Source organism: Balearica regulorum, chromosome 5 (genome assembly GCF_011004875.1).
Source record: "Balearica regulorum gibbericeps isolate bBalReg1 chromosome 5, bBalReg1.pri, whole genome shotgun sequence".
NCBI lineage: Eukaryota > Metazoa > Chordata > Aves > Gruiformes > Gruidae > Balearica > Balearica regulorum.
Window position 1 is genome coordinate 14,539,109 of NC_046188.1, and position 119,421 is coordinate 14,658,529.

Genomic DNA, 119,421 nt, shown 5'->3' on the forward strand with positions numbered 1-119,421 from the left:
CAGAAGAGACAGGCTGGAACGTTTCTGTCATGAGTTCAAGCTGAAGATTTCATTGCCGCATTCAGAGCTTAGAGGCTTTTGTTATTTTAAACAATCCAAAGATTTCAAATCCTCTTAAAATCATCTGAGAAGGGAAAGGGAAGAAATCGGTTGAAACTTGCACTTGAAAGCAGTGGAGAGCTGTATGGATCCCAAATCTCAGGTTGTGTAAGTTCTGAGGAGCACCTATGGAGGAGGGGTTCTTTGTCCCCTCCACACGCACACGGAGTTGCACATGAATCTCTGGAGAGAGACAATGTTATGCATTTCCATAATGGAGCAAGTTTCAAAAGTACCTCTTCAGACAAAAATATCCCTCAATTTCTAAGGGTTTTTCAGGGATTTTTTTTTTTTTTTTTTTTTTACAGTGACACTAGTGCTGGTTCACAAAACTCAGCTTATTGCACCAAGCAATGATGGCATTTGTTTTCCAAAGACACAAACAATCCTTGGATTGAATTCATTAGGGAAGATGTGCCAGCTTTTTTAAAAAAAGTCTCCTCAGCAACAGTGGATTTTGCCCATCTTCCTTCAAGATTTTTTTTTTTTTTAAATAACAATCCTAACCCAGGTTTTATGCAGATGCATGAGTGGCATCCTTAGTGGGATGGAGAATACATAGCAGACGGGATGCTTGACTCCTATTTACTTTGGATGCTTGTAAAGCGTGTTCCCCTCTATCTGTGCCTGTCGGCGTGTGCACGCAGATGCAGGCAGTCGTTTGCAGGATGCGTGCTGGTCACTCTGCTCGCACCCTGACGTGGCTCTGAGCAAAGGAAGGATGAGCCAGCGTGCTGGAGAGGATTGTTATCTGACTTTTAGGGAGACCCTCAAGTTATAAATGTAGGGGCAGGTCTTGGTCTCACTGCAGTCCCTGAGAATCCTGCAGGTGGACTTTTCAGGGGGGACGCAATTGAATCTCTACCGATGGAAAGGCTGAAGCTTAAACAGACCAAATTCTGCCTTTAGGAATGCACCTTTTAAATTGAAGAAGGAAAACAGGGCCAAATCCTGCATTTTATCTGATAAAAAAAAAATAAAAAAATTGGTGTTTTTCTTCTGCTCTTGCTTGCTGGTTCTATGATTAATTTTTTGGGGGGTGAGGGGAGAGGTAGTGTTTTGATTTTGTTTATTTTAATTGAAAAAAGGTGTGGGAGAAAACAGCTCCAGCATTTGGAATACGAATACGTTTAACACTTAGTTGGAAAAATGAGGGACTCTGCAGGAAAAAAATCCAACTCACAAAACCAAAAAACCCCCCCACATACCATTGACTAAGCAGGGGACTCCAGGGAAGGTTTAGAATGTAAATATTGAGGAAATCTCATTTTCTAAATTCACTCCTGGAAACATCAGCAAGTGACAGCCACCAAAAATTAGGGGACACCAAATGTCTTGAAAACACAGCAAAATCTGCATTGCTTTTGCCTTTCTCCAGAAAGTCCTGGGAATGGCACAGGGGATAATACATGATCCTCTTAAGCCTTCATTTCACTGCACCCTCAAATATACCAGTGTCGTGGAAAAGAAAATCAAGTGAATAAATGTTGCAATTTATATATTTGAATAGATAACAAGAACAATTTTACTGTTTGCCATAAGTGAAAAACCCCACCAAATCATTCCTCTGATTGAGGTTCTGAAGCTCTGTTTATCGCTGCAAAGTGATTTCATACAAAAAAATTACACATTTTGAGTTATTATATCACCCAGAAATTTGATGCCACTTAACTATGTAATTTTCAGAAATGATATAAAACCACTGCAGAAAAATATTCAGGGAAGCCCAAAAGACCTCTTTTTATCTTTTTTTATGGGTCTAAAATGAGAACTCGCAGAGATCCTTACACTGTATGTGAAGGCTGAACTGCCACCTCGGGAGCTTTATTAATATGTATGTAAATATGATCTGGTTAGATCCTGTGTTTCTGTGTCTTTTCACAAGGTGGAGCGGCTAACTAAGCCGATCAGATCAACACCCTGTGTTTATTTTTTTTTTCTTTCCAAGCAGCAACATTTAAAGATTCAAAGAGAATGAGGACAGCAGCCTCATTTATGTCAAGATTGTCTCAAACCTCCTTCCTTCCTTCCTTCTTTCCTTCCTTCCTTCCTTCCTTCCTTCCTTCCTTCCTTCCTTCCTTCCTTCCTTCCTTCCTTCCTTCCTTCCTTCCTTCCTTCCTTCCTTCCTTCCTTCCTTCCTTCCTTCCTTCCTTCCTTCCTTCCTTCCTTCCTTCCTTCCCTCTCTTCTCCCCCCCCACCTCCCAGATCTGTATCAAAAACAATTTACATCTAACTTAGCATGAGCTTCCTCAGTAAAGACTGAGAAGAAACTAAAATCACATCACACAGAATCTGCAGCTCCAGTTTTTCTTCCACTGAAAAGTTATTTGAGCAAATGGGGAGAAAGTGAAAACGCATTCGAAATATGTCCAAGTGACACATCAAGCTTATCCTCCGTGAGGATATTGGGACTTCCTCTTTACACTAAAGCCACTGTTATTTATGTATCTATCCGTGCCAAATTTTAGCTAAAGACATTGCATGATTAAAAAAAAAAAAGAAAAAAGAAAAGAAAAAAAAAAGAGAGAAAGCCAGTAGCTGAACATGTGTGTGCGGAGAGTTCTTGACTCAGCATGCCTTGTTGTATACAGGATAAAATGGAATATTTAACATCGTATTAGCTTGCTTTCCCCTATGGTAAGGACGGTGTTTCTAGATGAGAACTCTTGAAATCCCTGGTATATTATGAAGACAGAAAAGATGATTACCTTAATACAGGATATTTTGTGCATGAGAGTGCTTTTTTCCCTCTCATTTAAAACAAGGGACTATAACACCTTTAAGGCTAGTGAAAACCTTGTTCTCTTCTTGCAGGTTATGCTCCCGTTTTGCCTGTTTTTTTTCTTTCTTTGGGGGATTTTCTTCTTGTGTTTTGGGATATTTTTTGTCGTAGTTACGGGGAGCTGTGGCTCCAGGTTTGCAGGACGGTGGCGAGGGGCCGGTGCTGTGCCGTATCCCCCCAAGACGGCAGAGCGGGGGGCCGGGGGGGGGGGGCACAGGCCCCTTTTCCCGGCTGCAGGCGCTCAGCGCGGCCGCGCAGCCCGGGACAAAGCGGGGCGATGTCGGGGGCCGCCGGCCGGGGCAGCCCCCGGGGACCCCGGCCCCTCTGGCGGGGCTGCTGCCACCGGCTGCGGCGGGGGTGGGGAGAGGCACCAGCGCGGGGCCAGCTGCAGATGGAGGCGGGTCGAGGGATAGGTCAAGGTTAGAAAGAGCCTGCTATTGATCTGGCTTTGAACGCGAGACAGGGAGAGCAGAGAGACTAAAGGGGGAGCTGTGAGACAAGACATTAACAGCTTTCAGTGCTAATGATCACAAGTGCCAGACAGAGGAGGAAAGAGGAGACTGAGAAATCACTTTGGAATTTTTATTTTTTTTTCCCCCTATTGGGATGTATTTTCGGCGGAGGAGGAGGAGGAGGCAGGCTGGGGGCTCACCACCCCCCCCCCCCCCCCGCAGCCCGGCGAGGCGGTGTGGGCGGGAGGGGGCTTCGGCGGCCCCGCAGCCCCGGGCAGCCGGGGCGCCCGCCTGGTCAATCATTGCCGGCCCTTATCTCCTGCGCTGGGTGCCCACTGGAAGACACTGGTTAATCAACAGATGATGCCCAGTAACTTCCCGATAAGCTGCGCTCCGAAGGGGTGCAGCTTCCTGCAGCTCGCTGAGAAACGGCCGCAGCCGCTGAGACCTGGACTTTGCACCCCTGAGGATGGAAAGTGACACCCTCCCCACAACCCCCCCGTGACCGCGGCCGCAGCCCCGCGGAGTGGCCCCGGGGCCGGGCCGCGCTTTGCACGGCAGGCACAGCCACACAAAGCCTCTCGGCCTCGCCAGCCGGGAGGAGAAGAGGGATCAAAGCGGGGAGAGGAGCGAGGGCAGCCCCCATTCCCGCTGACCTGCCCGGGCCCCCTTCCCCGCGGGTGCGGAGGCCAGCGCCGGGGAGGTCCTTCCCTCCGGCCCCCCGCGCCAAGGAGCCGCGTCCCGGCCCCCGCAGGCTCGGACAACGCTGCCCCGCAGGGCCCGCCCCGGGGACACCCCCGGGGGGCCCAGGGACCGGGGGGCCCGTCCTTCCCCTGCCCGGCGGCGCCGAGCCCCTGCCACCACCACGCTCATTTTTCTTTGCAGGACCCTGCAAAACAAACCAAAACACACACGGCGAAGAATCTAAACATCTTAAGCGCCGTTAAATGTCTTTTACGTGTTGGCCGTGCCTTAATAGAGTCGGAGGGCTGAGCTGGGGCAGAGGAAGGCACTGCAAGGCTGGCCCGGAGCCCACCGCCCGGCCTGGGAGCTGGGGGGGGCCGGGGGGGCGGCTGCCCTCGGCGTGCCGTCAGGCCGGGCTCCGGGGGCCGGGGGCTGGCAGCGCCGAAATGCGAGCTGTGAGCGGGCGGGCGGGTGTGGGGAGGAAAAGGCAGATTTGCTGGAGGAGGAGAGAGCGATGCTGTTTAGCCAAATTCTACTCAAAGCTGATTAAGGGCACCGAGATGAATTCTGGTCCCCCCCAAGGCTCTCTTGCGATTTAATACAAAAAAATATTCATTTAACGTGGAAAGTAAATGACACGACTGCAGAGCGGCTCTCCTAGCGTGCTCCGGGTGGAGGCTGGGTTTCTTGGGTTTCTGCTCCATCTGCCTTCAAGCCCCCAGCCCTCCCCCTCTCCCCGTTCCCTTCGCCCTGTCCAGACCTGGTGCTGAAAAGCTGTTTGCACCGAACAGTTTCCTTGTCTGGGGAGAGAGATTTAAAAAAAAAAAAAAAAAAAAAAAGGCAGGAGATGGGCTAGGAGAGCGGAGGTAGGGGGGGAAAAGTTGGTTTCCAAGGATCCTCCAAGTTAGAAGCGCACGCAGTTGTGGGCATTTACCTGCCTGGGAAACAGGAGGAAAAGTGCACCGAGATGCGGTCCCTGGGAACTCGGTGTCTCTCGATTCGTGGTTGAGACTTAATTCCTCCAAGGAAAAATCCTCTCTGCCAGGATTTTAAGGGAAGGGGGGAGTGGGTGGGAGAAGAAGGTCGGAGCGTGTGTGCGTGTGCGGATCGGGAGTGTGTGCGCGCGTGTCCCGCTACCATCACACTTCGGGTAGGGAGAGAGGAGGGAGAAAAAAAAAAAACAAAACACAACCCTCTCCCCAACCCACACAGATATTTGTGTTGTTGTAAAACTGTTTGAAAGAAATGCGAGGGGGAACGTGCTCGCCGCCGAAGAGCTGCGGCGGCGCCTGGAAGGAAGAGCAGCCCGAGACCCCTCGGGAGCTGCCGCTCCCGGGCACGGACGGCGGGGAGCACGACCCAGCGCCGAGCCCGGACGGCGGAGACCAACCGCCGCAATGAGTAACGGCGAGGCGGCGGCACCGGCGGGCAGCCCGGCGCAGCCTCCCGCCCGCGCCTCCCTCGGCCGCCGGCCGCGGAGCCCGGCGCGGCGCAGCGCGGCCCCCCGCAGCCGCCCCCGCCCCGAGCGCGGCCGGGCCGCCCCGCCGCCCCCGCCCGAGCCGCCCCGGCTGCGGCCAGCGCCGGGCTCGGGGAAGTTTGGCCGTGCGTGAGGATGCGGATTTATTCCTCTGCCCCCCCCCCCCCCCCCCCCCCGCCCCCCGCTTTCCTTCGCTGCCGGCACTCCGCGTACCCGAGAAAGCAGCGCTGCACAAAGCCCGGAGCGGTTCCCGAACCCCGCATGTGCTTTAGTTTGTGTGCGAGTGTGTGTGTGTGTGTGTGTGCGCGAGTGCGGGTGTGTGCGGTGTGTGCGAGTGGCGTTTCTTGTTCTCTTGCAGGGTACAATGTTAAAAAGCCACCGCTAGTCGCCCCCAGTGCTCCTACTCTCTGGGTCTTTTTGTCTCTAGTGCAGATTAAACGTCACGTCCGCACTTGAACTTGAATTTTATCCCATTGTACAGAGGCAGCCCCAGCCATAGAGAGACAGAGCGCTCCCAGAGAACCAGGACTCCGCCATCTTCACATTGCAATATATAATAGTAATAGCCAGCACCAGCCCAGCTGCACTGGGGGCTTCCTTCCTTCCAGTCCCAGTGCCAGGCGAGGGGGGAAGAGTGCAAAGTGGTGCAGGAGCACTGGCAATCCAAAAGCACCAGGGCAAAGCAGTGCCACTTGAACTGGGAAAGAGGAGACACAGTTTTGGCTACCCCTTTTCAAAAAAATTCTCTCTATATATCTACCCAGCAAGGGTCAATCTCTGAAAAACCTTTTTTTTTTTTTTTTTTTTTTTTGGCAATTTTTGTGTGCGGGGGCAATCCCAATTCTAGTACTTTTTTTATATTCCTGCTTTTTTTTCTTTTTATTTTTTTTTTCTTTTTTACCCTCCTGGTGGAAAAGCGCACTTGCCAATTTGCCAAGCACTCTGGAAAGAGGAAAAGAGAAAAGTGTCACTGGCGGTGCATATCCTCCTAAGTTCAAGAAGAGATCTGGAAGTCCAAGTGGCAGAAGCAGTGGAGAAAAGACAGAGTGTGTGAAAGAGAAAAAAAAGAGCGAGAAAGAGCTTTTCCTGATGATAATGATGATTTTTAATTGAGAGAGGATCCCATCCAGTGCACCACAGCCGCAACAAAAAGGAGGCTTTTTTCTTTCTTTCTTTTTTTTTTTTTTTTGAAAGAAGAACTCGATAAAGAAGAAGAAGAAAGAGGAAAAAAAAAAAGAGGAGGAGGATCGCCCCCCCAACAGATCCCCCCAAACCAGTGCAGCTCTCCAGGCGATGCCAGTGTAAATGCCAGGGCAATGTCCCGTCGCAAGCAGGGAAACCCGCAGCACTTGTCACAAAGAGAGATTATCACACGTAAGTTTGAACTTGAAACCAGACCGAGCCGAAATCGAGGAGCAAAATTAGGGAAGGGGAGGAAGCGGTTGGGGGGGGGGGGGGGGGGAAGACTCCAGGAGCAACCAAAGCTGGTAAATGACTTCAGAGAGAGGGAGAGGAGAAGGGAATTAAAGAGGGGAGGGGGGTGTGTGGCTAGGGGGGATGGGCTGGGGGTGGAGGGGGGGAGAAGCCCGAAGTTTGCTGTGCGTTTTTGCAGCGGTGCGGAGGTGAGGCGGGCAGGCAGGCGGCGTGGAGCGGGGAAGGCGCTGCCGGCGGGGAGAGCGCGGCGCGGCGTGGGGCGGCGCGGGGCTCCCCCGGGGAGCGGGTGCGGGGGGCGGCGGAGCGGGGCGCGCCGCTCCGGACCGGGCCACTCTGCTGGGGCTCCGCCGCTCGCCCCCGGCCCCGCTCCTCGTTCCCCGCTCCGGGGGCTGCGCGGAGCGGTGGGAAAAGTTGGCCGAGCGCCCTGCCTCGGCGTGACAGCCGGGCCGGGGAGGGGGTGGAACAGGATCAAGGTGGGCAGCGAGGCGGGGGGGGGAGCAGCGGAGCGGCCGCGGGGGGACTTAACGGGAAGCACATGGAGGCGGGCGGTGGGCCGGACGGGGCAGCGCGGGCCGGCAGCGGCGGGCACCGAGCCCCCCGGCGCGGGGACGCGGGGCAGGTAGATGGGCAGGCTGCACCCTGCCCGCCCCAGGTGCATCGCCGGCGGGGGAGAGAACTCTCCTCCAAAGCAGGGTGGGGGGAAGGCAGGCTCAACTCGGTGGGGGCTAGAGGCAGGGCAGGGGCTGCAGAGAGGCTGGGGGCGGGTGGGGGTGTCTGGCGGTGGCGGGAGGCGCGGGGAGAGCCGAGACGGGGGACGGGGCTGCAGGGCACGACATGCGGGCCGGGCAGCCGCACCGGCTCGGGTGCCGGGGCAGAAGCGGAGGCTGCACTTTGCTGAAGCTCCCATTGTGAAATGAAAACACACACATATTCCCCCCACCTCAAAAAAAAAAAAAAAAAAAAAAAAGGGAAGGAAAAAATAAAGCGGGTGGAGGGAAGGAGCCCCGCTTCCCCCCCCCCCCCCCCCCCCCCCGGCTCTAAGCATCCCCCCTCCTCCCGTTCCCACCCCTGAAGCCCCGGGAGAGGGGCGAGCGCCTGCAGGCAGAGTCGAGGGCAGGTCTCCGCGCCGGGCGCCCCGCTCCGCTGCTCCCGTCCCCGCGGGGCTTGTGCCGCGGGGGGGGTGTGTGTGTGGGGGTGCCTTCCGGGGCGCGGGGCCCCCAGCGCTCCCCGCTGCTCCGCCGCCACCGGGACACGGAGTGGGGGCGCGGGAGGGTCCATATTTCCCTCCTAAAGCATCGGACCAGTTTTGGGGGGGCTGGTACAAAATGCCCGGCGCGCAACGGGGAGGTTTGCGGGGGGGGCGGAGGCCGGGATGGGGCCCCGCACCCCGCCGGGAAGGCCGTCCGGACACCCCCCAAAAAGAGCCTGCAAGTTGCTGTGCTGCGGGGGGCGGCGGCGCGCACAGAGCCAGCCCGGGGCTGAGCCTGAGCCGCGGCGGATCCGAATATTTATGTTGAGATTTTAAAGAATTTAAATAAATAAATAAAATATTCCCCCGGCTTCTCTCCCCTCCCCTGAAAGCCAAGAATAGGAGCCATCTGCCAGGAGCATTTGGTGCTTGCGAGCTCCTCTCTTTCTTTGTTACCGGTGATAAATTTCTGTTTGTAAGATTTCCTTGGGAATGGAGATATATATGTGTATATAATTTTTCCACCTCCTGTGAGATTTTTTTTTTCTTTTTGTAGCGGAGGGTTGTGGGGGGGACAGTTTGGGTCCCGAAATTTCAATTTCTTTCGCTCTGTCTTTCCTTTTTTTTTTTTTTTTTTTTTTCCCCTGGTGTGTGCCTTTATTTTTTAACCCGTTCCTCCTCCCCCCTCCCGCCCCCCCCTCCAGCCCATCAGCTGGTGGAACACAAATGAAGATGCATCTGGTATTCAGCTCTTCTGGGGGGTTTGTTTTTAATTCATTGTTATTTTGGAGCCAGATTTGCATCACCAAAAAAAGGTGGATTCCCCCCCTCCTGAACTCCCTCCCCGTCGTTAATTGCATTTTTGTTTTTAACCATCCGGTTTGGAAAATGCGTTTCCCTTTTTTGATGATGGCTTCTTAGCCCCCCCGCCCCCTCCCCTTTTTTTTTTTTTTTAAGAAAAAGCATCAACAACCTAACCGCTCTAAATCGCCCTGTGCAATTTCTCCCACTTTTTTTCTGTCTCAGTTGCGAGGGGATGTGGGGTGTTGAAAGGGGGTGTGCGGAAAATCTGGTTTGTTGCGCACGTCTGAATTTGTTTAAAGGGGTGAAACATTTCTTTTCTCGCTGCTGTTGCTGCTGGGGGGGGGGGGGAGGTGGGGTGGAGAAGAGAGCCAGGTAGGTTTGTTCTTCCAATTTGATCTCCTTTTCTGATCGCTTTACTTGAAAGTAAATAATGAGGCAGGACAGCATTAAAAGGTGCCGAGGAGCTGCGTGTACAAGGGGTTTAGCGGGGAGGCTGGGGAGGAATGGAGAGCAGAGCGGTACGCAGCTTCCCTCCCTCCCCTTTTGTATTTATCTATCTCTCCATCCTGAGGAAGCTGGCGGAGAAATCAGGCTGCATACTGAACAGTGGCAGAAAAAACCGAAGGTATCCAGGGGAGGAGGGGGTGGGAGCCGGCGGGGGCTGCGGCTGGGGCTGGGGTTGGGGCTGGGGGGAGCAGGAAGCGCAGGCATTTCAGCGCAGAGGCGCGGAGCCTCAGCTGCAGGCGTGCAGGAGGGGGGTTTCGCAATCCCCGCACTCCTCGGGAAGGTGTCATTCGTGGGGGAAAAGCAGCCAGGGAGAGCGTCCTCTGGAAGGGGGAGTTTGGAAAGTAGCGGGCAACGGAATGGAAGACCGAAATACATACAACAAAATAAAGCCAACCCCAAATCAAGCCCCCAAAGCCGGGAGGAATTGATACTGTTTTCTGAAATCTTGCATTTATGTCATGCTTAGCTTGGGCTTTTTTTACCCCCCCCCCCCTCCCTTTTTGGCATCTGTCAGGAGAGTTGCATTTCAGGATGGATTGGAGGTCTGTGCCAGGCAAGGAAAGAGAGGTTGGGAGAGAGATGGGGAGAGAGAGAGAAGGGTTTTCTGACACTGCTCAGCTGGAGTTTATTGGGTTTCATGCTCTTGGTGTTCAGAGAAACGTTTAGATCCTGAGTGTAAGAAAAACAAACAAACACAAAAAGCAGAGAGGCTGCAATGTAGTTGTGCTCCAGAGTTGCAGCGTTTCATTAGCACAGCGGTCTTTAAGACTGCAAAACGGAGTGGCCTGTTTGTCCTTGCCAGGCTCACCCAGGCAGCCTTGTAATGGATGCATGTGCGGGACAAAAAGAGGGGAAACACATGGAGAGAGAAGAGCAGCTCTGGACCTTTCTTCAGGGGTGATGGACAGAACAAACTTGGTAGCTGAGTTCACTTAACTGCGTGGACAAAGCAAAAGAGGCGATTATGTAGAGAAGAGGAGGCTGAGCTGTTGAGTTGCTCTGTGCAAAGAAACATTATTTTGGTTTGATTCAAATTGCTGATTTCCAGCTTAAGATCTTCTTTTTTTAACTTGAGAAATCTGTTTTCAAACTAGCCCTGTATTTTGCATTTGAAGGAAATGTGAAAGGCGAGAGCATGTGAAAAGCTCGCTGATAGCAGTTTTGCAGAAGGCGGCAAAGCAAGAACATTTCTGTAGAGCAGCAGCAAAGATTGGGAGAGAAAGGCACAGTAAAATCATACAATTCCAGGTAGAGAGCCAGGTTTCCCAAGGAGGCTCTTCAGTACCTGGTCAACAGGTTCCCTAGGAAGAGCAATAATTTCCTTTATCGCTTTGTATTTGTACGTAGTCATTAAAAATAATAAAAAAACCCCGTGATTTTTTGCATGTCAAAGTTTTGCAAATTGCTTCAAGGAGCCTCTCTTAAAATGCATTTAGATTTAGTGCAAATAATGCATTTTTTCCTACAGAAAAAGCCCCGCACCAATGTAATAAACTCTAATACAAAGAGAATCAATGCTGTGACTGAAGAATTAGAGAGGAAATTATTATTAATTTGGAGATGGCTGACTTTTTCATAATACCTGCGCACCGAAAAGCTTAATGTGCTTTTGAAAGACGTTACATGTGTTGGCTTTAAATAGGACAGGAAAAAATAAAAAGGTTGTGTGCTGTCGACTTCCAGGTTGCCTTTCATTTGAATATATTTGTATTGGATTACCCAGATTAAAAAAAAAATAAAATACTGGCACATTTTCATAGTTTCTGGTCTTTTAAAATATTTTTTTAAAAACTGGTGCAGAGTAACTAGATTGTGGATCTAGGTTGTTCCGTCCTTTTTGGTTGATGTGCTCAGCGGCTTAAATAGATGTACAGCGGGTGAGAAATCATTTTGCATTTTTTTGCTAGTCGGCAGATGCAGAGCATATTTTGTCAGGCTTATTTAAATATTGAGAAATAAAAGTCTTCAAGATTTTACAACCTGGCTGCCTTTAATAGGAACGGTTGGAGCCCTTGTCTTGCGCAAAATGTATGTTTCTCTGCAGAACAAAGGGTTGTCTTGTGGCATATTTGACAATAATTATGACTTAGAGGAGTGTGCGCTCATAGAAATAGTACAAATTATTGATATCAGTTACCGACTTAAGTTGACATCTCTTCAGCGGCTCTTCCCAGGGCTGAGCTCGCTGCTAGCAAATCCTTCCCCTTAAAAAAAAAAAAACCGCCTCGCACAAGACTTTTGCTTCTCTTCCACATTTCCTACCTGGATTCCTTTCCGCTCCCTGTTGTTTGTTGATGGAAAAAAAATACATTCCAAAATAAACTTTGCTGGCTTTTCGAGTTCCCTCGCGAGCCTGCCTTGTGCCCCCGGCTGCAAGTGGCGGGTGTTGACGACTAGGGGGAGCTCATAGCCTGTATCATGGCCGGGCTGGCTCCGGCCCCGCCGGGCGGCTCCACGGCGTGCTCTACCCTCGGAAAGAACAGCCACAGCTCAGACAGTTTACGGCGCTGCAAAATGTTTTCAGTGTAAAGTTGTAGTATCGATTTTCATGGGAAGATCTATATAGCGCTAGCTGAGAGGGGCTGCGAGCGAGACAAATCTATTTTTAGCTAAATCGCAGCTGATTCATTGACTCGGGCGGACAGGAGTTTTTAATTAAAATTAGTTTTTAACAGTGCCTTTTATTGTCAACATACAATTTTTAAATTCTCAATTTGTTGTTGACAGATAGGGATCGGGGTAATGATACCTATACATGAGCGAGTCTCTGTGCGTGGGGGGAAAAAACCCCACGGAGATCTGTTTGTTTGTTCCCGTGGATATAAAAACACAGAGCGAGAAAGCTGGAGTTCTAGGAGAAGGTGTGTACAGCAATAAAGCAGACATACGTGTACATAATTTGGCATTGATTACATGTCCAAAAGCCACACGTACCCCCGCCGAGAGAATTTGATATTAGTTTACCATACTTTGATCCTCAGGTCCTCATAGCAAAAAATCTGCAGTTCCTGCAAGTGAAAATAAACATTTTTTTTTCCTAGAGAAATAACCACAAAATCACATCTGTCATGTAGAAGTTGCTGCTGAGCAGCTCCCAGGCTGCTCTGCTGGGCTCGTGCTGTTCTCTCCTGCAGTCAGCTTGTGCACCGTGGACGGACTTTAGCGGGACGCTTGCTTGCCCAAACGTGTAATTTCATGGCGTACACACGGGAAGCTTTGATCAGTGGATGTTTATTTCACCCAGCCTGAGAAATTCATCAAGTTATGGTATTGTTAACATAGCACAAGTGTCTTCTTATTTTTAGGGCGCAATATGTGGATGGAGGTTATCCTGTGACAGGAAAGTGCACTTTATTCTAACCTGAAAGAGAAGTAAATTAGGTCAGACAAAAGATCAGGGCTGTCATCAGCTGTACAAAAACCCTTCACTCTTGGGTAGAGAGGACCAGCAATTTATCTGATGATTTCTCTACTTCATTTAATGTTTGAATCGAGCATATAGACAGCAGCCAGCTCGTTTAACAGACCGGTAAGCTGAAGAGCACAGCGCCTGGGCCGATGATAATGCTAGTGTTCCCCAGTCATGGGGAAAACCTTTCCTTCTCCCCTCCCAAAACCTCAAACTTTGCCGATTGTGGCTTTCCTTCCATTCCATGACTGTTAACTTTTACCAAGAGAAACAGGGATCCCCCTCTCCTCCTCCCCACCGCCTCTGCCCATCCAGCACACGCACACCCACGCTCCCCTTCCTCCTGCTCCCTCTTCTGCCTCCCACCCGTCCCACACCCCAGGACGAAGCCCAGTGGAAAAGTCTCCCCGTGGAGACCTGCTGCCCCAAAATGGCTCTCCGCCTCCTTGCCAGAGCATTTCCTTCTTTTTGGTTGCAGTTCAGTTACTCCAAGGTTGCGTTGCAGTTGTCGGTTGAATTTGGTCTCCCCTCGGTAGCCTCCAGAGAAAGCACAGAGAGAAATAAACGGGGGGCTGGGGGTTACTGTCTGCTTTGAAGTTAGTGATACCATAAAAACACTTGGTGAAGCATCAGCACTGGCTATAGATGGATTTATATATATATGTATTTTTTTAACAAGGGAGGGAAAAGACATCAATAACTGTGTGCATTGATAAATGTGTGATTCATTCAGCTGCTCTTACTACAGCACCTTCCTCTTTCGTGTTTATTTACTTTCTTAAAATGTTTTTGGGCAGGCTGCACACCGTTCCTCGGCACCCACAGTTACAGCCTCAGAGGCAGTTGTGTGTTCAGCTCCCAACCATCAGTTAAATTTTCTCGCTGTCTGCCCTCCCTCCTGAAAAGCTGTTGCTTGCTCGGTACTGTAGACCCTTGCTGGAGCTTTAAGTTGCAGCTTCTTTTTTTTTTCTTTTTTCTTTTTTTTCCAAAGGATATATAAAAAATGCCTAAAGCAGGCTATTCGAAAACAAATTAAAGCAGAGGGACACACTTCATGCGTTGCAAGGCACGCGCCAGTAGAAAGGGGTTAGAAGAATATCATCATTTTACTGGCAAAACTGACACCAGATCGGGGATTTGATTAATGGTGCAGCATTCACAGGGACTTAGTTCTGTATTTTTGACATACGCAAGTCTTTTGTGTAGTTGCCTCAGTGCAAGAAATTCCTTTTTTTTTTTTTTTTTCCTGGAGCAGCTGATAATTTGTGTGTGTGCTGGATATGCCCAAGGTACTTTCCAAAGACTAAGCACTAGACAGCACAGTATAAAAAAGGAATCCAAAGTTAAGGGAGAGGAAAAAAAACACACTGGTTTACTTAACTTTTTTATGACCCCTTTTACTAAGCCACTGGAAGAAGCCATAAATTCGCTGAATGTTATAATGAATATGCTTCAATGAGAGTAAAAAAAAAAGGCTTAAGAAAATTGTATATGAGCAACAGTGTGCCATACACAATTGAGAAACACAGTCTCTTTTGAGCCTGATATTTAAGAAAAGAACAGAGCTGTTGTGTGTTTAATACATGTTCAAAACTAATTACTTAATTTTGATCGTGCCTTTTAAATCCTTGGGTAAGAATATGTGCTTCCAATATCCTTTTCTACACCAGTTAAAAGCCTGTTCCCAAATACTGCTCCTTCTCCTTTTGTGGCACCGAGCGCTCCTTTCTCTCCTTGGTTGTCGTTTACTTTTAAATAAAGCAAATGTATTCACTGGGGAACAAAGAATGGTTTTATATCACATCATCACATCCTATTTTATCTGTGGAGATTTACAGCTTCTGCAGTCTATAGAAGAGCCTATGCATTTTATGCTCTCAAAAGCAGTAAATATTTTTTTATGAACGTATAGTTTACTTAGGAGGAGAAACGCCACTCCCTTCTTTAAGACTGTACCTAGTTTCTGATGAAATAACACCTGACAAGTGTTGGAGATTCGCACGGATCCTTGGATATTCTTGGCTTTTGTTCCCTTTGGGTCCGGCGTGGTTATTGCGTCGTTTTCCTCCTTCTTTTCCCTAAACCCTGATGCCTTGCCTGGCTCTTTGTGGCAGTGCTTGGGCTTGCTCCGTCTCAGGTGTGTACAGAGGGTTAAACTGCTTTCTGAGAGACTCGGGCTACTTCTGCGAAAGGTGTCTGACGCACCCGCCTTGCAGGAGAGTCCTCTAACTTGTGGCTGTGCGTGGGGCTTGCTGAGGCGTTGGAGTGAAACGCGTAATTTCCCCCCACCCTCCCTCCACCGCTGGGTCCTGGTCCCCTCGCTGTCGGTACCCAGTGGGGGCGGCTCGGCAGGCTTTGCTGGACGGTGGGCTCCATCCCGCTGCCGTGGGCAGGTGTCGGTGGCCGGCCGGCCCCGGCCACCACCACCCGCTGCGCCGTGCTGCCGGCCGGCATGCAGGGTCGGCGGGCTGGCGTGCGGCAGAGGATGACCGGACGGCGGCGGCTCGGCAGCTGCACCGGAGCCACGCGCGGCGCGGAAGAGGTTCGCCGCTGCTCCGGTCGCCTTTGTGCACTTTGCACATGCCTGAGAGTCGCTCGGAAAGTGAGGCAGAGCTGCGGGCCCCTGCGTGTCCAGGGCTTCCCCATCGAGTTGCCTCTTTTTGGCCAACTCAGCCTCAGACTTTTATTTAGAAAAAAAAAAAAAAAATAGTCCAAACAATTGTTTTTCAGTCCTCAGAAAAACAAAAAAATTGATGGCAGATAAGCGGTGCCTAGTACCGCTGAGTGCGATGCTGACGCAATACGCAGGCATAAGCTCAACTCTGCACCTTGCAGCTGCAGGGAGTGGGGGGGAGGCTCTGGAAACAGGTTATTGATAAACTTCGATGGCGAGGAGCTGCGTCGCCCGCTTTGAGCAGCGTTAGTCTTTGTGCAGCAAGGATCCTGACACCGATCTCGGCGATAACCCAGCTAGAGAGCGTGTGATCCGAGCTATTTCCGTTAAGCATGTTGATGTTACAGTAAATGTGACATGTGGGTGTTGATTGAAGGGACATTATTTTCAGGCCTGCTTTGGGCCAACACCCTGAAGAGCGAGTCACTTCTTTGTGCTCGCTCCCCAACTAGGCTGAGCTCTTTCTGGATGCGCCTTCAAGACAGCAGCGACTGTGCGCGGAGAACAGCGTGCTTGGCACGCTGCAGCATGCTTGCGGGCGGCTTTCCGTGCCTGTACGCCAGGAGCTGTGACCCACGTCAGACCCCGGGCAGCCCCAGCTTGTCCCAGAGACGAGTGGCCACTGGGGTAGCCTGTGCTTCGCCCCCAAGGTGGGCACAAGGGCGGGCGGTGGCTGTGGTGGGGTGCTGAGGCAGGCAGGGCGCCCAGCAGCACCTCTGCGGCGAAGGCAGTGGCAGCGCTCACCTTAACCACCCCGTCATCGATCTGTGCAGAAACTGCGGAGGGGAGGTTTCACACGCAGCGCTTTGGCCTGGCACCAAACTGTTCCCTCTTCCCCCTTTCTCTGCCTCCTTTTGATACTGTGGGATGGGAAAAAGAAGGAAGAGAACAGGTTGGCAACTTTTAAATCCCTTCTTACTTAGGTTCTGCAGTGCAATAAAAAGACGAGAAAGTAAATTACTGCTGTCTGGACCCAGCCCCGGCCAAACCCCGTGAACAAGCATCCATGGTTCTGTCCTTTTAGGCCTTGGAAATGATTTTTAGTAACATAGTCTTTTTCACTATTAATGGGTATGATTTTGAGACATCTGACAGGCAGAAAATAGTTAGCATGTGCATTCGCTTTAATACTGGGCATGAGAATATTGTTTGCATGAGGCACATATGCTCTAATGATGTCACCACGGCTGAAGTAGGAGCGCTGGTGGTTTTGTGACAGTGCCTTTATGGAATTAAGGAGTTTGTCCACTGTATTTTGGCATGGTAGGCAGCCAGAGAGCTTGGAGATGCTACTTAGAGTCCAGCCAGCAAGGGTAATGCTTTTCAAAGTAAGGCAAATGATTTAGATTGTCTGGCTGCATTAATTCCATGAAGCCATCGGATAACAACAGTGTCACTCACGGCCCCATAGATCGCCCGTCCCCGACTCGCTGTGCTCCCTCGGCAAGCAATGCCAAGGCAGTCCTCTTCGGAGGAATCTCTGGGTGCAGGGAAAATACCGGGCGCACCTTAGCACACCTGGAAGACCCAGGGCATGAGTCCTGGCTGGAAATGGCTCGTTTGCATTTTTTTTTTCCTTTTCCCACGTAAGGGAGATGAGATGTTTTCCATTCTCCTTTTTTGTGTGGCTTGATTTCTCCTTCTTAAAAAAAATGAATTAATTTTAAATAAATACTCATGAGGAAACACCCTCCTCCCCCCCCCCAACCCAGCTACTAGCAAACAGCAATAAAACCACAGAGTTAAATTCAAATAATGTGAAGCGACTCATTTGAAACCCACAGACACAAGCGGAGTCAGAACTTTAGATTGAGACTGGCCTAAATTGCCCCATTGGTATTAAAGGACGCCTTAAACAGCCTAAGATCTTGGCTGTTGTATTAAACAGGCATGACCCGATGCGTTATGGGCTGGACTTGCAGGCTTTTTTCTCTTTTCCTTTGTGGGTTTTAAATCTCTCCTGTAATGTTACTTGAATGTAGGTTTTTAATGGCTTAATTGAGTTGTCAATAGGAAGCCTTTTCTTTTTTCTTTTTTTTTTTATTCTGAGTAAAAAATAAAAATGCAAATTGACATGGATAAACTGCATTTGAAGATCCATTCGGTATTTTGTTTTTCATTCTTTTACGTCTGTTTTCCACATCCCGAATAAGGGGATGTAATACAGCTTCTGCATTGTTGGGTGTGCGGCTGGTCTCATGCTTCGTGATTTATTAAGCTCAAATCAGAAATAGAGTCGAGTAAAAAAAATCTTTTGATAGTTTGAAACCCAATTACTACTGATCACGAGGGCTCAGTGTACCAAGAGAACGAAAAGCTGATTTTCGGTAATGTGACGACTGCCAAAATATGAAGGAATACCAGAAGTTATTTTAAAAAAGTGCCATTGCAGAGTCCTTGGAAAGAGAGAGTGAGTGAGTGGAAGTGAATAGGCATATGTGGATTTAACTAATATTCAAATGGAGTGTAGAACTGAAAAGAAAGAAAGAAAGAAAGGTTTAAACCTCCTTCATGTTTCCACAGACGGTCAGGACCCTTATCAAATGCAGCAGTTTTTCTACGTTTTCTGAAGAGCACAGTTTAAATCGCAGGCAAAAAAAAAAATAATCCTCACATCAAAAAGATAATAAAGTTGAGATCTATGCATTTCTTTTTGTTTGTTATGTGTATATAAATGCCAAAATTCAGCCTTTGTAATTTGAGAGACAGACTTTAATCTGAAGCCTTTAAGGGAATGTTAGGCGAAACTAGTAACAAGCATTTTCCTCCTCTGCCACCTTTTTTCCTTCCTTTGGTTCAGTTCCTGTTTTTGTGTTGTCTTTTCCAGCTCTTTGTCCCATCTCCCGCCTGTGTATCTGCATGCCTGTGTGCGCCTCTCTGTGTGGGGTTTTTTTTTAATATTTTGACACTCTGCTCCCCCTTAATAGGAATTCTTCCTAGAGATAGCGTGTACGTTTCTAAAGGACCCTTTTCACAGTCCTTTTCTTTTGGCTCTAAAATGATGTATATGTAATTAATTGGTAATTAAAGGTGCAAGCTCTCTTCAATATAAACAATATTGCTCAATGTTAGATCATTAAAGGGAACCGCAGCACTAAATAATTACCTTTTGCATCGTGACACGCTGTTCGCGGGCATCCGCTCCCTTCCCAGCAGTCCCCGTTCAGCACAAGGTTATGGTTACATTTTCACTAAGGCAAGGAGGCATCTTTTCATGATATAAATTGGTGAATTAATTACATAGTATTGTCTTCAAACTACTTTTACACTTAGATTAAGGGGAAAAAGGTAATTAATGGTTCTGAGAATGAGTGTTGTGCTGTGTATTTGATAAGCTTGGTGTGAGTTAGGAAACCGAAGCCTTCCTGCGCCCATCGTCTGCTCCAGCAGGATGCTCCGTGCTCGGGCACTTCTCTGGGGTCCCAATCCTTTTCCTGCTGCCGCCGGTGCTGCTGCTGCTCTCTGCTTTGCTGCTAGGGAGCTCTGATGCAACTTGCAATACAGCTGGGAGATACACCAGTCTATTATTTATTCTGGAAGGCAAAACCAGGGGTGATTCTTTTTCTAAACTGCCTTTTTCAAGGCTCAACCATTTTTGTTGCCAGGTAATGCATTTCACCTTCTACTTCTTGTCCCTTTCCTGTGTGGTTTTTTTTTTCTTTCTAATTTGGTGAAGAGTGGGACAAAACTCCTTTTGTTTTCGGCCAGGAGGAGAATCCAGATCTGGATTATAACATCTGTTTATCTCGGTCTCACTTCTTTGAGATATTTGTGTGACTTGCTTTCCCCAGGAAATCCATAAGCAAACCGCTTGGGCTAATAGAGAACATTTTTCCTCCTATTCCTTTAATCCTGATTCGATTAGAGGTCTCACTCACTGATTTACATACTGTTAGTTCCTCTGTTTTGTTCAGCCCAAATCCTATAGTCCTTGCGGAGGCAAAACAGCCCTAGGCAAAAGTCAGTGGAAATTTTGCCCGAGTAAAGACCAAGGTTTGTACGATTTGGCAGTTACATGGCAGAACAAGAGAAAACAGACCAAAAAACACATTTTGCCCCTGAAATGGATTGTGATCCATAATTATTTTATAATGTAAGAATTATCTTCTAAATACTTATTTAAAAAGCACTGTGTTTTATTAATTGTGAAATGAGAAGTTACTTATGTCTTAGAAACTGATGCAGGTCACTCAGAAATGCTTTCCCAGTCTTTGGGGGTACTGGTATGAAATCCATCAGGTCCGTGGGCAAGATTTAAACAAAAAAACCTTTTATTAACCTATATAGCAACTGCAGGGGTATTTGACATTAGGAAAACGAGTGGAAGATTTCAGGCTCAGCCAATAAGCCAGTATGTTAAATTCTCTTTCCCACTGTACACATTTTGAAATCCCTTAACTTCTCATGAGACCTTATCCTGCTTACCTTACTCTTGCAAACAGTTTGCTGTAATTCATGCTAATGGGTGGTCATTTAACCTTGCTGGTATCTTTGTAATGGGATGAGGTGGTATTAATTTTGCATGCCACGGGGAGCCTGATCCTGCTTGTTTAGAGCACACAAGCTTTCTCCCTCTCTCTGAAATAGGAGGAGAGGTTCGGGTGCATAAGCTTTGCTGGATGGGGTCTTGGCCAGATGGCCGGGAGACGCGGTGGGAATGAGAAGATGGGATAAAAAGAGAGGAACTATTTCAGAAAGTGAGTCGGGGCTCGAACGTTTGCAAAATGGCTCTTTGCTGATATCCTTGCAGTGCTGGCAGCAGTGGGAAGGAGCTGTCAGGAAAGCTCTGCCAGGTCAGCCTTTCCATTTTGTTTCAGGCAGGCTTGGTTGCAAAATATATTGAAATCATTCTGGGAGAGCGGAAAAGCTGAAAAATAGAAGAAAGATCTAATCAGGCTTGGCTTCTTTGGGGGGGGTGGGGGAGGCTGGGCCTCTCGTGGTGCATCCTTCAGAGTCTGCGAACATTCAAAGCAATCTCTTTCTCTTCTCCCTCGTCCCTTTCCTCCCCCTTTCTCCTTGTCCATGTAAAGCAGAGGCTGACCATGTGGAACCGGCACTCGCCGACGAGGATGAGAGCCTGGCAATAGCAGAGCCGGGTGGCATCAGCATCGCCGCAGGCGGGACAGACCCCGACTTGTTAACCTGTGGACAGTGTCAGATGAACTTCCCGCTGGGAGACATCTTGGTTTTTATAGAGCACAAGAGAAAACAGTGCAATGGCACTGGTGGTGCCTGCTATGAAAAGAGCATGGATAAGAGCAGCCCTCCCCCCTCCTCACGCGCCGAGCTCAGGAAAGTGTCAGAGCCAGTGGAAATCGGGATCCAAGTCACACCCGATGAAGAAGACCGTCTTCTCACGCCTACAAAAGGAATTTGCCCCAAGCAGGAGAACATTGCAGGTACAGCATGTTTTACACTCAATCAACTGCCTAGGTAATCTTTTAACAAGAGCCCTCTAGAAAATGCCATGAAACAGAGGCTTCAGTAACAGGTCTTTATAGGAGCCATTGGTCTGGAGGATCCTCACAGCTACGCAGGGCTCAGCAGGGCTGTCAACCCCACGTTTAATTCAGTGTACCTATCTGTAGTCTCTCAGTCCCCTGGGAGAGCCAAGGGGCAGCCATACATGTAGGAAAAAGCAGAAAGTTGGGATCAGAAACCATTTCAGGAGCATCCTTAAGCAGGCAGCAGTGGCGGAGGGATAGGGGACTTTGGTGAGATGCTCAGTTCAGTCCAGCTCAGATACTCTTTGTCACATGCAGACCCACTGGGAAGGACCACATCCCAACCCCGCTGAAGTCAGTGGAAAAATCCTCTCCCCACTGACTGCAGTGGGAAGAAGATTTGGTTGCAAGGGCTAAAGCAGAGGTTCATTAAGTCCTTGCTTGTTCCTTCTGCTGGGCTAGATGTCAGCTTCCTGGTCTGCATTGCTGCCTGTGCCTAGGTCTCTGCAGATGGCTGGAGCTGGATGGGTGACACCTCCATTTACGTGCGCACCCCAAATGGCGCTTTTGAATAAGCAGACAAGAATACAGACTGGCAGGAGTGAGCAAATTGCAGGCATTCCTTTTTCTAAAACTCTCGTATGTGGTGTAGTTAACATTTACTCAGCGGACCTCCCCATCTTGGAGGTGGACAGGCAGACAATGGTATCCACCTGGGTGAGCTGCTGTGCAGCAGTTCCTGCAGAGCACCTGCCATGGGGCCACTTCCGTCATGCAGGGCGCTTCTCCCCTCTGCGGCCGTGAAAAGGCGGCTCTGCTCCCTGCTAGTGAGCAGGGGTTTTATATTACACAGAAGGATCTCCCCTCAAACGGGCCTTTTTTGTTCAAATCGATTGTGCTCCATACAGAAGACCAGTGGCAAATTGTCATTGCTACCACTATCCCTATTTCTCTTAGAATCGTCCTATGGGATTAGATCTGACGGTCCAGGATCCTGCTTGTAGTAGAGGTGTTCCCATGAGAGCATCCCCAGAAGACTTGTGAGAGGCTCCTATCTTTACAATTGAAGCTTAAGAGATTCCCGCTTTTAGCACTGGAGGTCTCCGAGTCAGTCCCCAGCATCTCTGATGGGCTTGGCCATCATATAAATGAAGATGCAGGCTTTGAACTGCTGCAGTCTTCAGATCTCCAGATGATCTGCCTCTTAGGAGAGGGCATATGCCACCCATTGACTACCTTGTTGTCTTCTAGGAATCTTTTATGGGTGCATCACCATCTTAGCATGGGGCAGCTTGTAGCTTTGGGGGCATTAGCCGTGGCAGCCTGTGCTGTACCATTGTAAGCAACCCTACTGTAAGACCTGACCCCGTCCTTTCTCCATCCTTTTTCAGCTTTCCCCATCCTTTTGCAGTTATGAATGCATTTCTCAGCAGAGATGACTACCTCATAGTGTAGCAGCTTTGAGGGCTAGATTTCCTTCCCATTTGGCGGGAGCCAAAGAGAAATATTCAAGACCTTCTCCTCCAGTCTGCTGAAGGCCTCCTGAATGGTGCCGAGCACTCTCAGTAGCTGTTGATCTCTGTGCAAGCTGGTGCTCAGCCCCTTGCAGAGCGTGCCTAGTGCTTAGCAGGCTTCGTCCAGGAGACCTGTGCTGTAGTTGCAGTCCAGATCTCGTCTCTTACTAATCTGTGTCCAAGTTTAGTCCATAGTGAAATACCTCAATGGTTATACTCAGCACAGAGGGTGCCGTCCCATCCCGTCTTCTGGGGTCAGCATCAATATAACTAATGCTTTTGCCAGGCAGAAAATCTGCTGGGGGAGGGGGCGAAGGGGATGTTCACATGTGGAAAAGGCATAAAAAAAAAAATTAAAAGCCAATCTGGAGCACCTAATCTCTTTCAGACTAAACTGAATATCAAATGAAAATATGTAGGAAAGATTTTGAATTGAGAAAAATAAAAGGGTTTATCATTTGATTGGCATTTTCTCAGCAGTGCACGGAGATAGGGACATCCACGAAATAGTGCAGTAATAATGCTTTCTCAATTAGGAGCCCAGCTCCGAGATAAAAAGGTGCAGTGTCCTTCCATATTTTTTTTAATAGCAGCGGATAGTTTTCAATAGTAGGATAAAAGCCTCACATTACAGCCATGGAGGGTAGCCATGAAAAACCCACAGAAGTCATTCACTGGAAAGGCTTTAGTGGGATATACCAAACCCCTTATTTATATTTCAATAGAAAGGCTTTCTGCATTAGCCAAGAAAATCAGAATCTGCATTTAACATTAAAGGTATTTCCCAGTGAGCGGCTGTAGAGCATTGTTGTTAGATTTGTTAAAAAAAGAGACTAAATACGATTTCATAAAAGGGAAACTTAATCTCTAAGGCAGCTTTCTCCCACCCCGCCACCCCCTCCCTTTATTTTTTTATTTTTTTGGTAATAATGCAACAGCCTACAGTATTTTTACTTTATATGTGACGAAAGATATTCTTAGCCTTTCTGTACTGCGACAGGAAGAATGAATTTCTTTATTCCACCAAGAAATATGTAAAATAATCCCTTAGAAGTATGGGGAGATATGTTTGTTCAAAGCATTTAAAATGTTATTTTAATCAAAGGCACAAAACACTCTACATGCTGTGTCAGCTAAAGGAGACCATTACATTTTAACAGCAAATCGTGCTCTTTTTCCCCCTCCTAGCTAGCCCCCCCCCCTTTGAAACTAACTTTTTTTTTATTAAATAAAAAGGCGAAAAAGATTAAAGAATAAAAAAACTTCAGTGGCTCAAATGTATAAAGTAATTTAATATGGTGGAAGCATTAATTATTTTAGCTTAATTGAATTCTGAGGACTGCAGTAGTTGCATTTTTGTAGACAAGCTCTGTTTATTATTTCTTTGTGTAGATTAACAGTAAAGGAAACATAGATAACTTTCAGTTATTTATTGTAAAATAAATGTGTCAATTCATGTGTAAAGCAAGCTGTTCAAAGATAATTGAGTCTTTATATTTGAAGAGGGAAACCAGAAATCACCCACTCGCCACTCCGGCTCCCTGAAATATGCCGCCACCGCTGCTGCCCTCAAATAGGTTTCAGCTCCTCTCCTTGATCTTGTGTTATTTTTGTAGACCTTTTTATTTGGTTGAAATGATTTGTGCGGCCTTCTGCGGTGTGACTGGGCTGCCAAACCTTGCAGCTTCCCGTGGCTGAGTGTAGCGAGGGTACGTCAAGCGCTGAGCTTGGCTCTGCCATTGCACCTCTCTTCCCTCTGGGCGTGAGGATGTTGGGATGCAGCACCATGCCGAGCGTTCACCCTGACGCAGGGTGCTCTGGAGTCCTAAGGTCTTTCCTTCTCTCCTTCTTTTTGCCTTTCTATTTTTCTTGGTAACTCTGCTTGCTCTGTTCACTGAATGCCTCTTGACCATGTAACAGACCTTGTGAGCTTGGAAGGAGGCAAGTAGAGCTCAGGAGTCTGCAAGAACTTGCATGCACGCAATGCAGATCTCCAACTGGCACTTCTAGGTATCAGTAGAGACAAAGGCAACTTTATCTCTGCAATCAGCTTTTACAGACCTTCTGATAACAAAGTCTGTCATCTTTCCCTGACTGATAACTTGCAAATCCACACTTTTCAAGGTGCTTTCACTTAGTTACCGGTGTCCGTAAGGTGTGTGGTAGCACGTTAGCTGGCACTGGGAGGACGTGACTTGCTTAGAAGCAGTTTCTCCTGTAAAGTTTTTTGGTTTTCGTTTTTTTTTTCAAATGGGCTGACTTGTTTGAAAATCAGTTCTGCCTCTCATACAGAGGGTGTGATAGTATTGAACAGATGTACCAGATTGTCGCACAGCAAAACACTGCCAGGCTAACGAGGTGGCTAGGAGTTATCAGTCACTGCTTCTTTCACTTCACCGCTGGCAGGTATTTTGGAAAAAATTAGACCACTGTTGTATTTTATACCTCTTTTTATCTTTTATATTTATCAGATCTTGGGCATAATGAGGTGACCTGTCCTGGCTGAAGAAGGTTCTGGAGAGGTGGTTCCCGCTGTCCTTTGACTGATGGTATCTCCTGTCCTCCTCATGGCCCTGCTGGGCTCACGGGCCATGAGGCTGTTCTTCAGCATGGCTCTCTGAAACGATCCAGATTAAAGAAAAAGTACCAATCAGCTTGTTTTTAATGCTAGATGGTTTCAGAGAACCCCGGCAGAGAGGAGGGAGCCTCGGTAGGGCAGGGACCACTTGGACCAGACCTTCTCCAACTTCACTTGCTGGTCAGCATGCTCTGGGCAGCTTACCCTCACGAACATAAAACCACTCCAGCAGCAGAGGTTCTTTAAGACAGCGTAGATAATTTCTGCAAAGACGGTGCTAGGAAAGGGGAGGGGGTTGATTGGAATTCCTTGTTCATCCTGTCCCGGCCACCAGTGCTGGGCTCCATACATTATGTACTTGAACTAGACGTGCATCGTGAAAAAAGGCTCCCTGTCAGAGGCAGGATTTAACTGCAACCCCTGCTCCATGAATGTTCATTTCAGGCTTTTGAATGGTAAAACTGCCAGTGAGAGAAACTAAATAACTCGCATGTGCTGGAAGCCAGAGATAAACACCGCTGCAGGTTGCCATGAAATAGGCTATTTGATATATTTAGAATTGTTATTTTTCTCCAAATTAAGATTAGTTAAATCCATGTGTGTTGTGTGAGTGATTGTTAACTCAATGGCATGGATTATCCTTTTTTCAAATCATGACAGCTAATTATTATTGCTGTCTACCCTGAGACATTCACTTACAATGTACCATTATGGACCCGCGCACCCATATTAACTGTAGGACTCAGACAGCCATCGTGATGCCTTCACACGTGAGGAGAGGAAAACGCGAGCTGAAACAACCTGAGGCTGGTGGCGGCAGTGTCAGGCAGGTTGGGAAGAGGTGTCCTGCATAGCACCGAGCCGGCACGGGGCTTGAGGGCCATCCCTCCCAAGGCCACCATGGCACCACGTCCGGCTGCCAGTACCTTCCCGGGGCGGTGGGTCTTGTAGGAGTGACTTGTGAAAGCCAGGTCAGGAAAAACGCCATGTGACAAGGAAGAGGCTTCCAGAAGTGTGTCGTAACAGTGCCTGAGAAACTCGGGCTGTAACTGCAATCCTTTTTGTGAAGCTTTTCCAGGCTTGTTTCTCCTGTCGTGTCTGCCAGGCTTTCCCTGAGCGCAGAGGAGTTAGCTGGCCTCCTCCTCCTCCGCTGCTTCACCAGGTATTTAGCAACGTGTTTTGCTAATTGGTGTTGCTGAGCAGTATGGGGGGGACGACACTCGAAGGGTGTCAACCGCAGCTCCCCTGAGAGCGGGGTTAACGAGCAAGCCTCCTGCCCCTGAGGCCCTGGGGACCTCGGCTGAGGTCCTGACTTGGGTTGTAGGGAGAAAAACAAGCTGGGTGATCTCAGCCAGAGCCCTGTTTGTGCCTGGGGCAGGGCAGGGGCACGTCAGGGGAGCCTGGCTCTGCTCCGGGGACAGGCACCCCCAGCCCATGGGAGGGGCCCGTGGTGGCAGCTGCCCAGCCCTGGCTTGCTGCGGCTTCAAGTATGACAAGGGGCAGCCGAAACATTGACGGCTTAAGCTTTTAAGGCTGCTGGTGAGGCTAGGTGGAGGCTCTCCAGGTGATGTGATCCCCCTTTAGGAGATCCTTAGGGGAACTGGTGTGGAGGACGCCTGGTTGTGGCTTAGCAGCCCCCTATCCTCGGCGTGCCCCCCCCAGTAGGCAGTGAGGGACGGCAGGGCTGAGGCTGCTTGGCGCTGCAGTGTCTTTCACCAACGCGCGGTAAGCACCCTGCTAATTCCGGCAAGAGTTAAAGGTGAGAAACCTGCTGATTATGAAACCCTTTCTTCCCCTTGCTTGAACTCACTGCACCCATGTGGCATGGCTCCAGCACCCTCTGCTCAGCCCCGGCCCGGGGGCCACTGGCCGCGCTCTCCCCGCCACCATCTCAGCTTGGCCCCAGCCGTGTCCTGCCCGTGGTCTGGTCCTGCCAGGCACCGAGGCTTTCACGGCATCCCTGAGAGTTAAGTGTTAAAATAATCACCGAGTTTTAAAAGCAGACTAAAAAAATGCTGAGGAATATTATGCCCTTGATTCTCCCTGCTGGTTTTAGTTTTTTGTTTTGTTCCTCTCACCATCCTGTTTTTCAAAGTTATTTTCTCCACCCTATGTGTGGTTAGCTGGACTCCCATGAGGCTGGGATGGCAGGTGCCGGTGCTGGAGGAACAGCGGGGGTCCCGCTTGCCTTGCTCCACCCCGGTTTCACCTGGGGTAACTCCCCTGAAACCGGCGGTGCCATGCCAGATCGATCGGGCAGCGCAAGCAGGGACCTCCCCTGAACGCATGGGGTGCTGAAGTGCGGACAGGAGCTCACTGCTGTTATTTTCTCTCTAATCTCTCTTAATTATAGTCATCTTTGGTTTTATGTGTGGCAATGCTAGGTAAAACCTTTTCGACAGAAGTGCCATTTTGGAAGCTGATGAAAGGGGAGTAAGAAGGTCATTCAGTATGCGTGGCCACAGTCTTCTCAATCCGGGGCAGATGCGTATCGGGAGTCACTTTCTAAGAGCAAAACTTGCTTGTTTGCGCCAGCTCGGCACTGCTGTTACCCTCTTTTAATTCAGTGGAAGGACTCCGGATTTACTCAGAGGTAGAGTCAAAATGTCACCCAACAAAGTGGTTTTTTGCCTTTATTTGAGCCCTTTTGTGAAATTACTTGGGCTATGTGTGGGAGACCAGAAACTGTATTTCTCTGATTATTATGAACATGGAAAGATTGGTAGATTTTTTTAGACAACACTAATGGTAAATGATGAAAAGGCACTGGTCAGCCAGTCATTATGCATTTTCTTGGCAACTTTGTGAGCAACTGTTAGGAGCAAAGTAAAAGTAGTGCCCAACCATCCTATAGACTGCCTTGGCATTTGTGTGGATGTGACTAATAGTGGTAGGCTTGTGCATGGTGGAGTATTAACTGCAAGAAAGGAGTTTGCCTGCGTTTGCAGGGGAGTTTTGCACTGGGACCTAGCAGAAGGAAAGCCGGTTGTGTGGAAGTACTATAAAGCAGAAAAGCTCCCACATAGGTAGAAAAAGTTGCTGTTCCTCTCCGATGGTGAAAAAAATACGTAAAGGCCAGAAATGGTTCCTTTGCTTCAGCAGGACAGAAGTGCAGCTGTAGCATGAGGCTGCCTCCCTTCATGTCTTTTCCATAGTTTGTTTTTCTTTCTCAGCCTGTATTTGAACTGTGCTGCCTATACACACAGTGACCAAATCGGCTGTGACATAAAGGCTGAACCTTTCTAGGGTTTTTTGGAGATTGGAACATTTTTCTATCATAACCAGAGAAAAAAAAGACCTGTGAAGTAATCATACTTTTTGTACAAGAAAGGCTTGGATTTCTGTGTCATGTCACATAACTTCAAAGGGCATAGATTTGGGGCTGAGTTTCAGCACTGACTTTGGTGGCCGAGTGGGAAGATGGGAGCCCCGAGGGTGAGAAATAGAGGAGAGAGGCCAGGTATGGAAATAAAACCGTGTTTCTCAGTGGATAACCCTGGAAGCCCAGAGAAACTGGGTAGCTCTCGGCTTGGGAGACGTGCGCGCTCACTCCGATGAGAGCATCATTTTCAGCATGCTTCCTTCTCCCCATTCCCTCCCACCCTCCAAATGGTAATTGGTGGGCTGTGCAGTAGAAATGTTATTAAAAAAAAAAAAAAAAGAAGAAGAAAAAGTGGGTGGGTGGGGTATCTAGGGATTTGGTGTCTAAGCTCAGGAGTTAAGCCGGAAATCCCAGAGATGTAATGAAAACAAAACGGACTTTTCACTCGCGCTGTGGCATTCTGGCAGTGAGAACGCTTTCGTGAGCCAATGTTTTCATTGTAGGTTTTCTCGAGAGAAGTAGTGGAAACGAATCGTTAACCCCTTAACAGGAACGAATGTGGTTGCTGCAGCGGGGAGAGGAGAGCTGTCTTGGCTCCTAGTTGCCATGTTGGAGAGCTTGGGGGTGTGTATATGTTTGCGTGTAGTGGGGAAGGTGGGCTAGATACCACTTGTAAGGAGTTTAATAATCTTAATGGCAGATGTGAAGTGGTTACTTAGCGGTTGTTGTTTTTTCCTCTTTGCATGTATGCCTTTGCAGAAAGATTCGAGCGTGATCAGCACAAACCACTGTTAAGCCCGACAGCTCTTAAACTCGCTCTTTCTTCTGGCATTTGGTAGCGTATTTCTTGAGCGAGAAAAGGGGGACACTGCTTCTCAGTCCCTCGGCAGGGTCATAAAAGCTGCAGATGGAAAAGACCTACCAAGTAGTACATCTCAATTTTCTCGGAAAGTGGAAGTACAGGATGCGTGTCTTTCACAAGCATGTTACATGTATAGCTTTAAATGTCCAGCAGCCTTGGACAGGGTTCAGCCTTACAGGAGTAAGCCCCTTCATTAAAAACAAGGGAGTTTGGGGAGGAAGGGAGGAGGGAGTGTTTAATCTAATTTACCTTAACAGCCACTTTTGGTGAAGAGATTGTGTGTTCCTGTTCTCCATGCTCTGATTAGGCTGCATATTATTTCGATATTTTATTTCACCTTTTGATCACGGCTGGCACTTACCATATTTCTCTCGCCGCTCTCTCATTAGGGTATTTTATCTGCACGTATTCTTGCAAGCAGTATAGAGCATCAGCCCCCTGCTCTAGCTAAAGAGCATCTCATCTACCCTTTAGCATCTTGGAAGAGCAATTAAAATCATTATACACCTTCTTCCAGCTGTCCTAGATCCTCCGGTCCAGCCCTTGCATGCAGGTTGTGGGACTCTGGGTGCTGTGCAGACTTTGGACGTAATTGCAGAGCTGCTGCAAGGGGCTGCGTCTCTGCGGCTGACCTTGCTCAGCGTGTCTGGCCTCTGAATAGATGTTTGCCTTCTTTCTTCCCACTTTGACAGCTCCCCCTCTCCGCACTCCAGCCCCTCACTCTGCCCCAGCCTATTCCTTGGCTGCTCACGCTGGGAAAGCACCGCGGTGGAAAGGTATTTGTGGCTGAAACTGCCTTGGCAATGAGGAGAGGCTGAGGAGAGCGTCCGTTCTCCTGCACGCCCCTGTTTGAAGAGGGGAAAAACAAGAAAGGAAAGAGATACTGCTGAATAAATGATGGGTCTACATGTTTTTTATACTACGCTGCTTTCGTAATGGTCATTTAAACAAGGTGGAGTGGTGGGGGAGGAGAGAACAAGACGAGACTGCAGACAGGGATTAAACAGCCCTCTTCTTTTAAGACATTTATTATTTTCAGAGTCAAACCTGTAGCCAGCTAATGTAACTGTAAAAGTCTCCTTTGAATTATTGGCGAGGCGCTCTGAAGTATTCTATTATAGCTGAGGTACTTGTGCGCAGGCAAAATCCAGATTTGAATTTAGCACCTACTTGTTTTATTTTCTTTATTAAACCAACTCCTGGCTCATTTTTTCCTTTCAATACCGGCTTTTCGTTTCCCGTTTTCTAGAGTGCCCTATTACTAGCTCATAAAAAGAGTTAGAAACTGAAGGGAAGTTTCCTGAGCAAGAAGGATTCCCCCCCCCCTTCCTCCCCCCCCCCCCGGCTTGGCCCGGAGCCAACCTGTCTTTCAACAAGTAGAGAGCCATTCCAAGTTGAAATTTATAGAGCAGAGTCCAGGTTCAAGGGCTGAAGCCCGCCAACAGCTCCAGCCTCTTTGTTACTGATTAATTCTGCAAGCGGTTCAGCTGGTTTGCTCACTTCTGCCTGCTTTTCACAGCACTGCAGCGCTTCCGAGCCGGCTGCCGCTGCTTCCCCCTCCCCTGCTTTTCAGCAGCGCTTTCCCCCTTCACTGTAGAGCAAGCCCCCAAACTCATTTTAACCCCATGCAGTCCAAGCTGCGCCACGTCGGCTTTAGGTTAAAATTACAACAAATCCTTTCCCTCCGCTTCCCTCCCCACCCCCCCCCCCCGCCCCCCTCCTTTTTCTTTTCCCTACAGCTAATTTTAAACGTCTGGAGCTTCCCATTTCACTTCAGCTCGTATTAACAATTGCTTCTTGGCATCGTTTGGAACCCAAGTTCCCAGGTTTTAATTAGTTTACTCAAACGCATGCAGCGGGGCAAAATAGTTTCTTTCAGCTTTACCTGCAAAGGATGTTTCCTGTCTCAGTGAGGGGGTTTCCCTCGTGGAGGGATTTGAAAGGCAGAAGTTTTCAAGTGGTCTCAATATGGGGCCCCACAAGAGTGAGCGTGGGACGTGAGGGGGAGAAACAGCAGGAAGAAAAAAAGGAGAAAAAAACCCCAACCCAACAAAAAAAAGTTTGGGAAAGTATCTTGCAATGAGGATGGTCCCAATCCTGCAACAAACTGGATGTCAAAGCGTAACCTTATTGACGTCAATGGAGGTTTTGCCATTGGCTTTAGCGAAGGCAGGATTTCATCCTTAGCCTGCGCCGCGCTGTAGGTATGCCAACGGTCCTCTTGCAGTCAGCGGGATTACTGATGTGCAGAAAGTTAAGCATGTCTGTAAGCGTTGGCAGGATTAAGATCTGTGCTGGTATTTTCAGACCAAGTGAAATGCATGTGGGAGGTTTTTAAAGAAGAAAGTGCATGGGAGTTTTAAAAAAAGGAGAATATAGCCGAGCCTGCCATTTTTAAGTGCCTTGGGGAAAAACCTGGGTTGCTATTAAAAATATCGGAGGACTAATGTGTTACTAATTGTGACACAATTAACTTCTTAAAAGTATTCGATTGTGAGTCCCAAGAAAATAAAAATGTAGGGATGAAGAGCTAGAAATTCAGGCCTGTGTTTTCAGTTCAAACATTTCTTTTTTATTAACTAGAAATAAAAGCAAGCCTAGAGGTTCACTTTACAGTGCATCTTGGTTACTCTGCTCCTAGAAGTCTACTTTTGGGTAGGTAGGTTATTCAAAGAATTAAAAAAGGACAACAACAAAGAAAAGAAGCTCAAACCCAGTAGCTGCCTGAGACCCCTATATGTGGCTTTACCACAAAGCTCTTAAATTCTTGTTTAAACATTTCTCCAGAGCTGTTACTCAGGAAATAAAAATGTGTGCTGTTTGTCTATAGCAGATTAAAAGTTTACCTTTAATGTGACAGCTTCTCAAATCTAGTGTCGGAAACATGCCTCTATTTTATGGTATTATGAAACAAGTCTGGAGCAGAAAAAATATATTTAACTGAGAGAGAATGAGATAGAATTTGTGGGTTTCTTTTTTTAATGGTTTATAACCAGAGACCTTTTCTGTGTCTGTCTCTGAAACTTTTGTGCATAGGAGTGGCCAGCACATGTAAACCACACTTCAAAATTTAACAGTTAACCTTAAAAAATCTTAAGTTCAGCAAAATTGAACTTTTTTTTTTTTTAGTCTATGGACAGCTCTTCATAATGATCTGGCAGAGGAATCTAAAGTTGGGTTTTTTTTCTTCCAAAACATTCAGAATTTTAGCAGCAGAAAACTGACACGCACCCGAGCTCTGAGAAGGCGCTCTCACATCTGCCTCTGCCTGTGTGCCGATTCCCTGGGGTCCCATTTATAACAATCTAACAAGATAGAATCTGCCTTTGAGTATCAGTAAATATGGCTAAAGATCACAAAACTCTACTCATAATTGTTCAAGACTAAAAGGCAGAATATAGTGTTTGATTAATGTTTATGGTACAGGGCCTTTTTGCAGAAAGAAGTTAAACCAGTAACCCCCAAAACCCCCTGAAAAAAAAAACCCTGACGCCCTACTCCAGCCCCCTCAGGCTCCACTGAAGGATGCTATCCTCCTTGTGCTAAATTCATCATTTAGGATGATGCACTTTATTTTTGATTTTGAAGCTGATGGACGATACCCGATCGGAGCTGTTTCTTGAAAGGGATGCACAAGGGAGGTTTCTGTTAGCAGCGCTAGTACACAGGAGCGAAGGACATCTTTGCTGGCCTGCTGGCAGCAAGCACCAATCCCTCAGGTGAGGGGGCTTTTGACAATGCGTTGTCTTTGACTGGCCTCATCCCTACCACGTCTGCTCTGTGGGTGAGAAAAAACACCCCCCGGTCCTCAATGCTTCCTGTCTAACAATTAAGGTTCATTAGAGATATTTAAGCAGGGGGAGGTTATGGATGCAGCGGTGTCTGTCAGAGACCCCTAGCAGAGGCACCTGCTTGTTTTGGAAGGACTGGTGAGCTGGATTGATGAGGTCTCTGTTAATGCTGGAGCCTTGAGGCCGCTCATGCTAGGGTTTGTGCTGGACAACTGGCAGTTTGCAGCAGACGTTGCCTAGATGGGGTGATGCACCGGTTGTCCGCACTCCCTCTGCAAGAAGCTTGGAAACTCCTATTGTCTCAGAGACTGTTGTTGGGAGACTTCCCTGATGTCTGGAAAGGTTTATTTTTTTGAGCGACAGTGGGTAGAGAATACAATACAGATGGATATGTTTCTCTTTCATTAGCTCTTTTAAGATGCTTGTTTAAATGTGTTCGCTTTGCTTTTCAAATGGTAAATGTCAGTGTTTCAAATATCACTGTTAACAACAACAACAAAAAAAATTAAAAAAATAGATCTTTGAAAAAGCCCAGGCCAGGACTCAAAATGCTGGTCTAGAAATGGCAAAGGTGACTCTGGACATGCACAAAGCGTGGAAGATGTGGGGAAGAGTCAGTGCTAGTTTGCATTCAGAGCCGGTCCCTCTCGGAGCTCCTGCCAGGACAGAGCCCAGGGCAGGTCCAGGTCCTGTGGGGTAGAGCTGCGGCCAGCAAGTGGGGCTGGGTGCTGGCGAGGGTACCCGGGGGCTGTGCAGAGCAGGTAGCTGTGACTTTTGCAGTGAAAAACCCATGTTTTAGGGAACAGAGTAAAGGTACAGAGAGAAAACCTGGAAGGGCAGATGTGCGTATACTCCAATGGAGTTTATTTCTTACCAAGGACACAGCGTGGCCTTTGGCGTGAGACACTAACCGGGTTGTGCAGAGCACTGTGCTAGCAGAAATTCCACCCCAGCGTGCCATCACAGAAGAACCTTGGCACTTCCAAAATCATGGTTGAATACTTCTGTTTCCCACCCTGCTGTCCCTACGCTTCTCCTAGCCCTGGCTCTGTGATGGCAGTACTGAGCAGAGCCTAAACTCTGTCCCCTGTAACCCTACTCAGGGCAGGTCTTTGTGGTTTGATGGGTAAAGCGCAGGAGACCACCTTTGTTCCTGGGAGTGGAGCAAGTCCAGGAATTTTGAGTGCTCGTTTCTGTCAGTTTTAACCCTCGCATCTCTTTGCCAGCGCCAGCTTTAAACCGCCCACAGGAGATATGCAGATAGGCACTCTCATTTCTCAGATGAGGCAGAAAAGATGTGAATGGCTTGATTTTCCAAAGTGCCTGGCTGCGTCCGGCGGGGGCGCGGGGCAGCCTGCCGCGCTCAGCACCCGTCTGGATGAGGCTGCAAGCACTACCATCCAAAATGACAGCAGGGAGCGGGTGACGGCAGTGGGGCTAGGGCCGGTGGAGCCTGCCCTCTGGTTCACTGCTCACAGCCCTGCGCTTTTGTGCGTGCATTGATAATTTTAAACAAGCCCAAATCCCTATCTGTTTCTGTGCTGCTAGCAAGTTCCCCCCCCCCCCCCCAAACTCCTTGGCAGAAGGGTTGGATTAAACAAATGCGAAATCACAGGCAGGGCACCGGGGAGGGCGGCGATCTCGCTCGTCCCCTCTCACAGCCCGTGCACTGACGGTGAGGATGGATGGAGGATGGGAGGCTTCGTGCCACTTCCCGGAGCCTCGGCAGCGTTGCCTCTGTGGGCACGGTGCCAGAAGATGGCTTCTGCCTCGTAACTGAATAAGGTTCTAAGGAAATTTCACTTGCAAGCATGCGATAGGGCCCTTCCCCACGTAGGGAGATGGGAGCCCCGGAGCCGGGTGCCTCAGGCGAGATCCTGTCCGAGTTTGGCTGGGTTGGGACAAGGCTGGGTCCCCTCACTGCCACGGTACGGGCCGGGACTCCTCCAGGCTGCAGCCCCACAACTGGGTGCTGAGGAAGAGGAGAGGCAGGGGGGAAATAAGGGGGAGGAAGAAAAGAAAAGATCTGTGACAAAATCATGCGACACCCACGTAAATATTGTTTGTATGAATTGGGTCCTTCATCTTTTGTTAGCAGCAGCTTGTTAATTAACAGCAGATTAGTGCTGCTTTCTTCTGACACATGAATATATTTTGGGCTAGAAAATACTTGTACTCAATAAAACTGTGTGACTGAACAATTCAGAAAGTACCAGCAGAGTGCCGTAATGGATTCCCTTTTCATCCCCTCCCCCCCGCCTCCTCCTCCTCCTGCTCTAAATGCAAGCAGATTTCTGCAGTCTAGTGCAGAAGAGACATGTTAAACACAGCTAAATAAATCATGTTTACTCTTGGCGTTCTTGGTAGTGAAAAATCTGTTGGCTGTTTTTACTTCCTTATTTCTCAGCATTTGCTTCCTACCTGTTTTTGAGCCTGTGCCCAGAAATAGTAGTTTTGTCAAACGAGTGGATTATGCCAAACAGCAGTTCCCTCTGCCAAGGAAGCTGCTGGATCGCAAAACCCGGTGACTTCTTTCTTACAGTGACACTGAGATTCTCCCCCTTCCTCCCCCCCATATTGGGATATAAAATAAAAGTATTAAAATGTGGAGAAGCAGAAAATGTAACCAGATCCTGGCAGTTTAAGAGCCCAGATTAAGGAAAGTTTAACTTCTGTTCCAGAAGCCCTCCTTTAAGCTGTTTGTGGAGGTGAAAGCGCTGGAGATAGCAATAATAGGAACCAGACATTTTCCCTTTCTCGTTAGCATTCCTTGTCCTGTGTCCCTGTCCCCCCCCAAATGGGTGTCGGTTTTGTTTCAGCATTGTTTTTTGGTTTGGTTTGGTTTTTTCCCTCTACAGAGAGCTTTACAGCTGGAAGGAGAGGTAAATAAGCCCTTATTTTAAGCAGATTGGTTTGTGAGCTCTGCTGTTGCAGGCAGCGGGTAAAGTCTGGTTTTGGGGCTGAATTCTGCTCCTGACCCTGTGCTCCTGGGCAGCCCCATAAACTTCTTGCTTGAGTGAGGGCTGCCGAAGGGGCTGAGCTCCCTTTGCAAGGTGGGGTGAATGCAGACGTGACACAGCTATACGTGCATGTATATATACACACATATATATATATGGCACATCTGCTGTCGTCAGCAGCGCTGATTCAACTGGAGAGGAGTGTAGCCCAAAAGGTAACTACATTTTGATGCAATCCTGAGTATTTCGTGCTCCACTTTGACCTCAGGTGGCAACTTTTTAGCCTGGACCCATCCTCCTTGCTGCTGTTATCCCAGATGTCAGTGATCCCAGATGTGACTGTAACATGGATTATAAGCCTGGTGGACTCTCCCTGTTTGGTTTTAAAATTAGAAAAAAAAGATCCTTTTTCCCATCAGAGCTTTGCATGTATTTACTCTTTGATCACATTGGAAGGGCCTTATCCTGTCTCCAGAGGAGCTTTAGTTCTGCATTCGGTGGTAACAGGGATCTGGCCCATGCTGAATATTAGCATTTTAATGGCTTACTTAAAACCCCATCGCTGGTACACTCACAGGGCTCCCGGCATGAGGAAACTCCAGCTCTGGGGTTTTGCAAAGCGTTGTTGCAGGCTGCAATGCCTGCTGAAAGAGAGGAGCGGGGACGGCCCATTTGTCATAGATTATTAGTATTGTCAATAATAACATGTCTGCGGAAGCCAAATTAATTCCTTCTTCCACTTTACTAAGTCCAAGAAATGCCAGATCAGTTTCAGAACAGGGGAAAAAATAAACAGAATCAAAGTTTGTATGTTATGATTCCTCTGAATTTCTGTTGGGAATACTCTGCGATAGAAATGATATTTCCATAGAGGCTTTGGCTGCCAGTTTGCTTAATTACATTAAATAGTGGTATAAACCTCGGCAGAACATAAACCTCTGTTACAGCCAGTCATTAGAATATTGAATCATAAGGAATAATGATACCAGTGCTAACATGTTATAACAGTCTTTATTATATTAGTGATTGAAGTGTTATTTAAAAAATAAGGTTTGTTGTAGCGGTTTAGGTGTGCATGCATATTTTCTCTGATCACCTATTAAGAGACTGAAGACTGTATTTGAATTTATTACAGGGAAATAAAAGGCTTGCTTAGAGGAAGAACTACTAGATCACTGCTTATGATTTTACAATTTGATTCCACTTGTCCTTAAGGAAGGTTCATAACGCTTACTTCGGAAATGCCATCTACGTCTAGAAAATTAGGTTTAAAAGGACTACTTTGTTGAAACTAATTACAGGCTAGTTCAGTTTTTTGATTGGTGGCATTTTAGAGATTTTGATTTTAATGCAAGAGGTTATAGAAGGATTTGGTTAGGCTGTGATACACAGCAATAAGCTGCTGTTTGAGCATATTGACATTTTCATCAGAAACAAAACAAAACCCACTAGCCTTTATTTTACTGGGGTGATAGGTGTGAATTTACTATCACTTCCTCATCCTGACCATGGATGTTTGAAGGAATTCTTTTGCTTCACCTTGGTTTGTACAGTATCTCTGTTTTGTTATTTTTTTTTTTTTTTTTAATACACTTTCCTGGGTAATCAGCTTCCATTTCAAGCAGACGTGATAATAAAAAGCTTTTTTGTGTCTTATACTTTTATCTTATGGAGAATGATGCTATTATGTTCAAATAAATGGGTGAATTGGGAGTTATGGGGGAATCTGGTCCAGAAAAAATATACCTCAGAAAAAATGTCACGTATGCAGAATGGTTCTTGGTTTCTTGTTAGTTTTGTGTCATACTGAAAGGAGGAAGGGGTTGTTTTTATACTTGTGTTTTACCTCTCTTGGTGTAGGGTTCAGTTATCCTGTCTAATTAGCACTAGGGACTGGCCAAATTCTGCTCAGATCCAAGTCTTTGGGTGAAACTTTTCATTGTGCTATTTAGCAGCAGGATTGGGCGCAGGTTCCTGACATGCTTCCTTGTGCAAATGAAACGTCAGTTCATTATTTCCCTTTTTAAACTTACATTACAGTCTGAGCTAGATTCCTTGTTGCTGGTTTATTGGCCTGCTTTCTTTCATTATTTAAAAGCTAGTAAATTTTCTAGCCTCTTTTCCATTCCGAGAGCATTATTTAGTCAGTCGTGCTGGTGTCCGGTAAATTGAGGACCGAAGCTTTAGATCCTCAGGGTTCCCCTCGTTTGGTGGATTGTTTTATCCTCTCCAGTTGATTGCTCCGTGTATTTAATTTGACAGATTCAGTTATCAGACTTTGGCCTGCTTGTACACACACGGCTGGATTGGTTTTCCCCTGAAAGACCCAAAACTCAAAGGGAATCCTCATTTTAAAAATCTCTGATGCTTTTGGTCCCCCCACCCCCCCGATCGCTTGCCCTGCTTTGCTTGTTTAAGTTTGCTTGGTGTTAGTGAAGTGCTCTGCTGAGTGTGAACGTGCTCCGTGCGCAAGGGAAAATTTGCAAATTATAAACGTGCACGTTAATGGGACCCCCCCCAAACACTGTTATATTACTTGAAGTGTAATGTGTGCATTCACACTAGGCAGGTAGACTATTTTTCACATTGAAATTCAGCACTTACAAAGTGCCTACACTTACATTGTTTTTGGCAAGGGGTGAGCCAAAAAACTAGGAGCTGTGGTTCTCTCCCAAAGCTAATTGTGTCTGTATATTAAGTTTGTCCATCTGTGCTTTGCAGGGACATCACCATCACCTGATGGTCCTCCTTCGCATTTCCAGCAGTGAAACAGTTAACAGTGCTGCTGCTTAATATATTGCTGTTACAGAGGCTTTTTAGTTTCCAGGACATTTAACGAAATCAGGTGGCTGTCATTAACTGATTTTCACAGATGGGGAGACTGAGGCACAGAGGGGCAGAGTGACTTCCTCTGCCTCTCTTTCCCCAAGTTCCCTCCCCTTCCAGGAATTGTTTTTGCTACCAAACAGCTGAAGAGCTGCTGAAGCGTAATTTCATCTGTGATTTTTTTAATTTTGGTATGGGATAGGGAAAAAATTCAAAAATACTAGTAGAAGGCAAAGTTTGGAGCAAGGAAGAGATACTTACCCGAGCAGTAAATCCTGCTGCTGTCTTTTCCGGAGGCCACATTCTGCCTGGGGATACGTGTGTGCAGTGCAGCGTCTGCAGGTGTAAGCAGGGCTCAGTCCCAAATGGCCAAGGCAGAGGCGAAGCCCACTGCAGTTACTGACTCCTGGCTATCTGGGGCTCTTCCCTGGCCACTTCACCTCCTTCATTTTAGCCTCTTGACCATGCTCTTGTGGTCAAGCCCTCAGATTATTTGTAGTGGTATTTCTCTCTCTAGCTGCCTGTATATTGTATTTTGCCCTTTGGAAACAGCTCTTTCCATCCACTGAGTTCCTTCATTAATTCCAGCGCCTGTTAAATTGCTGTGATCATCTATTGGGGTGGTTATACGTTTCAATTACATCACGAATATTTGCTGGCATATAGAAATATTCATGGTATAATCAGGACTAAAAATTTTAATCCCCACAAAGATTTTTACAACCATTGAAACTCCCCAGGACTTAATTACAAGAGTTGGGGAACAAACTTGGGAAAATTGATGAACTGTTTATTGTCGACCCTGTATGCCTTTAGAAAAACAAACTCCACAAATCAGGGTGATTATTGTTATTTGTTAGTTTATTGCGGTAGCTTCTGGACGTTGCAGCTCAGATCAGGGCATCATTGTGGTAGCTGCTCTGTACCCATGGAGTGAGAGCTGGGCCCTGCTTCGAAGCGTTTTGGGACTGAACAGACCAGACGGGCAGAGGGTGGGAAGGGGAAAGCTGAGCTCTGGGAAGGGATGTGCTGAGCTCCAGAAAGGGATGTGTCGTAGCCCGGGTGGCTCGTGCCCTGGGGTATGCACCCCTCTACCCTTACCAGCCTAGAGTCCGGTCTGCAAGACCACCCTCCTGAGATGAGAAAATGCTCTGGTTCCCTATGTTATATCACATCTGTTGATAATGCTGTATTTACTATCCCTTATGATGTTTTAGGCCCAATTTGGCCCTTGTTTCCTCTCCCCTTGCTCCTGGTTGCTCTCATAGCAGAGGGATACGGTCCTCTTGGGGCAAAGCCTTGTGTCGGTTGGCTAGGCAGCGGGCACGGCGAGAGGGAACGATAAACGCAGCCTTGGGGTAGGCGTGAGTCCTTTTTCTCATGTGTTTAATGGGGGTGAGCCAAGATGTTTCAGTTTTTCCCTTAGCTTTGTGCTCAAAGCACAGACAAGGGGCCAGGAGCAGTTTGGGTGAGCATCAGGTGGGAGGGGGGACAGTGGTCCTGCAGGAGCCCCTGCGGGGACCCAGCTCGTAGGGATGCTGCTGATGCTGCGTGCGGTGCCTGGACACCCCTGCGGGCCTCCCATCCCGGCCCTCAAGCAGGTCCAGTGACAACCCACACCCCCATTTCCTAAAAGAGCGGTTTTTGGCACGGCATAAGCAGTCTTGCAGGCGTAGTGTGGGCTACTTCTGGGGATCCACATGGTCTTTTAGGTAAGTAAAAATCTCCACAGTCTGCTCTCGATGTCTGAGCCTCCAAAATGCCATGCACAAATATGCGGACAGCCTAAAATGTGGATTTTTACACAGTAAGAAGACTTGCATGCTCAAAATAGGATATTTAGATATATTAGGATATTTATTAACTACACGGGGTGTTCCAAGCTCAGTTTATTTATCTTTGTAAAGTGCTTCCAGATCTTTGCATGGAAGGCACTACAGAAATGAAAGGCATATTATTATTATTATTGTTATTATTGTTGTTGTTATTATTATTATTATTATTACAGCATCTAACTACTGACAGGCAACCACAGCTGCACGCTCAATTCAAGCCACTTAAATTTAGGGGCTGATTTTTACAATATTGACTCTTAATACTTTTTCCCATTGACTCCATATGCTGAAATGTGTGTTCACCTGCCCTGCTGAAGTATCATTATTCTCCAGAAATATGTAAATGGAGTTCTTTTAGAGAAAGGAAGAAAATGTGGCATAAATATTACGTATTCACATTTATATGGTAGAACTTAACTGCCATTTAAGAAGGGCTTCAAAGCAGCCAACTGCATGAGCTGGTAGTTGTTTCTCTGTCATTAAAAAAGAAAATGCATTGATGAAAATAAAGCCAAGGAATCTCATAGACAAAGGATAACATTTACGGTGTTCAAGGGTCTGACACAGACCAGGAAATGGAGAGCTGAGTTTCACAGTCAAGCGTTTTAATCAGTACGGTTGTGCACAGCCGCTGCTGCGTGTGTGTTATGTAATATCACACTTCACCCGCCCACACACACCTAGAGACAACAGGCATCTTCGAAAGGTCTTGGCATTATTCAGAGGAAAGACTCCCAGCAATACCCCTGCATGGTGTTTAACCTTATCTTTACGTACGTTTAGGCATTTCTTTTTTTTTTCCCTCCTTCCCTTTCCTTCTTTTTTTTTTTCTTCTTTTCTTTCCTGTGGTACATCAATAGTAAGTGTTTCTGTATCTCCAAAAATGGAGCAGATATGGAGTGAAAAATCCCATTAGCTCCATGATGTGTTTTCATGGCAGTTCTGAAGGTTCTGGTCATGGCCATTTTGTGCATTTTGTAGCATTGTCTTCATGCTGTTATTATTATTTTTTTTTTTTTAAGTAGAGTTGAAATGTTACATTCTGAAGACACCAGCTAATTATTAAATGGTACCTAGACTATGCTTTCTTTAGATTTTAAAATAGGAAATAATTAACCAGAGGTTTTAAAGATCTGCAGAAAAGCCAAACAGGCCCGTGAAACCCCAGGATCTAATAACAAAGAAGGTGAGTCGGTTTTCCATTGCCCTACGAGTTTGAAGACATCCTTACCCTTGCTTTTGAATAACAGAAAGAGCTCAACCACATTTCATCCTGGTATAAGGTAGCTCTGAAGTTAACTGTTTTTCTGAAAAAGACAAAAAAAAAAGGATGTTGCTGGCTGCTAATTAGATGTATTTTAACTGCAAAGTCATTTTAGCAGCTAATATTGTTATTATGTGCTTCAGTGTGAATCCTTAGTGAAGCTATTAAATTGTGAGAGCCTGAACTTATCAGACATTTTGTAATGTGGCTGGATTTTTGTATCCTTGTTCAGAAACCTGTGGGGAGTGGAGGACCTTTCTGGCTCAGACACGGAAAACATATTTCTTACCAACTGATTACCAGGGTGGGCAGCTGAGACCTCCTTGCACCCTCCTTTTGCACATTTCTTTTTGGCTTTTTTTTTCCCCTGGCAATAATATTTCTTTTTTCTATTGCACTCCCCCACTCCTCTCCCAGGCAGTGGTCAAGCCCCGTTGTGCACCCTCTTGCCGAGGAAAGGGATTTAACGGCAGGGACCAGTCTCAGATATTTCAGGATACTTTTGACTCCTGCCTGTTGTATACAACAAGTTGGCGGTTCTCAGTAGACGGTAGACTCTCAGCATCAGGCAGGCTCCTGCTTTTGAAAAGCAATAGCCCACAGCAGACGGTGGACTGACTGACTTAGCCATCATTTTCCTATCGGTTTCTCACCCAGGTTTCTTACTTTGTAATTGCTGGGTTGGGTTTCTCACCGTTAGTATTTTTCCCCCATCGTTCTGCATCGGTTGCTTTTATTCTCGTTCGCGCTCTAAAACAAAGTGACTGATACAATATCCAAACTGATGAAAAAGAAGGGGATTTTTTCCCCCCTTTATTTGCTCAGATTTGAATTGGGTTATCTGCCTATCTTGTTTATGAAATTTTGTGCTGTCTTTTCTGCACAGACTGTGACTCCCAAATCTTCCACAGCTCCATTTCCATATTCCTGCGTGCTTGTTCTTTGTTAATCACTTGGCAAGCGCTTATTTGAATATTAAAAATTTCTTTAATCATCAAAGGCAGGAGCACAGCTTCATGAATATTCATATTTTTTTCCTCCTCAGACTGGATTCTAGTTCATTACCCTGCAGTAAAGCCAAACAGTCATCAATCGCGCTCATTACAGCCGCTGGCGTTTTGATTGGCTGCCTGCTGCTGGTAGCCCGCGTCCCCCATCCTCCCGCTCTCCTCCATGAGCTGTCGTGTACCTGCCAACAACAACAAAAAAAAATATATCAACAATGCAAGAATAAATTTCTCCGGTTGAAAAACAACTTTGCAAACTTGTCAAACACTCCTCGTCACTTTTTTTTTTTTTTGGTTTTACACCAAAAAAAAAAAAAATTAGAAGGGAGAAACTTGAGCTTTAGAGATGAATATTTGTCAAGAGAGTTGACGTAAGTTTCATTTGCATAATGACTTTGTACTTCTGCATTAATAAAATTTGCATATGAAGCCATGTTAATTACTCCTGATCATGCTTTTTGCATTCATGCATAGTAATTTTCTCCGACTTGTGAGAATTAATGTCTTGGCATGGGGGGAGGAAGGGGGGGGAGTTGGGGTACTGTCAAATTTCTGTGCCAATGCCCCTCACTCACACTCTTTCTCCTTCTTGCTCACCACGTTGCTGTTCTTGATCTATGACTCATTTATGCATTATCATTTGAAATTCTTGGGAGAAAGAAATGTATCAATTCAAAGGGAATCCTTGTCTGCCAAAAAAAAAAAATAAAAATCCCTGAGCAAAATATAACACGAAATCCCTTCCTTGCCCTCCTTCTTCTTTCCCCAGTGCAGCTTTTCCATTTCCAGCTCGACCAAAGTTTTAGTCTTAGCATCTTAAGTCAGCGTGGGGTAACTGCTCCAAAACTGCTGTGTGTGTGCTGGGGAAGAGGTAAAGACTGGTGTGCAGGTGTGTCTGGCTGAGTGCCGGACTCTGTGCGTGTGTGTGTAATCGCATGTCTGCCTATACCACTGAGTCCTTCTGCCTTTCCTGGGGGATGCTCTGTGTGTCCGTCACTTGCAGGGTGTGCATGCGTTGCTGTGCTAGTTGCTGTTGGAAATGTCTCTGCATCTGTGTCTCTGTACGCTCTGTGTGTGTGTGTGTGTGTGTACACACGTGTGTATGTGCATGTTTGCTTCATCGTGTTTGGTGTCTGTGCAAAAAAGATAATAATATCAGGTGGGAACAGTCCATGTGGGAGGGTGCAGTACAGATGAGACAACTTGTTTTAGGAAAAGCTTGGAAAAAAATCTGCTGGAAAGATTAGTGAATAGATCTGTCTTTCACTTTTGGATGTGTCTGTTCAAAGCTGCTGCAATGGTATATGTAAAACCCATCTCAAAACATCTGCAGTACTCTCTCTGAACATGATGGGCACAGGGCAGGGACAAGGCTGCAGCCTGCACTCTGAATTTGTAGCCGTACACTGAACAGATGTTTTTCTTTTTATTGAAAGAGAATTTTTTAATAATGGAGCTAAGCTTTAGTCTCTAACCAGCTATTGATTGATTTTCCATCACCAGACAGACACAGAGAGACACACAGAAAAACTTGGTTCATGCCCTGTTAAGTGGCTTACACGTCTGCCTGTGCACCTGCCTGTCTGCCTGTGCACAGATACACACCCAGACACCCACCCAGGAAAGCACAAAACACCCCCAGGGATGCACCAGCTACACAGCTACGTGTGGCTGCATTTACACCCGATATGAGACATAAAAGAAGATCTCTTAAATTAAGATCGGTTCCCCTGGTCAGAACCACGCCGAGGTGGGACATTGTGAATGCTGCTTGCAGCTCCATCTTTGTGTTTTGCTCAGGGACTTTTCTGCAGATGTGCCAGAGGAGTGTAGTGTTTTACATGTACCATATCATATGGCCAGTCATGCCTAGGCTCAGGGAGAGGGACAACAAAAGGATGTAATTTATGCCTTGATTGTGGCTTTTGTCGTGTTCATCTAGGCTCTTATGCTCATTTCCATTTTCTGGGGTCATGTCCAATTTACCTTATTTTCTTCTTTGCAAGTTTAAAAATAGCAGAGAGCAAAAAAAATTACTCTTAGCAGTGCCTGGGAGTCAATATAACCTGTGAGCTACTGCCATGTACAGGCATTGAGTATATGCCGAGCCTGTTTAAAGCGTAAGAACAAAATCCTCCTTCACCATCAGCAATACAGATCTTTTATTTACACGGTGGCAGTCCTTGTGCATGTTTCACACTCGTGCTATGTGCAAAATTCCCCTTCAGAGCCGTCCTGAACGAATGCAAAAAATATAATTGAGATCTGCAGTGCAGGTGAGTGATTTCTCAGTGCTGACCCAAGAGGAAAATCAAACCTCACACATTGTGTCAGCGATGTCTGAGCCACATGGAACTGTACTTGTGTGCCTGCTCATCCCAGCCAGATTGGATTTTTGCCTCTAAGGTTGCAGCACAGTTCTTGTGGTCTGCTTTCCCTTAGTGCCGGTTGTGGCTGTGCCCTTCGTGGCATTCAGGGGCTCGCAGGAGTGTTTTCTTTTTGAAACGTGTGCAACATGATGCGGTCGATCGGCTGTAGTATTCCAGAGACTGGTTCCCATCCCTTGCCTGGTGCTGCATGGGTTGAGCAGAAAACTCTCAGCACCACCTTAGGATATTGTCTGTCTATCTACCTATATCTGTTTATCTTTGTATCTGTTTGTTCATTTTGTGTTCGTCCATCACCTGGACAAACCTTAAGCTGAAGAATGGTAGAGCTCCCATCTTCTTTTTCAGCCTTAAATAGAGCCTTTATGGGGAAAAATCCTGCAGAAGAGGAGCTGGAGATGTAAAACATGGGCATGTTCCAGCAAACACAAACTGAGTGTTTCTGAGCGCCACTGTTTTACTCTCTCAATAGCTATGAAGAGGTATCACATACCTAATGGTGGAGCACTCCTTTTTTATCATGCCTTTCCTCGAGGACGGTGGATATGATTTCCCTTTCCATGATTTGCCACTTGATGTGATTCTATAGGACTGTCCTGATATTTGTGACAAAGAAGCAAACCCTGAAGTGGTAGCAAAGAAGAGGAGGGATGACCTGGTTTTATGTTGCTTGTAGGGGCAGACTCAGCCTCCTGGTCTGGCAGCCAGAGATCTTTGACTCTTAGCACTGGACTCGGGAATGGTGGTGGGACTCCCTGAGCACCTGCCAGTCTCTCTTTCTCCATTCTTCTTCTTTCTTACCAACCCTCTCCTTTCTGACACTAGGTTAGCAGTTTTTAGATTTCCTCATATATACATCAAACAACAGATAAAGACCTTCTGAGTGACGTGTTCAGTTCCATCCATTTACTGGCAACTGGTTCATACAGACCTTCCCATAAATTTGTTAGGCACCTTGTTAAAGCAGATTGCTGGCTTGCCCCCAGTGCTTCTGTTGGAAGGCTCTTACAGGAGCCCTTTGCCCAGATGGTTAAAAACCTCCTGTTTGAAACCTTAATTTCCTTTCCATCCTAGAGGAGACATATTGGATAAGAGCAGAGAGGGCCTCCCTGTACCCACTCGGTGAGCTCTTAGCATCTTCTCAGACGCCTCAAGGCTGTGCAGATTGGATCAAATTCATTGCCAATGGAAAGATGGGACCCACCAGAACTAGAGCAGAGGCTATTGCTTTCAGGGTAGTCCTCCACATTAAAACCACATGCGGTTGTGGTTGATGGTACACTTGGTGGGCTTCGTATAGTTCCTCTGTGTGATGAGCTCCTTCAAAACCTGTAGTATGCCACCAGGATGTGCAGAGGGCTGAGTGACTGCAGGACCTGTGCCCTTAGTCATGGTGGGGCCACAGACAGGTCTAGGTGTAACCTCAGGGGTAGCTGCCCTGTGTCCCTACTCTAAATCCTGATTTCAAGCTCACAACTTCCCCTGCAAGGACGAGTGTCCAGGCAGCTCAACATAACCTATGCTAGCCTAGTTGTTTTTATAATATCAGGAATATAAGATACAATTGTTAAGTCATTGGATGGAATCTTTGTTACTTTTGCTTGTTCCATGAAAAAACCAAACTTGTTATTCATATATGTTACAGTGGCAGTAGAGTCGTTCCTATACACGAAATCCATGTCTGACATCTGTTTCCACATGCCTGGTGCACAGTCCTGCCCAAAATGCAACACAGGTACAATCCAGATAGTAGTTATCATTACCTGCTTCTGTAGTACTTCCAGGGAGATCAAACAGTTACAAAAGCCAAGCAACTGAGCCCCCAAAATAAAAAATCCTTCCTCGCCCCGTGAGCCACAGAGATGGCTTCTATTTAAAACCAGTCCTCACAAAAGAGCACAAATTTTATCCTTGATGCTTGAAGCTCAAGTATTTACACAGGGAATTTAGACTCTTCACTTGTGGTTTTGGCAAAAGCTTCACACAAATGTTTTGCACTGGTGGTCTCTTAGCCATTTAAGATAAACGACAAAATCAAATGCAGTCCTTGCAGACTGGAGCGCTGGATGCTGTGCCAAGGATGAAGTATCTCCGTTTGCCTCACATGTGTAGCTGTCAGATCAACATGCAGGCCTAGTTTCCGAATTGGGACTCTCGAGGCGGAGAGTCTTCCTTAGAAAATGTTACTTTTCTAAGGTTGGAGGGAGCATGGATAAATATTCCTCCTTGCTGCCACAGTGTTTGCATGTATCTGCAAGGTGCACACGCATGCACAGACAGAATTGCCACCATTAAAAAAAAAAAAAGAAAGAGCATTTGCCAGAAGTTACCCCACAATTAACACACATATTTCCTGATCTAAATACAGGGGGAAACTGTGGTTTCTGATCTACCACTGTGTGGTAACTGCTGGCAAATGCCAGCTTTTTAATGGCGACCACTCCACCACATATCTGCATTTAGAAACTGCCCTTGATTAGTAGCTACCCTATATTTAATAATTAAGTGGCAGGCATAGTTTGAAATGAAGGGAGTGGGATTCTCGGTGGACGTAAAGCAGTGCCATTGGCTCAACTTCCCTTTAAACTCTGCTAATTTGCACCAGCCAAAAATGCGGCTCCTACGTGATTGTGTGTGTGCGTGTGTATGTTTGTGCGTATCTGTATTTGTGCAGGTGTATATTGATATTTAAGACTTGTATCTTAGTTTTTCAAAGCCGTGGAGCTCAGTTTGGACTAGTGCCAGGAGGAGCGAGCGTTTCCAGCGGAGCAGGAGAAAACTCTTAAATACAGCTTTTAAATGGCAGGTGATTCCTAGAGGGGTTAAAAATAAATAATACGGTTGGAGGTTACAATATCATCTTTTAGCTACCAGGAAAAAGGTTGCTCCCTTCTTCTCAGGCTCGATAGGGAAGCAGCCTGCATAATCGGGGCATGCAAAATGCACAACTGGCCGCAGCTCAAGCGGGAAGGCGGCACAGCGGCCGCCAATGCTTCCTTCTGGGAGCTCGGCTCCTGGCACTTCGCTGAAGCCATTTGAGCTCTAAGTCACCACACTTTGTCCGGGCTGGTGTGTGGAGCCTGCTTCAGCGGCAGCTCGGCAGAAAGCCTGCCCAGTTTTGTGTCGGGTCAATGCATTAACACAGCCGTAAAACAATAATCCCCCTTTTGATTTGGTCCCTGAGCAAGTGCCGGTGGTGACATTCGCCACCTCTGGCTCTGCTCCAGGCCAGGGTCGTCCGTCCCACCCTGCTTCGCCCCTATCCATGCCCCCCGCGGGCCCCCAGCCCGGGTTCGCGGGTCCCCCAGGTCTCTTCTTGTTCTTTCCCCGCCCGGCACGAGCCGCCAGCCTCAGCCGGCCCCAGAGAGGAGTTCAGACCAAGCGTGTAGAGCGTTAGGCAGCCAGCCCCCGCCTCGCCTGTTTCCCCTGATGATGCCTCCTCTGTCCCTTCAAACTTAGATCCGACTGACAGTTTTTTCTATTGTTTTTTCTCCAGGGCCGTCCAGGCCTGCAAACCTGCCGGGGGCTCCCATAGCTGCCTCCTCCCACCCTCACACATCCGTGATCACGTCACCTCTCCGCGCACTGGCCTCCCTCCCGCCCTGCCTTAGCCTGCCCTGCTGTGGTGCACGTGCAGTCTCAGTTGGCGGGACTCAGACTGAGATTCAGACTGAGACGTCAGGCACATTTGGATGTCATTGTCAGTTGTCAGGTAATAGAAACATTTTTTTTTTTTTTGTTGCTATCTGAAGGTCAGTAGTGCTGCCAAGTGATGTCGTCTTTGCTGTGGGAGAGCTGCCTTTGCTGGGTCGTGTGGGGAAGGCAGAGAAAATGCCCTAAACCACCCCCTTCCCTTTCCTCCTTCCCCCTCCATCCTGGCGGAGGACGGGGAGCGGGAAAGGGCATGTGAGTCCCTCCATTTCCCCATCCCTCCCCTCCTGCCTGCCCACCTTCAGCTGTCACCAGCCACCGCTGCCGGGCTGTTTGTGCCACGTTGTGAACAAATGTCTGAGACTCCTCACAGAATGTGATACCCTGGTATCAAGATTTCATCTCTGTGCGCTGTTTATTTTAAGCTTAATTGGATAACATTTAACATCTGAGGTCTTTTTTTCCCCCCCCTCCTTTTTTTTTTAATTCGCCTCCAAATCATTCGTATTAAAGGCTCTCCTCTGCGTCCATGTGCACACAGGATGTATGTGCTCCATGCCGTTTTCTCCTTTGCTTTGAGAAAATGCTCCTTGGTAACTTGCCACGCATCCCTCGCATCTCCACTGTCAGCTTTTCTTTTCCTTTATTCCCTTTGGATGCCTGACTTTTGTCACCGCAAGGAGGGGAAAGTGATGTGGAAATGAGGGCGCACCGAGCTAGCCAAAGAGGATGTGGACATATTGTCGCCAGACCCCATCATTTCAGACCCAGTGAGCTCTTTGAAATCAGTGGGTGTTTCTGAGCATGACTCAGTTGCAAGATTGGGTCTATGGTGAACTGCAGGCTGGAGAGGTGAAAATGGGGAGGGCTTAAAAGAAAATACAGCTGTGGCAAAATCCACAAGCGTTTATGGAGTCTCACTGTGGTGGGCCAAATCCTGCAGCTCTCATTCATGCTAACGTGCATGGAGTTTTAATAGGGATGTTCCCAGAATGATGCTGGATAAGTAATGCATGAGGACCAGAGGATTTAGAGAAAGCAAAGACTGCCAGGAGTAAAGCCTCTGGGAAATGGCTCCTCATGTCCCCCTGAAGCTGGCAAAAGTTCGCTATGCTCAGCTTTTTCCTTCCACAGGCAATGGTACTGCCTGGCTGCAGTGCGCTATACCTCACGAAAATGTCCTTGTACACCTCTTGTTGTTGTAATAAAGTGAGAGAAAAAGTATTGCAAGAAATTTAAATTTGCATCTTGGGAAGACAAAATATTCTTGGGAGGAGGCTGAGAGCACTCTGCAGGGTCCTGTTTTGACCCTGGCTGAAGCTCAGGGCACACGAGGAAGGCTCCTGTGCTGCCTGGGAGAGATTCAGCCTGCACCCAGCCACTTGTGCCCCGTGGGACGCAGGCACTGACTTGCAGCAATGCACTGCATGGTGCGACGCAGTCGCTGCATCCAGCGGATTTGGTCAGATTTCCTATCTGAGCTGCTGTACACAGCATGGGGAGGATGCTGTTTTAATCTGGCTCTGCTTCATCAGCCTCAGCAGATTGACCACCCAGCCTGAGATGGGTATAGAGAGGGGCTCTTCCAAATGGTGAGTGCTGGATCAGAGTCCGATAACTGTCCTGCCTCCCCCCGCTTCCCTCCTCCCCATAAACAGTAAACCAAACTGGAACTGATTTCATATTTTGCTGTTCTCTCTCCTCACTGGTGCAATATGCACGCAGGTGTGTTTGGTAGGCAGGTAGTTGTAACAGTGAACTGGATGCCTTGCTTCCCTGTTGCTTCTGATGCCAGCAGCTAGTGGGGAGGGAAACAAGTACAACTAAAAATAGAAAAAGAAGGAAGGAATAACTTATTAAAGAACGTGGGAAGGCGAGGCTTTTGTACTTTGTGTACTTTGAGTTCTCACTTTGGAGTTGTGTGCTGTGAGTTTTCAGAATTGCCTGTTTGCTGGGAGAGCGATGCCAGCTCTGTGGAGAGAGAGACCTGTTATCATGGCTTCCTGTAATTACTGCTGCAGTCTGCGGCACTTAGAGAATAGGTTATATCAAAGTGCATGCTACATGTTTATGACAGTAGTTGGTCAAGTTCTGCTTGAGAGAAACATTTTCTTCCCTTGAAAAAGGAGATTATGTCTACTTAACCCTTTCTTCGCTCCCGTAGCAGTCACTGTATATAAGCCTGGGTATGGTTTAAACCCTCTGACAAGGGTTACGGGATCTTTCTAGCCCCTGAAATGTTTTGTGGAGATGAAAGAAAAGTGATTTCTTTGTGTTGACTAATAATCTAGTGACGAACCCTGCATTGTGCTCTCTTTTTTAATATAGACATTCACGACAGTCACTTGCTACAGCTTTAGAGATCTGCTTGTCTCTGACTTGATTAGCCTTTTATTCTGTCAGCCCTGTTCTTGCTTCTGAGGAATTGTTTCCTTCTTTGAACAAAAGCCATCAACAGTTCCCGCCTCTCCTCCTCCTTCATTATTTCTTACCTTTCCTGTTTTTCAGCATTCATTTAATTCAGGACCTGGAGTTTTTCCATGCAGTTCTCACATAGGCTGTGACTCTTGAAGGCTTGAAGTTGCAGGTACTCCCAAATCTCTGCTGGGCACTCATAAATCGGACCCTCAAGAATCCCAGCAGTTTTGTGCTGGAGAATGTAAACTTCTGGCTGCCGGTGGGATTTGGTGTACGCACGTGTAAAAGCTGCGTTTGGAAATCTCCGACCTAGATAAGAACAATTGCCCATAATGCTGAGTAGCGTTCAGTCGTGCACAGAGGAAGTCATCCTGGCTCATCCAGGGCTGTTTGCGATCTTTAGAAAACGTGCTGCTGATGGTAGTTTCAGTGACAGTAAATGATGCTGGGAAGTCCGCTTGGGTGTCCACTGTGTCGCTCAGCCGGTACTGGTCGTGGTCTCCTCTGTCTTTGTTCGATTCTCTGTGTTCAGGGCACTGCAGGATGAGGAATTTGCAACTAAAGATAAAGATATGTTTTTCCATGTGATGTAAAAAAAAATACCACTGGAACAATCTCTCAGTCTCTTTATTTATTTATTTTTTGCCTCAGAGAGTTCTGTCTGTTGAATTGGGTACTCCCGTTTAAATGTTTTTAGTGCCTATTTAATTAGAAGTTGGAATAGAGTCATGAAATTCACAGGGTTGTGTAGCTTGGATCTAAAATATAAATGGGCAAAGCATTCGTTTTACTTTACCCCTTGCCAGATTAGGGTGCTTTTTTGAGCCTGCTTTTTATTTCATTTCAATGAATTGCAACTGCTCAGAGTAACTGTAAAACACACACAGGTTTTTTTGCATAACAGAGACATGCAAATGATTGTTGAGAGACGTAATTATCTAAAGAAAAGTATATGCCCGTATGCATGCACACATACACTGCAATGCTTTTTGTGGGGCTATTTTTTCACAATACGTCTTCATAAGGCTCTTTTTATGATGCTGATTTATTAATATTGTACATTAAGGCTTAAATTGTCAAAGCTGCCTAAGAGATTTGGATGCCCATTTCCCATTAAAGTTAACGAGAAATGAGCTTTGAAAATCTCAGCGCAGAAGTGCATGGCACTTTACAGTGTGCTCTCCAAAGAAAAAAGTCCCTGCCCTGAAGATCCTACAGTGCAAAAGCCCCAGAAATGGAATTAAAATCGGCATAAGACAGAGGGGATTGTAATGGCACAGATAATAATTTATCCCCTATGCCTGCATTCAGATATATACCTGATCCAAAATCTTTGGACCTGGGCCCACGAGTGAGGGTTTTATATACCTCTGTAAAGATAATTAAATCTGTCCAACACACATATATTCAGCTAACCAGTGAAACTGCTTCCTTCCCACATGTAGGCTGATGGAAGGAGGTGGAAAGCAATTACGATACTTAGTTGCATATATAAAAACAGCAAGTGGGCATGGAGAGCAGTGATTAATGGATAGGGCTGTGAAGTTTAAGGTCTAAAATAGAGGAAGGCATGGGGCCACGGCTCGGAAGAGTGGAGCAAGCTCCTGTTAATTCAAGGAATCAGCTGTATTAGTCATTAGGACATTCTGAAAATCACAGTCATCTTGTAAAGTTAATATCAATTTACTTGGCTACTGAAATTCTACTTACTGCATCATTTAACTAGTCTGGTGTTTTCTTGGCAAAGCTTGAGTAAAGATACCTGTAAGTAAATAATAGGTTTTAAAAGAATACTTTTTCCTCCTTCAATTATATCACCGTATTCATTTTGTGTTGGTTTTATAACTGGAGTCAGCCAATAAGAAGCGCTAGATTAGACCACCCTGCTGTAAAAAGCTTGATGCAATTAATACAGTCTGTCTAGAAAGCAGTATTATTTCAAAAACTTTTATGTTAATGATATGGTATGCGCTCGGCACATTTCTTACTAGAACAAGAAGCAAGCTTTTGTTCACTCTAGACTGGGTTTTATTAACACAGGAGGATCAGTGGAAAACAAAACAGTAATCAGAGCGGAGAATGCAAACTCATCCAGCAAAAACCTCCTAACTCATCAAGTCACAGGACGATGGCTGATATTCTACTCTTCATTTTTTGTTGAGTGGAATCTCAAAAAAAAAAAAAAAAAAAAAAAGTTCCACTAAAACTTGATTTCTGATCAGCACTGGGTGCTTTTTTGAGAGGAGAAAGAGAAATTTGGTATACGTGTCTGAGGGAAAACAAAGATGTATAGTTTCCCTGAGACTCTTTGTAAATGTACCTTTTCATTTTGTTCTGTAAAGCAGAGGTTTGCATAAAGTACTGGCTAACATTCAGGAGACATGTCCCTGTTAGTCATGGTTACATGTATTTATTTATTTTAGTGAAATATTTAATGCGTGCTATAGCAGAATTGACTCTGTGGACAGTACTTGCAGAGTGCAGGGATGTGTGAGAGATGTATATACTGAAAACGGTAATGCATCAGTCTGAGTGTATACATCCATCTTTTCATCTATCTATCAATTTATGTGTTCATCCATCTATCCAAGTATTAAAATCATATGTGACCTGTCTATGCAGCTCTCTGTCTCACCAGATATTAAAATCAGATCCAAACTCGAAAATAGATGGATCTAATCACGAACTGATTTTTTGAGTGAATGGCGTGTTTGTCAAGAGGCAGCAAAGAGACCTTAAGACGGCAAAGAGGCAGCTAAAATTAGGGTGCTGCATGGGGCAGTGGCACTGGCAATTTGAGCGTGGCTGAGGCTTTGTTCTAGACAGACGCCCGATCACTATAACTTTGTAAGTCCTAATTATGTCAAGTTAAGAACCAGCAGGAGCAATAGCGATATTTAAAGGTGCTTTAAAGTGGATGCCTGCCATTTCCAGACATCCCAGGAAAAAAGAAAAGCCCTTAATTGCAATATTAACGGGTGGAACTGAATCTGGTAGTCTCGGGACAAAAGGGTTCAAGGCAACATTGCCTGCAGTAAAGACAATGGCTCCAACATTGAGAGAGTTAACTCGATCGCATACCACTACGCTGAGCCCGAGAGTCTGAACTCTTCAAACGCTCCAAATGGAGAGCTAAATCAAAGAATCCTGTTTCAAATCCATCCAAGATGTTGCTGTTTTTCTCCTCTGACAGGAGAAGCATTTGGAAGTGCAGTTTCTTTCTTTTTTTATAGCTGTCTTAAAAAGGAGTTTGGATGTTTAGCACAGCTGGTGCTCATTACATTATGCACTATCAATAAAATAGCATGTGTAATTAATTTTTAATGCAGTGCTGTATGCAGCGCTTTAAAGCAGTTACTGTATGGGGAGAGCCGACACCGGTCACTGACATCAGAAATATTGAAATAGAGGGCTAGATTTTGCATTTTTAAAGGGTGTATGTGCAAGTGGGGGAAGGGTGATTCCCAGCCAGCAATTCTCTGGCCACAATCAAATTTAAAAATATAGGAACAAGATGGATGAAGGTGATTTTATAATTTGCTTATTGGAATGAACGAATTTATTTCCTTTTAGAGTTTGCTGAGCGATGGCTGGGTTAGGAGTAGGTGACTTCAGAGTATAGGTAAGCACCAGGGGACCACACAGCAACTGATCCATCTTTGTTAAAGCACGAACAGGCTTTGGTGGTATCAGGTGGGAGATGAGGCGAAAGGGGAGGTTATGGGCAAGCAAGGGAAGGACATTTCTGTTCTATCTCATTGAGCAGGGTTTTTTTACAGGGCTCCTTTCTCATGCTTTATTGTTCCCATTAGTAATAAGCCCCATTTTCCCCCCTTGATTCAGTAAATATTTGGGAGTATCAGTAGTTTGGAAGGGAGAGAGTAGCTTGGTTACAGAGAGGCACCACGGATGGCAAGTTGCCTACTGCTCTGACAGAAGACCCAAACAAATCACAGTCTTCCCTTTTCTTGGCATTTGCACAGTACTTTCCAGAAGACACCAGCATAAATAAAGACTGCTTTAATGGGGCACAGTAGGCAAGGTTTGGGCACCGCCGTAGCTTTCGGCAGCCGTTATGTCCAAAAACACCTCGTTTGTCTGGAGGAGGAGCAGACCTACTTTTGAAGTTGTAGTATGGCGCGTGTTCGTATTCAGCAAAGGGACAGGAATGGCTTTCATGTTTCTGCAGCAATGCAGCCGCCAGGGATGGTGTGCAGGATAGGGCCAGCCTCTCCCGGCTGCCACCTCCTTCCCACCCTTTTCAGAGAGTTGAATGCCTCTTCGTGAACACTTCCTAAAAAGAGAAGAAATCAACTGCAGGAAGAGAAGGAAGGAAGCAATCACCTACAAAGCAACAAAATTAGGGGTAGTGTTTGTCAGGTGCCTTGCCTTTTGGTTGGGCAATGCACCAGCTTTCTAAGAGCTGATTTTTTTTTTTTAATACACATGCACGAGGCATAAATGTTTGCAATTATTCTTTCTTTCTTCCAGTAAATTGCCATTCATTTGTAGATAGCATATGCTAAACAGTTCACTTGTACAGCCTCACCTGGCATATTCAGGATGGAGTTTTCTCCTGCCCCTTCACCAGTATTTTTTTGTTATCACTTTTCTTCTTGCTTTCTGTCAGATACGTGCGGATGTGTTTGTGTGTCTGAGCCAGGAAGTGAATTGGGCTGTTCAGTTTGTGAGAACAGAGATAAATCTCTTGTGCACAAATATAATGCTCAGCGTCAGAGGAAGTAGGGCAAGCCATGTGGTGTGGTGTAGGTAGCTGCGATGAGAACCACTCTTAAGTTCACAAGCCAGAGTGGAAAGGTGGAGGCAACAGTGAGGCCTTGTACGTTTTGTAGTGAAATAGCTTTATATTTTTTATTATTTTTTTTTTTTAGAGGAATTGGATCACATATTCCTGGGGTGGCTCAGGTTTAGGCCAGAGAACTGCAAAAAAATTACCCCATGTCCCTCCAGAGCTGCCTAATTCAGAGGACCTGTGTCCTTTCTTCTTTTCTGAGTGCTTCATAAAAATAGATGAAAGGAAGAGTTCTGTGCTCAGATGGGATGCTTTATGTTCAGAAAAGAATTCGAGTCAAACAAGCCATGCTGATGCACCTCGTGTGTGCCCCACCAGGCTCCTGTGGGCTGCTTGTTGGTCCTTCTTTCTGCTGAGCACTAAACAGCTGAGCAACTGTTAGCAACATACGTTTTTATGCTGTTTGCTTTCTTTTGGACAGGCTTTTTCCAAGCATTTTTGTAGTACGTATGGAAATCTGATAGGCTAGAGTATGGTACGTGCCTCTGCTATCTTTATTTCCCTCTTGTTTTTGTCTTAATCAAACCATTTCCAGGGGTCCCTGTTCCAGCTAGTGCAACGTGCCATAGCACAAGCTGGGGAAGCCAGGTTCAAGGAGTCAGTAAAACATGCACTTGGAAGGAAGCAGGCAAAAAATCCCACATAGTGAGGGCTTACATTTTTTATGAATTCAGCTGCAAGAGTCAGAGGTCCTGGGACTTCTGGAATGAGGTTAATGCAGGCACTAAGCAATGCAGTGGGGAGACACAGGCACTGGAATCACGCCATGAAACAGTGCTTTCTAAAATTATTGTCTTTGCTATTAACATAAGGAATCTTTGGTTAGAAAGAGGCCAGTGTGCACAACAAACCCACAGCTTTTATGCTTGTTTAAATGCCACTTGGCTATTTGGAGTCAATTGTAAATGTATTATTTTCAGTCCATCCCCTGGCAGTGCAAGGGGAGCATCCTATCCTTTCTGCATGTCAGACTGCCTCCTTACATGTCCTGTACTGACCTAGATTACTTCATGTGAGGCCCAGATCTAAACCTGATCCTTACATCTCTTCCATGGCTGCGTGACAAGCGTGGTGCTTCCAGGGCATGCTGTACCACGGCAGCAGTCCACTGAGGGATGGGTTAGGGTCTGCCTAGGGATGCTTAGATAAGCATCTTTCTACAAGGTGTTTTCTGACTTCAGTGGCGTTGTACCCTTATACCAGCTGTGAACATGGTCTGTGGAAATCAGGGATGTGCAGATATTTAAGTAAGAATCAGAGTATTGTTGAGAAATATGTACCATTTAAAACGGTCCATGGCATTCAGGGTGAAAAACAAAAATTCATGGAACATAGTAAGACCTCAACATGGCAGCAGAGCCCTTTGCCTGTGGGAGAACTATCTTTTCAGTTTGCATCTTCTAACAGATATTTGGGTTATTTTCTCCTCTCCTCTGGTTGAGCAGGGAGAAAGTAAGTTCATTTATTATGGCACAGACAGGCTTATAATGCAGTCTGTCCAAAAATTAGGTCTGAGTGTTGACGGATTGATTAATCCAAATCCTTTATAAAAATGTGTGAACTGTTGATTAAACTGGGAACAGGATCATTCTGGTTTTGCCTACGGTGAGGACAAGATTAGTGAGTAACTTTACCTTTCTGCAAAACCTTATAAAATATAATGAAAAAAAAAAGACTCTATTTTTTCTGGGTTCTCCTTAAACTGAACTATTGCCTCCATTGTAAAGTCGAGGTAGAATCTTAAAAACTCTGTAACCTACTGAAGCCAAACCCTTCACTGTCATTATCAATAGATACATAGAACAGTTGTACAAAATCTTGTGAAATTGCTCTAAACTCCCTCCCAATTTCCTTCATACTTTCTCTGCATGTTTTCCATGAGGAGCGGTGTGAAAGCCACAGTGGTGCTGGTCCCTGCCTCCACCACCACTGTCAACGTTCATTAGTGCAGTTGAGCACACTCATAAATGTCTAAGTTCTTCCCATATTTAGAGCCCTCTAGCCAGCAAATCTTTCCTTCTGCTCTCCCTGTTTGGAAGAGAAAACGCATGGTCAGGACTTGAGGTGGACACCTGAGGTTGAATTTTAATTCTGTGGCCTGGTATCATCCAGAGCCGTAAGGGAGAATGAGAGTGTGTGGGAGACACTGTCATCACTGCCTTAAATAATTTGCTCCTTGCCCTTTCCTGTTAAGTTTGCCAGGCCGTGTCTTGTGATTAGAAGCTGGGATTCTTAAATTTGTTTTCTCCTTAATAGGTAAAGATGAGTGAATGCTGTTTCTCACTTTCTCCTCACTCTTTCTTCGCAGATGTCTTGACTCTGGGGCTGGCTAGGACTGCCCGGGGGGTATTACCCAGGGGGTTGCATTGCCCCAGGGTTAGATTTGCCCCTCTCCACTGCAGCATGGGGCTGTATTGCATATAGCTCCCTCCCAGCAAGTCCCAGTGAGTCATCATCCTGCTTGCTGGGCTGTCTGATGGGAACAGGCTGCTCTGGCCATGGCCACCCTGGTCATGGAACTTCTCCCCATCCACACCATTCCCTTCGCCTGCTCCACCCCAACTTTCATACTCCTTTCTTTTTTTAATATAGCATTTCAACTTTGCCATCAGGTAGGTCCTTCATTCACTGCTGTCTCTGCCAGTGGTCCCTGCAGTAATAATTACAGCATTTTTTTCTAAAAATCAAGTCCAAAGTGAATTTGCTTTTTTTGTGTTTTTTTTTTTTTAACTTCACTTTTTTTTTAATGGAAATGACTGCTGAAAGTAAACACAGCTTGCAACATGCAGACTTATTGGGCCAGCATGAATTTCCTTAATAAGCTGGGGTATGTGACTGTGCGCGCAAGAGCGCGCGTGTGTTTTTTCCCCTAAAACCTTGGAATAAGAGTGCTGTCTCTTTAAATCCTAACTCAAACTTTACTGGCGATTTTACAGAGCCTGGTTTCATTTATAGTGGAGCCAGACTTGCTGTGTGAGAGCCGTCCGCATGCTGGAATTAGTCTTAAGCTTGCTTCTGTGGCGTTGCCAAATTCCATGTTTGTGTTTTATTTAGAATTCTTTTCACGGCCAGTCGAATCTGTTCAGGCACACATAGGCAGTGTTGCGCCCCATGGAGAAAATAAGCAAGTTTGCGTTTTCTTTGGCATAGGCCACGGCCACAAAAGACTGCGGTCTAAAAAAACATTTTTTAAAAGCTATTTTAACCCATAACAGATGTATAAAGTAGGCACACGCATGCCAGCTTCCTTAGTTTTAATTAAAAAATAATTATGGCTTTAATGGGATGCTAGTGACAAATTTGGATGAATGGTGGGTGACATTATCTCAAGGCTTGCTTCAACTTATAAATTAGTGCATTTCTCTTGGCCAGTGGTACAGATGAAATTAAACGAAGGAACAGATTAATATTTCTTAAAGTTACATTGAACCAAATGAAAAATCAAATCAAATAAAAACCAAGGCCCCTTCCTCCCTCTCTTGCTCAGATTCCTGTTTGCATGAGATCACAGAACATGGAGGAATGGTTATTTTCCCTGGCTGATAAATGATCTGGCCAACGATAAACTGGGCTTAGCTTTGCAAGGTACCTGTCCCTTTCATAATTTCACATTGGTAGCCACATCGCCAAATTGCTGTGATTAATGTCAGCGGGCGCTTCTATTTATAACCACATCTAACTAGCTAACATAGTACCTCCGAGCCAGGAAATCTTAAATATAAAACCATCCCTACATGCTACTTGCAACGGTTCTCTCCATACCTCGGCTAACTGGCTGCCTTTTGGGCTGCGATGCCGGGCGTGATTCTTCACATCTTTAGGCTATTTTCAATTTGGGGCTTTTAAGGCTCACCAGAACTGGGCTAGATGCACAGGCTCGCACAGGTAACAACAGTTTATATTTATGAAGAAATAAACAAAGGAGTAATAATCATGTAATGAGCTAACCCCAGATGGTATCTGTGCTGTTATTACAGTCAGGTGTATGTGGAGCTGGGGAAGGGAGAGGGAAGGATCAGCATGGGACGCTGTGGATATCGAAGGAGGAGGAGAGGTCTGACAGCAGGAAACAGCATCTTCCTCTTTGCCACGCAAGCCTCCATCCCACCCATGGGCACCCTGAATAGGTGCTGAGAGAAGAGGCGATAAAGCAGCACATTTTTTTCATGGTGTGCTGCAGAACCACATTTCTTCTAGACCTGCTTGTCCCACCCTGGCGCTTTCCAGCAGCAAAGGCAGCCTGGTGTGGGATGGGGCTTTCTGGATGGGACCAGGTGATCGGCTTCATGATCTATGGCACAGGCAGATGAGGCCCAACTCTGCTTCCCGGTCTCAGACGTACTTTCATGAAACTTCTCATCTGCTTAACCTTTTAGCCCCCCTTATAAAAAAACCCGGTCTGCTGCTGGTATGTATAATCTAGATGCTGAGGGCTCTTCTTCACTTAGGCACTGCCAGTTTTCTGTAACAAACACGTTACATTGTTTCCTCATTTAAAACAAAAGCAATTTTTCCCCCAGTTGATGGAAAGATAGAGAAAGCGACTATCAGGCATTTAGATAGCTGTGCATCTTCCCCTAGACCAGTCCAGATTTGTCTTGCAATCCATGGATGTTTCACTTCTAATTTCCACGTGAATGTGGCAGTGTCCCCACCTTGCTTGCTGAAGGCTGGCTGCCACGGAAACCCATCAAGAGAAGCTGCTCTGCCTGGTTTGAGCTAGTCTGGAGAATTTGAGCTCCTCAGGGTCATCTGCTTGATCCCTGGGGGGGAGCAGTGTCTCTCCTCACGTACAGGATGTCCTTTACCTGAAGCTGAACCAAGCCAGACTCTCCAAAAATATGATTCTTAGGCTTTGTTTAATTGCAGCGAAAGAGAGATATTCCTTTGTCGATTGAATGAGGATTTCTGTGGTAACGTTTCCCGAGCTTGAATTCCTCACGAGTGAAAATGAAGTTCCAGCATTAAAAACATGAGTCATGCAGTGCAGATGAGAGTCATTTTTGCATTCCTGGAATTTTTGGAAGGGAAACATTACATTCACGTTAATCCTTTCAATTATACCTTATTGCTAAAGTAATCCACGAGGCATTCTGCAGCAGAGACCTCTGCTATTTGGTTACAGTTGAGACTTTGAAAATAACACCTGAAAGCTTTCAGACTCCTGTGTGTCAGTACCTTAATTTTCTTTTTATGTTGCTGCACACAGGATGGTCTGGTGTCTTTTTTATTTACTCCTTACGATTTTTTTGTTTAATAAATAAGGCTAATTTGATTTCTTCTGATCTGTCTCAAGTATCTAATTGCTGCTGTAGAGAATGATTAATGTCCAGTTGAAAGGATTCCACATCTATAAATGAGAATTGAAAGCAGATGTTAGTTTGATGAACGTGTGCTGCCCATTCCTTGTCTGCAGTGGCTCAGAGAGCAGGCTGCTGAGATATATTGCTATCTATCAAAAGAGAGATGTTAGATGCCAAATACAGTTCAGAGTCACACACCTATCATGAGCTGAGCAAACAGTTAACAAATAATGTATCCCAGGTAGGTTTTTTTCTCTGCTTATGAAATATCTATACACAAGACAGTGTTATCCTCAAATTGTCAGAAGTACTTGACAAACTCCAGTTCAGGAGAATGCACTGTGAATTGATTATGACCAGGACTTTGTGTCTCAGTTTTTACTCAGGGAGTAGTGTTGGTGTGTTGTCCAAGGGCAGATAAGTTTGGTTTCCAATGCTATTGCATGTGCAGTGCTGATTCTGAAGTTAATTCAACCCGTTAAAAAATATATGAAGCCGATATTGTTCTCTTTTCTATTTGTGGACTGACTAGGTGCTCAAGCATTTCTGGCAAGCCAGGCCGAATGCTTTTCAGAGGTCGCTAGCTTGAGTTCATGCAGATCTGTGGAGAGCAGACAGTAAAAGGAGCAAAAGACTGAATTGCCTGGGCACAAGATCAGTTTTTGTAGCGTCCAGCCAACTTTGATGTACACCTGCACATAATAAGCGCAACAGCTTTTTAGATAAAAGCAGGTACAAACAGGATCTTTTCGTGTGGGTTCTCCAGTTTAGTAATGCATGATGCTTTACAGTCCTTTCACAAGCGGTGCTCTCTTGGCCGTTGGAGTACGCCTTCCTAGCCAGTGTGTAACAGCAGGTTAGCAGCCAGTGAGTGTCAGAGTGGAGGACGACAAATGTTGGCCAAGGGCAGGCATTTCTGATAATGGCAGTAGGATTGTCAGTGTTTCCAAAAACCAGACAGCGCTTGCTTTTTAACGCCTCTTTTAAAAATCTTTCCTGGACTCTTTAAATGTTTGCTGGTATTACTGTGAACAAAGGAGAAAAAATAGTTAGCTTTACAAATTTAATCACTTGGATTTTTTTTGTGAAATGGCCTTCGCATTTTTATTTTTTATTAAATCATCATTCAGATAATACCAAGACTATAAAACTATTTCCCAGATGGACAGACGGAGATGTAAAGACCAACACAAATCTTCCTTCCTGTCTATAAATCAGGCTGATTTGGGATATGTGTGGAGAGAGAGAGAGGAGAGGAGATGGACGATGAAGGGGACAGAGAAAGGACTTGGAGTCACGGAGAAGGACGGGTACTGGCAACCCGGAGCTCTGTCTACGTCAGCTTCTGTACTGTAGTCATGTAAAAATTACAACAAAGGAGTACTTCCCCTGGTACCTGAATAGGACTCTACAGACAGCAGGCAGGTGAGAACAGAGGAGAGACTAGTTTTACATTTAGCTGGCTTTTCCATTTGGGTTGTAACTATAATGACATTAATTTCAAATGTAATTATTTCTTAAAATCCTTGGGTTTTATTTCATAGACAGTACCGAACAGAGCAGCAAGACTCTTTCAATTAAAGTAACTTCAATTAAAGTTACTACTGGGGTAAAACCTGGCCTTTTGGATTGTTTCTGATGATTTTTCCAGTCCTGTATCTACCTGACCATGCTATAACGTCAACAGTTCCCAACTGATACACCTCACAAAGTGACTGGAAATCTGAAAGTGGACCAAAATAAAATAAATGGTAGCTCTCTTCCTATCAGGTCATACTTTCAAGTTATTAAAAAACAAAACCAGCTTTTTGTCTTCCTTTACTTCTCTTTCTTTCTCCACTCTCTTCTTAGTTTTTTTTTCTTGTAGGGAAGAAATGTAATCAATGCAAACATGGCTATCCTAAGTTAAGCTGGTGAGATACTCATGTGACTGATGTCATTACTGGTCAGTCATGGTAAACTTCTGTGGTGGTAAACTTCAGTTATGGTAAACTCCTCCACTTTCTGTGGAGGAGAGCCAGGACTGAAGTCAAGAAATGGAGCACAGCTTACAGTGCAGTCAGCAAAATATGTTGCAGTTTCTCTTGGTGTAATCTCCTGACTGATTGTTCCTACATCCTCACGTGGAGAAAGACAAAACATCCTTGAGATAATTTGTAAAGAAAGCTACCCTTTGTAACATGGTGGCTTTCCTCATTGCAGTGAACTCAGCCTGCCGAATGAGCTGTGAATGTGTAATTTTTGCAGGACAGGGCTTGTCCGAAGTATTTTATTGTTTCTGGAAGTGGTCACTTGAGCAAGTACATATGTGCTATGAGTCAGTATTGATTTGTTCTGACTGCTTCTTAGCAGGTTTTCCTATGAGAAAGGTGTGCCTGGCCCTGAGCAAATTGTGGAACTCCCTTGTGTTGGCAGTGGGAAGGCTTAAAGGGATTGGGAACTTCATGTGGAGCACATAGCTCAACGCACATCAGAGACTCGGCATCAGGAACCTCATGTTTGCTCTGCATGGGCAGATACTCTGTTGGCCTTACACAACTGAGGGCATGGCTGTAAGTTTTAATCATGCATATAAAATCAAAGGAGAACCGTGCACAGGAAAAGGCAGCTTTAGGAGACCAACAACAGGCTGTCTTTACAGTTGGGAGAGAACAAAGCATTCCTGTCCAGGGGTCCCCAATGATATCAATGAAAGGACCCTGTATCTGGCTAAAAAAGGAAAATCCAAGTTGAAAAATATTGTGAGTGGATTTGAGAATTTGCTGTATGCTTTTATTGGTATCCAGTGAAAGGTATTAATAAAAGGAGATTCTTGTATCGCGTGTCCTATTGCCTACAGTTTGGGAAATCTAAATCCAAGCCTCCATTGAATTTTCCCGGTGATCTTGGAAAAGTCCCTTAATTTCTCCATGGAAAGTCTCCCACCAATGCAGTATGGAATTCCAACTCTTCACTCTCTGATGGGAGTATCATGAGGATAAAGATGTTGAAGTTCCTGAGGTGCTCAAATACTAAAATAATAAAAAGCTACAGAAGTATATAAAATGAATGAGAAGAATTTAGAGTAATTTTTGAGGAATTGCTCATTCTGTGTTTTATTGGATGTGATGGAAATGAGTCTGAGGGCCACTGATGGTGACTGATGTTTGTCCAACTGTTACTGTGTTTTAAATACTCACAAGTATATAAGAGGTACTGCTGTTACTCCTCTCTGTGAAAACGGTGGATCAAATTGTGCTCTCAGGTACAGCAGCTCAAGACCATTGCAAATTAAGCCATTGGAAATCAATGGGGTTGCACATTTGTAACTGAGATCAGAATTTGGCTTGGCCTTGCGAGGTGCTCTATGTGTTAATTCTTGCATCTAAACCTGGAAGAAATGGCTTTTTTATTACAGCAGTGCTTGAAGAGACCCCAGGAAAGTAAGGTGTAAATATTAGAGGCTGCCAACAGCTAGTGGCAGTTTCGGCCTAATAAACTGGAAGTAAATAACTTGGTGATTAGCTGGAATTGGCAGGCCACTTAAACGCAGCGCTGACTGCGTACATGGTTTTCCCTGTTCACACCTTAATACTATATAACAGCACGGATAGATGCCTGGAAGTTATATAAGCCTCAGCAGAACTTGTTCTCAATCTACCTTGACACTTCTATTTGTGAATAATCTTAATGATAACAACAACAACAATATGTACGTAGCTAGAACCTTTCATCCCAAGGAGTCCAGAGCACTTCTAATTTGAAGAGTGAGCAAACAATAAACAATAAAATAGGAGTCATTACAGCATGAATAGTTTTGCAGCTCAAATGCCAGACTGGGAAGCCAGTGGAATTGGGGTTCCTTGCTGCTGCCCCCACCACACAGTCCCTCTGTGGACCTGGCCAACTCCGTTTCCCCCCCAGCGTGTCTCTAGTGGGTACGTGGAAGGGCTAATAACACATGAGGCTTAATCTCAGGCAAACCGGTATGTGGATAAAGCAAGCAGTGCAAGAACCTAAACAGGATTATTGTGAATAGATGTATATATTCAGAGAAATTCAACCCTTGGAGATCCACTCTAGGAAGAAATATGATCAAATAGTGAGGGAACAAATGAACTCTTTCAGGGCAGGACATAGACGAAGTCCATGGGAGTTATCAGAAAAATCAATTGCTATTGATTCAGTGAGCATTAGATCAGGCTTCTTGCTCCCTGACTGCCATTAAGTTGTATTTCAGGAGACAACAGGGCATTTTGGCAACGGCAGTAAGAGAAAGTTTGACACAGCCCACTCATTTTTGCCATTGGCATGTTCCTGTCTCACTTCGCTCTTCTTATGTCTGTGTATCGTAAGGAGCAAGAGAAGATTCTGGTTCAGTTGTCATTTGCAGCCTTTCCGAGTCCCACTTTAAGCTCTAATACATAGGTTTAACATCTTGCTGTTCCTCTGGATGACTTTACTTTTCCCTTTGCAGTGATGAGGTTCCTGCTGCAAGGAGGAATTCCCCTCTCCTATGTAATAAAATGACCAGACTGGATTGGCATTGTGTTCCCAAAGAGAAAAAGATATAAAATATTCAAACAGTGCCAGGCTCCCTGACAGAATTAATACTTCACAGTATTGTGTCACTCCTGCAGCCTCTGCTTTTCAGTTACCCATCCCTCTTAGTCATTTCATTAGTCATTATTTTTGGCACTGTGTAGCGATCTGATTTGATTGGAAAGCACCAGGGTACTGTGTCCAGGTTTGTTACTTATGAATAGTGGCCATCATGTTGACATGTAGATTCCTTAAAAATAAAGCTGTGTATGGGTCAGAGAGTGTAGTGTTTCTTGACTCTGCTCTCTGAAGGGTAGTCTTTTGTTGGTTTAGAAATGGAGCGATAATCCTTCAAAATGCTGCAACTTGCCTGAGATTGTGTAGCATAGTTCATCTTTGTGGTTTCTCCTAATCAGCCCTCACAGGTGAGTATGACCATTTTACAGGCAGGAAAAAAAAAGGCTTGGGCACAGACTTGGTTAGTAAGCTCCCAGCCTCTAGAAATCTGGTCTGGTCACGTCGCTACATGAACAACAGGCAGAAAATGAATGTACAGTTGAAAATTATTTGCTTTGAGTTTGGATTAGGCCCATAATGCAGGTCAGCAGTTATTAAGTTATCCTGCAGAAGATAAGAGTATTTTGGCCCAAGATAGTCAGAATTGAAATGCATGACAAATGTGCATCTAAAATTCCTAGTGAGGAGGGCTAAAACTTATGCATGGAGATAATGGAGCATTTCTGATCAAATCATGGGATCTGCTTGGCTTTTAAGTTTTACTGTAACTGAGAACGTGCAAAATAAATTGAGAGAGAAGGTAACCTGAAAGGTTTAAATACAACTAATTTTATCTTGTTGAGATTAAGTACTTGATACATGGAACCCGCTAGGAAAGCAAACCAAGGTTGGCTCTACAGTGCGAATCTCCAGGTTTTGAAGAAGCCAAGAATCCAGAATTGTTGCTTCATGTGGGATTTCTTAATTTCTTCAGCCTCCTGGGTGAAAGTCAGAGCTGTGTGAAGGTAGGTGTGCATGGTATTTTGCAAGCAGACATGAGCTTGTTCTGCCTATGCTTCAAGCCAGCAGGACGCAAGCCAGCCCTGCACTGGGAGCTGTACAGCTGTGTGAGTGAGGAGGTTGAGCCCCAGCCCTGTCCTCTCTGCAGGGCTTGTTAGCTCGGGTTTGGGGTTGTACTAACCACAGCTACGTGGCCTCTGCGTTGGTGCTGGCTTACGTCTGGCCAGGTTGGAGTGCAGGCAGGGTGAGCCTTTGTCAGCTTGCCAGATACCAGGTAGGCATACCCTTCCTCACCCTAGGTAGCAGTTTCTCAGGCACTTAATTTTCGTTGAAGTCAGCATGAGCAAATGTTAGTCATCTTGAGTAACGGTTGCCAAAGGAGGTCCTTTGTGTAATGCATAGATTTAGCAATCTAGGCATTGACTTTGCATTACTAATGTTTGGTCTGCTTTCTCCCAGGCCTTTCCACTCTCTTGGCCACTGTCAATCCCCTTTCCTGCTAGCTGCTCCAGTCCATAATTGCATCTGACTGCAGTGATACAGTTGTCAGCCCTGGAGAAGTCTCTAGACTTTATCGCTACCCTCCCTCAGGCAATGCAGTTTGTCACCAGCCCTGAGAGGCTGGTTTGGAGTCTCTTGAAATTGTTGAGATCTCGATAGTGCATTATGGTGATATTGCCCTTTCTCTTCACCTTGAAGAAGGGAGTGGCAATTCAGCCATAAGAAAATGAGTGACTTGAGCAAGCTGGTGTTTCTTCCCTACGGAGTATAATAAAGGCTTCACCCTAGAGGATACAAACTATGCTTCACAGGGTAAAACAAAAAGAGTAAAAAAGAAGTTGGCATTGGCTCATGTTTCCAAGTTGTCTGACCTTTGATTGGTTTCTGTAATTTGAGGGATTGTAGAAGTACATTTTATGTTTCCTTTTATTGGCTGTTGTTACTAATGCACTAGTATTCCTTCCTACTTTGCTTCTAGCTGAGAAAACTTGAACTTCATAGTGATATAAAAGCTTGAAATTGCCCAGAAAAAACTGAACTTCCTTCACTTTTTCATGTGCTAGGACAGTTTTCTGAAAAAATACCCCACATGATATAAGTGTGAAACCGTGGTCTGTTCAACCCACTAGAAACTTCATGGTGACGTCTGTCAGGTTTCTTATAAGGATTTGCATCCTAAGAATTGAGAAGAATAACAAACGTTCACTTCACATCAATTATTAAAGTTTCAAATTGTGATTTTCTTCCTACTGGAATAAATCCCAACCTTAAAGATTTCTGAGAAACGGAAGTTTGTTTTCAGTTTTTTAGGCAAAACCATGACATTTTAGTTCAAACCCGATGGCTTCTGGGTCAGTATCAATGTTGTTTCAGCATCTTTCTCCCAGATCATTTGCAGTCTGACAAAAGGAGTTGAGTATGGGTCTCATGACTACCAGAGCAGGTCCCTAACCACTAAGCAACTCTCTTTCTCTCACTTGCACAGTCTTTCTGATGAAACTTCACTGAAACTCAGCTCTTAACACGGGACGTCTTAGCTGTCATGAATCTTTGGTAAAACTGTTCTGAGCACCTCTAGTCCACAGTCTTCAAACTTGTTTTAACTTTAGCCACGTAAGTCAAATCTGTAAGACAGGATATGTGGTGTCCTGTGAAAAGGAATGGGATTTATACGTTGACGCGTTGCTTGGCTGGTACAGTTATCCTCCAAGAGGATTTTTAATGTGGTAGACATAAGAAAAGCCTTCCAATTGTCTCTTCCATGCCCTGTGTATCCCAGCTAGATTCCAAACAGGATCTGAAGGTCCAGACATGGGTCATTTAGCCCTGGGGTCTTATGGGTGCCCTCTTAGACCTGGGAGGAAAGCAGTGGAAACCTACCTTGTAGAATGGATGCACTTCACAGTTGGATAGATGTAACCTAATTTGTCAGCTATCATCACAAAACACTCATTTCATTTCCATTGCTACAGTTTTGGCTAGAACTGTTCAAGGCCTTCAGGGTTCAGTTCACGAGGTTGTATGTGAACTGAACCCTGCTCTCAGGTTGAGGAAGGGTGGGTGAAGAATCAGACCCTTCAAGTTTGCTTGAGGGATAAGTCTGAGAAATTCACACCTTCAGAACTCCTCATCCTCTTCCTCTACTCACACATGCACTGAGCCCTTTAATACTCTTTACTCAGGACTTCATAGCGATCCTGGTAATACTTTCTCTCTATTTGTGTTTCTGGCTTTCTCTGCTGAGTAGTCACCCAAAGCGCTGTATAGTACAGTGCTTTCCTCTCCTTTGTGGCTCTAGGTGCTGCCACTAATTAGCTCTTGTGTTTTTATAACATACATTCAGGTTCTGCCCTGCATTGTACGTTACCTTGTTGCAGATTTGATCTTCTCTTGGTAATTCACATGTGGAATCTGTCTCTTTACCCAAGTTCATGAGAAGTGTGGTTTATAATTTGTAGAAAATATGATAGGGATACAGTTCTGCTCAAGCTACTGAGAACAAACACCAATGCAATATTGTGGCTCGTTAAGGTTATTTGCAGCAGGATGCACATCCAAAAAAACCCCAACCCAAAATCCAGTAGACAAAATCATATTTATGTTCCACAGCCTTGATGTGGCACATGCAAAGACTTGGTGGCATTTTTATTTCACAGTCATGTCCCTATCAGTGTCCCCTTCTCAAACATTCATATTAATCCCAACTCTGTTTCGGTGTATTGGCCCTATTCTGTTCTTACTTACACCCAGTTGATTACCGGGAATTAAATACTTGTAGTGGCAAAACGTATTAAAGATGTGATAATAAAAGAACAGGATTTTGTGTATGGTCCTAATTACCTTAATGAGTATATATATTTTTACTTTGGCTGTAGAGATATTTTAATGTGGCTCCTCAACTTGGCACAAAGTAACTCCCTTTCTTGCGAATTCCCATAGGTGTCCTAAGAAGGAATAATTGAAGCCTGTGAGTGATTTAGCTGCATGGTCCACCTCACTCTTCTCACAGTGACAGTATAATTTCACCGTTTAAGTGCAGTACAGAACATGTGGGTTTGAACATGTGGATTTTGGTGGAAGACAAACAGATTCCCTCTCCCCTTGACGCTAGAAATAGTAATAGCAGTGAGCAGTCAAAATATTTCAGTCTCATTCTAACTGTATTTGAGTGTGCCTGTGTTATCATTGCAGGAAAGAATCCCCCATCCTTGGTAGCTTTTTTGGTGCTTTTTGCAAACACGAGAGTGAAGAAGTAAGGGGGAGCTCTTCCACAACAAATATCGCTGCATGCTCTGGGATCTTTTGGAAACAGACCTTTTTTAAAAAAAAATTATCTTCCAACAGTCCTTATTATTAAGATATTCATTGTTATAAAGGGATGTTAAATAATTAAGCCTGTGGAAGGGGCAACATCAACAAATGCTGGAATATATTTAAATAATGAAGAACATCTTTAATTTGTAAAATAATTGTGGGCCGATGGCAGGTTAAGCATTCATATTTATTAAAATGTACTTGCATCTCCTTTAGAGGAAGAAGATTGTTGTTACCTATACTCTCCCTCAGCCTGAGCCACTTCAAGGCTACCTTCTCTTCAGTCAAAAAGAATCAATTACATGTTGCGGTTGCTTTCCCCCAAAATACTTTGATTGCCTCATTTTGTTTTAGCTGAGAGTGCTCAAGTCATTCCTCTTTATACAGGAGGGAAGAGGGGTGTAGAAATTACCCAGTCTGTAACCAAATAACCTGGCCTTTAGTGCGGATTCCTAGTGATTCAGAATATTGACAGCAATCAGGAGTCTCAGGCTGTTGAAACTTCCCCTCTAATTGAACTGGGAAAGGTAAACCAGTTTCAGTGCTCCGCACGCTGTAATTGCAATAATTTAATTTAGCTATTTAACCTGTAATTCAGTGGTATTTATTAAAGAGCATAGGAGAAAATGAGGCCATTAGGAGCCAGAGATGAATACATTGAAATGAAAATGAACACTTCTAACTGCTAGTTGACCTTCGTTTTGTAGCAGTTTTTATTAGGCTGGTCACGGTAATTACTGGGACGTGAATCATGGAGAAAAGTGAATAATTCTGTAATGAACATTTTTATTCATTATCTCACATTTTCAGGAACCAGAGAAGTATCATGTAAAAGTATCTCCAATGTTCTCCTTTTGTTTGTTTTTTTGACAAGTAATGGTTTGTGGACAATGGCTGGGTGCAAAACATCACTCCACTGTGAGAATTCGTGTCACGCTGAATTGATGGGCCCGCAGTGCTCCACATGCAGCGTGCAGGGCTGTGGGACATGCTCAGGGAGACTGAGCAGTTTGTAAATCGAGCAGGAATCGTAATAGTAGATGTAGGACATGCTGGCCACCTGTGTTCAAACTCAGGAGGGCCCATTTTGGGACAAAACCTGAGGTACTGAAAGTTTCAAGTTGGTCATGCTGGGCCCTTTGAGCTTGAGTCTTTTCACCCTGCCAAGGGTCAGTTGGTTTGCAAATAGGTCTTCCTGAAGATCAGTGAGCTGTTTTGGGGAGCAAAGTCAGCATCTGTGGAAGCTTCCAAATGGTTTTCATAAGGAAAGAGCAAGGTCTCTCCAAACACCATGGTGCGAGCAGTAGAGCGTCCTCCATTCCTCTCCTGCTTCAGCTCACATTAGCATTTCCAACACTAGCCTAGCTCTGGAGCACGAGAGCTGCATCCCCAGGTTTTGCTCCATAGAAAAAAGGGTGGAGAGAGCAGGACTGGGTGGACTCGTGTCTCTGCCTCTTGCATGGCTGCTCGGGCACTCCCACCTTGCTGGGGAGCAGGGGAGGGGATCAGCGCCCTGCGAGGAGGTAGGAGCCCATGCCCTGCCCTGAACTAGTGCCTGCGTGCCACAGAGCACGGTCTGCCGGGCGTCCTGCCACCACAACCCTTCCGGCCATGTTGTTTCATTAAATCTGCTCCTTTGCTGCAGCAAATTGTTTGGGGTTAGTGTCTCGGCAAGGAGGAGAACGGGCAGCGTTTTGGCAGTTGTGCTGTGATTGATATTCTGTTCGCTGCTCTTGAACACTCTGATCGTTCTTTTTACCACTCTTGTTTTCTTACTAGTGTTATTAAACCAGCCAGACTCTACAGGGACCTGGCCTCCTGCACTCCCATAGTTCACAAGATCTGGAGGGGTTTTTCTTTTGGTTTTGTCGTCTTTTTTACAAAAAATAATTTTTTTTTTTAGCCTTTTTGTTTTTGTTAATTACTGCCCAGTACAATGAGATGTAAATGCAGTGAGAGCAGTGCAGTGGGGAGGGTAGCTCCCCAAATCCCTCCAGCATATCTGCACTATCCATGGCCACAGTAATTCTAACATGGATGATGAGGGTGAATTTATTGATTGTAATTATTCACCCTGAAGAGGATGCTAATAGTTCCAGGTTTGAAGCTGTGCATGTTGGAGATGATCTTTGCTAGACATTCTTTTCTCTACTTAAAAGTGGCCAATAAACCTACACTAAACAGCTGTGATAAAAAACTCCAGCTGCACTAACCTCTTAATTTCCCGAAGTGTATGTTTTCTTACTTCAAACTCTTTGATTTTCAGCCTGACTTTGAACAGGAACATAGGTCTCATTTAGCTTTAAAGAGTCCCAGTGATGCACGCTCCCAAGATAGTTTTCCTAATTTCTTTCACTGTCTTCACTTTGAGGCACATCTCGGTCTCACTGGCAAATCTCTCACTGGGGCTGACATCAACTTGAGACTTGGTATTCAAATGGCTGAGGCTATATTCTGTGCGTTTAAGGTGGAAAAAAAGAAATGGGAGTTATAAGTGGTAAGGTGTGAATACTTTCTACGTTCACCTGGGGTCAGAAATTGGACATAACATAAAAACTGAGACTGGCGGAGTGTGCTTATGGAGAGGCATCAAGGAGCTGGGTTGAAGAAAGTGTATGTGATATTTTCCAGTTGACTGATTTTCCTGCCATATCCCCTTACCTGCAAGCTACCTCTTACTGTGCAGCCTAGAATCTCAGCCTCGTAAAGATGCCACTGTTTGCACAAATTTTCTCTACCTGGTACTGATTTAACCTCTACCTCACTGAAGAGTCTAACCTGAATGCTTGCCTGGGATTGGAAAGCATTCACCCCTCTTTGGAATTTGGCAGCGTGATCTCAGGATGGCTTGTGAAATCTTTTGTGGGGGGTTTAGTTACCTATGACTAGTTTTCTTTAGAATACTGCCACATTCTTCTGAGTCCCTGCTGCTAAATGGAGATGTACGAATGTACGTCTGACCACCCCTATTCAGTGATCAGCCAGAAAACTTTATCTTGGGTCAACCTAATAGGGTAGAGTTTTATTACTAATAGTTTTCATCTGTGGTGGCCAGTTAAAAATTACAAATGATACGTGGATGCTGACTCAGTATTGCCAAGGATTTGTAAAGGCTTAATACAGCTCAGAGTTTAAAAACAATTAGCAGATTCTGGGCTGCATTTCTTTTAAAGACATTTATTTGCCTTGCTTATTCAAATGGGTAGAACTGAATGTCCTTACTATAGACATTCTCTTTGCAGTGCAAGAGCTAAGAATCCATGCTGTGTATTTTCCTACATCTCCATCAAAGGTACTGCAGTTGTGAGAGTTACAGAGATACCTGTACAAATAGACATACATTCAACATATTCCTTTTATATTCAATATATATGTTACACACCCACATGTATCCACATGTATATGTAGATAGGCAATAAACAGAGTTTTATCATTACATTTTTGTTTGGAAACAAATGCCAGCCTGTGATAATGGTATACTTTTTCTAGCATAGGATCTTTTTAAGCCATAGACTTTGCCACTTGGGACTGTACTATGAGATAATTGACCTCCACGTGAGTTATGTGTCCTCAGTCTAAAGCAAGGGCGCACTTGGTGGCATCAAAATCAATTATCTCACAATCCATCCCCCAATGGAAAGGGTGACTGCAGTTAAAATAGGCCCATGAAAAAGATTTAGATATTTTAAAATGTTTTCAATGACTTAATTCTTATAAATAATGTTATTGCATTATGCAAAGAAATAGAATAGTGGTGGTGGATTAAACTGTGCTAAGTGTACCTACTGATGGACTCTGTATAAGCACTCACTAGCTGGGGATGAAATCTCATTGGGGTATCACTGATGGAGTATCGCCAAGGCTGTATTAACTGGGCTGCCTCCATTGCTGCCATGCAGGTGACTGTCGAGTAGATGCATCTTCATTTCCTCTGTGGTCGTCATCCTCTTGCGTGTGTCAGGGAGTAAAGGACAGAGCTGCTAAGCTCCAAGGACAAAATTCTACCTCCGCCAACCCTTGCAAACCCTTGCCAGGGTAAAACTACTTGGAGAGAGCAAAGGTATTTAACTCAGAAAACAGGGATGGCATCTCCAGTCAGAGCCTGATCACCCAAATGGTCATAGCTAAACTATCATGTACTGGAACTTTGAAACTCTTCAGTTGCCCAGTTGCTTGGTTACAGGATCATTTGTCATCTATTCTGGTAGCAGGGTGAGAGGTGGGGGAACTGGAGGGAAGGGGGGAGAAGATTACATGTGCTGTTGAAAATGCAATGAGCACATTCGATCATATCTAATTCCCATTTATATTACTGTGGACATCCCTACTGCCCAGCTGCCCTCTCAAAGACTCAGAGCTATGGGATTTTTTGATGCATGAATGAAGACTGGGAAGTGGGCCAGCATGCTGTTCATAGGCTTCTTCATCATTTATTACCTTCTAGTTTTAATTGTTTTCCTGCTTCTCTCGAGATATTTATCTAGGAGGAATTGTACTATGCAGTGCAGACACGCGAGGTGGCAACTGAAGATTGCTTGTTAGCTCAGTGCACTGTACAATAGATGGATCTTAATAAAATAGAGAAGACTATTTACATTAATAGAAGAGGGCCATTTGTAAACCTTTTATTACTTAAACGCACAAGTTTGACTCGTGTTTGTCCATTATAGAGGTGTGGGTTATACAATAATCACCACATAACTGCATTGTCTGTATCCTTATAGTAATGAAAATCAGATCTCTCTGCATGCCACGCTGTTGCACCCTATTGTGTCTGCAGGGCTACATTTATCTCTGGTAAAAGGCTCTGGTAGATTTACAATAGGGCAAAATTTGGTCTGCTTAGTTTCCAACTGGTACTTCAGCAGTGGAAAAATTAAACAGAAGCCACCAGAAGAGAGCTTGATGATAGAAGGTAAAACAAAGGGGAAGTTGGCAAAGGAGGGAAGGATAATTAGTGAGGAAAAGATAGGAATGGAGTGTGTGTATCACAGAGTGAGATTTGAAGAGGGGGAATTTAGATCTCTAGTTCCCTGTAGCTTCAATGGAGCTTCGTGGTCCTTTTCTGTGGGCAGCTTTTAGATGTCACCCTTGCTGCCATTTGGATTCCCTTGTCAGAACCCAGTGGCTTTGTCACAGGCAGTACCTCTGGTTACCTTTCACGGTCCCCAAGCTGCTTTCCCAGCCCTACCCCATCCTGCTGAACTTGTGTGTGCCACAGCCACAGCCTTTCCTCCTTGCAGAGCTGGCAATGACCGTGAGGGGAGCAGTGCATGGCCGAGGTGCAGAGGAACTTGGTCTGCGTTCGGTCAGCCTCCAGCTCTGAAACCTGACACAAACATATTGGTGTACCCGGGGAAGGGAGAACTGGCAGTGCAGAGCTGTGTGAAATACGGCTCCAGCCTCTGCCGGTCGGTGCTTTGTGTTTTCAGAGCACCCCACACTGTGAAGGAGATGTGACAAATCGCTCTCAATCTCCGAGGAAGGTCAGGCCCGTAGGCTGAAGCAGGAGTGACCACTTTGATTTAAGTCCTCTTTGATTTGAAGAATAAAAAGATGCAAGTCCCTTTTCATGCTTTGAGGGCTAGAGAATTAGGGGAGCTTTCATGCCTCTGTCCCATTTTAGTCTTCAGGAAGGCAAGGTTTATGCGTTACTCCAATTTCTTTTTTCAAACACAAGAGTGCAGTTGAGAACAATTACGTGTGCATTGGGGCTTGGAAGAATTGAAAGCCAGTAAATGTAGGGGATCTTCCTTGGTGCATGAACTGCCTCTAGAAGCAGCATTTTTGAATTGATACCTCAATTATTTTATTATTTCTCCCAAAACTTCAATGTCCTTGAGAGTTTATCTTACCTCTTGGGGGATTGGATGGGGCTGCTCATTTTGTCATCATGAAGGTTCATGTTATATACCAAAGCAATCAGGACTTCTCTGTATATCTAGTACCTAGCATTCAGTGTTAGTTAATTGGGAGAGTATTTGTTGACTTTGGTGGGTCTGCTGAGCAGAGTCCATGTTGCCAAGTTCAGCAGACTAAGCATATACACCAGATTTATCCATTCCTTGACAAAGGGATAAATATTGATTTAAGTGTTCAATCTTGTTTCCTTCCCACCCCCCCTCCCAGCAAAACCCAAAGAACATGTTTTATGTATAGAGCCAAATGACCAAGCTTAGATAAAAATACTTTGTGCTTGGAGATATGAAATGGAATCAATTAGTCTGAGTAACAGGTCATCTTGCCTGAGAAAGCACACATCATTAGGTCTAAAAAGATGATAATATGCAAGTTATATATCCTATGTATTTCCTAACAAGTTAGGAAAAAACCCTTTATTGTCATATATTTTTAATTGTATAATGAACATTAAATATGTGAATCAGCTTGATTTAAAAATACAAAAGAGCTGAAGTACCCTAATAATAAATCTGTAGGTGCGTGTTGGGAAAGAGATGCAGTTCGTGTGACTGATGAGATATTAACAGTTTTGACCTGAACTCTCGGTGACTGATATTGATAACACTCATGTCTAGAGGGCACGGAGGCTCCCATACGGGACAGCCTCTGTTGAGGTTGGAGGGGGGTGTGCAGCTCACGCTGAGTCCGGTGTTTCTAAATGGGGTACTTGAAGCAACCCGATTCATTTTTGTGAATCACGGCTGTAAATTTAGAAAGCAGAAAATGCCTGTTTCATAATGCTGCCCTGACTCTGGCAGTGCGACATTATTTTTGTCATGTACTCTCAAGTGCTCATCTTTGTCTGAGGCTCTGCTGGCTTGGGGCTTCTCTTAAGGATTTGCCGACCTCAGAGTTAGGAAACGTTTTCCTGATAATTGGCTGACACCGTCACTGGCCCAATTAAATCCCATTACTTCTTGTTATACCCCAGTGGGATCCCCCAAACAATTCCTTGGCATCCTCACTATCTGTCCCCTGTCAGACACTCCTGGATGCTTATCTGGAGCCTCCCGCCAAACTCTGGCTATAAGTCAGCCTGATTGCTGTCTGCTCCGTGCGTGTCTGGGGCCCTTCTTGCTGCTTTGCATCCCATATCCCTCAATTGACTTTTTTTTTTTTTTTTTTAAATCTGGCGTGCCATGATGTTTTCGTTAGAAAATAACTTCTCGGTAGAGTTAAGCATCTGCCTGAGATTGATAAAGGCAAAACAGTCCAGACTGAAGGCTGTCAATTAATCCCTCTGTCACCCAGCTCCGTCTGCTGGTCTCAGGGGTCGTAGAGGAGGGAAGGCTCTTGATCCAGGGACAATGACACTGAGCTGTGGAAAATACCCTTACTTCTCAATTTGTACACTTCAGTCAGCTTTTGTTATGCACATGGGCCAAATTCAGTTCTCAGTTTCACCATCCCAGGGTGTTCTTGAAGTCCTAATCTGATTCACAGCAAGACTAAATGGGAAACTGTTTTTCCACAGAACAATGGCCCAAGACTGTGTGTAATTCTGTGCACCTTGCTAATTGGAGGGTGCTGTCAAATTGGAGGTAATTCAGAGAAGAACAACAAAAGTGATTAAAATGCAGGATCGTTTCATAGGGAAAGATGAAAAGAACTAAAAATACACGAGCAACTTAAATAAGAAGCAGGTAGAGGGAATATGATTCAAGTAACAAGGAACATTAGGGGTGATCATAGTAGTGTGACACCCTCTCCGCCCCCCCCCCCCCCCATTTCTAGAAGGTTTGGAGTGAGGTTATGAAGTCCATGAAGCCAATGGGGCTTCAGTATCTGCTTGATACTACGCACCAGGTGCATTTTTGGAATGAGAGCTACAGCCATGAATAATAGGTAAACTGAACTACGTGTGAAATGAGTATTAGGAAAAACTTCCAGACCATGACTGATTTTCAGGTTGTAGAGTGTTCTTAAGAGGTGGAAAAATGCCAAGTCTCAGCAAAGTACTTATAAACACATCTCCTAGCATTTGGTGAATACATCTCCTTTGTTTGAGGCATTTAAACCTAGATTAGATATTAAACTTAGACTAGGAACAGAACAAGAAACTATTCAGTCGATCAGAAATCAAGAGTGAGCAAACTAAAGGAAGGATGGCTTGGGAAGGAGCTGCCATATCTGACTTGTGCTCAATCCTGAAGTTTTCCATCTGCTGTTAGTTAGAAGTCAGTCTCCTGTGGAATCAGTAAAGGATTTGGCTGAAGTAAGAGTTGTGTAAAAACAGACTGTGATTTTACTGTCCGTATCGCTAGGGAGTATTTTGCGATGATCTGCTGCCGTGACACACTCAGGTTGCACTCGGCAGTGCAAGTGTACCTGTTAAATGCCCTGGGTCAGGCACCAGACCTAAAGTCAATGCAGTTTTTGGCTCACACGGAACGCAGGTGTGGAACTCATTGCTGCAGGATGTCGCAGGGGCTAAAAGTAACAAATGGGTTCAGAAAAGGACTAGGCAAAATCAGGAAGATTTGGTGTGTGGTTAATAAAAATGCTGATCTGGTCTGGCTCAGTCGCTGGCACTGCATAACTACCTACATCACTGATTGCTAGAGTTGGGAGGTCTGGATAGGGTCTAGTTGTGATTTTTTTCCTACCTTGATTCACATGTTCTTTCCCTAAGCTTCTGCTGGTGGCCATGGTTAAAAATGGGGTCCTGCCTGTGGGCATGACCCAGGGGTTTTATGTTCTTATAAGAGCAAGAACAATAGTGTCTGGCTGATGGGATCTCACTGATTTCACTCTGTGCTGAAAGAGGCCTCGAGGTTCCAGCCCAGGATGCCATCATTTCTCTTACAGGCTTCCTCTGTGAAGCCAGTTTGGGTCTGGCCTGAACACCCTCTTCCACTAGTTTAACTAAAGGGGTCTTTCAGACAGATAATCCAGAATACTTCAGGGTATGGATTGTTTTAACTGATTGCCACCCCAGTTTAGCTGACCTGTTTTAGCAAACCTATGTAAATTTACAGTGAGACATTTCCTGATATAGCCAGTTTTAAGCTGACAGAAATAGAGGCTATACTGGGGTTTGCACTGGTTAAAGTGAGTCCTTTTGATTAAACTGGTGCCAAATTCTGTGTGGACAAATCCTCATATTGTAACAAACCCACACATCCTCCCTTTCCTCTGACAATCATATCAGGCTGGTGAGTCCTATGGACCCAATCTAATAGAAATGGAATTTTTACCATGCAAATCTTATTACCTAAAGTGCCAATGAAACTAATGGGATTTTGGATAGTAAAAAATACTCTGTATGTGATACATAGTTTGGAATATAAATTCATAGGGAGGGGGGAATGTAAGGAAAAGGAGCTGTGATTGCATGTGGTCCTTTGTGACTGTGGAGGCCCTGTTCCTCCCAACACCCCTCAGCTCCCCCTTGATTTCAGTGGGACCAAAGTGGTGTTTAGCATCCTGCTGAAAACACTGAGCTCCTTGCAGAATTTGGTTTTCAAAATAACACTAGCAAGTGTCTGTTTGTTTTAGAATTCATTTGGGGGAGGGGAACAGAAATAAAAAAAATATCCCAAACGCTCCACTCCAAGGACAGACATCTAGAGGAATATATATTTGTCCAACGGGAACCATTTTTGCTGTAGAGGTCGGCTGAATGTGTCAAGAACACAGGGAGCATTTGGACATATTTTGACTATCCCTGGATAAAGAAAAAAAAAAGGCTGAATCTATTTAGATAACATTTTAATTTACGCTTCCTCTCCCAATACACACACACATCTATATGGTGTATGTTCTATATATGCTAGTGTCCTCAGGCTGCCAGCCTGTGTGGCAACTCTCAGGCTGAGGACAGTGTCAGCAGATAGATCCAAAGTTAATAACTGTAATGCTGCAAACGCTACAACCTTTAAAACTGTCTCCTATAGTTCCTATATGTTGTGATAACACAGCACAACTTGCAGAGGGCTCAACGTCCCTTGTAATTGCTTGGGCAGAATTCCCACTGACTTTTCTGGGAGCTTAGTTTATGTGTACGTTCAGGCCTAAAATATTTTAAAGTAAAATCTTTTTAATAACCTACAGCATTGTGCCATTTTGATGGTGATGCTGATTACTTGGTTTCCTGTCACCTTGGAAGCAAAGATGCAATAAATGACACCTTTATTTTTGTTATTATTTTAATGAAACATACAGAGAAGGCACTTTAGAAAAGTGGAGGAAAGAGGAGGTCAGATAAAAACAACTGCAGTCTGATGTTCGTTTTTGTGGTGCTGATAGTTATTATTCCCAAAGAAAATAATGTCCTTTTTTATTTGCTTTTAACATTTCGCCCTTGGCATCTGTTCCATCCATTGTGGACTAACCTAGACTGTGTTCTCTGACGATGGGTTAAAGCGAGCACTTACTGAAAAGCATTCTCTACTTAATTACTTTTCCTTCTTCTGGAAGCTATTTTTTTATAGTCACATGTTAATTGTGTATTAGTAGGCCTTTCTGATTAGTTGAAAACATAATGAAACCTTTGTAAACAACAAGGAGAAAGAGGGAGAGGGAGGGAGGGAGCGGGAAGCGGGGAGAAAGGGACAGGGAGAAAGAGAGGTGTGAAGTGGGGGCTGGACCGGAGGGGGGGAGGACGGCAAATTTTGAAAGGCAGAAATAATGCCAGTGGACATTTCTGGTTTTTTTGAATGACAACTTCCCTCACCCAAATTAATCAACTTACTTAACGAGAAATGAGATGCATGGAGATGCAAATTGCCGTCGATCTCCAAAAGCAGGGTGGCAAAGGCAGCAAGTTGGAATGGTGTGGAGGGGGGCTGAGCCGCAGCTGTCCACTAACAAGTCAGTCCTATTTGTAAAGGGCACGGAGCTGAATAACGGTTTTGTTATTGGCTTTCTCTCTCTCTCAGCCGTAGGTAGAAATGCTGCATTTGTTTCCTACGACTATTTCAGTGAGATAGATGTCCTCCTCTTTCATCTCGCCTGTCCGTTTGATTCCCACAGTGGAGCCCTGTGTTCCCTGTGTACCCCAGCCTCCCCCTGACGGGGCGGAAAATTTGGATGCACGAGAAACACAGGCTCAGGTGCGGGGTCTCAAACACGCAAGGTAATACCAGGAATTATTAAGTTATCTGCACGCCCCTCAGAACGGGAGGAAAAATTTTTTTAAAAAAAGACAAAACAGGAAATAAACGGTACTTAGGACCCAATTCAGTGATGCTCGGAGCTCGGCCAGCGCAGATCAGATTCGGTGAATCAGCTGAATCAGGCCCTCTTCTCGGAGATGTTTTTTTCTTTTCCTGGAAAGCTGCTCCTTAAACACAATTCACATTGGTTGTTTTTTAAAAAGGACTATCCTCTGTTTGCAGCGCTGGATTTTGAACAGGCAGAGCCTCCCCCCGCTCCGGTCCTCCGCCCCCACCCCCTTCTGTTGCTGCTTTAAAGAGCTGTGCTTATAGGGATTTTGCAGCTCTCCGTGTGTTATTAGAAAACGTGTGGCTGGGACGGTTAAAATGGGAGTGCTACTGTATGCAAGAGCAATGTTCACTGTAAGCAATCCAAGGAAATCCTGCCAAGGCAGTATATGAACAGCAGCCAAACAAAACACAGGCGCCTTTCCAGTGAAAACCAGCACACTTCTGCAAATAGAGGAAAAATTGACTTTCTGATTTGGAGTGTTTCTACAACTAAGAAGAATTACTACAGTGATTGTTCTAAAAATATTTTTCGGCAGCGCATTCTCAAAGGGGTTGGGATGCTTAGCATTGTTTAATTATGCTTCTCTTAGGTTATCAATCTGGATTGTATAGAAATAAAATAGGAAGTTTTTAGGATCTTCTTTTAAGCCAACACTGGCATTATTTTCCGCAGTGTTATAGTGGCATAAACCACCCACCTATTTAAGGAGCAAAAATTGTATTTTTATCTTTGCACTTCAGGAAGTATGATTGGATCTTTTGCAACTTCGTAGTCATAGACTGCAATTTAACTGCTTAATCTAGAGCAACCCCCAGGATCCCTGCTTCCTTAACTGATGGGTTTTATTTTTTATCTGAAGTATTTTATACCTTCCTTCTTCCCTTGTCCCCCCCTTGCACCTTGTATTTAGACTTTTAATGCTTCTGCTCATTTTGCTCCTTTGTTCACCCAGTCTGGGATTTTTCTTTACAGGACTTTTGAGTCCTGTAGGAACTCTTTAGTGTGAGATGTGTCTGCAGACATTCTGGCATTCAAAAAATTTCCATAATGATGGAAATTGAATGGGATTGCACAAATTTGTTTATTGCCAAGAATAAATGTGTTATTAAAAAAAAAATCGTTTTGCTAGTCTCAGCTACAATTTTTTCAAAGAATTCTTAATAACGGAGTGTGAGAATACAGTCAGTTTATCTAAAGTGAGCTAAGAAATGGGATAGATCTATGGAGAATTATTATTATCCTTTTTTACTTCCAAAAACCAACATAATATCAGCATAAGAAAAACCAACAGAATTGTCAAGGATTAATTTCAGTTTATGTATTTCTCCTATTTCAACTCTTTTTCTTTTAACTAAAGCTACAAAAGATACTTCACTAGATATGTCTCCATTTATTCCTCTAAAATATTTACAGCTGAGTTCTTTAGGCTTATTGCTGCTGTGAACTCAGTTCTCTTCTTTTAAACCAGATTTATCCCTACATTGAAGACAGTGTCTTGAGACTAACAAATCCCAAGGTGGCAGAAGACCCTCATCTAGAGCCTGTTGAAGCCAGTGGAAAATTTCATATTGACTTTGGTGGGCTTTGTATTGGGATATTAGACATTCGTTTCTTCTTTTGAATTTAACTACTCATTTTCAGGGTGAGATACTCTCTACTTTAAACAAATCTTAAAGTTGCCCTAATTTATTAAATTAACTTGTGCTGTATTTGCCATTCAGGCAAAACTTCCAGTAGGGTGAAACTGTTGTATATACTTCTTCCAAGATAAGATTGTGGTTTTGAAGGTCTAGTTGGAATAGCTGGGGAAGGATGGTCCTCTGCCCTTACTCAGCCCCCTTTCTCATATGTGCATAGTGCTGTATTCATAGCCAGTCTTACAGAGAGCAGATCATGTATATATATATATATATACACACACACACATACACACATATATGTGTGTGTATATATATAAAAAAATAAAATAAAACTCGAAAAATAGAAGGATTTCTGCCTTGAATGTGAGGGATATCGTCCACTGTGTTCAAATTAGGACATGGAAGTTGTGACATATGCCGTGCCAAGGCACAGCAGTGCAGTTCTGTATCTTTAAATGTTGATGCATAACAGTGAAACCAGGTGAGATCTGGCCCCAGGTGCTGGCTGTTGCATGCATTGCTGAACAATTTTTAAAGGATGCAGATTGGGTGGTTGGAGGAGAAAAAAGTAGGTCTTTTCCTAAATAGATCTTTTTTTGTGTGTGAAATATGTTGTAGGTTTAATGAAATGATTAAAAAAATGATCGACTTAATCTTCATACATTCCTCTAATAGCAGCTTGGTATAATCCAGTCCTGACCTGGCTCCCCCTGATGTGCAATGCTAGTTGTCATGGAGCCCCAATTATGCCAAACGGGGGGGAAGATTTTGTTGAGAACATGAAACTCATTTCACTGGTGACTGTATGCGAATGCTGAATTAAGAGTCCTTCACAGAATTAGTCTGAAGGCAAAGCTTGGATGCTGAAGAGGTGCTCCATGGATTGCTTCTGCTTTCCCTGTCTGCACATTGAGAGCCTACCTGGCTTGAAAAACAGTTTCTCAGCAAAGTTTTTTCCTTCGTTCCTTTCAATGTAAATCCAGTTTTGAATCATTTTACCTTCAAGTTCATAGGTTCAAATTCTGTGGTCACCAGAGATGTGGTATCAAGGTAAATTTGCAGATAATTTGGATAGTGGCCCGTGCTGAAGGTGTGTGGCTTCTAAACCTAATTAGAGTATAGTTTGTTGCAGGCAAAAATTATTGATACACAAGGAAGGTTTTATTCGCAGACATCTGTAGGTTGGCAGCTGTGCCAGCCATGTCTGTTCTTCTGAGTAACGGAAGCCATGCAGCAGGGAATAGCAGTGTTTTGGTGACAAGTGTGGAGAATATTGGTTGAATTGCACTATGAAAATATTTTCATTATTTTTATTATTACTATTCTGCAAGCAGATTTGAGCTGTGTCTGCCCATGTCGGTGCACGCGAGCGGATGAGGTAGAGAGGGAGGGCTGTTATTTTTACTTTTTTTCTTTTTTTTTTCAATCGCACCTCCTTAGCATTTTGTACATATCAGCATTCTAGCCGAGCGATTTGCTAATTGCACTGGAAGACCCACTTTAAATTCAGGAATACTGAAACTTTGAAACTGTAACATTTTGACTGGCGAGAATGACCAGTCTTCTTTTCTCTTTCGCAGTGAGCTAGTCGAAGGAAGCTGGCATTGTCGCAGAGTGAAAGCTCTGCAGAAGTGCCGCAGGTTTTTCATATGGAAATGTGAAATAATGGGGTGATTAAATAGAGCTGTATATTAAAGTACATCTGACATTAGAATTAGCATAATGTGCTCTAGCCCTAGGCTGAGTACTTTATTTGCCATCTGCGTCGGACCAAAATCCCCTGGGGAAGCGCTAAAATATTCTGAATAAACTCAGCCCGAGTTCTTATTGAGAGTAAAATACCATTTGTGGCACGTCGTATTGATTCGTCTTAATTGCGGTGCAGAAAAGAACATTCAGTTGCTGATGACTTTTGTACTCTGTGACAAGTCGGCTGGAGTTATTCTAACACTGCAGTTGGTTAACCTGAACAGACTGTCGTGCTCAGAGAAGGAGAAAACCTTATCTTCAGTAGCATAAACTACAGTATCATCTCCTAGCTTTACTCCTTTCTATCTCGATTCAGCATCCTTTCTTTTTTTTTTTTTTTTTTTTTTGTTTAATATTATTCGCTGAAAACAGCAGCCAACGAACTGAAGGGGAAATGGGGCTTCATTGAATCAGTCCGAGAAAATTCACATTCTTACCTAGTTATTTTCCCCAGCCTCCCTCCCCACACTTCTACCCCCAGATCTTCTTAAAAAAAATCCAGAAACATCTGACCAGCTTTCATCTAAGGGAGTGAAAATCAGTGGAACTTGTCCTTGAGGATCCATCTCCGGAACCATTAGTTCAAGAGATTTATTATGTATATTTTGTAAAAAGCTGTGGCTTCTCCTGTGCATAAGCCCACAGTCTTAGCTGGTTGTAATGGTTTGATTTTTGTCAACTCTCCACTCAAATAGGTTGCTGAATACCTTTGAAAAAGTGCTTATAACATGCATAAAAGATAAATATTTCATCTGAAGGAAAATACTTTGATGCTCCATGCAATTCTGTAACATTCATAAGGTCCAGTTTTTACCCTATAATTGCCTATCATTATACACAATTTACATATTCAAACATTCTCTACAAACCTTAGTCTAGCATGTTTTTATTACAAATTCAGATCAAGGGAATAACCTTTAACTTCAGAGACAAATGAGACAAATTTACAAGTGCATGTCTGCTGTTTTCTTGTGTTTTATAAATCCCTGCAGACCTGAACACTTTTGCTATAACGCCACTCAGAACAATATACATATATTACTACTTGTTTGTAGTGCTTCGGTAATGAGTCCCCTTTGTATTAGATAACCTATATAATTCAGCATCTAGGCCCTCCATAACGTCAATTATCTCCTCATAGCTAAATGTACATTCCATTAAAACAAGATTTACAGCCTTTATAATACTTCTTAGGATTGAACGTGGAGATTTTGTGGATTTAAAGAAGCAGAGATGGGAGTTAGCATTTGTTAAAGAAGCAATGAATTAAAACAAAAATGCTATTTCATTTACTAACTATGAATAGGCACCTAATACCCTTAAGAAATAGTTTTAGTAAGACAGACTGAAGTACTCCTGGGGAAAAAAACAGGAAAATTTGTTTTCACCCTTTGGCTTTTTTTATTGTTTCCTAATTTACTCTTTATTTTTCCATTATATGACATGGACAATTTCCTTTATGTATCCTCCTTTAAGTTCCCATTCAGACTACTGAGAATTCTTGCTTGTAAGATGAGAAAATGGCACCTTAGAAAAGTCTGTGGGGGAAAAAAAATCCCAGCACTTGCCAGTTTTCAAACAAAACTACTTACAGGAAACCGATTTAAAGGGAAGCTGCTGGCATATTTCATATGTTGTAGAAAAGACTGACATTATTTCAAATGCATTTGAATACCTTATGCAAAGAAAAGGCCTAAAAGTGTCCTTGAGCAGTACAAGGGGTTTTCATGAATGTTGTAAATGGGATCCTATATATTAAACCACCAGCCATGGGTAGTCCTATAGTCTTTTCATCTCACGAGTGGCTGCATTTCCTCCCCCCCCATATTACATTCCTTTTTTTCACTGATAGTTTTCACTATTTTATACAGCAGGTTTGTAAAGCATCCTTTCGGTCTGCTAGCTGATGTCTTAGGTTCAGAGAAACTAACTAAAAGACACAAAGCTGTTTAGATGCTAAAGGTGGAGTCAATTGAAACTGTTGTATCACAAAGGGCTAATTTAAAAGTTAACTCATTCACTATTGATCTTTTAATATTGATTTTCTTGTTTGCTCCTTACTTTTCACACTTCTCCCTTTCTCTGCTTTATAAATTGCCTTTGTATTTTAGAATTTAACACCAATTAGAAGAAGGTGTTCAGAGATGACAAACATGTTTTTTATCTTCCATTTTGATAGTGCTTCTGGGTCAAAATCCCTGTGTCGGGAGTTCCAATTTTTGCTATGCATTTTTCTTTCTTTTTCTGCACTAAGTAAAAGCATTTCTTTTACTTCTGTAGGCTGAACATTAACTTCCAGTAAGCCACAAGCTCTTTTAAGGAATGAGAAATTGGACATCCAGAAGGAAGTTGCCCAAAATGACTATTGACATTTTATACCTAAAAATATAATATTGCCATTTTGTAATGCACTAGAAATTAAACTGAGCTGTGCATTTGGCTCATTTATGTGAATCTGGCAGTACAGATCTGAGGTATGATTAAGTCTCACAGAAAATGGGACTATTGAACACAAGCTGCATCTTCAGCCAAAGGTCGCCTGTGTCCATTAAGAAGCAGGAAGCATCTGTTTGTGTTATGCATGGCTGTAGTCTGCCTGCAGTCTCCTTTTTTTTTTTTTTTTGTAAATATAAATGCCAGAGAGGACACATAAAATGCTTCTGGGAAAAGTTTAATGAAAAAAAATAATTAATCACAACTTGATATATTCATATAAGGCTAGTTTAGATCCTTGTTTGTGATAACCTGGTATAGTTTATCTGGAAGAATTCAAAGTCCGCAATGGCGGTCATCGGAGCTACTTTGATTTCATATCAGAGTAATTCAAATAAGAGTTTGTCTAAGAGTACAATTTTAAGGCATCAGGTTGATATCTCTAAGTCTTTCAATGATTCATGCTCTTTGTTCTTGGAATTATGAAAGATTGGCTGTAGAGAGCATGACAGTCTGATTTCTTGACTATATGTGATTGATAATTAATCTGTTTGGCTTTCCACTCATACGATAAAATAGTTCATTTGACAAAAAAAGATATTTATTATTACAAAAATGATAAACAGATAATTTGCAGTCCTGCCTAATAGAAAAGCACAAATGGCTTCAGAAAATAAAACAGGCTACCAAAATTGGGGCAGCATTTAATCCACCAAAACCAGAGTTTGGCAGTTGACTTTAGCATAGAAAGAATTAATAGTAGTGTAATGTTAATATATTTTAATATTGGTGTCAACCAGTGCTATTGTAGATCTTTTTCAACAGGTAGAAAATGCTCTTGAGAATATTTGTATTACTAATTAAAATCAGGGCTGGGAATGAGGGGATCTTGTGGGGTTTGTAGGTTCTCTTGGCATAAAGCTTCTTGCATAGTCTCTGTAGAGAGCTTGCAGTCTCACTAGTCAAGGTAGAAACAGGATGGGGAAAGCTGTAAAACACGCAGGCAGTGTGTGGGAGAAGAATATTGCATTTGTGAATTTTCTTCTGTTTGAAGATGGCACTGGAGGAGACAGGCTATTCAAGAGGCAAGGTGGAAAAAGAGAACAGGGCCTAGTACGGGAGGAAACAAGATTCTGTACTGAGAAGTAAAACTTCTTGGTTACTTCTCCTTTCCTCAGACACCCTTATTTTTCCATCCACATCTTAAAAACATTTCATTTTTGTTTCCCTGTCACATTCTTTCCTTTCACTGACGTCATCCTGAGATTCCCCATTTCCAGATGATGACAGGCTCTGTGGCCCTCATGCTTGGGCTCTTGCACCTAAACCTTCATCTCCTCTTCTTGACTGAGATGCACTTCAGGTCGGCTGAGCTTTACAAGAGGGAGTGGCTGTTTCTCCGAGTAGAGAATTGGAGGTGCTTAGGTTGTGAGACTGCAGGCGTCTTGCTAAGTCATAAAACACGAACTTTAGTTGCCAGTTGATGCTTCCTTTATGAATTGTTGGTGATAGTCCCCCTCACCCTCAGCAGGATGTGCTGCAAGACTCTCTCGAGCCCTCTCTTTAGACAAGGCAGTGTAGGGATGGATGCACTGTGTTAGCTCTGGGGATGGATAGAGGAGTTGCACTTATTTTGTATCTTCAGCTCGTGTTGCCATCGAAACAAAATTAAAATGGAGAGGGGTATAAAGAGAAATGGTTCCTTTGCATTTGGTGTTTAAAACTAGTGACTGGCATTGGACTGGCAGTCGTGATCCTCGCCCAGGCTTGGACCCTTCTTCACACTTGTGTCTTTTTTACTGAGACCATCAGTCCCTCTGAAATGGAGGTAGCAGCACTTCCAAACTGGAAGGGAGTGCAGGGAGGGTAAAACTCTCTATATTGGGTATGCTCAGCATATGTTTATTCAATCATAAACATATGCAAGTAAATGTTCTTGCTAACTTGGATAATTTAGAGTGGTAATATGGCTTATAAACCCTCCTCAGCAGAAATACCTGTATTAGAGACATTTTTGCATACCCAGTCAAGCACCGGGTATGAACCGGTATAGTTCATACTGCAGATCCACACTGCAGACACCTGGAAAGTATTTGGCCCTTGTGTAGGTGACCTGTCAAACCATGTATAACCATATATTTTCTTCACTATGAAACACTAAATCTTTCCAGTATTTAATGCCCTTCTCTTTAATGTCAGCTGGTCTTATAAGGAGACTTGTTAAACTAATGTTCTCAATTATGGCATTTTAATTTAATAATAATTCAATTAAAGGTGTGTTTTTTATGGAGCATCCACGCTACCTTTATTGGTATTATTAGAGTAACCATCATAATAACAAGGAGTAATTATTTAAATCATCATTAAAAATTGAGTGGTGAAGAGAGTAACATTGGTGGAAAGATTGTAGGAACCTGATACATGTCTCTTCCTGAGTGCTACAATAAAAGGTGTCCTTTCTTTAAAGCTTGCAAGTTTCTACTTTTCCTGAACTTCTAAAGGTGCAGTAAAGCAGCATTAAAATTCCTTAACATTTTTATTGCTGCTGTTGTAACTTTTTAAAGGGAACCAGAAACATTATCTGGAAAGTATTGCTAGAGTTAAAGAATGGCAGTGGTTATGTGGACCTGACTGCAGGTCCTCACCGCAGTCCTGGCAGGGTGGGTGATTAAAAAGTGTGTGGGGGGAGTTAATTCTCTGTTATAGCTAATGGAATTATTCAGGCATGCTGAGGGGAGGATTCGTAAGGCACTGGATGTCACTGTAGCCCAGCAGAAAATAATGAATTCTCAACAGTTCTTATCTCACACTGATTATTGTTTGATGGTATCCGGAATAACTGAGGATATTTTGCGGGAAATTTATCTCCAGGGCAAAGGGGCTCAGCATTCAGGGTATATAGAAAGTCATGTACCAACTGGGCAAGGAAGATCTGCGTATCAGTAATGATACAAGTCAGACTGCAGAGAACAGATAAGTCAGGGGATTCAGGCTGCCTGGCGCGGTGGGATGAATGTCCACAGACCCAGGCTACTCCTGTTCTGGGCTGGGCAAACCAACCTGTCTTTTCTCACTGCCCCCTGTAAGGGCAGAATTTGGGAGGCAGGATCTGAATTTAGCTTTGTTTTGTGCAGTTCATGAAAGAGAGAAAAACTCATTATTGCTTTGACATTTTGAACAGAACATAATCTGTCATGCAGTAATGGAGGGAACACATTTTAATATTTCTGGAAAAGACCATCTTTTGTCATAATACGCAGAAAAGGCAAGAGTGTTCAATAAGTTCATAGTTTATAATTACTTGCTTAGGCAGAAGATGCTAAATAGATTTTTAATCTACCAGATAAAAACATAACAAGTTCTAATGGTTCACAGTTGAACTCAGCAATTCAAATCGGAAAGAAGACAGGTTTTTTAATACTGAAGATAGTCAACCATTGCCACAGACTGCTGCGATACATAGTGAATTCTCTTTCACTCGACATTTCCAAATCAAGCTGGGAGAAGGGGGTGCTAAAAGACATTAAGTGGTTCAACAGCAAATCACTGGGCTGGATGATACCTGTATGTGAGGTGCAGATTAAATTGTTTCCTGTGTTTTTCATGTACATGTAGGTATGATCTTAAATTGCAGGAAGAAAGATTTAGATTAGGCATCTGGGGAACCTTTATGATGGTAAAGGAGAGAAGGAATGAAGTGGACTTTGGGAAGGTTGTAGACTCCCCATCCGGGTATATGGGGTATATATTATATAGTGCAATAATGGATCATCTGCCATAGATATGAATAGATGCATAGATATGGACATCCCTTGGGTCAGGAATTGGACAAGGGCAACCTTTAAGATTTATCCCAGCTCTCTCATTCTTTAATTTCACAGTCCTTCCTAGCCTTCAAATCAATATTGCTGAACGTGTACACCTGTGTCTCAGTAGGATCCAGACCTGCAAACCTGTGTCATGTCTGAACTCCAGTGGCTGTATTTGTTTGGCTCTAGTGCAACCTTGAAGCTACTATTGACTGCTCAGGGCTTGTGGGCTGGATGTCTTGTATCTACACTGTATCTCCCAACTAATGTAAAGATAAAAAATTATATTTGAGCCATCAGTCCCGAAAATCATGCCTAGTTACAGACTGTATGGTTCAATCCATGTGCAATTCATTGAACAGTATTAATGAAGTCTTGGCTTGTGCTTAACTCTAAGCACATGAATAATTTCATCGCTATCCAACAGAGCACTTCAGCCTATGCTTAAGTTTCACTGATGTTGATTACTCACATGCTCAAAGTCAAGCACATGCTAAAGTGATAAAGACTGCATATGGCAAAGCCTATATTGCTAGTTGTCATAAAGTGGGTATTTAGACAGACTTCAGTGCAGGTGGCAAGGGATTAGGATAGCCATATATCAAAAGTAGCCTTATAACAAAGAGTTTTATAGTGTAGGTGCACTGCATTATTAAATATAAGGATCATTCTTGAGCAATATGCGGCTGTTTCTGGGCATGTTTAAAATATTTAGCAAGTTTTTGAATATAAAAATGTTCAGAGTGGATCTTCAAAGACTTTTTGACATTGTTCTGTTCTTAAAAGTGAGCATCTACACTGCTCAGGGCAACTTCTAGGCAAGATAACCATGAAGTGATAATATGGAAATGAACATTTTATTTTATTTTTTTCATTTTTTTTAAAACGGGGAGTCTAGGGAGAGACTTTGAGGGTTGTGCAAGTTAATATATATATATACACACACAGGCATGCACACACAAACACTCGTGAAGCAGTCAGAGATTGGTAGCTAGGTAGCCTGCAGTCAATTTTGCCATCGTGTCGGGGTCTCCTGAAGAGGAGTGTTAAGGAGCATAAAAGCTAAACAAAACAAAAAGGAAGAGAAGACTGTTTTATGACTGCTAGCTTGTAAATCTTAGATCATTAATAGCACTAATTTGCTCTGTTTGAAAGAAAACTAAAAAGTGGGGGGATTTACTTTTCTCACTTGAATTTCACAAAGCTGAAGTTTTGGAGAACAAAACAAAACAAAACATCTCAGTTCCATGTAACATGTAGTAGCAAGCATCCAGCTAGCTGCCATTTTGAGGGTAATTTTTTTAATCAGCCATTTCGGTTTTAGATTGGCCTTGATCCTCAGCATGCTCAGGAATTTTTCTCCTTACGTATGTGCCTTTGCTGAAGTAAACGTGTTGCTGTTGTTGTCGTCGTCATCTAATACACAGCTGCTTTCTTCCTCCTGTCAGCTCTTGAGCTAAGCAAGGAGAATGCATGCACACGCACACATACTCACACACTTTATTTTTTTGAAGAAAAAACCCCACAACAAAAAAGAATGCATGCTGTGACTTTAAAAATGAAAGAATCGAACAGCTGTGGGTAATAAATCGATTAATTAGAGTGGATAAAATGAAGGTGAAGGGTGCAGAGCACTCTTTAATTTGAAGATATATGACCTTGTAAGATGCTGCACTTCATTTGCTATTAGATCACACTTCAGAAGGGGCTTTATTAAAATCTATTCTAGGGTGAGCTGAGGTAAAACATATTGTTAAAAAAAGCTTTTCGCAGAGTATGTTATATACTTTAGTCTGCCTCAGTGATTTCTGTCACTTTTTATACTACACATGTTGTCGTGCAAGAAAAGTTAAAGGTCTAGACATTTTCATCATATTTCTGTAAGAAACAGAAATTTAAATATTTGAAGTAATAATGGGAGCATTTACTGTTGCTTTGGCCGCAGAGCTGACATAAAACTCCCTAACTGCCTCAGTGCTGACTAGATTTTCAAGGGATAATGTATCAGTTCCTTTCCGTGTTTGTATGTGGCTTTCATTAATGTCAATAGCAGTTACGGGCACTTTTTCCAAGCTGAGTACACTTCCCAAACTTCTGTTTTTTCCAACAGCGGTCATTAGAGATTAATCAAAGCAACTGTGTCTGTCCCGTATGACGCAGGGCTGGGGCACAGGGGCCGTGTCAGCCGGGCAGAAATGCCCGCCGTGTCGTGTAGGTTTTTTCTTGGCCGCGGAGAGCCGGCTTCTCTGAAATCGGGGTCTGAGGCTGCTATCCACAGCAATAGCCCTACTAAATCAATAGGAGCGTGAGGAGCTGCACCACATTTATCACCTACCTTTGTAAATAAGTCTCAATCTGATAGATGCTTTTTCCTTTATGCTTTTATGGATGTTCATTGGGTGATAAGATTAGATAGACTGACAGGCTGATAGGTAGGCAGATAATCTTCTAGCCTCCTTGTCTAAGGTTTTGTAGGTTTTGTTAGCAGCAGCCATTCCTGCAACAGCCAGAAGAGGGGAATTCAGTCAGCAGCAATCCTGCTTCGCCTGGTGTGCCTGAGTTAAATTTTTTCCTTTTTGATTTTTTTTTTTGACTGTTATGAGTAATTTATCTTTACAAAGGTAGTTTCAATAATATGGTTCTGTTCACCTTATAAACTCTTTCATTTTCAAGCTCATGCAACAGGCTTTTGTGAATTGCAGTGCCCCTGTCTAGAAAGGGGTTGGGATCCGAGCTCCTGCGGAAGGGCTGGGATCGGGCTTCGTTCGGATCGTTATGCAGATACAGGTCAGGTGGGAAGCTTGGTTCAAGCTTTGAACTTTCAGGAAGTTTAGTGCCTTTAGGTGCAGTGGGACCATTGCTAGCCAAAATATGTGCTTTCATAAACAAACAAACAAGCAAGAAATTAATTTTAGATTTTCCAAAATGAGTAGTTGGGTTTTTTAGGAAACCTCCCCCTCATTTAAAAGAAAAAAAACCAAACAAACCCACAACAACAAAATAAACCCTGGATCATGATTTTCAAATTGACACATATTTATGAATTTATCAGAATCTTGCAGAGGCACTGAAAAAAGGAGGGGGGAAAAGTGCTTTTTGAAGATAGCACGTAGTTTATATTGTGCCCAGGACTGGAATTTTCTAGCTAGCAAAAATTATGACTGTAGTGCAGACTTGTCCACACCTGTCCTTTATGTAAAGCTGAATTAAGGTTAAAGGAATGCTTTCCACCTTTATGCAGTTGTTCAAAGAGGCTAGAAAGGCAAACAGAACAATGTTTTTGGCTCCAGTGAGTGTTTCTGCATTGGAGGGCAGGCTCAGGCTCAGAAATTCTTGGGACCCAGTTCAAGCACGGCCCGACATTTGTTACTGTTAATTGCAACTGTGCTGTCGGCTTTGATTACCGGATGTTTCATTTGAGTGGCTTCTTGGTGTTTTGGCAAGAAGAATGTCAAAGTGGTTTATGCAAGGGTGCGTTTTCCAAGCTCCTGTTGACTTGAATAGGACTTGTGTAGCTAAATACCTACATAGTATTTTAAAAATGGAAGTGCTGGCATGACTGAACCATGTATAAATTAAATTCAGCAAGATCTCAGGGGACTGCTGCATGAAGTATATAAAAACATAAAATGAAAGAGTGAAAATGACACTGAAGCTCCTCGCAGGTGCCTTGTAAAACCTACCACACCACATTTTCCTTGGTTTTTGTCTGTAGTCATAAATCCCTTGAAACAAATTCCTTTTTGTGGAATAAACACGTGAAAGGATTTCGATCCTTATGCGTCATAAAGGAAGGTTTTATTTGCAAGTTAGAGGATATAAATGTATATAGCACCAATGCGTATGTGTGATATTTGTCATACATGTTAAGTGAATAAGTGTGGTGAGTAAATGTGCTGTTCAACAATTTATATCAGTCAATACATTGCAATTAAGTCCTTCTTTCAGAAATGCCAAGGAGGAAATGTGTTAGCAAAATAAAGCGCATGCCAACTGTATTTAAATGTTCTCCGCTGTATTATTTTTTTGAGTGTTCTTTCTGTTTTTCTTTTATAGGTAAAGATGAGCCTTCAAGCTATATTTGCACAACATGCAAGCAGCCTTTTAATAGCGCTTGGTTCTTGCTTCAGCATGCCCAGAACACACATGGATTCCGCATCTACCTGGAAACAAGCCCTTCAAACAGTTCCCTTACTCCACGCATCACCATCCCTCCTCCTCTGGGACCGGAGACTGTTGCACAGTCCCCGCTGATGAATTTCCTTGGAGACAACAACCCTTTCAATCTTTTGCGGATGACAGGACCCATCTTGCGCGAACACCCTGGCTTTGGTGAGGGTCGGCTCCCAAACACGCCTCCGCTGTTCAGCCCACCGCCTCGTCATCATCTGGATCCACATCGCCTTAGTGCCGAAGAAATGGGGTTAGTTGCCCAGCATCCCAGTGCCTTTGACAGAGTTATGCGTTTAAACCCCATGGCAATTGAGTCCCCAGCGATGGATTTCTCCAGAAGGCTTCGAGAGCTGGCAGGAAACAGTTCCACCCCTCCGCCAGTCTCACCCAGTCGCACCAACCCTATGCATCGCCTGTTGAATCCTTTCCAGCCGAGCCCTAAATCACCTTTTTTGAGCACCCCACCACTGCCCCCCATGCCCCCCAGCAGCACTACGCCTCCCCAGCCTCAGGCCAAGAGCAAGTCCTGTGAATTTTGTGGGAAAACATTCAAGTTCCAGAGTAACCTTATCGTGCACCGGCGCAGTCACACAGGAGAAAAGCCCTACAAATGTCAGCTCTGTGACCACGCTTGCTCCCAGGCCAGCAAGCTAAAACGCCACATGAAAACGCATATGCATAAAGCTGGCTCCATGACGGGCAGGTCAGACGATGGACTGTCCACCACTAGTTCCCCTGAGCCGGGCACAAGCGAGCTCACTGGAGAGGGACTGAAATCCAGTGAGGCAGATTTCAGGAATGAGAGTGATCCTTCCCTGGGCCATGACAATGAAGAAGAGGAAGAGGAGGAGGAGGAGGAAGAGGAGCTCGAAAATGAGAGCCGACCAGAGTCGAGCTTCAGTATGGACTCGGAGCTGAGTCGTAACCGAGAAAACGGCTCCAAGTCACTGCCAGATGAGAAATCCCTTGTCCTGGGAAAAGTCATCGAGAATGTAAGTCTAGGTGCCATCCAGCAATATAACGACATGCTAGCTGAGAAACAGAAGAGGAGTAGCTTCATGAAAAGGTCTTCTGACCAGCGAGACTTGTGTCCTCGAGACCTCTGTCAGAGAGATCCAGGCGACGAAGACTCAGTGGTAGGAGAGCTGGACCGCACTGAGGAAGGGACGGTCAACGGAAGAAACTTTGGCCCAGGTGAACCCTTCCCAAACTTGTTCCCCCGCAAGCCAACACCTATCACGAGCCCCAGTTTAAACAACTCCTCTAAAAGAATAAAGGTCGAGAAAGATTTGGACTTGCCACCAGCAACGATAATACCTTCCGAAAACGTTTACTCTCAGTGGCTGGTAGGGTACGCAGCATCGCGGCACTTCATGAAGGATCCGTTCCTTGGATTCACAGACTCCCGACAATCCCCCTTCGCGACCTCTTCTGAGCACTCGTCGGAGAACGGGAGCCTGCGTTTCTCCACCCCGCCGGGGGACATGCTGGACGGGGGGCTCTCAGGGCGCAGCGGCACGGCGAGCGGAGGCAGCACCCCCCACATCAGCGGTCCCGGCCCTGGGCGACCCAGTTCGAAGGAAGGGCGCAGGAGCGATACATGTGAGTACTGTGGCAAAGTCTTTAAGAACTGCAGCAATTTGACGGTGCACCGTCGGAGCCACACTGGAGAGCGGCCTTACAAATGCGAGCTCTGCAACTATGCATGTGCCCAGAGCAGTAAGCTGACGCGCCATATGAAAACGCATGGCCAGATAGGGAAGGAGGTCTACCGCTGCGACATTTGCCAGATGCCCTTCAGTGTTTACAGCACCCTGGAGAAACACATGAAAAAGTGGCATGGAGAACATTTGCTGACAAATGACGTCAAAATTGAGCAGGCAGAAAGAAGCTAAGGCCCCCCCCGCCCCCGCTAGGTTAAATTTCAGGGGTCTAGGTAACATTTTATTTGTACAGTTTAACTATTGCCAACTGAGAAAAGATGACCTAACTTGCCTCCGTAAACATAACTTAGCCTAACTATGGTAGGTGCCAGACTTTGGCACTTGAAATATAACCTGTGTCTGCAAAGTTCTATTAAACCCGAGGGTTGATTAAGGCAGTAAAAATTGTGGAGCCTTTTAACTGTGCAATAATTTCTGTATTTATTGGGTTTTTGTAATTTTTTGGCATGTGCAGGTACTTTTTTTTATTCTTTCTGTTTAAATTTCTTTTAAAATTTTGTTGGGTATCCCTTTTTAATTTTACCCAGTCGTAGCCTGAGATTACTTGCATTGTAGGGGAGAAACGTATCTTTTTAAATTATAATTTTTGGGCCGCTGCTTTGTTGAAATTTAAGCTAAGCATGTGTAATTTCTTGTGAAGAAGCCAACATTTGAACAGAAATCTTTCTTCCTTTTTTTTTTCCTTTCTTTTTTCCTTTCCTCTTCTTAAATAACCTTGAAGATTACGGAAAACAAAATTGTACAGCGAATAACAATCTTTAAAATTAGCACTTTCTTTTGGAATTGGATGGAATATGTAGCACTGACAATGTCGCTGACGATAGAGGCCTTTTCTAGATGGATTTAATCACTAAAGTTATGGCAACAAAAAAAACCATAGGTGCAGAAGGCAGCTACATTAAAACCCCAGAAAGATTCTTAATTGTGCATTACTATTGGATAGTTTCTTCTTCTTGTTAAAAGCTATGTCAACATAACAGTGCCATTTTGTCACTTTTTGGGGTGTCTTTCCCTCCCTTTTTCCCTCCCACCATTCTTCCCAGAGACAGCAAAACTACATCTTGACTATTGTAATATTCCTTTTAAATCTTGGAGCAGCCAAAGTCCATCTTTTTTCTTTTTAAACCGCAAAATCATAAATTTTTGTTCAGGACATCTATTTTAGTTCAGATTTGCTGCAGTTAAAATAATTACTAGAGGATGGGAAAGTGTGAATTTCTCAATGAAAAGCCTCAACTTACAGGCATCTTGTTTATGAATGGAAATATTAGAACTGTCTTATATGATGTACAATGATGTTATAAGGAAGGGAAAAATAAAATCTGGTTGATTTACCTGTCTTGGCAAGATTCTGCTCCTACTGAAGTCGGTAAGAGTTTTCCCCTTGACTTAATTAGGAACAGAATGGAATTGTTTTCAGATAAAAGCATTACAACAGAAAAAAGTAAAGAAAAGAAAAATGCACCTGCTCTACTTTCAAATTCCAAATTTTTTAAAGCCTTTTACAACTGATATTAGCAAACAGTGGACAATTATGGTTAGAGATTTTAATTATGTTGACCCGCACTTTAAAGCTTTTGTTTGTGGTTAAGAGAAAAATGGCTTCTCAACAAGAAATTACATCATATCCTTCTACTTGGCCCAAAGGTGGGTTAAACTGTAAGGGAACAGCTGAGATTAAGTGTCAGTGTTGCTAAGCATGGCATTCACAATACTGGCACTATAAAGAAAAATAAATAAAAATAATTTATTGGACAGTTTTTCTACTGCCATTCAATTTGACGTGAGTGCCTTGAAAACTGATCTTCCTATTTGAGTCTCTTGAGACAAATGCAAAATGTTTTTGTGAAATGAAAAGACTTTTAAAAAAAAAGTAAAACAAGAAAAGTACATTCTTTAGAAAAAAAGAGCCACATTTACTTAAAAAAAAAAATTACTGGTTGAAGATAGTGGACATGAAAATGCCATAAGACCCAATCAAATGAAGATGTATACCCAGCACAACTTCGGACATCCATTAGCTGAATTATTCTCAGCCTTTTTTTTTTTTTCAGGACAACGCTGCTTAGGAAATGGAATGGAAATGATTTACTGCTGAATTAAAACTCAAATGACACAAATTACAAGTTGTTATCATTGAATGAGAAAAAACAATTCAGGAACAACGGCTAATTTTTTTTAAAAGTTAAATTTAGTGCACTCTGTCTTAAAATACGTTTACAGTATTGAATACATACAAGGGTAAAAAAGAAATTGTGTGTATGTGTGTTTGAGCAATCTTTTTTTTTTCAAAGTTTGCTTAATAGGTTATTAAAAAAAATGCCATAATGGCCATGTGTATATTGTTTTCTTTTGGTGACGGGGTTTTAGTATATATTATATATATTAAAATTTCTTGATTACTGTAAAAGTGGACCAGTATTTGTAATAATGGAGAATGCCTGGGCATTTTACAAAACCAGAAAGAAAAAAAAAAAAAAAACCTTTTCTTTTTTCCTTGAAAATGTTGCAGTAAAATTTAAATGGTGGGTCTATAAATTTGTTCTTGTCACTGTAACTGTAAAGTCTTGAGTTTTAGTAAATTTTTTTCTGCCTTGGGTGTTGAATTTTTATTTCAAAAATGTATAGAATCTTGTATTTGGGGATTAAAAGGTGATTGCTACACCATGTAGAAAAGGTATGTAGAAAAAAGTGCTTAATATTGTTATTGCTTTGCAGAAAAAAAAATCACGTTTCTGACCTGTACCTTTTTTTCTCTTTTTTTTCTCCCCTTCCCACCTTTCCTTCCCCTTCTGGAATGGATATTGATATTGGTTGATTCATATGATGTAGGCACTTGCTGTATTTTTACTGAAGCTTGTAATTTTTTAACTGTACGCTTGTCCTTTTAAAGGGATTTAATGTACCTTTTTGTTAGTGAATTTGGAAATAAAAATAAAAACAAACAAACAGGCTGCCATAATATATTTTTTTAATTTGGCAGGATAAAATATTGCAAAAATAAAAAAAAATTTGTATGTGAAGTCCTTATTGTACAGAAAAAAAGGGGGTTGTTAGACGACCTTTGAGTAAAAGAAACAAAACAAAATAATTAAGTGCTTTTTTATTTTAATTTTTTGTTGTTGTTGTTCACAAATAATTTTAGTTGTATATATATTTTTTTTGTCAGAAATGGCCTACAAAAAAGTGCTGTTCCCACAGGGCTCTAACTAACTTCAAAGTTGCCTGGACCCCTTGCATCAAGGTTTTACCAGGTATGGTTGAACCAGGCTGGATGGTTGTTGCCTATTCGTGTGAAATGAAATTCCGTTCCCGTAAAGGTGTCTGGGGTGACATCCCACAGCTTCCCCGCAGATTCGAGAGAGAGAGAGGAGATTCCCCCCCCCCTTCCAAACAAGAAGATGTCCAACACATCTTCCCTCCCCCGGCCACTCCCTACTCACTGCTCCCCACCGCCCTGTGGAAGCCAGTCGTTTCATAGCAAACAGTGAGAGCTGTTGCATCCACTTTGACATAAAATGGTAAAACGGGCCGCTGTTGGTACAGCTGTAACTGGGTTGAAGTAAAATTGGTCCAGGCATAGCCCTCCTCTTCCCTGTCAGAACAGGACCTACTCCGTGTACAGGTCTTGCCAGTCCATGTTATTAGCCGCTTTGCTGCTGTTCACTCCTAATTGTACATTCCATAAATTTCTGAATGTTTGAGGGACTGGGATGAAATCCTGCGCCTTTTGATTTCTCTCTCCTTTGCTGTTCTTTCTCTCTCTCTCTCTCTCTCATGCTCTCTCCCTTTTGGGTCGAGGGGAAGACAGGTGGCAGAAGATGCTCTAGTGAAGGGGAGAAGGAGAAAATGCTCACCGCTGTTGCAGGAAATGACGGTAAAACTAAAACATAAACGACAAAAAAAAAATATTGCCATGCCAAATTCTTTTGCTGCTTTCATCAGTGCAGAAGTGCTGGAGCAATTGGAGAGGCATGGGTGTGACAGCAGGGAGAATTTGGTCCAGCTACCTAACAGATATATGTCTTTCTGGCTTGAACAATGTACCCTTAAGACTTCTGGACAAATTCTGGATCTCAATTAAACTGATATAAATCAGGAATTATTCATCCCTCTTAGTCCTGGATTACTCCAGCGTAGCTGAGGCTGGAATGTGGTCCCTTAAAGGCACATTTTCACTTTTTGGTGAAAATTCAGATCTCTGGCGTTCAGATAAATCCCGAGTCATGTCACAGAACTCAGCAGAATCCCTTGGACATGCATCAGTGTAACGAAGATCAGAAGTTAACCACATATTTTCAGTTCACAATTCATTGATTTAAGAAGGACTTTTACCTTTCATTTTAGTGTCATTTGCTTAGGAGCTCTGGTCTCCCTGTTGTTTTTAATTATCCAGGATAGCTAACACCAGCAGTTGTCTAACTTTGTGACTTGAATCACTGAAACTAACAATAAGTCACCCAAAAGCACAAGGGTTGTGTTTCTGCAGACTGTAGTGATAATGAAATGGCCCTCCTTTTCTTCTTGCTTAGAAGAACTGTAGTTTACTAGGCCATAAGCACAATATAACATACACATAAAATAGCTAGAATGCTGCCATAATTCTCTTCACAATTTAAATAGTTTTTTATTATTATTTTAAGGTTCAATATATGACTTCCATTGTGTGTAGTCCTGCTGCCTTTGATGTCCAGAGCAAAACTCCAGTCAACTCCCTTGGCAACAGGACAGGTCTGAGAACCTGGTTTTAGAAAGAAAAAATACCAATTTTTCAGGAAAGGGTCAAAAAAATCAGCATTTCATCCCAGTCCTATGTAAAAGACAGTCCAAGGTTTTGTTTATCACAGGCAAACTCATTTTTATGGTGCTCTTTGTATTTTAGAACTGCAAAGCAAAGTAACGTTGATTTAAGTTGTTTGCATTTGTACCGGCAAGGCAAAATATTTTTATTACCTTTTTCTATTACTTATTGTATGAGCTTTTGTTGTTTACTTGGAGGTTTTGTCTTTTACTACAAGTTTGGAACTATTTATTATTGCTTGGTATTTGTGCTCTGTTTAAAAAACGAGAGCACTTTTTTTTTTATTATGGATAAAATGTTGAGATGGCTGGAGGTCATTTCAATATGGCTTAGTGAAATATTTATTGTTCCTTTTATTCTCTGTACAAGATTTTTGGCCTCTTTTTTTTCCCTTATTGTCACAATGTTGAGTTCAGCATGTGTCTACCATTTCATTTGTACGCTCGTTCAAAACAACGTTTGTTCCAGTTTCAAGTTATAAAAATAAATTGGACATTTGACTTGATCTCCAAATCTTGTCTTTCCTGTTTTTTTGAAATTGAGGGGTGGGAAGGGCAAAAAAGAAGGGAGTGAGGAGTTGAAGCTTCAGTAGAGATGACAGAGCTTGTGCCATATTTTCCGTCGGTTCTCGTGGGAGTCAGTCAGGAGAGAATTCTCGTTTGGGGAGGACACGTGAGCACCTGCATGATGCTAAGCAGATGCTCAAGTCCTGCTTACATTCCTTGGACTTAAATATAATAGAAAGTATTTCCTGAGTAGGGGTCTTGAGAGAAAAGGGTGGAATAATTCATGAAACAGTCAAATTTTTTATATGAAATTTCACAATGTTTGGGGCAATTAGCAGTTTTCTGAAAACAGTGAGAAGCTTTGCTCTTGCATTTCTTTCCATACCCATAAACTTAACTACGTGCTGTATGCACCTAAGTTTGTTAATGCGTTTTGCTTCTTGGATGCCAACACAAACAGGGAGAACACTTACCAATTTAACCAGGAGCTGAATTTGGGCCACAGACTGTGTATTATTATGTGAGAAGCACCAAAATGTAACTGCAGCTAAACATCTGCTCCTCCTCCTCAGTTAGGGACAAAGGCATGCACAGATAAAGGCAGAATTTTGCACAATTTGCAGTTTGAGGATATGAGCTGACAGCTACAGGCAGTTCACTGTCCTGATACTCTTTATCAAGCCAACCTGTTAGCAAATGCATAGAAATCTTAAATGAGAGAATTGTTATTCAAAATATTATTGGAAAGCTCAGGAAAGATTTGGAGTGTGGAGACCAGATTCTGATTTCCTGGAGGCCTTGGTCCAACAAACCATGTAACAGGCTTGTGATTCAAAGCAGGTGGGTAATTGAAATTCATTTCAAAGGAACTGCTTCTGGACTTTAAGGTATTTGGCTCAACTCAGAAGTCAGGAGGGGAAGCTAAGTGGTTCGTGCTACAGAAGAGCTCCTACAGATGGTCCCTTCCTGATCTCAGGCTCCCTGAATCCACAATCTAAATTTAGGCATATGTGTAAGTGCTTTGCTGGATCAAGGCTTCAGAGTGATATAAAAGTTACAGGCTTTGAAAAGTTGCACTTACGAAAAACCAGTGAAAATGGAATCAGAACCCAACGCTGACAATTATATTGGGCAATAGTTCACGCTGTAATTCCCAAAATGCCACGTTCATTTTGAATGCCTTCTGCAGTGAGCTGTAAAGGCTGTTAGATTTTACTTCTAAATTTTGTACAGTTTGCATTTGAATGGGGTGTTTTTGACAACCCATAGACATGACTTCACTCTAGTGGAGCTTTGCACCACTGTGTCATTTTGTCAGCTTTAAAGGCATTGCAGGCCTTGCAGATGTTGATGTGGTGTTTGAAGATTTAGCGGCGGCAGCTGCTGCTGTGCATCCTGGCCTGTGGGTGGGAGGGTTTGCAGGTGCGAGGGGACCTTCCGTCCACTGCTTCTGCTAGGGGAGGTGGTATCTGCCCAGCAAGGAAAAGCATGGACCTCGTGGAAGTGGCTATGCCTTAACTCATCATTGTTGGATCTGCTAGAGCTTGTCTGTCAGAGCCCTGATTACTCACACACGTTGGCACAAAGGAAAAAGTAGGATTAGGCCCTTTTGACAGAGGAAATGTGAGAAATCACACAAGCAAGACTGCAAACAGTTAAATCAAAAAGAGTGTCTTTGCAGCATCCTTGGTTTGGATACTCCTGTTTCACACATGCTTGTGTAACACAAGAACTCTATTATAATCAGTAAAGGAAGAAGGTTTAGAAAGATCTTTGTGAAATCCAAATGAAACCAATGGAGTTCAAACTTTTTATGAAATGAGAGATGCTTTAAGTCATAGAATCATGGAATGGTTTGGGTTGGAAGGGACCTTAAAGATTATCTAGTTCCAACCCCCCTGCTGTGGACAGGGACACCCTCCACCAGACCAGGTTGCCCAAAGCCCCATCCAAGCTGGCCTTGAACACTTCCAGGGATGGGGCATCCAGAACCTCTCTGGGCAACCTGTTCCAGTGCCTCACCACCCTCACAGTACTTTTTTCCTTAGATCTAATCTAAATCTACCCTCTCTCAGTTTAAAACCATTACCCCTTGTCCTGTCACTATGAGTCAGCACCATAATTATTATGATGAAGAAATGTGTTATAAAGGTGATTTAATTTCTCAAGGGCCTTATTCCTCACACTGATTCTACATCATACTACTTCTCTGGATTCAATAGATTTACTCTTGATTTACTTAAGTGTTCCATGGGATTGAATCTGGTTTAATGGTTTTACTTACAAAAAAATTACATAAATGATAAGAACATATAACAGAATAGCAGTGGCCACTGAACTCTAACTCCATAATCGAGATGTTTCCACCAGAAAATGAAGTCAAAGAGTTCCGTTTACCCTATCAAAGGACAGAAAGATACCACGTGATCTGTATGTCCAATTAAAACAGCTTGAAAACTGAGCACTCAAAATGAAAGGCTTGTGAACAGACCAATAATTATACACCAAAATCATTCAGGAAATAATTCTGAATAATGAATATATTTGAGAAAATTGTGATCTTTTTGCAGACAACTTGTAAGCAAAAAAGAGGAAACATTTGCCTAATCGTTGATTTGCTCTGAATTATTCTCCTAGCTCAGCTAAACACTGACCTTGATCTACTCAATGACAACATGCATTTCACTGTCTGACAGATGACAGACCTTTCTCTGGGATCACACGTTAGAGATGGAAACAACCTATTCACTCCTTTAGCCCATCAACTACCAACGCAAGATCATTTCTTTCAGTACATTTCCTAAACAGGACGCTATACAGAACAGACTCAAATATAATTTTATACCTACCCATTTAAAAAATTTTGGCTGGTAAGAAAAGATTCTTCATCCAGTTTTGTCACATGTTTCAGTGTTTGGTTGCACTGTAGTTTAGAGGGTGAAGCTAGTTCCAAAAGATGTTTCAATTCTTCTATTTCCCATATTAATCAGGAGCCCATTGCATTATACAGACAATGTACTGATTGACAGATTACTTTTTCTTTTTATGTGCATCATTTTATTTATTTCTTATTCTGTCAGGATACCTGTGAAATACCTCCTGTGCAAGTAAAGACCACTTACACATTTTCATGTAGAGTTGGCAAGTGCCAGTGCTGGTTATTGTAGAAGTCATAGGTATCATCAGAGAATATCAAAGATAATGAAAATCTGAAGGAAAACAATTGTGGTTTAATGATTCCTATCAACTGGCTAGGAATCACAATAATGCAAAAAAATACACATTGGTCTTCAAAAATGTTTTAAGCATATAGAATGGATGTCTAACTACAGTGTAACCAAGCCCTGAAGCATGTGTCCACTCTTGGTAAATGCAGTACCTTATTGTTATACCCTGTGGTTAAACCCATGGGGAAATGGACAGTGACAAAACTCGGGGGGAATGTGGGGCTTCACTCGTCTTCCCACTGGTGTGAGATGTGGAGAGAAAGCGAAACTAAGATAAATTAGAAAAGCCGAGCAGACATAGAAACACTCCAGAATAAACTCTCATGATTTAAGTCTCCATGATCTGATGGTAAGAAGAATTTTTGGAGTGAAGAAGGAGGCCAAAGGAGTAAAGTCTTCATATGATATATTCCCAATGTGAACCATCAGCAAAACCAGGGAAAATTGATATTGATAGCAATAGTAGTTTCTATTCAGGATGTGGCTGCAGCAATCTAATCAGAAACCAGGCACTTATCACAGAATACTTTGAATTCTTAGCAATGATGTAACATAATGCACTGAGAAAAGCACCATTCCTGCAAAATACCCCCGAATGACTGACAGAATGAAATGATACAATTACAGAATTAGAAGAGGAGAGGGAAGAAGATGTTAAGAGATATAAACAAGGCAGAAAATCATGTTTCACATGGTAATAATGTTCAGATGAAAGGAATGTGTTGGAGGCTCATTGATGAATCAAGCCTGTTAGACATTTCAAAATACCTAAGTGAAATGGGAGTTTAAATCCCATTTTAGAGGTAACTTGAGTTCTAAGACCCACTGAGTTTTAACAAGCCTTGCATTTCCAAATGACTTTTGAAAATAAGGCAGTGGTCCAAAGTTATTTTAGAAAAAAAATCTCATCTCTTAGATATTATTCTGCTTATATTCCAATGGCTTAAATTATTACTTCTAATGTCTGAACATTTTTGAACATAGAGCAATTGCAATGCCAAGCTCATCCTGTCCCAGTTTGTGGCTTAGCCTCATCTTTAGTGAAGAGAGACATAACTCCTAACTCCCCCTATTTTAGGTCTAGAAACCCATCACTGTACCCAACAGATAATACAAATTCAGGGTAAACAGCGCATGGCCAGGACAGTGGTCTAAACATTTCACTAGATGTGATAGACTGCAGAGTCATTTCCAGATCAATATGGCTCATAAATGTTCCAGTAGTCCTATGGAGAAACTCTCAGAATGACACCCAGGTGGAAACCTCTTTACCTGCAGGAGGTTCAAATTTAGATCTGTAATTTGGCTCATTGCAAAGACTCTTGAAATAATAGTATGAAATCATAGCTATTTAAAAATGCCCAAGCTACCAGCGACTAACAACATGAACTTTATTGCTGAGGAAAACACATTTTGAGTCAAAAGTCATATCTCTGTATGAAAAATGTTCACTGATGAAAATGTTTCTATGTGCGTGCTAGTTTTGAAGCTTGATATGTGAAGTATTTGCAGTTTACTCCTCTGCCATAGTTTACCCTTTCTATAAAAGAGTTGCAGGATAGCTCACACGGGTGCTCCTCATCCACTCTAGTTCAGAGTCAGGTAGATTAACCAACTGTCCGCTGACAAATCAAGCTAGTCTGAGAAGAGGAGAAGACCTCAGCAGTACAATTTCAATTGGCACATCTTGTTCTGCAATGGATGTTTGACCATGGCTGTAGAATGTCTTGTCCATCCATGATGCCATGATACTTCACAGCAGATGTTAACAGAACAGGGTTAATGATCAATGGAGATGGGGATATGTCTATGAAGATGGATTCTCCTCCAGATGTGGATCTGAAATAGATTTTCTTTTTTAGTAGAAAGTTAGAGAAATGCATTTTCTATTTCTACTTTGTGGGGGAGCAAACCAAAACAGGACATTGCTTGGTGTAAATCAGCATCGCTCTCTCGTGCCAAGGCAGCTAGGCTAGGCTTGCTTACTTATCACCTGAGACTTATTTTCAAATTTGTGCTATCCACCTTAGCTTGGTAAATGGTTTTAATATCTGATATATTTTTCAAAAAGACTGAGATGTTCTTCAGATTTTTTAAAGCGAGACGTGTTTTAAACCAGATTACCTTGATTGCTTTGTGATACTTATTGTGACTTCCCCAGTAAGCCAGTCCTTAAAAAGAGTAGTAGGAAGCAGTAGCTCTCAGTAAATTAAGTAGACTGTGCATGTCAGTAGGAACTTCTGTGATGTATGTGAATGATCAGCCAGCAGAATTAAGTAGCTTTTTTTGTCATTTCAGTCTGACGTAATCTCTCAAGCAATTTTTCCCAGAAGTATGTACTTGTCTTGATATGCAGAAACTCTGGCCACAGAGTTCACATGATTTTCCATACTCAGAGACTGTTTCCTTTGTTAGCTGTTATTCAGACGTGATTTCATGTTACCACTTTAATCCTGGTGATGAGTGATTCCTCAATGTAAAACCAGGACGTTTCTCTTCACCATGCTGTTTTCCCACAGATGAAGTTCTGGTCATTCTTTCTCTGGCCAAGCAAGACTAGACATTGACTTCTTCCTAAACTGTTAATGTGAACTAATTTGTACAAGTAATTCTGCCTCAAGAAAAGTTTATTGGTTCCTGCGAAACACTCCAGGCCCAGAGGACTGGTGATCTACTTCTGCAGTTCTCCCACACGATAGCTGCTTAAGCAAAATAGGAGCTTAAGCAAAAATGAATTCAGATCCTCTGAGCACAAAGGACGTTAGAACAATCTGCATACCTACAAGTAAAGTGTTGTTTGGTTGCCTCTGTGTCTACCAGGCAGACATCATACTTCAGTTTGTTTGAATTCCTACACGCTCCTGATTTTCTCTTCAGGGTACCTTTTCTGTTCAGGGAGAGAAAGAGACATACAGCTGGAGGGGAACAAAGCCATCTTGGAGGAGCCACTCTCAAAACAGAGGTTTGAAGGGGTCAGTACTGGGAGCAGTTCTGTGCAATGTTTCATTAAAACCTTAGGTGTTGGGCTGGAGACAACACTTAACAATGCTTGCACACCGAACCAAGCTGGGAGAGATCAAAAGTGTATTGAAAGTTGTTGGTAGTGTTCAAAGTGATTTTAATACCTCACTAAGTTCACTAAACAGCCATTGGTCAGAAGAAAAGGGTATGAAGGATCAGAAGTGACAGGGAGACAACAACACGCTGTTGCAAAAAAAGGCAGATGATACCACCATGGGATGTATCAACAAAAGAGTAGCCTGCAAATGACATGATGTGCTCTGCCCGCTCTGGCCAGCATTAGTGAGGAGTTTGGACATCCAGTTGCGGGTTCAGTTCTTACAACTCAAGAAAAAAGTAAGCCAGTTGAAAGGTTGTCCTGAAGGGAGCAAAGGCAATTATCAGAAGTCTACAGTGTATGTTTGATGAGGAAATATTGAAATAATTTGGATTGTTTATGCAAAAAAGAGCAGAAGAAGGAACCAAAGTGAAGGAGGGAGATAACTCTTCTCAAGTAGGGAAAAACATGTTATAAAAATGTTCTCCCCCTCCATTGTTCCATACGCCTCCCTGGTGCCTGGAGGAAGAAACATATCCACTGCACCTTCACAAGGAATTTCACCTTATGCAACTCTCAAATCCTTTCCTTGGCAAGCCTTTCATTTCCTCACAAATCGGTGGTCATGGCTCCCTTGATTAGCATCTTAAAAGAGCAAAGATATTTTAAAATGTTTACTAAACAAGAGAGTTCAATGGCAACACTCGCTTCACCCAGGATTTATCAAACATAAGTAGGGACCTGTAGACCAGATTCAGACCCAGTGTAAGCTAGCACAACATAACCTTTGAAAGAGTTCCTCTTTCTTCCACCAGACCTGAATTTAGCCCTTAATTTAACTCAGAGAAAAATGCAAATTAGCCTAATTAAACATACAGTTCAAGCAATCAAGATACTGGGTTTATACTATATTGATCTATTTTAAAATATCAACGTAGGACAGTTAAAAGCAAAGGGGGCAATTAATGTCTTTCCCTGGAAAGGTGTGAAAGGTACCTGTCAGGTTTCATTAAGTGTATTTATTCTTTCCTTTCAAATTGTCTCTCATTTGAGCAGACCACTCTTCTGGGTTAATGGTGACAGAAGACAGCAGCACTGCTGTAAGCATCCTACACGGCAAATGTAGCCTATTACTGAAAGATGGGGAATCCTGAAAATGAAATACTTTTTTGTTGTTGCCTCTGAAATACCCCATATGCCTATAACTGTCTCAGAAAAGCAACGCTGGAGCTTGCTTTCTCTGGCTTTGTGAGAGACTTAATATCTTTGGGCAGCACATATAAACGGTAAGAGAAAAAATTGTTATTATAGTAGCTTTATGAAGGGATCTGAAGCACAGAAGGGTTAAGCTATTTGATCAAGGTGATACACAAAACTCTGTGAAGCAACCAGAAGTTTTGTGCAGATCTTCTGAGTCCAACTCTCAGTCCTAAAGGAACATCTATCCTTTGGTAGATGTGTTGTTATGGCAAGAGACTTCAGAAAGTGTAAGAAAAAATGTTTTTCCTTACAAGCTTCACCCAGAGCTTGTCCAAGTCAGTGAAAAATCTCTGATTGGTTTCAACGGGTCAGCCAAAAACTGCAAGGGGCAAGGCCATCCTCCTCTTTCTGGGGGAGCACAGCGCCATTGCGTTGGATCACAAGGGATCAGCCTGACCTCAGCCAACCAACGCACCTGCCCATCACCGGGAGAGCCTGACCTGCCATGGAGGGGAGAAGGAGCTGGGGGGGAGTTTTCCTGCTGGACTTGCTGCAGTGGAAGGGATGGGGCTACAGACAAAAGAGGGGAGAAGAGGCAATGGGCAAGGAGGATGGTCTAGTGTATTTCCTGGTGAAACCTGCGCTGTGCCTTGTGTGTATTTCTGTGAGTTCCTCTGGAGGAAGTACTGCAGGGCTGTGATCACAGCCGTACGGTTTGCAAATAACCAACAAATGTGAGCATCCATAAGTCTCTGAGTTGTGACCTTTGATGGTGGAATAGATTTCCCTCATGATGCTGAGATTCTTTGACAGCTGAGCCTGACTCCGAGTTTACATGTTTTGTCAGGCCAGCATCTCTGAGGGTTTGTGGTTAGGGTGGCCTTGGTGACAGTCCCTGTTTTCATTTCAGGCTGTGAAAGAGACGCTGGGCTGCAGCAGCAATTCTTCGGATATTTCTCCAGCTGAAAATCTGCACATCTCTGAGCCTGACATTTTCTTCTCAGTAGTTTTTAATGTGATATGGATTTTTAAGAAGTATAATTTATGCCAGTGCCATTTAATGATGCACCTTTAACCAAAGATAAAACACTACCCATGTTGCTTCTGATTTAGCCTTTTTGGCCTGGTTGCTGCAGATCATTTTAGCAAGGGAAAGGTTGTCTGCAGTATGAATCCCCCAACCAGTGAAACTACTTTGTCTTAATTACCTCAGGACGAGAGAGTGCCCCTGAAGCAATCATCTTTGTTTGTTAACACACCCTATCTGCTGCACTACTCCCCATAAATAAAACATGACCAAGATTACAATGTCATGTTCCCGTGGACTCCAGACCCTGGTAACTGCTCAAGTAGAATGCACAAAAACATCCCACAGCAACCCGGTGCGTATCGGAGGGCATATCGAAGGGATGTTTCTCATTCCTAAGCAACCACATGCATACCGGCTTCTAATATTAAACACGATGTTTGCTCGAATACTAACAGGACGTATAAGACATACTCTTTCTCGCCTTTGTCACGGGTAAACAGCAGATCCCAGGCCAGATCTGTAGCTGTTACAATCAGCAGAAGCTCCAAGTTCTGGCCCAAGTGTTTACCCTCTGCAGATTGCCTAATTGGAGCCCATACCCACAGTGTTAGCAGTTACCCTGGCATTTGTGGGAGAGGGTTGTAGGTGATGTTAAAGAAGATTTAAGGATTTGCAAGGTTTTGTCTTGGTTTTCTCTTGTTTCTCTCTGTGTTTGTCCATTAGAGCTCTGCCTGCGTTGCTGTGCTCCCCATGCAGGATAGCACTTGATTGCTTAGGCTAGGACAAATGAATACTATATATGAAGAGACTGGCCTCTTAAATATCTGTGGGAGGTAACAGGTATCAGCTGTGAAATAATAATTTTCCAGACTTTGATTCTTAGAGGCAAAAATGGAGGGGAGGTTCACTCCTGCAATGAATAGTTTCTTAATCTGTAGTTGATCTCACTAAACTTAAGGGGTACTTGTCCTTGTTTTGGCTGGGGTAGAGTTCATTTTCTTCACAGTAGCTGGTATGGGGCTGTGGTTTGGATTTGTGCTGAAAACAGTGTTGATGACACAGGGATGTTTTCGTTACTGCTGAGCAGTGCTGACACAGAGCCAAGGCCTTTTCTGCTCCTCACCCCACCCCACCAGTGAGTAGGCTGGGGGTGCACAAGGAGTTGGGAGGGGACACAGCCGGGACAGCTGACCCCAGGTGATCAAAGGGATATTCCATACCATATGGCGTCATGCTCAGCATATAAAGCTGGGGGGAAGGAGAAGAAGGAAGGGGGAGACATTTGGAGTGATGGTGTTTGTCTTCCCAAGTAACTGTTACATGTGATGGAGCCCTGCTTCCCTGGAGATGGCTGAACACCTGCCTGCCCATTGGAAGTGGTGAATGAATTCCTGGTGTTGCTTTGTTTGTGTGCACAGCTCTCGCTTTACCTATTAAACTGTTTTTATCTCAACCCACGAGTTTTCTCACTTTCACTCTTCTGATTCTCTCCCCCGCCCCACTGGGGGCGAGTGAGTGAGCGGCTGCGTGGGGCTGAGCTGCTGGCGGGGTTTAAACCATGACAGTACTATAGGGTTAAAGCTGGTTTACGGGAGATTAAGATAAGGGCAGTGCAAAATCACCTTCTCTGAGAATAATTTAGGGTTAGAGTAAGGGGTGGAATGAAGCTGTCCAGTTAGCTCGGAAGTGCCCTCCTGCTCATTAGGAGGAAGGCATGTTTTGCTGCCATCCTTAAGGGGCTTTGGCTTTTGGTACAGTGGCAACCTGGACCAGTGTGGTAAGACAGTAGGGAAGATGGTCTGGTCTGAGATCTGGCACGTTCTGCCTACTTTGAGGCCATGTGGCCATTTCTGTTACAGAAATGCTGTCTTACATCTGCATTTCATATCTACACGTTTTGGGCCCAAGTAAGTTAATTTCAATGTACTCGCAACTCTCTCCTGCCTTCTTTTTCTTAAAGAAGCAATGTTTTCCATTCTGGTCCCTTCTCTTCTTAAACCCCCTTCATTAATCCTGATGTGAAACTACCTTCCATTGGTCCACAGATCAGCTACAAAGACCATCGGTGGTGCATGCTTCTTCAACTGGTTCAGCATTGTTCTTATTCAGAGAAAGTCCACAGGGAAGATTCAAGAGGACAATTAAGAAAAGGTCTCTTCAGACTGTGAAAGCGATATCTGAGGTATGTAAAATCATGTGGGTGGATAGGCATGGATGAAATGATGCTGACTGGGGAAGGTCAGAAGAGGTTTTTCACCCCATGTGCAGGTAAACTGCAGAAGTCCTTGCTGTATGTTTCTAAAGGTTTACATGCCTTAAAGAGGAGGCTTTGCAAGCTCGTAGAAGAGAAACCTTCTGAGGATTCCTGAATACACAGAAACCATCTCTGGCCTAGGAAGTTGCTGAGCCACAAGAGGCTGGAGACTGGAAAACTACTTGGAGAAATGTTGTACATGTTGCCTTGATCTCAGATGCTTCATATGCCCCTATGTTTGGACACTGTTGGAGAAAGAAGATGCAGACCCTTGTTCTGATCCCACACATTGCTGCTATGGTCATACTCGGGGGCTGACAGTCAAATCTGTATGGCTGGTGTTAAAGGCTGGTGTATGCACTTCATGGCACCTTTCTAAAATTTTCTGAAACAATCTTCAGAAGTCCTCCTAGTTGGGGCCATCTTGTCTGTTTGCAACTGTGATGCTACATTTGTTCATTCAGAATATCTCTGTTTCTGTGGCCCATATAATAAAATTAAAAAAAAATAATTAAATTTCTCTATGTCCAGTCAGGTCTCAGTATCTCTGCTCAGAGAACCAGTTGTGCCAACTGTCCTGGTGTTTTTTGTGAAAGAGGCAAACATCTCCTGCAAGGGGAACCAACACCTCTTTTTATACAGGACACCAAACAGACATCAGAAAGGGCATGCTGCTGTCTCACAGGCTGTTCCATGGATTATCAAAGGCAACTGCCTGCCAGTGCCTTGACCTGCTGTATGCTTTGGTCAGGCCACGCATTTCATTCATTTGTGATTTCAGAGGTGCTTTTTGAAGGCAAAAACTCTTTTCTCGGCTAGTTGCTCTAAACACAGGACTCAGTCTCTGTAGAATACTCCAGTCCTTTTAATGATTTGTGCCCTGTCACTTACGGAGTTCTGTCTTTTTCCCAGCACTGCAATAAAATGATATTTCCCTCTCTTGTGCTTTCTTCCTAGTGTACTTTCAAGTTTTGTTTTGTTTGTTCAATGTTGTCTTGATAAATTCAATATTGTTCTTCTTGGTTTCCTCTCTCATCTTTGTCTTTATATCGTTGTCCTGATTTACAAAAATTTGCTTTATTTCTCAAGCTTAAATCTCTGTATCTGCCTTCTTATCTCTTGCAGTTGCCTTGTTTCCTCAGAAACATCCCTGGCTTTTATCTGGCATCTCACAGCCTCTCTTGGCAACTTTCTGCTAAGTGTCTTCTATTTCTTCATTTGTAGCACCATTATTCAGGCACATTTTATTCTGAAATTTGCTGGCTTTCATCAGTCAGGATGGCACACTGGAAGTTATGTAAGCACAGAAATTTTTTATTTAAAAGCAAACAGGTTAAAATGTGTAAAAAAAGGGTGAAAAAGAAATAGAATAATTTCTAGTCAGAGTTTACTGCAAGAAGCATCTGCTGGACAACAGCTTTGGTTTGCAGGGAAATATGGGGGGGGGAGCAAATCTCCACATTGCATCAAATCAGCGCAGCTCTAAACCTCCCCAGCTGAGGGTTTGGCCCTGGCTGTTAATTCATTTATCTTCCTCAGAGACTTATCATCTGCAGAGTATTTCAGTCATTTTGCAGCTGGGGAGAGAAACTTGTTGGGGCAGATTTATGTGTCCGTGCAGAGGAGTCAGGAGATTGTGAACCTGCCTGTGCCCAGGTGTGCGGTGCTACGGGTGGAGCTCCTCAACTGCTTCCCTCTCCCACGGGCAGGTGTGTGGGCAGTGGCTCGGGGCGGGGGGACGGGACACGGCTGAGCTGTCACGGGAGGGCTATCGGCTGCTGCTGGAAGAGGCTGGTGGTAGATAACGCTTTCTGCCCCGAGGAAGGGGCAGGAGGGGAGCCCTGTGCCGCCGGGGCTGTCTCTGAGCTGCTCAGCCTCCCAGGGCTGCTCCCGGGCTGACTCGCCGTCATCACCTACTGCTGTCCTGGGGCTGCATCTGGAGGCGTGATCTGAGCCATAATTTGTTGATGAAAGGGTCTCATAATGCAGAAAGTCTGAGTTACTGACCTCTGAGTCGTGTTAATTAAAGGTTGGTAATCCAGGAGGGAGGAGGACCAGAAAAATCACATTTTGTCCTACGTAAACGGTTATTGGAGGCCACCGCTTTCACATGCTGACACTAGGGGAGACTCCAGACAGACCAGCGGAGTTAACAGACAGAAACTGGCCTTGTAAATCTGAACTGCCAGTTTTTGCGACAATGAACAAAAATGTAATTGTTTAACCAAATGTATGTGTCATAACTTGGTGACCTCAGTGAATACGCTTTAATTAAGTCCTTTTGTTGCTTTTCACCCATTTCCCCCCAAGCAATTCCAAATTTTTTGAAAACAGCCAAACAAAGTCTGCTGTGATTATTAAGTATCTGACAGAACTGTGAATGACCCACAACTATAAAAACACAATATACCAGCTCCCGTCTTTGGCTTTTAGGCAGGACTAACTGTAGCCATTACTGGGGTAATGAGAACTTCTCAACCCTCACTGTGATGTGCTGCAGTCATCCCCGAGGGCAAAGCTGAGTATCAGCTGCTCAGCTACTCTTCAGCCGGCACCCTTCCCCTGAAATCAGGGCAGCCAAGCTGATGCCTATCAGTTCAGGATTTGGCCCAAAGACATTTGCTTTTGTCTTGAGAAAGGGACAGTCTGTAACTGTATCATTCAAGTTGGAAATCTGGCCTAAAGGCATGAAGCACAGGAGATTATAGGAGCTGCAGGTGGGATGGAGCTGCGGAAGCCCTTCTCTGGGTTTGAGGAAAAGGTTCAGAAAGCCTGAGTTACATGGAAGATGCAAAATAGGGTATAGACCAAAATAAGCAAGGAGAGAATGAGGAATGCATGGGAACAAAATCCAGGCTGGAGAAATGGGAGGGCAGTGAGAAAGAGCCAGGCTTTGTGGGAGGTGAGGGTCAGCAGAGTGCTTGGGTGGGTTTTGGTGCTGGGTACCTGAGGGCAAAGTTGGAGAAGGGGGAAAGATTTGGAAACGGAAGTGCTCATTGCCGAGTTGGGATAATAAGGCATAAGAGCACCAGGAGGTCCTGGAAAGGTGGGAAGTGGTATGATCTTAGGCAAAGGGCTACTAGTGGGGCTGGTGAAGTGAATTTGAGTTTTCATTGCAGAAGCAGGTGGAGAAAGGAACTTGATTGAACAGGTAATTATTCTCTTGTGCAGACCTATGGAGAATTTTCTAAACTCAAAAGAGGAGCTCAGAGAGGCAGACCATTGAAAATAACTAAGTGGATGATCTCATTCCATTATTTTTAACTCCATATACCATTGATAATTAATTTGTCTGACACTAGATTGATTTTCTGTCTGTTGTTTTATTGTCAGTGTTTTGTTTGCAATCTATAACTGGTAAAGTTACAATTAACCCGTATTGCCCTGTCCAAACACATCTGTGCATGTTTAGAAGCACAACATGAATATGATGCTTTGAAATGATGCTTGCAAAGTATGGTAAAATGCTCATGCCTGCATTAATGAAATAAAAATTGTGAGGGGGTGCTTTCATGGATGAAGGTAGAAACTGATGCTATACTGAGCACTGTTTGGGGAACATAGTAGATATGGGTGAAATAATAGGAATAATTTCATTATGAGATATCTGGGACAAAAGATCTGTACAAAATATTCTTCTGTAGATTTTTACCTAACTGATTAACATTTCTAAGGGAATACTTGTGTTCAAGCCAAATCAGGATACTTTGCATTTCTTGAAAGAACTTCTCTTCTGATAACATTAAAAACCTTGATATGCATATGCTAAACATGTGATTCTCTGTTTTTTCTTGGTGGCCTGACATTGTTTTCATTGTATTAAATGTAAGCTTTCTTGCTTCTAGAACAATTAATTCTGTTTTGAATCTTCAGGATAGCTAATATGCGTATTTACACACACACACACACACATATTCTCCATTTTCTTTGACTTAAGTTTTCAGTCCCACACTGTGAGCCTCAGCCACCAGGAATAGCAGTTCCTTTGGGTAATTTGTAACAGAATAACCAAAATGCTAAACCCAGACAAGTAGCAATGCCCTCCTCTGCGCCTTGGCTTCTGCACCACCACTTCTACATGGCAGAATGGCTTTGTTTTGCCATCAAAATGCACAGGGTCAATCGGAGAGAGTCCCACAGAAGCACCTCCCAGCCACGATGAGAGTGCTCACAGGCCCCTTCTCCTCCCAGCTGTTCGTTCTCCTGCAACTCAGATACCCGGACCCTCCAAAATGTTTAATCCATCTGCAATTTCCCTGACGACTGCCCAAAACGACTGTCCTTCCCGGCTGCCAACAGCTCTCAATACATCCTGGACAAGCTGACTAAACATCCTCCTTCCTCTCATGATACATGCCAGCAATCATGGCCACGCTGTGTTGTCACATCTTGTGACTACTCCTCCTGGATTTTACATAGCATTATGGTCTGGAGCTGAGTCCCTAAGTTTATTCTTACTTGTGAGTAGGCCTGTGTTGGTTCGATTTCCGTCCATGCTGTCACGAGGAAACTGGCATAAGAGCCCGGGCATCTAGGAGGACGAGCAGGCTCCTAGCTCTGAACCCCCAGCCTCTGAACACGTGGGATGTAAGTCTTAACTTAGTCAACAAAGCTCTCTTCTGAAGTTAAATGGTGTGAACATTTGTTGCAGAGGTTGCTTCAGGTGTTAAATAAAGCTACAGGACCTATATTTTCTCTTGTTGTCATGGTTCATAGTATGAGGATCATTAGGCTTAGTCATTTCTGATCAGAAATGGGCCCAAGCCACAAATCCTCACTTGAATTCTCCAGGGGATACCTGGGATTTGTCTACTGAAGTTTGTAGAAAGCTACAAAAATGGCATTCCGGTGGTGGACACTGATAGTTTTGCTCTTCCGGCTCAAGAGAGCACTCTTCCATTTGGGTAGAGCTTGTCTGTGAAGGAAACACAGCCTTAGGAATGCTCTCTGTCAATTAAAACAAAAGCCTAAGAAGCTAAGGACCATCACAAGCCTCACAGTCTTCCACTCCAAGTGTGAGACATGCTTTGTGACCTTGCTTTATCCAGTATGCAGCAACATGTGCAGACAAAACCAGAAAAAAAAAAATCCCTAGGAAAACAAGAGACCTGGCGCCACATACTCCTCCTCCATGGGGAGATGATGAGAGAACAAAGAACATGTGATGGATGTGAGACACATCACATAATGTGATGTCCTCAGATACTCAGATGAGCAAGTATCCAAGTTTCGACAGGACAGAAAGACACCTGAATTTCTGCAACAGATTTCAATGGAAAGTGAAGATGCTGGAGGTGAGTGTTTCGATGCCACAGTACTCTTCTTGCAGTGAATATTCATGGATCATCAGATTTAGTGGTTAGCATAGACATGTTTTCTTCTGGACATTTCATGGCATTCCTGACTTTATTAAAATCATGTGTTGTACTGCTGTGCTTTTTTTTTTTTTTTTTTTTTTTTTTTAATTTTATTCTTCCTTGTATGTAGAATGTCCTAGTTTGACTGCTGGTCCGGTGGCTATTTTCCAGGAAAACTGTTTTGTAACAGCTGGCTCACGTTCCTTGACTTTAGCTCATAGACTATCAGAGTTGAAAGTCTGCCTGTAATCATGTAATGGAGACAGGGCATGTTTTAAACTTACATAGTGAGGCTGAAGCTATGACAGCAAATATCACTTTCCCTACAGAGAAAGCTATAGATAGGCAGAGAGAAAAAAATAATTGTGACCGGAGGAAGAAATTCTTCAGTTCTGCTCCCACATTGAGTGACTGGAAGTCTGTAGGTGCATATTGTTGCTACCTGCTGTGACTACTTGCTGTGGGAGATAATTTTCACACAGAAGGATTAATAATAACCAATTTCAATGCTTCCCAAAATCAGGAGCTCTTTTCAGTGGGGAAAACAAGTTTCTTAGTTGCTTTTTGGAAGTGGAGCTTTGAAGAGAATCCTTCTGGAAATTAAACTTCAGGCAACCAACAGCCATCATTTAATACAATCTCACGTAAATCACACAGGGCGAACTGAAATGATAAAGGGTTTTTGGAATTTGCTGCCCATAACCATCAGACATGTGAGATCCAATCTTCAGGCATTGTAGTATTGTAGAGATTGTTGAATGTGATGCTTTTTACAAGTTCTGATAATCTGTGATTTTTCAGGGTGTACAGGAGAGAGTAGTTCACTGGGCAAGAGGTGTTTGTGACATATTCAGGGGAAAACAATGAATGGATTTCTTTCTCCCTCTGAGTGTTGCCTTGGTGGAGTTTGGGGAGGCGTGTAACGGGAAGGCCTGACATGGTTATTGGTTAGCACAGGAGCTGCCTGTCTCCTTCACTTCCTTAGCTGATC

The 119,421-nt window shown here is 43.9% G+C and overlaps 1 protein-coding gene across 4 annotated transcripts; it reads left to right on the forward strand.

The window, feature by feature from the left end:
- Positions 1-5,919: 5,919 nt before the first annotated feature.
- Positions 5,920-98,888, forward strand: BCL11B (BCL11 transcription factor B). 4 transcript variants are annotated; one of them, XM_075753590.1, is made up of 4 exons: positions 5,920-6,868; positions 20,545-20,910; positions 48,798-49,013; positions 95,157-98,882. In XM_075753590.1, the coding sequence occupies exons 1-4, from the start codon at positions 6,811-6,813 to the stop codon at positions 97,166-97,168; spliced, it is 2,652 nt and encodes an 883-aa protein (XP_075609705.1). In that variant the 5' UTR covers positions 5,920-6,810; the 3' UTR covers positions 97,169-98,882. The 4 variants fall into 4 exon arrangements, with proteins under 4 accessions (XP_075609705.1, XP_075609707.1, XP_075609708.1 ...); XM_075753593.1 differs by having other exon boundaries at positions 6,604-6,868; positions 20,542-20,910; XM_075753592.1 differs by lacking the exon at positions 48,798-49,013 and having other exon boundaries at positions 95,157-98,888.
- The last annotated feature ends 20,533 nt before the right edge of the window (positions 98,889-119,421 follow it).

Excerpts from the sequence above, each read along its gene's own strand:
- BCL11B (XM_075753593.1), top strand. The coding sequence starts at position 6,811 with ATGTCCCGTCGCAAGCAGGGAAACCCGCAGCACTTGTCACAAAGAGAG. Across the intron at positions 20,911-48,797 it reads CAAGCAGGAGAACATTGCAG|GGCCGTCCAGGCCTGCAAAC; the intron begins GTACAGCATGTT and ends TTTTTTCTCCAG. Across the intron at positions 49,014-95,156 it reads ATGTCATTGTCAGTTGTCAG|GTAAAGATGAGCCTTCAAGC; the intron begins GTAATAGAAACA and ends TTTCTTTTATAG.